At 42.5% G+C, this 144,179-nt stretch overlaps 1 protein-coding gene across 3 annotated transcripts; it reads right to left on the bottom strand.

The window, feature by feature from the left end:
- Nucleotides 1–66,075: 66,075 nt before the first annotated feature.
- On the bottom strand, nucleotides 66,076–110,036 carry DTWD1 (DTW domain containing 1). Of its 3 annotated transcripts, none has more exons than XM_030189572.1 (5): nucleotides 109,945–110,036; nucleotides 94,026–94,317; nucleotides 75,474–75,617; nucleotides 74,596–74,845; nucleotides 66,076–66,596 (listed from the first exon to the last, which is right to left on the bottom strand). In XM_030189572.1, exons 2-5 carry the CDS (start codon nucleotides 94,296–94,298, stop codon nucleotides 66,367–66,369), a joined length of 897 nt encoding a protein of 298 aa, XP_030045432.1. In that variant the 5' UTR covers nucleotides 94,299–94,317; nucleotides 109,945–110,036; the 3' UTR covers nucleotides 66,076–66,366. The 3 variants fall into 3 exon arrangements, with proteins under 3 accessions (XP_030045432.1, XP_030045431.1, XP_030045433.1); XM_030189571.1 differs by lacking the exon at nucleotides 109,945–110,036 and adding an exon at nucleotides 109,730–109,922; XM_030189573.1 differs by lacking the exon at nucleotides 109,945–110,036 and adding an exon at nucleotides 109,745–109,922.
- Between the last annotated feature and the right edge of the window lie 34,143 nt (nucleotides 110,037–144,179).

Raw genomic sequence — 144,179 nt, 5'->3', positions numbered from 1 at the left:
ATTAGTAATAATATATATTGACCAGACCTAGAACCTGGTACAAGGTTAGTGGTTCAAAAGGCAGCTTCAGAGATAACAAGGAGACCTAGAAATGATAATTTGTTAACAGTTTACAAAAACATGCAATGATTATCCAGATAGTAGAACATGCAGAGACATAACACAATCATACTCACGCATCTGCTAATGTACTCCAACATAGAGACCCAAAAATAAAAATTACCAATTGGCGGAAAGCTCAATGCTTTTACCGCAGGTGACATTAACAGAGAAATAAAAACAGCAAACAGGGAGGTACCCAAAGAGTGTGTGAATAAGTGGATAAATACCTAGTGTCAGCTATTATATATTTATACTACTCTACCCCTAATTAATGAAAACTACTCTCCAGAGTGTGCTTCTAAAGGCATTAAGAAACCCGGTTTCCCAGCCAGCCAAGAACTATCCCGTATACATGGTAGAGCCCCCAAAAAGGGACATTGCAAACACTCCCGAAAAGGACTCAAGAGACCAGCGAATAAGGTGTCATGAATCGAAGAGCAGTGGTCCAATGGGTTTCCGCTGATTATTGAACTTCTCGTGTACGATTGAACTTCTCGTGTGCGACTAATCACCCCAAAGGACCTGTAGTTTGCGAACTTCTCGTGTACAACAACCCACTCAAATTTTTGTGGTTAGGGAACATCTCGTATACGAATAACCAAACTACAACATTGGAAAGTTAGGAAACTTCTCGTGTAAAAGTTAACCATCCAAAAATATGGAATGCCCTCGTCAACTAGTCCAAACTCGCAACGAAAAGCCTCAGACGTCTCTATATTGCTCCCACGCTCATTTGTACTAGGTAACTCATATACGGGCAATAATGCCGAATCCGCAGGCCACTCCGAAAATGGAATGGAAGTCTGCATCTAGTAATTGAGATACCGTCATCCATTGAAGGATTTGTGGCCCTGAAATGTAAGTCCCGGACATCGGTATCAAACCCAATAGTTATAGCGTGACACTGGTAGAAAATAATAAAAAAGGAGGGAAAAGAAAGAATAAAAGTATGACATAATCCTAGGAAGAACCCCTGAAACCTACTTCAGAGGTAGCAAGAAAGAATAATAAAAAAAGAAATAAAACACATGTAAGCTCTTCGGGGAAGGTACAACCATAAAAAAGTCATTTGTTGGAACACATTAGCCAGAACCAAAAATGCCAAAGACATCACTTGTCATGCAGCAATGGAAAATAGAATTTTCCAGCCACCAATCCAGTGAAAGGAAACACCGATTTCAACAAAAGGCAAGAAAATGTAGGCATTATAACATGTGTAGTCCGGAGCTATACCCCTAGAATAAATGAAATAAAGTTAGATACATAATAAATGCTTTTAGGGCGGGTACCGGATAGGTTGGAAGTAGCATCTAAACAGGAAAATATAAGAGAAGCATATAATTCAATAAATTGTGAAACAGGACACTAGAATCGTGGTGCAAATATGACAAGTTAATACCCATAAATATGACAAATTAATACCCATACACTCAGAAAAGGAACATAGTAAATAAAATAAACCCGAATGCGATGGCAGGAAGCTTTTGTGGCTAAACAGGTGAAAGGGAAAAAAACAAATTAAAACATGTGATTCTTACACCAAGAACTTCCAATGATACGGCATAAAACATACATACTAGTCAATGACTGAAATGATATGTCTAAATGATGACAAACAGAACAGCTGCAGCATTAGAAGGAAAGAGAAGGTTGGGTTATAAAGAACCAACAGGAAATAACTGAAGAAGTTAAGCAACGCTGTATTCTCATGGTACGCAGCCATCATCTTCTGAACAGGAAAGGGAAAATATATTTTATATGCATATCTATTAAGGTAAAAACAAAGAAATGTTTCTCTATATTATAGAATACTTCCACTATCATATAAGTTATATAAGGGGTTATCTAGCTCTTAATGTAACAATAAACCATTGTAATTTCAAGTAACTTTCTGTGTTGGATCCTAGTTCATATCAAACTTGTTATAAAGACTCACACAATTTAACTCTTTATAGAACCATATTATTTAAAAGCGATTGTCATTCTCAGGACGTGGAAATATTCATCCGGAAACATTATAACATAAGTCATTACTGCAAGTGTTTAAAATAAGCCAGTCCAGGCTGTATGCACTCGGAGGACGAAAACCACAACGCAAGCGAGGAAGTGCAGTATTTCCTGTAGATAACGTTATAATATAGTCAGGCTCACCGATTATTAAAATTATTAAAAAGCATCCTTCAAATGAGGACAATTTATAATTCTGACAATCTATAACACTGTTCAAAACCAGGATTCAAAAATCCATGTTTCCTGAAGATAAGCAGGCTTGTAGTATTATTTAAAGTCAAACCATTAACTAACACGATAGTACGGTGCTGGGGCTGTAACTTATATTTCTTTTAAACAAGTACACCATTAAAACAGAGCACAAGAAACCAGAACTATATGAATATCGGAGATCCAAAGCATACGAGAATCTTATCTAGAGGGTGAATAAGATCCTATCTAATGCAGCATAATACAAACAGTAAAATAGATAGTGCAAGCAATAGAAGCTGATGGGCGGGGACAGCATAGCCCCCTAGCTTATAACGGGAGCAGGATATAATCTATATAGCGTCTAAACAGCAAACTGTAAAGGTATGTTTCCTAATTATGTCACAATAAAGCCCTATATCAAACTACAAATTCAGGAAAACCTCAGCAATTATATATGAAATTATACACCGCTTGGGAGAAAGAAACATCGGCTGGCATTGTCAACAACAGGAAACCTTAAAATAAAAGTGAATTCAGATTACGCCAGCTAGAAATGAATAAAAAAAATGATTTTGATGGAAAAGCAGAGCGAACCAATGAACAAACGACTTAGTATGTTCCCCATATCAGAGGAAGAAAAGCCGTACAACAAAATAGGAATATCAAGTAAATCATACAAAGAAGCTAGAGAACCGGCAACTGAATTATCAAAAGATAAGTGATTTAAAATAATATGTACCAATACATAAGAATATCATCATGCATGCTGAGAAAATGTGCCATAAAACAAGGTTAAACTTGCAGAAAACTGAAGATATGATTGAACTGAAAACTATGCCGCACACCATTAATTTATAGAACTCGAACATAGTCTTGCAATCTTAACTAAAAATGAAAATCCAAGTTTTTTCACCGCAGAGGTAATCAGTAGTTTAAAGTCTACCTTGCATCCTGAAAAGTTACGGGCAAGCAGTTCTACAGGAAATAAGTGCATATTAATCATGCCGTGCAGAAACAATGCCGTAAGCTAGATTCCGGAGTCAAAAAAACATACAAAGTCATGTTATCATGAAACTACATAACCGGTTATCACGTCAATTATCCCCTCACAGCTAAACAAATGCAGCATATGGTTGTCCTAATCCAAAAACGGACACACACAATTACTGTTAAAAATATCAATTCTAAATATAATAACAATAATCTACGGAGGGCCACACATTTAAATGTTACTACTTTTGATATGAGGGGCAATCGGAAGGAGGAAAATAAATAATTTATGTAAGAGGAGAGCATCAGAGAGGAGGGCCGTGAGGTGTATCCCAAGTATGGGGCGTCAAAGTGAGAGCCCAAAGCATATCCAAGACATAAATAAGGAAAATAAATGACAAATCTGAAGCATTATTAATTAAAAATATAACATTGTCCCAAAACCATTTGTAAATTAAAAGGGTGTGATAACAGCTACTAGGACAAGTACAAATTTAAAATTACAACTGAAAATAGTAGCCAAAAGACCTTTTGCAAGGAGAAAGTATAGGTGAAAGTGAGATAAATTTAAAAGTCTTACAGCCGAGGCTGTGGCAAATTTACTTAGAGAAGCAGTAACCACGGGAGCTTAACGCAGATAACTGTTAGGATTAGTGCAGGACTTTTGGGACTTTTAGCAAAGACAAAATACAAAGGTAGAAGACTTAGAACGTAGTAATAGTTGCATATATAGTGAGTATGACAGAAAGGTGTCGAAAGTGGCAGAGACGGGGTCTATGCAGCGAAAATTAAACCCGGAAGCATCTAAAGTGGCTACGGGGAACAGAGACAGAATTCAGACGAATCCAGGCGACTGCGATTTGGAGTTTGCTGACTGTTTATATCACGCTCAATTCTTTGGATTGGTCTTGATGCAAATAGAGTGTAACACACATAATGAAGAAATTAAAGACAGAAATGATAAGAAGTTTGGTTCATAACACGGAGTCTGTCTTTATAAGATGGCGCTCAGATTACAAGATGATATGAACCTAATATATCCAAATTTAGATATCTTCATAAAGAAGTTGTTTTGTTCATGTTTTGATGTTTGGATGTCTGTATCTAGGGAGATGTTCATGTTTTGATGTTTGGATGTCCGTATCTAAGGAAATGTTTACAAAAAGGGAAATTGCGCAATAACTTGCAATAGCTAAAACGGAACTTCATAAGAACAAGTTGTTGACAAAAAAGGAAATTACGCAATAGGGCACCTGGCCGGAGGGCATGACTCATGGATGAAGCAATATTAGAGCTCTCCATAGACTTGTATAGTGACCAAATTGTATAAAAGCAGGGTGCATGCAAGCCCTAGAGAGAACTTTTCTTCAACGCCTCGGAAGCAGCAGAGCTCCGGTCAGCTGAATCCAGAATTTGTCTGATGAATGTACCCGATTAAAATCTGATATGCAAATAAACTCTCCATTCTAAATGATGGTTTGTGGGCTTCACTTAATGATGAAAGGCTGTAAGTACAAATGCTTTTGTTGCATCCAGCAGCTATCTTTCACTGCATTGTATAACTTGTAATCTGATTCCAGTTTGTCATAAGGCTGGTACCTTTTCCTTAGATCTAGCGTCTCTCTCAGTGGCAATTTCTCTTAGAACTTCACAATTCCCTGATTACCCCAGTACTAGTGTTATTTAGAGATGGAGTCAGATTGAGGTCACTCTAGCCTTCTTGGGGGGCTCGGGACCCCCCAATTCTCAACAAACCTTGCATGACATAGCTATAATTCGGGTTCCTCTTTCCCACATGCATCACTTTGCACTTGCTCACATTAAACGTCATCTGCCATTTAGACACCCAGTCTCCCAGTCTCATAAGGTCCTCTTGTAATTTTTCACAATCCTCCCACGATTTAACAACTTTGAATAACTTTGTGTCATCAGCAAATTTAATTACCTCACTAGTTACTCTCATCTCTAGGTCATTTATAAATATGCACATAAATACATAGATTTTTGTTTTCCCTTTAAAACCTCTGTGTGGCTGTGTTAAGTTCCAGGCTCCACCCTTGCTCATGTTGCTACAGCCTCTTATTCCTTTTGTCTACTTTGCGCCCAATCTGTTCTATTTGGAGTCACATTTGTTGCATGGGTGCTGAGTTGTATAAGAAGACACACTGCTGTAACATACGCAGTAATGGAAATGGGTCCAGAGGGGTCAAAAGGAGGGGCAGTGATGCTGAGGACCTGGTTTTGATTTCCAGGTTATATCTTTTGCCCCTTGAGTTGACAGAGGCTGAGGCACTGGGCACTACGAATGTTATCTCCCCAGTATAACAGTTACTCAGCTCCAAGAGGGAGATGTTTTGGCTAGTCCTGGTTTTGATCTTAATTTCCAAAAGCAGCGTGGTATTTGTGGTTCCTACTTTTACCAATTGAAATCAGTGCTGCCTGGCCCAAGATACATTAGGATTGGGATTGTCAAAAAGCCAGAACTGGCCCACAATGTTCCTCTTGGAGCTGGGTAAATTGGGAGAAAATAAGATTGAAGGTCCATCATGCCCAGTATCCTGTTTTCAACAGTGGCCAATCCAGGTCAAAAGTACCTGGCAAGATCCCAGAATAGTAAAACAGACTTTATGCTGCTTATCCTAGAATTAAGCAGTGGATTTTCTCAAGTCCATCCTAATAATAGCTTATAGACTTTTCTTTTAGGAAAGTATACAAACCTTTTTTTAAACCCTGCTAAGCTAACTGCTTTTACCACATTCTCTGGCAAAAAATTCCAGAGTTTAATTACACACCGAGTGAAGAAATATTTTCTCCAATTTGTTTTACATTTACTACTGATCAAGTGAAGTCTAATAACAGAGAAACTCCTGATGTAATAATGAGCGCTATCTGGTAGTGTTATGGGAGACACTTCCTCTATTTATAGGATCATGATCACCTTGGGGGGGGGGGGGGGGGGGGAAGTTATCAACACGGGCTGCTGTTAAAATGTGTTATTTTACTGTTAATCCAAATCATTAGTAACTAGGTCTCATTGCATAAAATGGGACCTGTACTAAAATAACACAAATTATTGGCAACATACCAAGTCTTAACGGTTACCCATATATTGATAACACACCCTTAAATTTGGTTTCCACATCACCTAACGTGACTGGTGCTAGAGAGAAAAGAGAAACTGCAAAACGGACAGGAGAACCTAAGACCTCAATGGCTCTTTTGTTCTTCATTAATTGAAAACTTCTCAGTTCTTTGTTTCAGACTTTGTAATGATAGGGCAGCAGGTCATAGCATTCATATCAAGCAAAGCAATCTATTGACTGGACAATACAAGTCAGCACCTAGAAGTAAATGGCAGTTATAATGCTCACATTTCAGGTGACAGGGCAGAATCCAAACCATGTTTCACCTGGGACAAAAAGCAGCAACAGGCCTGGAGGTTTAGAGGTGAAAGGTCTATCTGCATGAAAGAAACTGAATGATATACTGAAAATGTATCTCTCCATAGACTGGGTTCATGTTCCCATCACTGGAATCTGCCAATAGTTTTTGAGTCTTGATCCTGATAGTTGACGGGGGTGGATTTTGCAATTGAAATTAGTGCTGCCTGGCCCCATGATACATTAGGATTGGGATTGTCAAAAGCCAGAACTGGCCCAAAACATTCCTCTTGGAACTGAGTAAACTGGGAGTTTTGATCAAGTGACGTCTAATAACAGATCGATTCCTGATGTAATAAGAGCACCACCTGCAGCCAAGAGTAAAACTTAAAACCAAAAGTAATTGTGTTTTATCAAAAGTGTTATAGTTTGGGGCAGATATTTAATTTTTCAATAAGAGACTCTTGATGTTTTAATAATTCTGGGGCCCTATTACTAAGGCGCACTGAAAAATGGCGTGCGCTAGTGTAGGTGTGTGTATGGGACACGCACAGGTCCATTTTTCAGCAAGGCTGCAAAAAAGACCTTTTGTTTTGCCAAAAATGGACGTGCGGCAAAATAAAAATCAGCCTGAGACCTTACTGCCACCCATTTTGGGCCTGAGACCTTACTGCCACCCATTGATTTAGTGGTACAGTCTCACACGTTAAATGGGCGGTAATCATCAGGGCACTTACACTGCTGATTACCACCTGGTTAGCGCTGTGCGGTAGAAAATAGAAATTATTTTCTGCCTCGCAGTTTGGACGCACATCAAAATTAATATTACAGTTCTAATTTGACATGTGCTATATGCGTGTAGGCCAGTGGCATAGCTATAAGGGGGGCACGGGAGCCTAGGCCCCCCAAAATTGGCTCTGTGAGCCCCTGTTTGGCTGGTGGAGGTCCCCAACTCCCACCAGCTAAAGCGTTTGTCCTGCACTGGTCTCACATTGCCTGGCACACTGTCATGTTTTCAGTTTCCTTAAAACGAGCGTGCACAGCGACTGAAAACATAACTACTACTACTACTACTATTTAGCATTTCTATAGCGCTACAAGACGTACGCAGCACTGCACAAACATAGAAGAAAGACAGTCCCTGCTCAAAGAGCTTACAATCTAATAGACAAAAAATAAAGTAAGCAAATCAAATCAATTAATGTGTACAGGAAGGAGGAGAAGAGGGTAGATAGAGGCGAGTGGATACAAGTGGTTACGAGTCAAAAGCAATGTTAAAGAGATGGGCTTTCAGTCTAGATTTAAAGGTGGCCAAGGATGGGGCAAGATGACAGGGTGCCAGGCAATGTGAGACCAGCATGGGACAAATGCTTTAGCTGATGGGGGTTGGGGACCCCCCCCAGCCAAGGTACCTCCGCAGTGGCGGTGGGGGGGGGGAGCGGTGGCAGTGGGCAGAAGTGGTGGCAGGAGGGCGGCGACAGGGAAGCAGTAGTGGTTGCGGGGAGAGGGGGGCCAAAATATGCCCCCCCCCACCTTGGGCTCTGGTCCCCCTCCAGTCGAGGTCTGACTATGCCCCCCCGGTGTAGGCGCCTACGTGTCTTAGTAAAATGCCCCCTCTGAGTACTGAAGTGTAGCTGCATCCTGGGAGCTACAACTTCCAGACCACAATGTCCAAGATGCTTCAGTGCTTCAGATGAGAGAATTTCACTCTCACTGACAGTACCTTTCTTCTTAAAGTATCCTTTTTCACATGCATTTCCTCCCACAGAAACAGAATAGGAGAACCTCCTTTATTGGAGTCCTGGGTGTTCTGGTGAAATTAAACGTAATCTAAGCAAAAAATAAGCCTGGCTTCTCTACATAAAGTGGGTAAGTTACGGGAATTTTGAGCAACATCATCTTATGCTGGAGATGGAAAACAGAGTCCTTGCTCTTTTGGGCTTTCTTTTTATTTTCCCTAAGCATTGTTTTAGCAGCAGGAGGAGGAGGAGGATAAAAGATCATCTGAAAGCAGAAGAAAAAAATGTAACTTATTTGTGCTGTTCCAGCTAAAAGCACGTCTCCATCAATTACAATCAAAGCTTGGTAATAAACAAAAAACCACTTTTGCATCTGGGCTAGGAAATTGTATCAATATGATACAAATTATGATTGTGGAATTATAAACACCTCAGAAACGGGAACGCAGACAGACTCTTAAGGACAACAATACCATAATAAAACCATCAATGGGGAAAAACAAGCATTTTAGAATGTAGACGTGAGGTATTCATGGCAGTTAGGAACTTGCTGGAGGTACGATAATTATACACAAAGTAAGGGTTGGATAGGGTAAATTAATGGGGTATAATTAATTACATTCAGAGAGGGGGAAGAAGAGTCAAGGAATACCATAACAAACTTCAAGACCCCAGCATGAGTGTGTTACCCTGAGCCAGCGTCACGAGATAGGTCGCAATGTAGAGGAAGCAAAAATTGCTCCTAGCCCACTATCATCTCTCATTGGTGGTGGCAAAGCAGGTCAAGTGGGGACGGGGCAAAGGGGGTAAGTCACACAGGGCACATCTATAGTTCAGTACAGTCCTTCCCCAAGTTATAATTACTCTCTTGTAACATTCACAGACCTTCGTATTTATTTAAACAGCATGGTCAGATAGTAATTATGGCCATACCTGTGGAAATACTGATGTTCCTCTAGATCAGAGGTTCACAACCCAATCCTCAGGACACACCCAGTCAGGTTTTGAGGATATCCACAATGAATATGTATGAGAGAGATTTGTATGTGCAGCGTCTTTTGTATGCTAATTTCTCTCATTCATATTCATTGTGGATATCTTTAAAACCTGGCTGGCTGAGTGTGCCCGAGAACTGGGTTGAGAAGCAGTGGCCTATGCTAAGGAAGCCTCTGTCTCTTCCAATAGTTTTCTCTCTTCTTCTCTGATGATGCTAAGTTCTTCTCCACTGCATATCGGTAATTCAAATCCCCTCCTCAGGGGCATGTGCTGGCAACATAGAGATCTTTCAAGTCAAGGACCACTACTCTACCCTAAGAAAAGCAACAGGACAGGCAGAGGAAAAGGGAGGTGGTGACACCAAGGAGGTACACAGTATCTGGCCAGAAACATGGGGCAACCAAGAGCTAGAGGAATGATGATGGCAGGTTGTAGTTTGTCCACCACTGTTCTTCATGCCAAATTGTCAACTTGGAACCTTGCCGTTCACTGAATCCAGACCGCCCCAATTTGACTGCCCCTATCGGACCGACCGTTCACTTGTCTATTAGATTGTAAGCTCTTTGAGCAGGGACTGTCTCTCTTTGTTAAATTGTACAGCGCTGCGTAACCCTAGTAGCGCTCTAGAAATGTTAAGTAGTAGTAGTATGTAGAGACTTCTAGTTGCCCTCTCTGGTAAATGATAAGATATTGCCTATAACAAGGAGCCTTCCAGGTTTGGAAGGGTTTACCACTAGTAAGGTATGAGGAGTCTGCTCCAAAAGGGAGGGAAGTCTGTTAAGGGTTTGTACCTAATGTGTATTAACTGTGAAAAGTTAATCTGCAGTACCTGAAGATCCTCTGCAACAACTGTTAAGGGGTATCATTGGCACTTTGTGGAAGCAAGCAGTGCCACTAACATTGAGCAGTCATTAATGCATGCTAACAGTGCAGTTGCTAATGAGGATTACAGTTAATTACACCACAGGAGGTGTAGTTAACTGTTCTTTGTTAACCAAGGTGCATTACCTGCCCCTTCCCCATCCCTTAAATACGAATTTCCACATTACAGGCTAGATTCAGTAAATGGCGCTCAAAGGGGGGGGGGGGGGGGGAGATCAGTGCTAAGCACAATTGGTTGTTAGCATCCCATTATTGCTAGTTAATGGCTTGGTAATCAATTTGCACATACATCTTGGGCATGCACCCAAATGTAGCTGCACAACTTAGGGTGTCATATAGAGAATGAAGGGGGTAGGTACTTAGCACGACAGTCAACATGTTAATGTAGTGTGTTAACTAGTAACAACAAACAGAAAAAACAAAGAATGGAAAAACCTCCATGGAAGGAATGAACCAAAGATGAAACCAACAAAGTGGAGTCAGTCAATTGAATGTAGAAATCAGATGATTCTTTAGTAGCCACTATCCAAAATATTCAAAGAGCCCAACACAGCTGTGCTTTGGCAGAAGAATATGCCTGCACCAGGGGTCAAAAGACAATCTTTACTGTTTCTGTGAGTGTGGCATTCTATCAGAGCGGCGTACTGAGCTATATTTAAAACTACCTTATTGAAGAGCTTTAGAAATAAGAACCAATTATTGATTCCTTCAACTGTCTTTTGACTCCTGATGCAGGCATATTCTTGTGCTGAAACACAGCTGTGTCGGGCTCTTTGAATATTTTGGATAGTGGCTACTAAAGAATCATCAGGTTCTTACATTCGATTGACTGACTCCACTTTTTTGGTTTCATCTTTGGTGTGTTAACTAGTAACATAGTGTTAAAAAAACAAATATACGAGGGAAGAATCAAGATGGCGTCAGTAGCGGATGTGTGCTCCCAAAGCTCCTGAGACACATCGTTGTTTTTTTCGAGAGAAGTTCTTTTCCCCGATTTCAAAATGGGGAAAAGAAAGGGGAAGACGGCGGTTCCTACCTCCGTGGTTCCGCCGACGACGCCAATCTCCCGACAAACAACTTTGGAAATCTTCGGAATTGGGAGCCATGGTGAACAGTTTACTGCTTCGATGGGTTCGGCTGTTTTAGAAGCGGACCGCAGCATTGAAGGAGCGACGTTGAGCCCTCCTTCTTACACCGCTCCTCCACAACCCGGAAGCGAAAGATTTCCTGAAGGGCCACGGCAGTTGGAAATGCTATTTGCAACGCCGTTGGGAGGAGGACCTTCAGGCACTTCAACCCCGGGAAAGGAGATAACAACGCAGGAGCAATTGCTGGTCAATGCCCCTGCTCCCCGAGGTTCCGCCGCCGAGAGTAATGGAGGAATACAGAGACCTTCAGTGGTGACTATGAATTCATTATGGGACGCAATTCAAGGGGTTAATAGTACATTACTCCAGATGAATATTACTATTAATGGTGAAATTAAGGAAATTAAACAGACTAGTGAAAATCTGTCCAAAAATTTTCAGGAACAGAAAGAAAAAGTTTTGAAGATAGAAGCTGAAGTTGGAAAACTTCAAAATCTAACGTTTTCCTTAATTAAAGAAAGAGAAATACAGGAAAAGAAACTAGAAAATCTGGAAAATAATGCCCGAAGGAACAATCTAAGGCTAATTAATTTTCCAAAATCACCCCTTGTTACTGCCATAGATATGCTTAAGAGATATTTTACTCAAATACTGGGAATCTCAATGGAGGGTTATCCCCCTATAACGAGAACCCAGTATATTACGGGTGTTTCTAAAATCCCAAAGGAGCAATTATTAGCTGCTCCAGATTTAAACCTGACAGAATTTCTAGAGAACTCTCTGGAAGTAGTTACAGAGAGAACGACACTTATTGTGACTTTCGCACTGGAAATGGACAGAAACAATATTCTGAGACTTTATTTTCGCCATTTAAATGAAATCTTCTTGGGTCAAAAAATACAAATTTTTCCGGATTTGGCAAGGAGTACGCAAAAAAGAAGAAAAGACTTTTTGATATATAAAACTAGAGTCTTGAAGCTGGGTGCTACATTTTTGCTTAAATTTCCTTGCAAATGTTATATTACCTGTGAATCAGTTAATTACATATTTTTTACTCCCTCGAAGTTATTAGATTTTATGGTTTCCAAGGAGAGTGCTGGTATACCTGTTGTCTTGCCTCCCTAATTAGAAATGCTGTTTAGTTGGCTGCAGTAATCTGTTTTGACCCCTCCGCTTAAACAATTTAGTTTATATTAATAATTTCTTGTATAATATTTCCTAGTATCTTGATTCAAACTTATTGAGGACAAATTTGAAATATTATTTTCTATAAGTAATGATAAATGTATATTTCCTTATTTAATTTTCTGATATTGCTGAACTTTATATTTTGATGTAAATGGAAAATTCATAAATAAAGAGTTAAAAAAAACAAAAAACAAATATACATCAAAACCCATGTTGAACACCTAACGCTATTTAATAAATAGGCTCCTTTTTTATATGTATACTGGGTGAGAGAGACTGTACATATTTTTTAAAAATTATAAATCAAATTTATTTTCCAACAGGTGGCGCTCTTGACTGAGTAGAACTTTGGCCTGTGATTGTCGACACTTAACATTTAATAACTTCGGTTTTACCCTTTTTCAGTGCCTCAGATTTGAACGCATACTTTTGCTTTTATCAGTTGAGTGAATCATTACTTGCTAGCAAGAGAAAATCAAAGAAGCTGCTGACATGATTCAGCAGAAGAGTTGTCAACATGTGTGAGACAAAATCTATTTTATTCCTGACTGTATTTACCACGATCTTATCAGAATATTTTCATTCCGTGAACATGGTATTCTATTTAACAAAATAATGGGTCAGTGGGAAATTGCAAAAAATTTGCTTGGCAATAGTAGACATTTATTTAGGAGAAAAAGGGCCACATTTGTACAGACTACTAAATTAGTAGTATGTAAGCTATCAAAGATTTACTCTTGTCTTTTTTTACTTCAACGGATGGATTTTGTAAAGTAGTTGCCCAAATAACAGATGGAAAGTTTGGGATTGTGAATACATTAAATCATCTATAATATTTTAGGCAAACATAATTACATATTGATTGCTTGATCCCTTTTTGATCTATCTTTTTGATCTATCTTTTCAACAAGGCCTACCATGAGAATCTATAGCGAGACAACATGGTTTTACCAAAGGGAAATCGTGCCAAACGAATCTCATTGAGTTCTTTGATTGGGTGACAGGAGAATTGAATCAGGGACGAACTATGGACGTAATCTACTTAGATTTCAGCAAAGCTTTTGACATGGTTCCCCACAGGAGGCTCTTAAATAAACTGGATGGGCTGAAGATAGGACCTGAAGTGGTGAACTGGATTAGGAACTGGTTGACGGACAGAAGCCAGAGGGTGGTGGTGAATGGAATTCGCTCAGAGGGAAAGGCGAGTAGTTGTGTGCCTCAAGGATCGGTGCTGGGACCGATTCTGTTCAATATATTTGTGAGTGACATTGCCGAAGGGTTAGAAGGTAAAGTTTGCCTATTTGCGGATGATACTAAGATCTGTAACAGAGTGGACACCCGGGAGGGAGTGGAAAACATGAAAAAGGATCTGAGGAAGCTAGAAGAATGGTCTAAGGTTTGGCAATTAAAATTCAATGCGAAGAAATGCAAAGTGATGCACTTAGGGAATAGAAATCCTCGGGAGACGTATGTGTTAGGCGGGGAGAATCTGATAGGTATGGACGGGGAGAGGGATCTTGGGGTGATAGTATCTGAGGATCTGAAGGCGACGAAACAGTGTGACAAGGCGGTGGTCGTAGCTAGAAGGTTGTTACGCTGTATAGAGAGAGGTGTGACCAGCAGAAGAAAGGAGGTGTTGATGCCCCTGTATAAGTCGTTGGTGAGGCCCCACCTAGAGTATTGTGTTCAGTTTGGAGGCCGTACCTTGTGAAGGATGTAAAAAGAATTGAAGCGGTGCAACGAAAAGCTACGAGAATGGTAAGGGATTTGCGTTACAAGACTATGAGCAGAGACTTGATGACCTGAACATGTATACTCTTGAAGAAAGGAGAAACAGGGGTGATATGATACAGACGTTCAAATATTTGAAAAGTATTAATCCGCAAACGAACCTTTTTCGGAGGTGCGAAGGCGGTAGAACGAGAGGACATGAAATGAGATTGAAGGGGGGCAGACTCAAGAAAAATGTCAGGAAGTATTTTTTCACAGAGAGAGTAGTGGATGCTTGGAATGCCCTCCCGCGGGAGGTGGTGGAGAGGAAAACAGTAACAGAATTCAAACACGCGTGGGATAAACATAAAGGAATCCTGTTCAGAAGGAACGGATCCTAAGGAGCTTAGCCGAGATTGGGTGGCAGAGCCGGTGGCAGGAGGCGGGGATAGTGCTGGGCAGACTTATATGGTCTGTGCCAGAGCCGGTGGTGGAAGGCGGGGCTGGTGGTTGGGAGGCGGGGATAGTGCTGGGCAGACTTACACGGTCTGTGCCCTGAAAAGGACAGGTACAAATCAAGGTAAGGTATACACAAAAAGTAGCACATATGAGTTTATCTTGTAGGGCAGACTGGATGGACCATGCAGGTCTTTTTCTGCCGTCATTTACTATGTTACTATGACTATAACACCTCACCACACCTCCTTACTCTGAATGACGCCTCTCTATAACTGTCTGCTTAGTTCTTCTTTATCATCCTCGACCTCATTGTAATTCCAATTATATTTCTCTATCCTGGCATGGCGCTGCCATAACAGGTCTTTGTAAGCCACATTGAGCCTGCAAATAGGTGGGAAAATGTGGGATACAAGTACAATAAAATAAATAAATAAATAGTACTTAGATTTTCCAAATTAGTAGGACAGGCAAAAGAGTTGGGCAGATATTTAATCAAAGATATTCCCAAGAGTGATAAGATATTGTTGGTTGGAGGTTTCAATCTGCTGGATGTTTCATGCAGCATCCTACACGCAGAAATATTTGGAAGGGGCTAGCCTAAAATCCCAACTTCTTGATGCTGCTTTTAACTCCTAACTCCTATTCACTTGTTCAGTACCCATGTCTGTTTTATCATTCCCACCTTAGTAATTCCCTTATCCCTTATTTGTCCTGTTTGTCTGTCCTGATTAGATTGTAAGCTCTTTTGAGCATGGACTGTCTCTTCATGTTCAAGTGTATAGTGCTGTGTATGTCTAGTAGCGCTATAGAAATGATAAGTACTAGTAGTAGTAGTAGCTAGCCTGATGGCTCAGACGTGCTGTGCAATGGGACTGGAGTTCAATTCAGTGGTGTAGCCAGACAGCCTATTTAGGGTGGGCCTGAGACCAAAATGGGTGGGCCCAAATGTTCATCTCCGCATGGCAGCCCCCCCCCCAAACTAAAAGAAATATGTGAGTTGGCAAGGATCTTTCTTACTACTACTAATAATTTCTGTAGCGCTACTAGACATACACAGCGCTGTACACATTATATGCAGGTACTTTCTCTGTCCCTAGAGGGCTCACAATCTAAGTTTTGGTACCTGAGGCAATGGAGGATTAAGTGACTTGCCCAGAGTCACAAGGAGCTGCAGTGGGAATTGAACCTAGTTCCCCAGGATCAAAGTCTGCTGCATTAACCACTAGGCTACTCCTCCACAAGCCCTGCCAGCTGAAGACCTTCTTCTTGCCAAATGAACTTTTACGTTGGGTGGCTGGTGGCAGTGTTCCTGAGCCACTGCAGCTACCAGCCTTTGCGCATGCTCAGTTTCATGCATGTGTGTAAACCGAGTAAGTGCAGGGGGACTGGTGGCCGGTGGCCAGCAGCGGTAGCTCAGGGATACATCCGCCAGCCACACAAGGTGTAAGTTCATTCGGCGGGAAACAGGTCTGCAGCTGGTGGGGCTTAGGGATTCTTGCCAGTCAAACTAAAGGAGTATGAATTTTGGTTGGGCCCTAGCCTACCTGTGGCTATGCCACTGGTTCAGTTCTTGAGCTTGGTCTTCTGCTTTCCCCACTAGTCAGTGGTGGGGATGTTGCAGAGGGATGTGGGGGAGGGGGAGAATGGGGTGTTGTCATTGTGCAACAGTGACACCTAACGATAAGATTTAGGGAGCTCTGAAGAAACCCTGGTTTATGCCCCCCAAGGACTGTTGCTGTTGTAGCTGGACTTAAGTATGTTGGGAGGAAAAAATTCCTGGGTAGTTGCCAACAAAGATTCATAGTGCCAGATCCTAGCACTGGTTCTGATTGAGCCGGAAGCCTAAAGAAGATTGGAGAAATGCTGCTTAAAAAAGGAGAAATATTTAGAAGTAGAAATCATAAACTCTCTTCAAGAGATGATCCCAGGCAAAAGGTATTAGAACTCCTAAGGATAGGGAGATTACTGAGGAAAGCGTATCTAATACCCAGACAGTCAGTATGTGACCTTCACTGATCGTAAAACAGTGTTCATTAACCTAAACTTAAAAGTAGAGAGGGAGTTGCACATAGTCTCAACCAGAAGGACTTAGAGACATGCTGTGAAATGGAAGCAAAGTTGGCTCAAATCTTTATGCCAGTGAGATAAATAAAAAGTAAGAAGAAAAAAAAGACCAACCTGGGTTTCAAACACAGTGGTCAAAATAGAAACGATTGGCACTGCTAAACTAGAAAGAATCGGAGACAGAGGAAGACATGAAATAATATCTGGGAAAGCTGAGGGGAGCACAGAGTAAAAATACCTAATACAGTAAAAAAAGGTGTAAAGACTTTTTCAGATAAGTGAGTGAAAGGAGAGAGTGCAAAAGTGGGACTACAAGACTGAGCGGTGAAAGCAGGATGGTCTGGTGGCTGACAAAGTAAAATCCTGAAAAGTGCTTTTGTTCAATGTTTACCAAAGAAGGAATTGGAGAAAAGCCACTTGTAGTTGGCAGGGGTACATAGGCGAGAGAGGAAGATATCTGTCCATTTCCGAAACAGGAAAATCCCCACATTACACCGATTCTAATTGGAGAAAAACTCTCTAAACCAAAAAAAGAAGAACACCCCCCCCCTCAAGGAATATATGCATGTATTACAATATAAAAAAGAGTCCTCAGTGAACAGCACAATGAGCACTCATAGACTTAAAGTGCCACCAATGCTATATGAGCAATGTTGAACTAAAACTGCTCTAGCATCTAAATCACTGCTGAACTCTCGTTTCAAGTTTATTAGGGCTTATACCCTGCCCATCAAATATTATCTGAGCAGCTTACAATAAAATAATATAAGGAAGCTGTAACATCCCAGGACTTGAATTTTATCAATGAGAAATGCCCTCAGGTTGTGCTCACAATCCTAAAAAAAAAAAAAAAATGGCAAACAAACCCCGTTCCGAAAATAGAACTTATCTTAAAATGAAGACAACTCAACTTTTCTTCAAGGCAATGCAGTTCATGTCCCAAACCACCTGGCTCGACAAGTGGTGGTAGACCTTTTGAACGACTGACTCCTGAAGAAGTTCCAAAACGGGAAGTTAAAATTATACATTTTTTGGACGAATTGAGGTATCATTTTATCTTCATTTTGTGGTTTTATATCTATTTATTACCTTTGTCAAGGTGGCTAAAGGGAATACGGTTTTCCATGCAGAAATCATCTGGAGAATAGACACTAAACGTATGTACATCCACCCTGTGTGTACATATTATCTGACCTAACAGAGGTGTTCCTGGGGTTGAGGATTGGGAGGGGTTAGCATTTACAAGCATAATATGTAAAATACATATGTAGATGCATACAATATTTATTAGGATTTATTTACTGCCTTTTTGAAAGAATTCACTCAAGGCGGTGAACAGTAAGAATAAATCAAACATAAGCAATAGACAATTACAGCAGTAAAAATATTCAAATAACAATACAAAGTATGGCATAGTACACTACTTACAATGTCAATACCGTACATAATAGAACATTTTAATAGACAGCGTAGGGTACAAGCAAAGAAGGAGCATATAGATAGGTAAGAGAGTAAGAGGAGTTAGAAAATAAGGGCATGTATGGAAGTGGAGAGTAGGCGTGTCCTGCGTTAATTGGGTAGTGCAGGCAAATTGCTGCACACTGCCTGATTAGTGTGGGGTTGGCATGGAAGCCCTTAGCACCTACAAAATATGTAGCGGTAAGGGCCCATGCAGAAATGGCATGTGCTAATTGAGAAATTAGCGCATGGCCATTATTGGTACAAACAAAATTGCAGCCATTTTACAGCCGCACTAAAAGTGGCCGCAGTGCGTGGGAAACCCATGCACTGACAACAGAGTCAGCCACTTTTTAGAACGGCTTAATACAAAGGCCCCACAGGAATGTCCTGAGATGGAATCACACCCTGTGTGACACGCTCCCTAGTGCCCTGGTCCGCCCGCTGCACTGTGGCCATTGCAGGATCAACAATGAACGGGGAGTGATTTTTGTGCTTCCGTTTCCCTTGCAACCTGTGAGTCTGCACTGCCTGCACAGCCCTTGGGATAGCCTTGAGTGTGCACATACTTTTCTTTTGAAAATTGATCTAAATTATGTGCACCATAAAATTACCCTTCTTAAAGGCACTGGATGTGGCATATTAAGATTTCAGTACAGCTTAATATTGAACAACATAGGAGACTGATAAATAACCTTGGGTTGTACCTCAAGGTGATAAACTGGATTTGAAACTGGTTGAGTTGTAGACAGCAGATGGAAGTGATGGTTTCAGGGTGACAGAGTTCTGACTTGATAATGGCTCCTGCTGAAAACATTCAGACAGCCCAATACTTCTCTTTTTAGAATGTGTGGTTGACATTTATTTTTTCAAGAACTAGAACTGAATACAATTTGCTAGACTAACCATTTTTAATTTAGTTAGTTTTTTTTAAACTATGGAACACAGGAAAGTCATGTATGTACAGTAAAGTACTACCATTCCTGCAGTCTCACTTCCCATTACCTCTTAAGCTAGTCCTACTTCTCTTCCTTAAAAATAAAGTCTTCAAGCAGCATGAAATACCTGGACCTCAAGCTTTCTGTGCACTTGTAAACAGAACGGCCTCTTGGCTCTCTGCACAGAAAGGAGGTCTGACTTATGTCTGTAGTTAAAATCTTAAACCTTTTCCTCTGAATGACCCCTTCATCCAGTGCTAAAAAGCTGTCAGTAGATGGTTCCCAGGACCCAGTTTGATATTAAACATATCTGCCTTACTGCAAACCACACACTACACTTGGTGAGTCATTCTGCTCCTACTTACTCAAGATTTGTCATTAACTTCATCCAGCCTGAAAGGAAAAAAAGCACTTTGATAGTTTAATTTATATGTGAAAAATCTGTAGTTCTAAAACTCTTGGGCACCTCAGATTCAAATGAGCTGTCACATTTTAGACATAGGATTTTAAAAAATGCAAATTAAAATCAACATGAAGACATTCTATAAAGATATGCTGGGCCAATTTGGCAACATGTTAAGTGCTTTATACTTCCATGTGGGCTGCTGCTGCATGAGCCAATCAGTGCTGGCGATGTTATGACGGCGGCGTTAACAGCCCCTGAGGAGGAGGAGGAGCCTTAGCCATTGCTCAACGATGACTCCTATTGAGTGAAGGGAGATAAGATCCATGTTGGAGTGAAGGACTATCCTAGTGGCTACATCAGCAGGTTGTAAACCAGAGAGACCTGGGTTCAAAGCCTGCTGCTACATCTTGTGACTTTGGGTAAGTCACTTAAGCCTCCATTGCCTCAGGTACAAAATTAGATTGTGAGCTCTCTGAGGACAGGAAAATATTTACTGTACCTGAATGTAACTTGCCTTGAACTATCATGGAAAACTGTGAGCTCAATCTAAGTTATCCAGGGGCCCTTTTACTAAGCCGCGTAGGCGCGTACTTGCATCTTATGTTTAGCTGGGCAGTAATTGGCATTGTACGCGCATAGACCATGACCACCCAGTTAACGCATGAGACCTTACCATTAGGTCAATGGGTGGCGGTAAGGTCTCAGGCCCAAAATGGATGCGCACCAATTTTTATTTTGCATGTCCATTTTTGGCCAAAAAAAGCACCTTTTTTGCAGGTGCGCTGAAAAATAGACCTGTGCACGTCCAATACACGCGTCTACACCAGTGCAGCCCATTTTTTTTTGGCATAGCTTAGTAAAAGGACCCCCCAGCTTCTGGAGGAACTGTGGTTTGTGGCCTGTGACTGAGGACTGTCACAGCCATGGCTGGGCTGAATTACAAGGAGGGCATTAGGTAGTTGGGAATGAAGGCTCGTGGTGTTATGACCTGATAGAAACTGATTCAGATTGAACTAAAAGCCCAAAGGAGCACAGAGAATCTGCCAAAGCTACAGAAAAGATATATTATTTTCAAAGGTATTGACTGCCTCTCCCAGTAAAGACTACAAAGCAGTTTCCAATGAGATCATAAATAATAAAACACATAACTAAGAGGTCCTTTTACTGCACTGCTGTAAGCAGCTAGCACAGTTTTTACCTCACAGTTTTCATTAACTTGGACCTGTGTTAATAATGTCTGTGTTATTAAAGCAGAAGCAGGACATAATATGGGCCGGTCTGAGGAGTGGTCAGCTGTGACAGCTAACATGTAAGTAGTACCATACACTAGCCATCACGACTGCCAATAGTGCAGCTGCAGTTACTGCCACCTCAAGAGGAGGCAGTAAATGCAGGCTATTATAGCAGCAGTCTGGTAGCACTGCCACAGCCACAGCCCTATTCCTGATCTGATCTCTCCCACTCTGATCCTCCACCCCTCTATCAGATCTCACCCCTCATATCCACCCTCCCACCCAAACCAGACACTCCCCCTCTGCTTCCCCAATTAAACACCACTTCTGATCCTCCCAATCAGACTTTCCAATTCCCCCCCTATCAAGCCCTTCTCATGTAATACAAGCCACTCCCAATTGTCCCCAACCCAGCCCCCTCCCACCTTTGGGACTTATCTGGAGGCAAGGGCTAGTGAATCAGTGGCAAGGAGCAGGAACAGCACTGGGTTAAAAATAGCGCTGACCCCTAGCAGGGGCCTTGTGGTACTTACCGAATGAAACAAACAAACAAAAAAAAAACACACACACACTTCTCCCATCAAAATACATCACTAAAATGTATCAAAACATGAAGACTTGATTCTGAATGTAGATTGCTGCTTCTTACATGTGAGCTCCGGTATTGCCTTACTTTGTAAAATGTTACTTGTTGTTATGTTGTGAGCTCTTGATGGTATCTGTATCAAAAATCAATAAAAGAAATTAAACTCAAAAAAAACATAAAGACTTAACTTCTTGATTCTGGAAACATAATCTGATTTTCTTCATCCTTAATTGAACTTTTAACACATGTGCCATAAACAGATCATTATTTAATGTCATTCTTGGGGATCTTTATTTCTGACAGTTAATTTCCATGGGAATATTTAGATGTCCTGATATTTTTTTAAAAATAATAACAAATAAATAACTAAAAAAATAAAATCATTGGCAAAGGTCATTCTTGAGGACATGGATTATCATCTATTGGCACAGAGAAGCCATGGAAATTATTGGAACAGTTATAGAAGTTATACTTGATTAAGCTAATGAAATGTGTGTTTATTTATTTTTTTAAAATTCATTTTCTATACCACTCATCCAGGTGTATCCTTTTGTCAGCAATTCAGTAAACACATACATAAAAGAACCTAAAAAACAATTGCAAACACTACTTACTACTACTACTACTTAACATTTCTAAAGCGCTACTAGGGTTACGCAGCGCTGTACAATTTAACATGGAAGGACAGTCCCTGCTCGAAGAGCTTACAATCTAAAAGACAAATGTACAGTTAATCTAATAGGTCAGACTGATTGGGGCAACCTATATGTTTGAAAGGTTAGGTTCCAAATGCAGCATTGAAGAGGTGAGCTTTAAGCAAGGATTTGAAGATGGGTAGGGAGGGGGCTTGGCGTAGGGATTCAGGAAGACTGTTCCAGGCATAGGGTGAGGCAAGGCAAAATGAGCGGAGCCTGGAGTTGGCAATGGTGGAGAAGGGTACTGAGAGGAGGGATTTGTCATGTGAGCCCAGACTTAAATAATTCCAACCTAAAAATACCGCACCACATCAGATTCTAATACCCTTCATATCTTTCAGCCTGGTTTATCAAAAGCTGATGGAAATAGACATGTTCCAATATCTTCTTAAACTTCACAAACTCTATCTGATCAAAGAAACAACAGCAGCATTACCATTACACCTGGTGAGATTCTGGACGTTGACAATTGTCCTATAACATTTTAAGTCAAAAGTAATAAAGACATTGCAGAACACCTCAGCTAGACTAATATGTCCAGTAATTAGGTGGGATAGAGATTTTCCTTTACTGTGGCTATTACACTGTATGTTAATATTTATTATTATTTATGGTTTGGCCCCTTTGCCCATAGGACTAGATTCAGTAAATGGTGCCCAAATTTGGGCGCCAACAAAAAATGAGTGCAGGGCATTATTCTACAAACAGCGCTCCAAGTTGGGCGTTGTTTATGGAGTAACGCTTAGTGCTGGGATCCATGCCCAACTTTGGGCGTGAGGATTTACACCAACTAAACCCTGGTGTAAATCTTCGTGCCTAAGGGACCTTTTTACTAAGCCACGGTAGAGCTACCACACAGGTAGCGTGCATCAAATCAACCCTATCACCGGGGTAGTGCAGGCGCCCGACGGTAATTCATAGTTGATGCGCACAGTTTCCAGTGGTAGAAAATAATTTTGTATTTTCTACCGCGGGGACATTCCTGGTGGTAATCGGCAGCGCAGCCACATTGCCGCAAGCTGCCTGATTACCACACGAGTAGCACATGAGCCCGTACCACCAAGTAAATAGGTGGCAGTAGGGGCTCAGGTAGTAAATAGCCACAGGCTATTTTTAATATTGGCGCATGGCCATTTACTGGAGCGATACAAAGACATTATAACGTCCTCATTTTTGTTTTCCATTCCTTTCCTATTAATACCTAACATTCCATTTGCTTTCTTCGCCACCGCCACACACTGAGCAGAGGGTTTCAACATATCATCAACGATGACATCTAGATTCCTTTCCTGGTCGGTGACTCCTAATGTGGAACTTTGCATTACATAGCTATAATTTGGGTTCCTCTGTCCTACATGCATTACTTTGCACTTGCTCATATTAAGTGTCATCTGCCATTTAGTCTCCCAGTCTCGTAAGGTCCTCTTGTAATTTTTTACAATCCTCTTGCAATTTAACAACTTTGTTATTTAGTCAATTTTTAGGAGATTAAGCAGTCTTTTTACTAAGCTGCAGTACGCATTAACGTGTGCTTACCACAGCTCAGGAAAATGCTTTTTATTTTTTAGCACTGGGAGCAGTTGTGGGTCCTTATATAAAGGCACACTAGCGGTTTTAGGGCACGCTAATCATTAGTGTGCACTAAACGCTAGCGACACCAACAGAAATATATGGGTGACTCTAACATTTAGTGGTCCTTTTAGTGGGAGTGGAGGAGTAGCCTAGTGGTTAGTGCAGCAGACGCTGATCCTGGGGAACTGGGTTCAATTTCCACTGCAGCTCCTTGTGACTCTGGGCAAGTCACTTAACCCCCCCCCCCCCCCCCCATTGCCCCAGGTACAAATAAGTACCTATTTATACTATGTAAACCACTTTGAATGTAGTTACAAAAACCACAGAAAGGCAGTATATCAAGCCCCATTCCCTTTCACAAAGGTGCACTGAAAAGTAGCTTGCAGTAGTGTAGGCACAGGCTTTGGGTGCACACCAATCCATTTTTCAGCATGCCTGTAAAAAATGCCTTTTTAAAATTTTTGCCAAAAATAGACTTGCAGCAAAATGAAAATTGCCGTGCGCCCGTTTTGGGTCTGAGACCTTAACCCCAGCCATTGACCTAGTGGTAAAGACTCATGTGGCAACCGGGCGGTAATGACTTACGTGTGTCAAATGCCACTTGGCACGTGTCCATTACACGTGCCCAAAAATAAATTTTTCGAATGCGCATATCGGGTGCGTGCCAAAATGAAATTACTGCATGAGCCACGTGGTAGTCGGGTGGTAACTCCATTTTGGTGTGTGTTGGGTGCACATAGATGCTTACATAGCTTAGTAAAAGGGTCCTCTGTGTGTACTTATTTTTAGTACATGCTAAAAATGCTAGTGCATCTTTGTAAAAGGGCCCCTTGGTTAGGTAAAGGTAGGGGCTCCAGTGCTAATGGGGAAATGAGCACATGAGCTTAGCGTGCAGGAATGACCTGTGTCAGCACACTCTAAGGCCACTTTTTACTGCAGATTGATAAAAGGGCCCCTAAATTTTTTAAATAAAAATTTGTAAATTTCCAGTGCTTTTCTCTGGTTATTTCTTACTAGCCATTAAGCCCGTTAAAACAGGCGAGATTTCCAGCTACTCTCCTCGCTCTGCTGCTGCCTGCAGCGCTTCCACATGGAGGTGAGAGGCGCTGTCAGGTCAGTGCAGGGGGCCCGATACGGCGGGGGGCGGGAGTGGCGGCGGGGATGGGGGGAGGGTGGAGGTTGGTGCACGCAATGTTCGTTTTCAGGCTCCAGCGGCAGCGGCCGACAGTCTGTTTCCCTCTCTGTTCCGCCCTCTGATGTCATCACGTCTCGACGCGAGGGCAGGACAGAGAGGCAAGTCTCTACTGTGCATTTGCAGGTGAGTCGGTCACTTGCCATTTTTATGTTTGATTGTCTGTATTGAACCTTTATAAGATAAATGTGGAATGTAAGTGCAATATTGTAATGTATTGTATAGTACAGACTGCAATTAAAAGTTTTGTGCACTTTTTAAGGTACAGTATAGTCTCGATTATCTGACCTTTGCTAAATCTGACCATCTGGCTTATCCGACAATGACGTCATCGTGATTTTTTCCATTTTCTGGCGTAGCACAGAGGGAAGTTTCCCATCTGAGTCAATTATTTTCAGACCCGAGACCCTGCTTTTATAGGAAAACAGCACCATTGTGGCCCAGGACTCTGCTTTTAAAGCCTTTGTTTATGCAATATTTGAAGGGTTACAATTGTTTTCTTTATTATTCGACTTTTCACTTATTCGACAACTGGTGGGTCCCATTTACGTTGGATAATCGAGACTTTACTTTACTGGTATCTGATCTTAGTTTATTGCTTATTTAAGGCACTGGTATCTGACCTTGTTCCACTCAAGAAGCCATTATAAAATGACAAGAGACATCACAAATTCAAGTTTTAGTAGGGTTTCATCACAGTTTTACTATTTGGATATTATAAAATGTAATGCCATCCTAACATTGGCAGAAGGTATCACAGCTTAAAATGCTTTTTAAGTTTTTTTATTTTTAGAGATATGAATCAATACATTTTGCTATGCTGTGGTTTTTGTTTTCAAATATAGGGCTAGCATGCATTAAAGCATGTTAGTTACCACATCCCATTTTCTGTAATGAGGCCTATTAACTAATAATGCATGTGGACGGCATTAGCATATTTTAATAAATCTTGCTCTTAATTTTCTCAGTGATGTTTCACCACTGGTTTTCTTTGGACTCTGAGCCCTACAATCATGTCAACACAAACTGCTTTAATACGTGTGGGCAACCATGCTTGCTTTTGACATCAGAGTACTATAATAAAGATTTTATTTTTAAGAGGAAAAAAAAACTAGAAATAAGTTATTAAATGAAACAAATTTCAGAGCTCTTTGCAAATATATGATCCAGCTGCCTTAATTCAGCTTCTTTGTACCATCTCCAGTAATACTGCAAAGGTACATAGCTTTCTGTATAATTTTAAATAAATGTAATAACAGTGTTTATTTAGACAGTCTCAACTAGCAGTGCCAAAAGAAATGTTGGTTTAACAAATTGTGATAAGCTTAAAAATGTCAAGATTGTCAGGGCTTTTTTTTAATGACTATTTCAGTCTTCAATCTGCATTCTGTGGCATGGAGGAGTGGCCTAGTGGTTAGGGTGGTGGACTTTGGTCCTGAGGAGCTGAGTTTGATTCCCACTTCAGGCACAGGCAGCTCCTTGTGACTCTGGGCAAGTCACTTAACCCTCCATTGCCCCATGTAAGCTGCATTGAGCCTGCCATGAGTGGGAAAGTGCAGGGTACAAATGCAACAAAAATAAATACTATTGGAGATTCTACATGGAATGTTGCTATTCCACTAGCAACATTCCATGTAGAAGGCTGTGTAGGCTTCTGTTTCTGTGAGTCTGACATCACACTCGCAGAAGCCTGCATGGCCACATTGGTGATCTGCAAGGGCTGACTTCTACATGGAATGCTGCTAGAATAGAACAATTAAGGGATTGTAAGGGGGGGGGGGGGGGGGAGTCCTCATTTTGAACTTCTTTGGATATGTTCCTTTCCATTTATTTCTTTACTTTCCTTCTTTCTACTTCCATAGGTAAAAGCTGGGTCCTCCATGGACTTGACTGGAGAAGGTATAGAGTGGATCCAGCTTTTGTCTATTTTCTCCATGCATGTGTGGTTTTTCTCTTCTTTTCCCTTTCCCTCATCTCCATTCAGTATGCATCTCCTTCCTCTTTCTTCCCTCTCCTCCATCCATGTCCAGCATTTCTCCTCTCTCCCCTCCATCCATGTGCATCTCCTTCCTCTGTCTTCCCTCCCCTCCATGTCCAGAATTTGTCCTCTTTCCCTTCCATCCATTTGCATCTCCTCCTGTCTTCTCTCCCCTCCATCCATGTCCAGTATTTCTCCCTTCCCCTCCATCCGTGTGCATCTCCTTTCTGTCTTTCCTTCCCTCCATCCCTGTTCAACATTTCTCCTCTCTTCCCTGCCCTCCACTCCATCCATGTCCAGCATTTCTACTCTCTTCCCTCCCCTCCATCCATGTGCATCTTCTTCCTGTCTTCCCTCTCCTCCATTCATGTCCAGCATTTCTCCTGCCCTCCCCTCCATCCATCCATGTCCAGCAACTCTCCACTCTTCCCTGCTCTCCCCTCCATCCTTCCATGTCCAGCAACTCTCCTCTCTTCCATGCCCTCCCCTCCATCTATCCATGTCCAGCAACTCTACTCTCTTCCCTGCCTTCTCCTCCATCCATATCCAGTAATTCAACTCTCTCCCTTACCCTCCCATCCATGTCCAGAGATTCTCCTCTGCCCTCTCCTCCCATCCACATCCAACGATTCTCCTCTGCCCTCCCCTCCCATCCATGTCCAGTGACTCGTCCCAGCCCCCACCTGCCCCCGTGTTGCAGTTCCAACCCAAGACCTCACCTGTCCACCCTCTTCTCCCACAAAGGCCCTCTTTTCCTTCCTGCCGCCCTGCATTTAAAACTTTTATTTTACCCCAAGTCGCAGGGGTGGCGGCAGCGAAAGCAGCAGGCGGGATACTGAGAGGGAAGGGAAGGCTGGAGGTGAGCCTGCTGCTTCCACTGCCACTGCCACTGCGACTTGAGGTAAAATAAAAGTTTTAAATGCAGGGTGGCAGGAAGGAAAAGAAGGCTGTTGTGGGAAGCTGAGGGTGGGCAGGTGAGGACCGTGAGGACTGAGAGCTGCCTGCAGGAACTGTGAGTCTCTGGCGGCGGTAAGCATGGCTTGTGGTGCTCTCCAGAGGTTGGCGCCACCCTGCCATGCTTATCGCGCTTACTAGGTTGGAGGAGTGGCCTAGTGGTTAGGGTGGTGGACTTTGGTCCTGGGGAACTGAGGAACTGAGTTCAATTCCCACTTCAGGCACAAGCAGCTCCTTGTGACTCTGGGCAAGTCACTTAACCCTCCAATGCCCCAGGTACAAATAAGTACCTGTATACAATATGTAAGCCACATTGAGCCTGCCATGAGTGGGAAAGTGCGGGGTACAAATGTAACAAAACAAAAAACACTGGCCAAGAAAAGCATCTGTCTTTTTTTTTTTTTCAAAAATACTGTTTTGAACAAGGTTTTGTGATTTGGATGTTTTCTTTTTTGGTCCATTTTCGGAAAAAAAAAACAAACAAACCCCCAAAAAACTGTCCAAGCGCAAAATGTAGGGGATGTAGGAGGAGCCAGTATTTTTAGTAGACTGATCCCCCAGACATCCCAGGAAAGCACTAGGAAACTGCAGTGGACTTCATATAAATGCTCCCAGGCACACATCTCATCATTGTTCCCTTATCTTGTCTGCTGAGCCCCCCAAACCCACTACCCCTAAATGTACACCACTACCATAGCCCTTAGGGGTGAAGGAGGCACCTATATGTGGATACAGTAAGTTTCTGGTGAATTTTGGAGGGCTCACAGTTTCCGCCGCAAGTGTAACAGGTAGGGAGAGGTATGGGCTTGGGTCCACCTGTCTGAAGTGCACTATACCCACCACTAGGCTACTCCAGGGATCTGCATGCTGTTCGTAATGGACCTGAGTATAACATCTGAGGCTGGCAAATAATGTTATTAAACATATTTTTGGGGGGTGGGGGGTTAGTGATCACTGGAGGAGTAAGGGGAGGTCATCCCTGATTCCCTCCAGTGCTCATCTGGTCATTTAGGCACCTTAAGAACATAAGAGTAGCCTTACTGGGTCAGACCAATGGTCTATCTAGCCCAGTATCATCTTTTCCAAACAGTGGCGAAGCCAGGTTACAAGTACCTGGCAGAAACCCAAATCATGGCAACACTCCATACTACAAATCCCAGGGCAAGCAGTTGCTTCCCATGTCTGTCTCAATAGCAGACTATGGACCTTTCCTCCAGGAATTTGCCCAAACCTTTTTTAAACCTAGATACGCTAACCACAGTTACCACCTTTTCTGGCAAAGAGTTCCAGAGCTCAATTATTTGTTGATTGAAAAAATATTTCCTCCTATTTGTTTTAAAAGTATTCCCATGTAACTTCCTTGAGTGTCCCCTAGTTTTTGTAATTTTGGAACGAGTAAAAAATCAATTTACTTCTACTCGTTCTACACCACTCAGGATTTTGTAGACTTCAATCATATCTTCCCCTCATCCTGCTCTTTTCCAAGCTGAAGAGTCCTAACCTCTTTAGCCTTTCCTCATACGAGAGGAGTTCTATCCCCTTTACCATTTTAGATGCTCTTCTTTGAACCTTTTCTAATTTCACTATATCTTTTTTGAGATACAGTGACCAGAACTGAATGCAATACTCAAGGTGCGGACTCACCATGGAGTGATTCAAGGGCATTATAGTATTTTCGATCTTATCTCTCTATATAAAACGCACCTCCAACGTTCGAATGAAGCCTCTTTTAGCCAAAAGTGAAGGGGGTGAGATCGCATTGTGTCTGCCCCGCCCACGCGTCAAACGTGATGACGTCGAGGGCGGAGCAATGACACTCAACCAATCGCAACGCTCGGCAGCGAAGCGTCAGGGAAGGAGGCGGCGCTCTCAACGTCTAGCCTTCCCTTCGCTGTGTTCCGCCTTCTTCTGACGTCAAGGATGACGTCAAAAGAAGGCGGAACACAGCGAAGGGAAACCTAGACGTCGGGAGCACTGCCTCCTTCCCTGACGCTTCGCTGCCGGAACCGCCACGGAGGTACATTTAAAAACAAGAAAAAAAAAAAAAACATGTTGGGGGGAGCGAAGAGGGTGGCCACAAAAGAAAAACAATGGGAGCGGGAGGGCAAGGGAGAAACGACACCATGGATGCGAAGGGGGGTGGGTGGGGGAGAAGAGGGCGGCCCAGGCTGGGAGTGGGACATGGGAGAGAGAGGAGCATGGATGCAAGGGGGGGTCATGGAAGGGAGACAGGGGACTTGCTGGAAAACGATGAATGGAGGCGGCAGGGGACAGAGGAGCATGGATTGGGAGGGCAGGGCTCAGGGAGAGAGGGCAATTGCTGGAAAGGGATGAATGGAGGGGGCAGGGGACAGAGGAGCATGGATGGGCATGGATTGGGAGGGCAGGACTCAGGGAGAGAGGGAAATTGCTGGATAGGGATGAATAGAGGGGACAGATGGGCATGGATGGATATGGATTGCAGGGCAGGCCTCACGGAGACAGGGCAATTGCTGGATAGGGAAAAATGGAGGGGCCAGGTGACAGATGAGCATGGATGGGCATGGATTGGAAGGGCAGGACTCAGGGAGACGGGAATTGCTGAATAGGGATGAATGGAGGGGACAGATGGGCATGGATGCATATGGATTGCAGGGCAGGCCTCAGGCAGAGAGGGGAAATGCTGGATAGGGAAAAATGGAGGGGCGAGGTGACAGATGAGCATGGATGGGCATGGATTGGAAGGGCAGGACTCAGGGAGAGGGGAATTGCTGGATAGGGATGAATGGAGGGCACAGATGGGCATGGATGCATATGGATTGCAGGGCAGGCCTCAGGCAGAGAGGGGAATTGCTGGATAGGGATGAATGGAGGGGCCAGGTGAAAGAGGAGCATGGATTGGAAGGGCAGGACTCAGGGAGAGGGGAATTGCTGGATAGGGATGAATGGAGGGGACACATGGCCATGGATGGATATGGATTGCAGGGCAGGCCTCAGGCAGAGAGGGGAAATGCTGGATAGGGAAAAATGGAGGGGCCAGGTGACAAAGGAGCATGGATGGGCATGGATTGGAAGGGCAGGACTCAGGGAGAGGGGAATTGCTGGATAGGGATGAATGGAGGGGACAGATGGCCATGGATACATATGGATTGCAGGGCAGGCCTCAGGGAGACAGCGGAATTGCTGGATAGGGATGAATGGAGGGGCCAGGTGACAGAGGAGCATGGATTGGACTCACACTTTCACTCTGACTCTCAAACACTCACTCTCACATACACTCTCCCAAACACACACACTCCGAGGAAAACCTTTCTAGCGCCCGTTTCATTTGTGTCAGAAACGGGCCTTTTTTACTAGTTTGTTATAAAACAGGTCTAGCACAAAACGTCTTATTCCTGGGCGGTTTTGTTTTATTCCATTATGGCTGAAAAATGTCCAAGTTTTAGGAATGCCGAGATCCCACCCTTAATACACTTGTGATTTGAACGCACTTCTGATGGACTTCATAGAAAAACATTTAAAAACTGTTTTTGAAAATTCCAATTTGGACATATTTGTGCGAAAAACGTCCAAATGCAGATTTATGCCACTTTTTGGATGTTTTTCTCTTGAAAAGTAAGCTCCATAGCCAGTCAGGTTTTCAGGAGTGCCAGTGACCCAAAATATGCAAATCTATCTCATCCATATTTGTTACAGGTGTCCTGAAAATCAAACTGGCTAGGTGTGCTTCCAGGTGAGGCTTGGAAAACAGTCTATGAAACCAATCCTTGGCTTGTCTCTCCTTTCCTCCCTTAGGAGTAACTTGTGTTGGTATGATGAAAATATAGGGGTCCTTTTACTAAGGTGCACTGAAAAATGGCTTACGGTAGTGTAGGCGTGGGTTTTGGGTGCACGGCAATCCATTTTTCAGCGTGCCTGTAAAAAAGGCCTTTAAAAATTTTTTGCCAAAAATGGATGTGTGGTAAAATCAAAATTGACGTGCACCCATTTTGGGTCTGCGACCTTACTGCCAGCCATTGACATAGCAGTAAAGTCTCACGCAGTAACCGGGCAGTAATGACCTAAGCACGCCAAATGCCACTTGGCTTGCGGCCGATATGCGCAGCTGAAAATTATTTCGGCCGTGCGGCAAAAATGAAATTACCACAAGAGCCACGCGGTAGCCGTGTGGTATCTCCATTTTGGCGCGCGTTGGGCGCACGTTGATGCATATGCGGCTTAGTAAAAGGGTCGCTTAGTAAACTAATATGATTCACATCCACTGTAGTCTGACTATAAGAATTATACCAGGATTCCCTTTTACTTTCAAATTTTAGCTAAACCTGTGTCACTTTATGGAATGTTTAGAGAGGGAATAGGTACTGCATATTACAATTGTATCAAAAAGCAAACTTTGAACATCAATTTTAAGTTGCAGGATGATCTCTTAGCAACAAATGTTTCCCCTGTGTTTTAGTTGCCTCTTCATAACTGTAATATTTTTGTTGCTTGGAATGTTCAACCTCTAGTGCTGCATAAGCAGGAAGGATGAAGCAGTAATCCCAGCATGTTGAGGAAATTCTGGAAAGAAACTCTATAATTACAAGAAAGTCTTTCAACATATCCTGGAGTAATGACTCACCACTGACATTCACTTCCACACTGATTTTCGTCATTGGTGATCAAGTCAGGATTGCAAAACTTAGATGTGTGAGATTCCAAGGTCCTGAAACGAAGGGAAGAGCGGGATGCTAGTGGCATACAGTAATATGGATATTCTGGTTAGAAGCTCAAAGTGAAAGAGCAGTCACAATAGAGCAAATGCAATCTATCACAGATTCTCCAAGAGTCTTTTTTTTTTTTAATTAATTATTCTTATTCTTGACATTGCCATCACTGGTCTTGATCTTCCACTGCTAATGCATTCATATACACATAAGAATCCTTGCTCCTGGCCTAAAGATATTAACAAAATCTCAGCGACAAAGGAGGCCATTTTAGAAGCATGTGGACATGTAATTAGCAGCATTTACTCCTCTAGTTTAAATACATATATGGTGATTTTAGAGAGAGTTGCAATATAGACATGTATAACCCCTTACAGGGGCATGACAAGGAAGTGGTTTGGGCATGCCATATCCCAGAAAAGAACTGGAGTGTCAAGCAAGAGGCAGGTAGATAACCTGACAGCATACAGTCCTCACCCTGGACATCCACTAACCTTATACATCTTTCCCTACCTACTCCCGGAGGCTCCCCAAACAGCCTGAGGATTCCCCTGAACTTCCCCCGGCTCTTACTGGAGGCTGTTCCAGGTGTTTAACAAGGGGTAAGAGTAATCTCCAGTTGTTTCTACCCGTGGGCACCTGGGATCAAAATGGTACCTCTGATCCTTAGATGTCATCTCACAGTATTACTACTAGGGGTCACACTGCCACATAAGGAGTGGCAACTTCCCTAATGGTAGTACTACCAGACTACCAATAGGACTCAAAGGTTCCACTTTGATGCCAGATGCTCACTGGGGCAGGAGTCACTGAGGATACCAAAGAGAGCCCCTAGTAAATATGGGAGCTAAACTCAACAGAAATTACTCCTCCCTGGACACAATGAGTTTGTTCAATATTATGGGTGCTCAAGCACTCACAGCACCCACAGATCTGGCTCCTATGCTAGTAAGAGAGAAAAGGATTCAGGGGGTGGAGAGGGGAACCTTGTGATACTGAAGTGTTCAGGTGGGGGGAGTCAATGGTTTTCCACAATTTTTATAATATACATTTTGTTCTTGCATTTAAAGATGACATATAGAAGTGAAAAGGGGTTTATAAAATGAGGGCCACAATCTTTACTGCATTAGGCATTATAAAGAATTTTGGCAGTACCTATCACAAACTGCAATACTTAGCACAAGCCCCCCCCCCCCCCCCCCCATCCTCCTGACACCAAGGACAAGGGTCCAAAGACTCTTGAACTTCCACCCCCTGTTTGCAGACACTGGAGTTCAGTTATTCAATGACTGATATGTCGGTGTGTGCCAGCCAACAGATGAGAAGTCTAGGAATTATCTTAGATGCTTAATAATCTTTTAAATAACAGGTAGGATAAGTGGTTAAGTCTTGGTTTTTTTTTACATGCATATATTGGTAAGGTGGAAACCGATGTTATTGTACAATTTTTAGTTTTAATTATATTGGAATACTGTAATGCTTTGTATTTAGGAATGGCTAAAACATGATTCAAGACACATCATATGATTCAGAATGCAGTGGTATGATTGATTTTTTAAAGGAACAGATTTGTACACGTAACACCAATGTTGAAACAATTACATTGGCTTTCAGTACAATATCAGATTCAATATAAGGTTTTAATATAAGGATCTATCACAGTTCAGCCCATATCGTCATGGTATTTAAAGCAAGTAGTACAAATGTTTAAGCTGCAGCAAAATTTAAGGTCTGAATTTGAGAGATGTGCGTCTATGTTAGACCTGAGTAAGATTCATCATGTTGAGACATCTGCATGTTTGGAGGAAGGGGGACCAATAAGTCTTCTCATTCCTTTACAAGCTCCCATTTCAATCTGATCTTGGGGTGGGAGTTGACTCCATGAGTCTTCATTTGCAACTACGTGGAGGGGCATAATCGAAAGGGGCACCCAAGTTTTCCTGAGGATGTCCTCGCAGGACGTCCCGGTGAAGGGGCGGGGAAACCCGTATTATTGAAACAAGATGGGCGCCCATCTTTTGTTTCGATAATATAGTTGGGGACGCCCAAATCGTGAAATTTAGGTCGACCTTAGAGATGGTCATCCCCGATTTTCGGCGATAATGAAAACTGAAGACACCCATTTCAGAAACGACCAAATCCAAGCCATTTGGTCATGGGAGGAGCCAGCATTTGTACTGCATTGGTCCCCCTCACATGCCAGGACATCAACCGAGCACCCTAGGGGGCACAGAAGTGGACTTCATGAATTGCTCCCAGGTGCATAGCTCCTTTACCTTGGGTGCTGAGCCCCACAAACTCCCCCAAAATCCACTCCGCACAACTGTAAAACACTACCATAGCCCTAAGGGGTGAAGGGGGGCACCTAGATGTGGGTATAGTGGGTTTGTGGTGGGTTTTGAAGGGCTCACATTTACCACCACAAGTGTAACAGGTGGGGGGGGGGGGGGGATGGGCCTGGGTCCGCCTGTCTGAAGTGCATTGCACCCACTAAAACTGCTCCAGGGACCTGCATAATGCTGTCAGGGAGCTGGGTATGACATTTGAGGCTGGCAAAAAATATTTTTAAAGGGTTTTTTTTTAGGGTGGGAGGGGGTTAGTGACCACTGGGGGAGTAAGGGGAGGTCATCCCCGATTCCCTCCAGTGGTCATCTGGTCAGTTTGGGCACCTTTTTGAGGCTTGGTCGCAAGAAAAAATGGACCAAGTAAAGTCGCCCAAGTGCTCGTCAGGGATGCCCTTCTTTTTTCCATTATGGGTCGAGGACGCCCGTGTGTTAGGCACGCCCCAGTCCCTCCTTCGCTATGCTTCCGACACGCGCCCATGAACTTTGGTCATCCCCGCGACGGAAAGTACTTGAGGACGCCTAAAATTGGCTTTCGATTATGCCAGTTTGGACGACCCTGGGAGAAGGACGCCCATCTCCTGATTTGTGTCGAAAGATGGGCGTCCTTCTTTTTCGAAAATAAGCCTGATAGTGTTTCAGCCCTAATTTTTTTTAGTTCTCACTCAACTTAGCCAAGTAACATAGGGATCCTTTTACTAAGGCACAGCAAAAAGTGGCCTGTTGTAGTGGGGCGTGTGTTTTTGGTGCACACCAGACAGTTTTTACCATGTCTGGGAAAAGGGCTTTTTTTCAATGGACCAGGAAAAGGGCCTGCGGTAAAATTGAAACCAGCGTGCGCCTATTTTCGGCCTGAGCCCCTAATGCCATCCATTGATCTAGCAGTAAGGGCTCACACACTACACATGCGGTGACTAGTTTACGTATGCCAACTGTCAATTAATGCTGTAAACACCGCATGCGGTAGGAAATAAAAAAATAATTTGTCCCGCGTTATGGGCGTATGTGCGTCAAATTCAGGTGCCACTTATATGTGGGCACAGTAGGCTTTTGGTGGGGTTTGGAGGGCTCACACTTTCCACCACAAGTGTAACAGTTAGAGTAGGTTATTTGCCTGGGTCCCCTTTTCTATAGTGCACTGCACTGACCACTAGGCTACTCCAGGGATCTGTTTGCTGTTCTAATAGGATTGGCTATAACATCTAAGGCTGTCAAAGAGGCTAGTATGTACTGTTTCTTTCACATTTTTGGGGGGTGGGAGGATGTCAGTGATCATTGGGGGGGGGGGGAGTAAGGGGGGTTATTCCTTTATTTCTACAGTGGTCATCTTGTCTTTTAGGGTTCTTCCTTTCTTGGCATTTGATATACTTCAAATTGAGCCTATACAGGCAACTAAGCAGTTTACAACACTATAAAATAAACACAATTTTTCTGAGCTGTGGGTAAGGGCAGGAAAAAGAGGGGGGGGGTCGGAAAGAGAAGGGCTGGGTCAAAGAGGAGGGCAGGGTCACAGACAAAAGGTGAGGTAAGACACAGACGAAAATTATGAATTAAGTAGAAGGAAAAGAAGAGGAAAAGAGGAAGGTTTTCAGAAGTGTTTTGAAGGCATGTCAACTCTGAGAGAGGGGGTAAATCATTCCACTACTTAGGACCTAGATAACTGAATGCTGTATCTCAGGAGAGAGGCAAGTGGAGAGCTGTGGATGAGGGAACATAAAGCAGATTACCTGAAGTGGACCAAAGAAGCCATGAGGGAGTATAAGGAACAAGAAGTTTGTGCAAGTAATCAGGAGCAGCAGGAACCCACCTTTAAAGACTAGCATAAGAAGCTTGTACCAAATATGTGATGAGACTGGAAGCCAGTGTTCTAAACAAAGGAGAGGGGTAACACGATTGAAGCGATGTACACAATGAATAAGTTTAATTGCTGTTGATTGGATTAACTGAAAATGCTTTAAAGAATGGAGTGGAAGGCCTGTGTACAGAGAATTGCAATAATCTATCCGGGTTATAACAAGTGCCAGAATGAGGGGACAGATGGATTGATTTGACAGAAAAGGCCGAACTGAACGGATACGGTACAGAGCAAAAAAGGAGGATTTAGTCACATTATCTATCTGCATCTTGAAAGTGAGTTTTGAGTCAAACACGACATCTAGGACTCTAACAGAATCACTGTAACATAGCTGTGTACCATCAAGAGCTGGTGTAGGGGGGTACAAGTGAAATAGGGGGTGGAGGAGTGGCCTAGTGGTTAGCATGGTGGACTTTGGTCCTGGGGAACTGGGTTCAATTCCCACTGCAGGCACAGGCAGCTCCTTGTGACTCTGGGCAAGTCACCTAACCCTCCATTGCCCTAGGTACAAATAAGTACCTGTATATAATATGTAAGCCACATTGAACCTGCTATGAGTGGGAAAGCACAGGGTACAAATGTAACAAAAATAAAAACAATGGTTTCACATTTTGCTTTATTTAGGAAGAGACCATTATCTCTTAACCAGGTGGAAACAGCAGTGAGACAGGAGTTCAAAGTATCTGGTGGTGAAGAGGGATGAGATGAACGGAAGAGAATCTGAATATCGTCAGCATAACAGAATGGTTGGCAACCTTGCTCCTGGATGACGGTTAATAAGGGTGATAGAAAAATGTTAAATGGTATGGGGGATAAGATGGAACCCTTAGGGATGCTGGAGAGAACAGGATAAATAGAAGAAAGGGACACTGAGTGAGTAAGCTGGTAGGAACAATTTGAAAGGTAATTACCAAACCATGCATAAAAATAGTACCAGAGATCTCAATAGAACTAAGATGACTGAGAAGCAGGATGCGATTGACAAGATCAACTGCAGAAGAAAGATCAAGAGAAACCAGGATGACAGTGAAACATTGATGTTTAATATGCGTGGGATAAACATAAAGGAATCCTGTGCAGAAGGAAGGGATCCTCAGGAGCTTAGCCTAGAATGGGTGGCAGAGCTGGTGGTTGGGAGGCGGGGCTAGTGCTGGGTAGACTTATATGGTCTGTGCTGGGGCTGGTGGTTGGGAGGTGGGATTAGTGTTGAGCAGACTTATACGGTCTGTGCTGGGGCTGGTGGTTGGGAGGTGGGACTAGTGTTGAGCAGACTTATACGGTCTGTGCCAGAGCCGGTGGTGGGAGGCAGGGATAGTACTGGGCAGACTTATACGGTCTGTGCCAGAGCTGGTGGTTGGGAGGCGGGACTGGTAGTTGGGAGGCGGGGATAGTGCTGGGCAGACTTATAGGGTCTGTGCCAGAGCTGGTGGTTGGGAGGCGGGGATAGGGCTGGCCAGACTTATACAGTCTGTGCACTGAAGAGGACAGTACAAATAAAAAAGTAGCACATATGAATTTATCTTCTTGGGCAGACTGGATGGACCGTGCAGGTCTTTTTCTGCCGTCATCTACTATGTTTAGTAGTAGTAGTAGATACCCGTCTAGCTCAAAACGTCTTAGTTTTTGTCCTGAACATTTTCATTTTGTTCCTGAAAAATGTCCAGGTCTTAGGAACACCCAAATCCCACCCTTAACATGCCCTCGACATACCCCCTTGAGATTTGGAATCACTGCCAACAAACTGAATAGGAAAAGGTCTGGAAAATGGGTTTTAAAAATACCAATGTCCAAATGTTCCTTTATGCCACCTTTTAGATATTTTTCTCTTTTGAAAGCAAGCCCCATATTGCTTAATGTAGTTTACCCTACCTGTGTTTAATTATTCATGAGAAGCTTACCATGCATTTGCAGGCTACATAGATTATTTTACACATTCTTTTGTTAATGTTAATTCAGACTTGTATCACTTGCATAGCATGTTGCATCTGTGTCCATTTCTAAACTTATCTTTAGTATCCTAAGCAGATGAAGCTACAAAGTAGTAAATTTAAAATGAATCAGAGAAAATTTTGCTTCACTCAACATGTAATTAAACTCTGGAATTCATCGCCAGAGAATGTGGTAAAGGCGGTTAGCTTAGTGGGGTTTAAAAAAGGTCTGGATGGCTTCCTAAAGGAAAAGCCCATAGACCATTATTAAATTGACTTGGGGAAAATCCACTGCTTATTTCTGGGATAAGCAGCATAAAATGTATTGAACTTTTTGGGGATCTTGCCAGGTATTTGTGACCTGGATTGGCCACTGTTGGAAACAGGATACTGAGCTTGATGGACCTTTGGTCTGTCCCAGTGTGGCAATACTTATGTACTTATGGCCTTTGGAATAGATAGAGGCTGCCCTTGCATTGTGGAGAATAAATACTTAATTCCATAGAATGTCAAGTCCTAAAGGAATATTTTCAAGGTCTCATTTTAGAGACAATATAGAGTTAAATTGCAATAATTTTCATTGCTGTATCTGCCAAGTTTCGATTTTGTTGTGACATTACCAGATGGGTCCAATTTTTTTTTTCCATTTAGATGAACACCACCAAATGTTGACATTTAATACAGACTTGATTTATGTGTTTTGGGATAGCATGCTCAAACAGTAACAATCTTAAGTTATAAAACATTTGCAGCAACATGTTCCCATTTTAATTTTAGGAACAGATTTGGCTCTGGTTATTGGCGCAAATGACACAGTAAATTCTGCATCTCAGGATGATCCTCGCTCCATTATTGCTGGAATGTCAGTAGTAGAAGTCTGGAAAGTTAGAATAGTCTATGAGACGAAAGCCACTGACTGAAGTATATGAAACTTTGTATGTTTTTTGCCACAGCAAATAAAATGGAGTTTGCTTATACACGCAATTTCAGCACCAGGTACAAAAGAAAAACAAACAACACATAACAACAAAAAAAAACCTCCCAAAACATAGATTGTGAGCCCACTAGGAACAGAGATAAGTATTTGCATATAATATATAAACCACTTTGGTTGTATCACACAAAGGTGGTATAGTGCATGATCCATTCCCACAACCAAAACAAGGTAAAAGTTTAAAGTGCCTTAAACATCTGGCTCACAGCTCTCATTGCTTCCAAAAATAATAAATGTGATACGAAACTATTATACCAGTAGGAATAGTTTCTACCTACTGGTACACTGTAGCTTGATTTTTGACATTTTTATTAAAATTTGTGATTATTACATTTAAGGACCTTAACAAGAAACAAAGAAAAACAGGATTAAAATAAAGAAAAGAAAATCAGCCCTACCATAAAACAGACCATAATAATAAGTACCACATAGACCACATGATGGAGAGGAGGAAGAGTAGCCAAAGATAGGAATTAACATATAACATAAAATCATCACATCCTGATGACACATCCGTATTATCATCACATAGACCATGATTCACACCACCACAAGTAAAGAAACCCTTGACATTTTGACTGCAAAACTAAGATAGTAGAAAATTTATATGGTTACTAATTCAAATCATTTATGCCAATGTGATTCATTTATATCGTTTTGGGGTCCTTTTACTAATCAGTGGTAACACATGCTTACCGCAGGTTAAAATGCAGTACAGTGGGGCCTGCTCAGGTGTCCCGTGGTAGTTATTGCATGTCTGCACTACCTACGTCCTAAAAAGTAAATGTTATTTTTTTTTTTGCACTGGGGGCATGTTTGGAGTGGAGAGTGGGCAGGGCTATGCTAATCGGTTAGTGCATTGGCATTGCCTCATGCTGATTAGCACAGATTTAGCACTGAGCCCTTATTGGGAAAAGTAGCACATGGCCATTACTACTACTACTTATCATTTCTATAGCGCTACTAGATGTATGCAGCGCTGTACACCTGAACATGAAGAGACAGTCCCTGCTCGACAGAGCTTACAATCTAATTAGGACAGACAAACAGGACAAACCAGAGATAAGGGCATATTAAAGTGAGGATGATAAAATAAGGGTTCTGAACAAGTGAATAAGGGTTAGGAGTTAAAAGCAGCATCAAAAAGGTGGGCTTTTATCTTAGATTTGAAGACGGCCAGAGATGGAGCTTGACGTACCGGCTCAGGAAGTCTATTCCAGGCATATGGTACAGCAAGATAAAAGAAACAGAGTCTGGAGTTAGCAGTGGAGGAGAAGGGTGCAGATAAGAGAGATTTACCCAGTGAACGGAGTTCCCGGGGAGGAGTGTAGGGAGAGATGAGAGTGGAGAGGTACTGAGGAGCTGCAGAGTGAATGCACTTATAGGTCAATAAGAGGAGTTTGAACCATTATTGCAGAAATGTCAAAATCAGCCATTTATCGAGATAATGCAGGCCACTTTTTAGTGCTGCTTAGTAAAAGGGTTCCTTTATAAGCTACAGGGAAAAACTATGTAACATGATGCACTAAAATTCCATTAGGAACATTTAATAAAAAGCATTAACAGTAGGGTACAGGGCAGAGACTCAGTGGTAAGGAGGAGACTTAGGTATGTTTAACGTTGCTGAATGGTGATACCTATTTGTCAGGCCTGTGCTCACAATAGCTGTGTTTTTGATGGGGCCAATGTTTATGACTGCCCTCTAACGATTATTGATGGAATGTCCTCCTGGTGGAGGGGACAGGGACCAAAATGGTAATGGAATTCAAAAATCCATGGGATGAACACAGAATTTCTACATAGCAAGAGGATGAAATCAAAATAGTAGGGATATCCAAGATGGCTGACTGAGGAAAACTACTGAAGGATGCTGCTGCATTTTTTCCTGTGAAAATGGGGAAGAAACACAAGGGGAAACCCAATGATTTTCCCTCCAAGTCTCAGGTTGCATCCCCTTTTTGGCAAGTTACTATCTCCGAAGCTTTCTCCTGTCAATCGCTGATCTCTCCCACTGAGCTGATTGAGAGACTTTGATGTTACCTTGAGTCCAGATCAGCTTCAAGCTCCTCTCCCCCTTATAGAGGTGACTCAGCCCAGAAATGAGCTGTAATGCTCTTCATTGCAGGTCAGCATGGATGTTGGGGAGAAGAGCTCTCAGGTTGGCGAGAGGCCCAAGACAATAGATCAGGGAGGAGTTGACGGTAGCTAGTGGCCGATGGACTCTTTGACTGAAATGCTGATTTCAACTGGTTTATAACTAGCTTTGGAGAAGGAAGCATTGTTGGAGCAGTTAAAGACACCAGTACTGCTGGTAAGACCTGAGTAGGTCTCTCTTGACTTTATTTGGGAAATTTGTCCTCATTTGCACCTTGCAGTAACTTCCCTTACTAAGGCTGTGGTATCTTTTAGTACATCTACAATGAAAATTGATAATAGTATGGAAACATTGCAAGACCAAGTTCAGAAGGTTTCTGTGGAGTCTTTGGAGTCAGAGAAAGTACCAACTGCCCTTATTAAGGATAAAATTATTACGAATAGAAGGATTGAGAATCTGGAAAACTCCTTGAGGTTTCTGAATCTGCATCTTCGTAATTATCCTAAGCATCCTATTTTTTCTGCTAATCAGCTTTTGAAAAATTATTTTGAAGAGATTCTTTTGATTCTGAAAGAGGCTATACCACCAACTCCTAAACTGTATTATATTTCATCAAAATTAAAGCCTGTAGTTACAAATGTTGGTCATGGAGCTGCCCTGGTTCTAGAAATGGAAGATACATCTCAGGAGAGAATTGATTTAACAATGTTTTGGGAAAAATCAGATACAGAGACAGTGACTCGTGCAACTTTCCTTGCAACCTTTGTGTTTCCACAACAAAGAGATCATATTATGAAACTCTATTTTGGCCATAGACGGAAGGTCTTTTTGGGACAAAAGATTTGGATATTTCCTGATTTAATAAAGGCTACACAGGAGCATAGGAAGTAGTTTCTACAAATGAGGCAACAGGTTCTTTTGCTTGGTGTCAAATTTTTATTACGTTTTCCATTTAAGGTTATGTAACCTACTCCTCTAAAAAATATTTCTTTTTTGACCCAGTTGAAACTGTGTGTAGATGTAAGGAGATCAGAACCTTCCCCAGCTTCAAGGGTAGAAGCTCAGTAGCTTGTGTAGTATATATGTGTTAGTTTATCTTATCTTACCCACGTTTACAAATCCACGTTAGTGGCTGCCGGTGCAGTAATACTGACATAGCCTTTGAATGGGCTGTGTCGGCATTGCCGTGCAGCTTTGTAAACAGTGGGGTTAGTTTGTACTGATGATTTAATTTCTTATTATTTATCCCAGGCTTCAGAAATGTTATTTCTTTGTACTTGGATCTCCCTAGCTCCCTTTTTGTGGGCTGTAGAGCACGGTTTAATTTCTTTTGGTGTATATAAGAAGATGAATAGTTTTCTTCTTTTTGTTGTTGATATTTCTAATATATGCCTTATCTTTTTTTTCAAGTGTAATACTTGTTATAATTTTAAATGCAATAAAAAAAGAAATCCAAACAATAGAGCACTCCACTCAACGTATGACTTCCGAAAAAAAAGACTAACCAGCAAGTACAACCCTATACAAAGGTATAGAGGGAGTAACCTGCAACCATAGCTACCTTCCTGACCAGACTAGATGGCAATGCTGGCTTTTATGCACCATCAATTATTATGGGGCTCTTTTATAAAGGCACAGTAGTGGAGTGCAGAGTGCGCCAAAATGAGACTACTGCCAGGCTGGCACACACCCATGAATTTGGCACACACACGCACATAACGCTGAGACAAATGATTTCTTTATGTCCTACCGTACGCGGTGTTTATGGCATTAATTGGCAGTTGGTGTGTGCCAACCGATCACTGCATGTGTAGCGTGTGAGCCCTTACCGCTAGATCAATGGATGGCAGTAAGAGCTCAGGTCATAAATAGGCACACGCTGATTTCAATTTTACCGCAGGCCCGTTTCCTGGCCCATTGAAAAAAAGCCCCCTTTCCTAGACATGGTAAAAACTGGTCAGCGTGCACCAAAAACACATGCCCCACTACCGCAGGCCACTTTTTGCAGCATCTTAGTAAAAGGACCCCTATGTTACTTGGCTAAGTTGAGTGAGAACTAAAAAATTAGGGCTGATAATGAATTGATTTGCACTTTTCTGACCACTGACAGTTATGACCCATGAACTGCATAAGCTAAAGGCTCTAAAATGCCTGCAAACTTCATCTTTACTTTCTTCTGAAAACTGTGAATTCGAAGTCATACTGATCAAGCAAGGAGCGTTCTTCCCCTCCCCTGACAGAATTGGTGCCACTGACTCAGACATCACAAGGACACTAAGACTATGTACACAGTTTGAAAGCGAAGATGTGTTGAGGTTACTAAACAAAAACAATGATAAAGACCTGGGTCTTGGAGGAATTCCTGTAGCAAAGTGGCCACTACAATCTCCTGTAAAAGAAACCTTGGACTTGTTATAAGATGCTGTGTTCCATAAACATTTAGATACTGTATTCTGTATTCCATAACATTCAGATAGTGTGCTCCATTTTATGTAAACAATGAAGTAAGACAGAAATTAGCTGAAGTTACAAGGCTGTATGATTTGGGAGGGAATTGATGTCCAATGCATTGTACAAAAGGGTATATAAGGCACTGTTATATCGTATTTAGTCGGGGGGCATGTCAAGATGGCGCCGTGAGCGGGTGTGCAGCAAGCGAGCACCTACCTTGTTTTCGCCGAACATTCAATTCTTCTTTTTAACATGCCCCATACAAAGCGCAAGGGGACGATTTGGGGGATTCCCCCTCTACTGAGACGTCTACCCTGGCGAAACCAGGATTGGAACGCTTCTTCCCCGCTGTTTCTCGAACAAGCGGGAGGGATTCCATAGCGGGAGGAGCTGGTGAAGTAGCTCCCCCGCTGGAAGTTGAAACATCTCTTTCTCACCCGCCGAGCTCTAAGCTTCCCCCGCGCCCAGCAACTGCAGCGAGTCAGGCGGGGTTTCCTGAGGAACCTGGAAAGGGTAAATCCGGTGAGTCCTGTGGGGAACCTGAACTTGCAGCGATACCATCAGTAGCGGGCTTAGAAACGGAGGTAAATCTGGGGACGATTTGGCTGAAATTGCTTGAAATGGAGAAAACCTTACGGCAGTCATCTGAAGAGGTAAAAACTTTGAATTTGAATATGCAGGAAGTGAAGAACTCTATAGTAACGGTGAGACAAGATTTTGCTTTGGAAATAGAGGCCTTGCAGAGAGAGACTAAACAAACAGATGAATTTAAGTTGGCTGTGATAAAAGATAATTTAGAAATAAGAAGAAAGATTGAACAAATGGAGAACTTCAATAGGAGATTGAATCTTCGGTTGTTAAATTTTCCTAGACTTTTGGGAGTGTCTCCATTGGATATGTTTACTAGATTTTTGAAAGAGAATTTGAAGTTTCCCCAAGAAGTTATACTGCCATTGAATAAAATCTATTATGTACCAACTACAATGAAAAAATCAGAAGGAGAAAGATCTATTGACTTGCAAAATGTTACAGCCATATTGGAACAATCTCTCGCAGATGTGTGTGAAAGGGGGACACTGATTGTTTCTTTTGTCTTCCAGCAAGATTTAAATTCAATAATGCGACTTTACTTTAAATCAGTTAACCGCATATTCGGGGGCCAAAAAGTATGGTTATACCCAGATGTAACTAAGATTACACAAGAGAAAAACTGAATGTTGCTGTGTTACTTGGGAACAAGATGTAATATGTTACAGTTCCATTTGGGTTGTAATATAAATAATTTCTTACCCTCTGTTTACTAAGCCACACTAGTGGCTGGTAGTGCACTAATTGCCAACACAGCCCATTCACTTTGAATAGGCTGTGTTGGCTTTGCTGTGTGGCTTAGTAAACAGGGGGTTTAATTTTTTGTCATATAGAACTTTAGCAAGGAAGAATGGAGATCAAAAACAGTTCCCACCAGTGGATGATACATAAATGTTTTTATTTAATAAACTGAGATAACAAGTATTTATTAAGGGCTAGGTTTACTAGACAGCGCTATGGGCGCTTTAGCATTTTTAATGCACGTAAATGGTGTACATGCATTAAATGCTAATGCACCTTAGTAAACATACCACAAATATTCCTAACATATTGCAAATATAAATATTCAATGTTTGTTTTTGGCCATGTTTAATAACTTTCACATTTTTAAAATCATTTTAGTATTTGGTTTTGATGGCTGCTGATTGTAATATTTTAATGTAATATTTATTGTTTTGGTAATCCCCCTTACTTTTAGGATACTATTCTCTTATTTCCAAGATACTCCTTACACAGCAACAGAGAAAATGATGGCAGATATAAGCAATATGCCCTATCCAGTCTGCCCCATCTACTATCCCTAAGAGATCCTAGTTGCTTGTCTCATGCTTCCTTGAATACATACTGTCTTAATCTGCACTATTTCTGTTGTTCTACGCATCCACTCTTCTTTCTGTAAAGAAATATTTCCTTAAATTACTCCTGAGTCTATTCCCTTTAATGTCGTCGTATGCCTTTTCATTCCAGAGTTTTCTTTCAGTCACTTCCTGTGCATTTATGCCACAGAAATATTTAAATATCTCCATCATATCTCCTCTCTCCTGCTTCTCTTCCAAAATATACGTACTGAGATCTTTAAGCCTGCCCCCATACGCTTTGTAAAAATGACCACTGATCATTACAGTAGATGCCTTATGGACCAACTCCATCCTGTTTCAAGGTGTGGTCTCCAGAACTCTACATAGTACTCTAAATAGGGCCTCACCTGAGACTAATACAGAGGCATTATCACCTTTTTTTTCTGCTGGCCATTCCTCTCCTTATGCATCAAAGCATCCTTCTGGCTTTTGCCATTGTCTTTTCTGTTTGGCCACCTCAAAGAATCCTCAAATATGATCACACCCCAAGTCCTGCTCTTCTTTCGTACACAGAAGTACTTCACTCCCTATATTGTACTGCCCTTTCAGGTTTTTGCATCCCAAATGCATGACGCTGCAAATTTCTGGACCATTCTTTAAGCTTCAGTAGATCTCTACTCATGATATCCACAGAGTTTGATTTCATCCATAAAGAGGCAAACCTTACCAGACAGCCCTTCCACAATATCACTCGCTAAGATGTTAAAAAGAGCTGCACCAAGGAGCAAACCCTGAGGTACACCACTGGTAACATCCTTTTCCTCGGAGTGAACTCCATTTACCAATACAAAACAACAAAAAATGAATCACAATATGAAGTTTAACACAGAAAAAATGTGAACAATGACAACATGTATTCACCTGACAAGGCAGTTTGATGTACCAGTGTAAGTAATGAAATAACCATTAAGAAGCTCACATTAAGTAAAAAGAACATATGGTTGGACCTAGAAAACTACCTGAGTAACATTAAATAACTATCTATACTAGGTATTCAAGCACTATGATAATCTTGTAATCAGTTTCTAATCCAGTCTGTCACTTGAGGGTCCAAACCTTCGGTACTCAGTTTATTAGTTGCCTATATGGAAACAAGTCAAAGGCTTTGCTAAAATCTAAGTACATCTTATCTAGAGCTTTCCCTTGATCCAACTGTCTAGTCACCCAAAGAAATAAATCAGTAAAACCTCTAATAAAACCATGCTGCCTCAGGTCCTACATTTAATTCAATAAACGTCATTATCCTCTGTTTAAGAAGCATTTCTATTGATTTACTCATCACAGAAGCCTAAATAACCGACCTCGTTCCCAACCTCCTTCTTCGTTTTGCTTTTGTGGAGAGGAACCACATGCACCCTTCTCTAGTTCTCCAAAGGAGGGCATACAGAGGATCTGCCAGCACTTCCCTAAATTCCTTTAGCACTCTCAGATGTATGCCATCTGGCCCCATCACTTTGTCTACCTTTAGTTTAGCTAGCTCCTCATGAACAGAGTCTTCTGAAAATCATTCAAGGTCTAACACACATCCATTCTTATTAATATTTGTCTTCTGCAGTCCTACTCCTGGCCCTTTATCTGTGAACATAGAACAAATATTTGTTAAGTAATTTTGCCTTGTAATTATCAGCTTCTACATATTTCTCCCCTTCACTCTTGAGCCTCACAGTGCCACTTTTGCACGTGTTCTTATCACTAGCATATCTAAAAAATGTCTTGTCTTCCCATTTTACCTCATTGACTATTTTTTCTTCTATTTGCATCTTTGCTTTCTTAATTACTTTACCAGCTTCTCTTAGCATTTCCAGGTACTGTTGCCTGTTTTTATCTTTTTGTGATCTCTAGTAATAAAGGCTATCCTCTTTTCCCTTACCTTTTCAGCTATTTTTGAGAACCAAAAAAAAGCCTCCTTTTCCTCTTATTTTTATTTACTTTCCTAACAAAACTTAGTTTTGCCTTTATAACAGCTCCTTTCGGTTTTGCCCACTGTTTTTCAATTTCCCCAAGCTGTTCCCATTCAGCAAACAACTCTTTAAGGTATTTCACATCTTGACAAAGTTATTTTAAAGTTTAAAACTTCCACTTTTGAATAAACCCTCTCCATGCGTGTCTTAATATTGAAGCACACCATCCATCTGGCATCTAGTGATCACCGATCACCCACTACAACATCAGAAACACTATCCCCATTTGTAAGCACCGGGTCTAGTATGGCCCCATTCCATGTGGGTTCCATTACCATCCGCTGGAATAATTCTCCCTGTATGGAATCTAAGATCTCTTTACTTCTTAAAAATCCTGCAACAGGGACGCCCCAATCAACACCTGGCATATTGAAATCACCTATTAGTAGTACTTCCCCTTTCCTAGCTATCTTTTGAATGTCTTCAATTAAATCTCTGTTCATTTCTTCTGCCTTTGAAGGAAGCCTATATATCATACACCAATGTATATTTTCCATTTTGTCTTTGCAGATTAACCCACAGTGTTTTTTTCTTTACCCTGTAAGTCTTGCAATTCTGTCGCTTTAATATTATCATTAACATATAACTCCACTCCACCCTTTTTTTCCTATCCTGTCCTTCCTGAATAGATAAGCCAGTATAACTATACCCCAGTCATGGTTCTCCATAAACCACATCTCCTTGACTGCCACTAAAATCCAAGTCAGACTCTTCCATCCCAGCCTCTAGATCCAAAACCTTATTTCCCATACTATTGGCATTTAGTATACAAAGCTTTCCAGATATTGCTCTTTTTATTCCCATTTCTATAAAAGTATTTAATGTTTTACTTGTCTGAAGGATTTTAATTTCTTGGAGGCTTTGTTCACTGATCCCCAATAATTTTAGTAAAGCCCTCTTCAGTAGTTAGCCAGTCTGCTGCGGAAGACACTTTGTCCCTTCTTTGATAGATGGCGACAATCTCTGTTCAGTGGTTCTTGGACAATCATCCCATGGTCCAGGAAGCTGAAATGCTCTTGATGACATCCTCACAGCCATGCATTTATCTTCAGGATGTGAGCTTCACTGCTTCATCCTATACCCTTGACATGAAAGGTTAATGAAAACAATGAAGACACTTTTGATATGTTTGGTGGGATTTCTAGCAGCATCATTTGTGTCAATATAGATAAACAGAATGGGATAATGGTCAGTAGGCTTGATGTTTCTCGTCAAACTGTCCATAATGTCTTGAGTATTAGCACCAGGCAGACAGCACAGCTCTTAAGACTTCATGTCTGGTCAACAGATGGGCACCTCTGTACCTGTCAGAAGCGAGTCACCAACCACCATTACCCTTTATTTCCTAGTGGTCACTGGTCAAGCAACTTTGGAACTTTTGAACTTCATTTCCTCCTATTCCTGGGATATTTTCACCTCTTCCCCTTCCAGGGTTGCATGCCGGTTCTTCAGTTCGAGTGAAGGTGGAGTTGACTTTGCAGGGTCTGATGATCTATGTTCAGCTGTCCTCTTTCAGCACAGCATTCCCTTCCCCTTTGCTAGAGATCCCTGATGCCCCAATAGTACTTCAGGGATGTATTTCTTGTTCTCATGAATTCCTCTCTTAGTTCCTCTACTTCTTTCATGATGGATTCAATTTGAAGACATCTTGCACATGGAACCAATGTCTTCCCTTGGATCACACTTTGGGCTCATTTTACAAAGTAGCGCTACCAATTAGCAGCATGCTGAGTATGAAAATGCCCATTCAATTCCCATGGGCTTCTTCCCATTCAGCAACTGCTAATCAGTAGCATCACTTGTAAAAGGAGCTCTTTCAGTCAGGGCAGAAGCTGTAATGGAGGCAGCAGCTTTGGTGGCAAGATGTTTTATATTTATTTATTGATAGATTAATTTACATTTATATACCATTTTTCAGATCTGGTGATCATTCATAAGTTCTCACCCAGCTGATGAAACCTCCTTTTGAGCCACTGGATTCCTGCCATCTGAAGTACTTGACCTGGAAGGTGGCCCACTTGAAGTCAGCCACTATAGAAGAGATTTGCAAGGCTGCGAAGTGGTCATCAGTCCACACATTCACATCTCATTACTGCCTTCAGCAAGATTCCCGACGCGACAGTCAGTTTGGGCAGTTGGTGCTGCAGAATCTGTTTGGGGTTTAGAATCCAACTCCACCCCCCCTAGACCCATTTTTGTTCTGTTCCAGGCTGCACTCTCAGTTAGATGTTTCTTCGTAGGTCAATCTTTGTTATGTCCTCACTGTTGCGAGGCCCAATTGACCTTCTTTGTTGTTTTGAGTGAGCCTGGGGGCTAGGGATACCCCATCAGTGAGAACAAGCAGCCTGCTTGTCCTTGGAGAAAGCAAAGATACTTACCTGTAGCAGGCTGCTTGTTCTCACCAACCCGCCCTCCTCCCCTTTGGAGTTGCTTTATTCTTTATTTGCTTTTTGACATAACTGAGGTGGGAACGGATGCGTGCGGAAGGGAAGATGGCTGTGCATGCGCAGTGCGCCTGTCCCACACTCCGGAAGCTGTCAAAGTTTTTTTGATTTTTGCTGGAAAAATCTCCGTTCCTGGGCCACCGTGGACGCCAACCCATCAGTGAGAACAAGCAGCCTGCTTGTCCTCGGAGAATGTAGTATTCTTCTCCAGAACCATAATTTGAAGGCACTGATTTTCTTCCAGTCTTGCTTCATTGCTCAGTTTTCACATCCATATGACATTATTGAAAATACCATGACTTGGAGAAGCTGAATCTTTGTATGTGAAGATGCATCTCTGCATTTGAAGATATTGTCTAGGTCTTTCATAGCCTTTCTGTCAAGAGAGATATATAATTTGGTTTGTTGACTGTTTATTTTATTATCAATTATTGATCAAAGTAGGTTGAAGGTTCCTACTATTTCAAGTACTTCATTAAGAACGAAATTATTGATTTTTGTCATGTTAAGGTACAGTCACATTTTGGAGGCAGTTCTATAAACTGGCACCTCCATCTAGGTGCACCAATGCCATGTACTGGGTACCAATTCTATAAGGGCATCTACATAGTAAGATAGAGGTCTATAAATACTGAGTAGAGTGGAACAGGTAGAGGTAAATTGCTTGTTTACTCTTTCAAAAAATAGCAGGAGCACTCAATGAAACTACTAAGTAGTATATTTAAAACTAACTAGAGAAAATATTTCTTCATTCAACATGTAAATAAACTCTGGAATTCATTCCCAGTGAATGTGGTAAAAGCAGTTAGCTTAGAAGGGTTTAAAAAAGGTTTGGATAATTTCCTAAAAGAAAAGTCCATAAGCCATTATTAAGATGGACTTGGGAAAATTCACAGCTTATTTCTAGGATAATCAGCATATATCTTTTTAATGTTCTGGGATCTTGGCAGGTACTTGGATTGGCCAATGCTGGAAACAGGATACTGGGCTTGATGAACCTCGATTGGCCAATGCTGGAAATAGGATACTGGGCTTGATGGACCTTCATTCTGTCCCAATATGGCAATGCTTATATTCTTATATGTTCAGAATAATGGCTTAAATTGTTATGGGTGTGTGCCTCAGTTTAGGTGTGACCATTCATGCCATGCCAATGGCACATGTAAATGGGTGCGCCTACATATACCAAGTGACATGCATAACTGATAGTATTCCATAAGTGTGCCAGTTGGAAACATGTACATGGCCCACCCATCTCTATGCCAACCCTGCAGTTACATGCTAAAGCACGTAGGTACTATTTTATAGAATACAGCCTAATACACATTTGCATGTAATTACCAATTATTGGCACCTATGATGTGTGTAAGTAGTGCATATGTCTAGACACCAAGTTATACAACTACTACCTCCTTTGATACTATGTTTCTTGATCTTTATAATCAGATGGTTCAGATCATATTTATTTTCAGACAGTAACATGGTATCAGTATAATGAAGGATGTTGGTGATTGTTCCATAAATTTTCACACCTTGGGTTTTTGCATACAGTACTTCTCTGATGATCTGTTCTGCATATAAACTGGATAGATAAGGGGAATGGATGAAGTTTTCTTATACATCTTTGCCAATTTGAAACCATTCTGTTTCTCCTTGTTCCATTCAAACTATCAGGTTTTCCAGTAAACCCATGCTTCCTAATGCAGCCAAGATTGTTTTATGATTTAGCTGTAAAAAGTCTTGCTGTAGTCAATGAAACCTATGCAGATATCCTTCTGGCAAATTTTCATCTTTTCAAGAATCCAACTCTCATCCGTGATGATTTCTCTTGTACCTCACCCTTTCTTGAACCCTGCTTGAACTTCAGACAGATCTTATTTCAGGTAGAATGTTGCTGGCATGTCGGATCAGAGCAATTGTGTGATAATTTCCACAGTCAGCCAGATTTCCCTTTTTCAGTATGGGTTATGAACACAGATTTTTTTCCAGCCAGTCAGCAAAAATTTTTTTATTTATTTATCTTATTTGTTACATTTGTACCTCACATTTTCCCACCTATTTGCAGGCTCAATGTGGCTTACATAGTACTGTAAAGGCGTTTGCCAATTCGGTTGACAACAAATACAAGGTTATATTATGGTCAATGAGGTAGGTATGAATCAAGCGTCATGAGGGTCGAAGGGAATGAGGTTAGTAATTGTCCAGTACGATCATTGGATATGCTGTGTTCCTGGGTATGGGGATTTACGTTGGATCAGTGGGAAAGGCCTTTTTGAAAAGGTGGGTTGTTAGTGATTTCCTGAAGTTTAGGTAGTCGTGGATTGTTTTCACAGCTTTTGGGAGTCCATTCCATAGTTGTGCGTTTATGTAGGATAAGCTGGATGCGTAAGTTGTTTTGTATTTAAGTCATTTACAATTTGAGTAATGTAGGATTAGGTATGACCGTGATGATCCGACTCTGTTTCTGTTTGGTAAATCTATGAGGTCTGTCATGTATCCTGGGACTACGCCGTATATAATTTTGTGGACCAAAGTGCAGATTTTGAAGATAATCCGTTCTTTGATTGGGAACCAGTGCAGCTTTTCTCAAAGGGATTTGGCACTTTTGAATCGAGTTTTACCATATATTAGTCTGGCTGCTGTGCTTTGGGCAGTCTGGAGTTTTTTTTAAAGAGTTGTTCTTTACATCCCACATAGATTCCGTTGCAGTAATCTGCATGATTTAGGACCATTGATTGTATTAGGTTTCTAAAAGTTTCCCTGGGGAAGAAAGGTTTTATTAGTTTGAGTTTCCACATTGAATAGAACATTTTCTTTATTACGGTGTTTACTTGGCTCTCAAGGTTAAGGCTGCGGTCGATTGTGACGCCGAGTAGTTTTAGGCTATCTGAGGTAGGGAGGGTGTGTCCTGGGGTGTTAATGGTTGCGGGTTTATACTTGTTATGTTGAGATGAGAGGATGAGGCAGTGTGTTTTTTCAGTATTCAGTTTCAATTGGAATGAGTTTGCCCAGGAGTTCATGATGTTGAGGCATCATTGATTTAATTGCTTATTTCTGTCAAGGCATGTCTGAAGGGAAAGTAGATTGTAACATCATCTGCATAGATGAACGGGTTGAGGCCACGATTGGATAAGGACTTTGCCAGTAGGATCATCATTATGTTGAAGAGTATTGGCGATAACGGTGATCCTTGAGGAACTCTGCAGGTTGCTTTCCACGGTGTTGATATGTTAGAATTTGATTTTACTTGGTATGTTCTGGTGGTTAGAAAGCCTTTGATCCAGTTAAGTACATTTCCAACTATCTCGAAGTGGCCAAGGAGTCTTAGTAGTATATTGTGGTTAACCATGTCGAATGCGCTCGACATGTCGAATTGGAGTACAAGTATGCTTTTACCTGTGGCTATTTCCTGCTTGAATCTGGCCAGGAGAGTGACTAGGACAGTATCAGTACTATGGTGGGAGTGGAATCCTGATTGTGAGTCGTGTAATATTGAGAACTTGTCCATGTAGGCTTGATATACCACTTTTGCTAACAAAGCAGTTGAAAGCGGTGTACAATAAAGTGTAAAAATATAGTAGAGTAAAGAAAGGAACTATAATGGTGGAAAGAGCAGTTGAAGCCATGCATGCGAAGAACAGGTAGAGAGACATCATCACAACAGGGGGGGGGGGGGGGAGAGAAGGGTACAGTACCCATGCATGTTCTATCATTGTTACCTTTGTAATTCCCTTATTTGTCCTGTTTGTCTGTCCTGATTAGATTGTAAGCTCTCTCGAGCTTGGACTGTCTCTTCATGTCCAAGTGTACAGCACTGTGTACATCTAGTAGTGCTATAGAAATGATAAGTAGTAGTAAGATAGGGTCCACTAAGACAGCGAGAAAGAAATGTACAGCAAACTAGATGGAATTAGAAATGCTTGCTAGAAAAGCCAGGTCTTGACCATTGTCGTGTTCCACGCCCCTACCTGTGCTCCCGTCGGGGGGAGCGATGGTTATCGGGCCTCGCAGCGTCCCGGGTGGCGGAGGCAGACCTCCGAGGAAGCCGACGCTGCCATGGGTCGGACTGAGGCCGGCGACCCGCTGGAGCGAACGCCGGCCTCGGGGAAGGGAGCACGCCGGCCAAGATGGCGGCGCCGGCGTCGACGTCTCCCTGGCTCGGAGCGGACCGGTGTGGAAGCTCCGCCTCCTCGCACCGGATTGGTGCGCCGGCACTGAAACTCCGCCTGCAGGGCAGGCCGGCCAATCCAGCGCTCCTTTGTCTGTCAGGGCCGGCTGATTGGCTCCTCTGCCAGGGAGGGGGCGGATTGGCGCGAGATTTAAACGGAAGAACTGGCGAATTCCAGTGCTTCTGTTTCTTTTGTCAGAAGCCAACGCGGTGAATCCCGGAGTGTTGCTGGTTCAAAGACTGTGTCCACCGTGAGTGCTAGCTGTCTTCAAAGACTGTGTCCACCGTGAGTGCTAGCCGTCCTTGCTAGCTGTCTTCAGAGACTGTGTCCTTCTTCCGTGCTAGCCGTCCTTGCTAGCTGCCTTCAGAGACTGTGTCCTTCTTCAGTGCTAGCCGTCCTTGCTAGCTGTCTCCAGAGATTGTGTCCTTCTTCAGTGCTAGCCGTCCTTGCTAGCTGTCTCCAGAGATTGTGTCCTTCTTCAGTGCTAGCTGTTCTTGCTAGCGGTCTTCAGAGACTGTGTCCTTCTTCAGTGCTAGCCGTTCTTGCTAGCGGTCTTCAGAGACTGTGTCCTTCTTCAGTGCTAGCCGTCCTTGCTAGCGGTCTTCAGGGACTGTATCCCTCTTCAGTGCTAGCCGTTCTTGCTAGCTGTCTTCAGGAACTGTATCCCTCTTCAGTGCTAGCCGTTCTTGCTAGCTGTCTTCAGAGACTGTGTCCCCCTTCAGTGCTAGCCGCCCTTGCTAGCTGCCCTTCAGAGACTGTGTTGCTGACTACCAGCCAGGCCAGTCGTCACCCCGCGGTTCCAGCAGTCCTGCTGGCCGCCTGCAGCTGGGGGCTCAACCCTCGGTGAACGGCGGTCGCCGCGGGTGAAGATTCGGGGTGCACGGCTGTCCTCTGAGGTCTTGCGGGCCTCAGGGAACCTAAGGGCTCACCCTCAACAGAAGCAAGACAACCATGGACGTTTTTCAAGGAAAGTTCAATATGAACAGTGAGGGGCAAGGAGTTCCATAGGGCTGGAGCAGTAAAGAAGAAAGCTTGATGTCTGGTAGATTCAAGAGATGCACATTTTGGACCACATAGGATAAGTCTGTGATCGTTCAAAGAATGAGGGGTGAGACAAGGTGAATAGGGGATCATGAGAAAAGATAAGTAAGGTGGGAGACCAGGCCTGAACGTCTTAAAGATCATCATATGCAATTTAAAGAGAATGTATTTTTCTTTCAGGAGCCACTGATGAGACCTGGATAATGGGGAAATATGATCAAAGTAGCGAGCATGGCAGAGGAGTCTCAAAACAGTGTTTTGAAGGGGATGAAGATTTTTTTTTTAAGTGAGCGACTGAAACCGAGGTTCATAAGCGTTGCCATACTGGGACAGACCAATAGTCCATCAAAACCAGCTTCCTGTTTCCAACAGTGGCCAATCCAGGTACAAGTACCTGGCAAGATCCCAAAACAGTACAATGCATTTTATGCTGCTAATCCTAGAAATAAGCAGTGGATTTTTCCCAAGTCCATTTTAATAATTGCTTATGGACTTTTCTTTTAGGAATTTATCCAAACCTTTTTAAAAACCCTGCTAAGCTAACTGCTTTTACCACATTCTCTAGCAACGAATTCCAAAGATTAATTACATGTGGAGTGAAGAAACAGGTTCTCCAATTTATTTTAAATTTACTACTTTCTAGCTTTATTGTGTGCCTCCTAGTCATAGTATTTTTAGAAAGAGTAAACAAGCGATTCACATCTAACCGTTCCACTCCATCTTGTAGATCTCTATTATATCTACCCTCAGCTGTCTTTTCTCCAAGCTGAAGAGCCCTAGCTGTTTTAGCCTTCCTTCATAGGGAAGTTGTCCCATCCCCTTTATCATTTTCATTGCTCTTCTCTGTACCTTTTCCAATTCCACCATATCTTTTATGAAATGCAGTGACCAGCATTGCACACAGTATTCGAGGTGCGGTTGCATCATGGACCAATACAAAAGGCATTATAATGTCTTCATTTTTGTTTTCCACTCCTTTCGTAATAATTATTCAAAATTCTATTTGCTTTCTTAGCCACCGCAGCACACTGAGCAGAGTGTTTCAACCTATCATCAATGATGACCTCTATATCCCTTTCCTGGTCGGTGACTCCTAATGTGGAACCTTGCATCATGTATAGTTCGGGTTCCTCTTTCCCACATGCAACACTTTGAACATGCTCACATTAAACGTCATCTTCCATTTGGATGCCCCTCCCCGTCTCGAAAGGTCCTCTTATAATGTTTCACAATCCTCTTGCGATTTAACAACTTTGAATAACTGTTTCATCAGCAAATTTAATTACTGCACTAGTTACTCCCATCTCTAGATCATTTATAAATATGTTACAAAGCAGCGGTCCCAGGACAGACCGCTATCTACCTTTCTCCATTGAGAATACTGACCATTTAACCCTACCTCCTATCCCATGATTCTCCAATTTCCTCTGGAGCCTTTTGTCATATGCCTTTTGAAAATCCAGATACACAATATCAACCAGCTCACCTTTATCCACGTTTGTTCACCCCTTCAAAGAAATGTAGTAGATTGGTGAGGCACGATTTCCCTTCACTAAATCCATGTTGGCTTTCTCTCATTAATCAATGCTTATGAATATGCTCTGTAATTTTGTTCTTTATAACAGTCTCTACCATTTTGCTCATCTCCGATGCCAGGCTTACTTGTCTATAACTCCCCAGATCACCTCTGAAACTTAAAAAAAAGCAGTGTTATTTTGGCCACCCTCCAATCTTCCGGTACCATGCTTGATTTTAAAGATAAATTACATAGTACTAACAATAGTTCTGCAAGTTCATTTTTCAATTCTATCCGTACTCTAGGATGAACACCTATAAATGCTAACATATTGGATTTCCTGTGTGTACTTACTCCAGAGCTGATATCAACTTTAGTTTTGCTGCAGCTTAGCCAGTTCAGATAAGGAATACAGAGCTGTCACAGGAAATCGTAGTTTAGAGTTTTAACTTTTGTTTGCAACACAGCTTGGCCATTAAAAAAAAAAAAAAAAAAAAAAAGATACCTATCAGGAAACAAGATAGAGTCATACTTCTGTGTCTCTATTTTAAAATTATTTCTTAAAAGAAAGTTACCTTCACAGAGAACCTTTTACAAAGGATCTTCCTGTTAGGAACTAAGAAACATTGCGATCGTTTTCAGTTATCTGTCAATCAAGCCACAGGAACCAATTAAAGAGGGATGTTTCAAAGGGCCCTACTATCACAGGCACACAAGAAGCCACACTTTCAGTTCTACTCTGTCCAGAAGTGAGGACTTCCAGAACAGGACATCTTCATTGGTAAGTTATTTGCTGGGAAATTGCTTTTACACTTGGGAAAGGTAGATTTATCTCAGTGTCTTTATGTTTAAGTTACTCTACTTATTTAGCAAAGGCAGTTTAAGGAATTTAGGGTTTTCTTTGTTTAGCATTTAAAGTCTCTATTACAGTTTCATAGGCTAGCAGTTAAGGGACTATTCTAGAGTTCACCATAGCACCAGTGTAGAGCAGAACTGAGGAAATCCAAGCATAACGTTTTAACTTTAGTTTTGTAGCACAGCTTAGCCAGTTCAAATAAGGAATCCAGAGCTGATAGTTACAGAAAACCCTAGTTTAGAGATTTAACTTTAGTTTTGCAGCCCTTTAGTCTCCATAGTCTAAAACTCTTTTCCCTATAGTTTTAAAACTTCACAGCCTACAACATTAACAGGCTCTAGAAGGCACACAGCAGGGTCTAGTTTAGTCTTCATTCCCACCCAACGCCCTCTCACCTCTAGCACAACTCTTCATTTATAGTCAGCTATTCTCATTAGGATAAAAAGGGAGGAGTCCTCTTAGAGTTTTAATTACATTTCATTACTTTCTAAGAAGAAAACACTAAATATAATAACACAATATACTATATAAACTATACTAGACTAATATCCTTAGTACCTTAGCAAGTTTTAAATTATTGAAGAACTCAAAAACACTAAGCTGGAAACAGCTGTCCACCAGTGAGAGGGGTGCTATCCAGTCTTTTGCATTGAGTATCACATGTATGATTATTTCCCAATTGGTGAGAGGTTATATGTGTGTGCCCGATACAAAAAGCTTCTAGCTCTCAGCGAACAGGCCCATTTTCTTGAGGCTAGAAGACTTGAAGGAGCTGAGGGAGGTACATAGAAGAGACCTACAGGGACATTGTAGACAAGTCCCACCTCCAGTCTGGCAGTCCCTGTGCTGCCTTGGAAGAGGGAGGTCTCCAAGCAGGAGAGCATCACCCTGGTGAAGTAGGAAGTACTCCTATAGCCAGGACTTGTCCACCAGGGGATGCACTATCCTATCGCACCAAGGATATATCTTCAAGAACTTCTGCCCAAGCGGGAAGGGTTAGGACAGCTGTTGTAGTTGGTGATTCGATTGTTAGGCACGCAAATATCTGAGTGGCTGGTGGATGTGAGGATTGCCTGGTCACTTGCCTGCCTGCTGCGAAGATGATGGACCTCATGCAGCACCTAGATAGGATCTTAGATAGTCCTGGGGAGGACCCAGCTGTCTTGGTACATGTGGGTACCAATGACATAGGAAAATGTGGGAGGGAGGTTCTGGAAGCCAAATTTAAGCTCTTAGGTAGAAAGCTGAAGTCCATATCCTCCAGCGTAGCATGAAATGCTCCCCATTCCACACGCAGGACCCAAAAGGCAGGCAGCGATCCAAAGTCTTAATGTGTGGTTGAGACGATGGTGCAGCGATAAGGGATTTAGATTTGTTAGGAACTGGGCGACATTCTGGGAAAGGGGGAGACTGTTCCGAAAGGATGGGCTCCACCTTAACCTGGATGGAACCAGGCTGCTGGCGCTAACTTTTAAAAAGGAGATAGAGCAGCTTTTAAACTAGAATTGGTGAGAGGGGGGAAAACACAGTTGCCCAGGAGTGCATGGTTCAGTGTACAGTATCCTTGAAGGATACTATTGAAACAGGACATTTAGGGAATCGCAGTAGAGAGGTTTCAACAATGCTGAAAGTAAGCCAGATGTGCTTAGAGAGCAGGATAAAGGATGCACATTATCCCCATCAACTTCTAAGCAACTTGTAGATCCAAGGAAAAAACACAATTTGAAGTGCCTGTATACAAATGCTAGAAGCCTAAAAAATAAAATGGGAGAGCTAGAGTATATAGCACTAAATGAGGTAGATATAATAGGCATCTCAGAGACTTGATGGAAAGAGGACACTCAATGGGACACTGTGTTAACAGGGTACAAACTGTATCACAATGATCAAAAGGATCAAATTGGAGTGGGGGGGGGGGGGGGGGCTTGCGCTATATGTTACAGGGAATTGAGTCAAATAAAATAAACATTCCACATGAAACAGATAGCAGCGTGGAATCATTATGGATAGAAATTCCATGTGTGAAGGGAAGGAATATTCTTGTAAGGCTACTATCAGCTGCCGGGACACAACGAACAGATGAAATGTTTACAGAAATTAGGAAAGCTGGCAAATTGGGCAGCACTATCATAAGGAGCAATTTCAATTACCCTAATATTGACTGGATAAATGTTATATCAAGAAGTGCCAGGGAGATAAAATTTATAGATGTAATAAATGACTGCATCTTGGAGCAACTGGTCCAGGAACTGACAAGAGAGGAAGCCATTTTTGATCTGATCTTTGGTGGCATGCAGGACATACTGCAAGAGGTGGTGGTGTTGGATCCCCTGGAAAACAGTGATCATAACATGATCAAGTTTGAGCTGCTATCTGGGATGAACTCACAAAAGAAATCTACTGTACCTGCATTTAATTTTCAAAAGGACTATAATAAAATGAGGGAAATGATTAATACAAAGCTAAAAGTCTCAGCTGCAAAGATTAGAGCACTAAATCAGGTGTGGACATTATTCAAAAATACCATCTTGGAAGTCAGAACCACTTATTTGCAAAGGTGGAAAGAAGAGAAAACTACAGCTTGCACGGTTAAAGTACATAAGTAGTGCCATACTGGGAAAGACCAAAGGTCCATCTAGCCCAGCATCCTGTCACCGACAGTGACCAATCCAGGTCAAGGGCACCTGGCACGCTCCCCAAACGTAAAAACATTCCAGACAAGTTATACCTAAAAATGCGGAATTTTTCCAAGTCCATTTAATAGCGGTCTATGGACTTGTCCTTTAGGAATCTATCTAACCCCTTTTTAAACTCCGTCAAGCTAACCGCCCGTACCACGTTCTCCGGCAACGAATTCCAGAGTCTAATTACACGTTGGGTGAAGAAAAATTTTCTCCGATTCGTTTTAAATTTACCACACTGTAGCTTCAACTCATGCCCTCTAGTCCTAGTATTTTTGGATAGCGTGAACAGTCACTTCACATCCACCCGATCCATTCCACTCATTATTTTATACACTTCTATCATATCTCCCCTCAGCCGTCTCTTCTCCAAGCTGAAAAGCCCTAGCCTTCTCAGCCTCTCTTCATAGGAAAGTCGTCCCATCCCCACTATCATTTTCGTCGCCCTTCGCTGTACCTTTTCCAATTCTACTATATCTTTTTTGAGATACGGAGACCAGTACTGAACACAATACTCCAGGTGCGGTCGCACCATGGAGCGATACAACGGCATTATAACATCCGCACACCTGGACTCCATACCCTTCCTAATAACACCCAACATTCTATTCGCTTTCCTAGCCGCAGCAGCACACTGAGCAGAAGGTTTCAGCGTATCATCGACGACGACAGCCAGATCCCTTTCTTGATCCGTAACTCCTAACGCGGAACCTTGCAAGACGTAGCTATAATTCGGGTTCCTCTTACCCACATGCATCACTTTGCACTTGTCAACATTGAACTTCATCTGCCACTTGCACGCCCATTCTCCCAGTCTCGCAAGGTCCTCCTGTAATCGTTCACATTCCTCCTGCGACTTGACGACCCTGAATAATTTTGTGTCATCGGCGAATTTAATTACCTCACTAGTTATTCCCATCTCTAGGTCATTTATAAATACATTAAAAAGTGTGAAATGAAAGAGGTTATTTCAGCCAAAAGAATGGAAAAAGAACCCAAATGAAGAAAATAAGAAGCAACATAAGCACTGGCAAGTCAGATGCAAAGCATTAATAAAGAAGACTAAAAGAGAATATGAAGAGAAACTTGCTGTTCAAGGAGTGGCCTAGTGGTGGACTTTGGTCCTGGGGAACTGGGTTCGATTCCCACTGCAGGCACAGCCAGCTCCTTGTGACTCTGGGCAAGTCACTTAACCCTCCATTGCCCCAGGTACAAATAAGTACCTGTATATAATATGTAAGCCGCATTGAGCGCACCATGAGTGGGAAAGCACGGGGTACAAATGTAATTAAAAAAAACTCACAGTAAAAACGTTTTCAGGTACATCAGAAGCAGAAAGCCTGTGAGGGAATTCGTGGGACCATTAGATCATGAAGGAGTAAAAGTGGCACTTAGGAAGGACAAGCCCATAGTGGAGAAAACTGAATGAATTCTTTGCTTGGTCTTTACAGAAGATGTAAGAGATCTGCTTGTACCAGAAATGGATTTCAAGGGTGATGATATGGAGGAACTGAAAGAAATCCTGGTGAACCTGGAAGATGTACTGAGCCAAATCAACAAATTAAAGAGTAGTAAGTCACCTGGACTGGATGGCATACATCCAAGGGTACTCAAAGAACTCAAGCATGAAATTGCTGATCTGCTGTTAGTAATATGTAACCTGTCGTTAAAATCATCTGCAGTACATAAAGATTGGAAGGAGGCCCTCAAACTTATACAAACACAAAGGGGTATTCATTCAGTGACACATATAGTTTCACACTCAGTTTAAAGAACACAAATGAGTAATGTGCTTTCAAATGATTAAATTCATAATTTAGAAATGAAAAAAATGGAGGAAAAGACCTCAGAACTCACCTGTGGACTTTTATCAATAACTGATGGTTATAAGTTTCAATGATTCAGACATTCGTTTAATCATTGGACAAAAACCTCCAATTGCCTTCTTTTAATTTTCTTTATTATTATTCATTGCTTTTTAATTTTTAATGTTTCATTTTATATCAAGTCTTTTCTTTCAAAAATAATGTTGAATATGACAATAGCACTTATCTCTATAAATCCCTACAGTTTCCATTTCACCCAAAGGCGTCTTCAGGGGAATATATGTGCTTGTCAATTGCAAAACTGTAACTCATACTGCTTCATAATGAACAGACATGGGGAAGGAACTGGGTTTTGGCCAGGTACTTATGTATACTGTCCCAGTATGGCAACACTTATGTACTTATGATAAATAAACTGAGTGTCCTCACTCTGGCCTGAAAAGAGACTAACTGGGATTGAAACTGGTAAGTGAAAGGCAGAGGGTGGTGGTAAATGGATTTACTATGAGGAAAAGGATGTTACCAGTGGAATACAGCAAGGGGTCAGTCCTTGGCCTGGCTTTTTTTTTTTTTAACATCTTGCTATTATTTGGGTTTCTGCCAGGTACTTGTGACCTGGATTGGCCACTGTTGGAAACAGGACATTGGGCTAGATGGACCATTGGTCTGACCCAGTATGGCTATACCAATGTCCTTACTTACGACCTGGCTTAGCAACTGTTGGAAACAGGATATTGGGCTCTAGTCCTTCCTCATGTCATTCACACCCTCCAGGGTGTCCACCCTGTTGCAGAGTTTAGTATCATCCGCAAAGAGACAAACCTTACCAGACAGCCCCTCCGCAATATCGCTCACACAGACGTTAAAAAGAGCCGGCCCTAGGACTGCTCCCTGCGGTACTCCATTGACATCCTTTCCTTCAGAGCAAGCTCCATTTACCACTACCCTCTGTCTCCTACCAGTCAACCAATTTTTAACCCAATCCGTTACTCTAGGTCCCATTCCGAGGGCACTCGATTTATCAGTTGCCTGTGCGGAACCGTGTCAAAGGCTTTGCTGAAATCCAAGTATACCACATCAAGCGCCCCTCCCACATCCAACTGTTTGGTCACCCAGTCGAAAAAGACAGTCAGATTCATCTGACACGACCTGCCACTAGTGAAGTCACGCTGCCTCGGGTCCCACATTCCATGTAGTTCAAGAAAGCTCACAATCCTCCTCTTTATCGCTCCATGATGTGACTGCAACTCGAATATTGTGTGCAATTCTGGTCACCGCATCTCTAAAAAGATATAGTGGAATAAGAAAAGGTACAGAGAAGCGCGACGAAAATGATAAAGGGGTTGGGTCGACTTCCCTGTGAGGAAAGGCTAAAGCAGCTAGGACTCTTTAGCTTGGAGAAAGGATGGCTGAGGGGAGATATGACAAAAGTCTATAAAATCATGAGTGGAGTGGAACAGGTAGACGTGACTCGCTTGTTTACTCTTTCTAAAAATACTAGGACTAGGGGGCATGTAATGAAGCTACAAAGTAGTAAATTTAAAACGAATCGTAGAAAAATTTTTCTTCATTCAACGTATAATTAAATTCTGGAATTCACTGCCAGAGAATGTAATAAAAGCAGTTAGCTTAGCGGTATTTAAATATTTGGAAGGCTTCCTAAAGGAAAAGTCCATAGACCATTATCCACTGCTTATTTCTAGGATAAGAAGCATAAAATGTATTGTACTGTTTTGGGATCTTGCTAGGTACTTGTGACCTAGATCGGCCACTGTTGTAAACACGATGCTAGGCCTGATGAACCTTTGGTCTGTCCCAGTATGGCAATACTTATGTACTTATGTAACAGGAAACACCAAAGGACTGTATAAGTGTGGATACGGAACTGAGGAAAAGGTTAGAGAGAAGGGAGGACAGAATGGAACTTTGAGGGATACCACGTGAAGTGTTGAAGAGAAGTAGGGGAAGAGGGGTGACTTAGAAAGAACAGTCTGAGAGAGTAAGGAAGAGAACCAGGCTAAGACAGAGCCAGATATACCCAAGGAAGAAAGATGTAAAAGCAGGAGATTATGATTCATGAGATCAAAAGCAGCGAAGAGGTCTAATGAAACAGCAAGGACAATAAGATGTTTATCAAAATAGGAATGGATTTCACTAAGGAGGGCTGTAAGAACTGTTGGTGCTAAAGTGTAGTCGAAAGTCAGATTGACATGGGTGAAGGGCAAGAGACTTTCATTCAGGCTTAATCTTTTGTTGAAAAACAATCTTTCTAAAGATTTTGGACAACAAACAGCGATTGGACACTGGGCGGTAGTGTGTTGGGGCCCGAAGATCTAGAGGTCTTCCAAATTTCCTGGCAGAGCCACATGTCTACTTATGAAACTAGCACTGTGACTGCATTTGAATGAGTCCTCTGCACATACTACTACTGCACAGACTCTACTGTGTTGATGTGGCCTTCCGGGCTGTACTTTTATGGTGAGGGATCTCAGTACACTCAAAAAGGCCTGTGCTCTATATAGAGCTGCTGTGCAGGAGCTTTCTGCACCAAGATCAATTATACAGTTTCCATGTAGAATCTGTCTGCATCACATATCCTGGGGCACTGTACTACACTTATGCGCAAACTTTGAATGCTGACTTTTTCTGTGCTGTAGGTTGATCAACTTTATGCACCAACAAGGATCACTGTGTAGCAGTTGCTGCCTGCATTGATGATCCCTGCACTATCTGCTACAGCGTGTCTCCTTCCTGGTGTATTGCAAGAAAGAATCACTCCCTGGAGAAGAGTGGCATTTCCTAACTCTCTCTACTGGAGATGCCCAGGTTTGTAAGGAACATTAGCTGCTTTTTTTCACCTCTTATGTGCCTTATGCAGCATTTGCAAGTCTGATTATGAGAAGTGAAGAACCCTAATCTTGCAGCTTCTGGACTGTCTTTCTATTGGGCACACCCTTGTGCAGTGTATGTAATTCAGGAAGCTGTGGTCAAGTCCCAAATAGCAGTAGCATTTCCAGCGAGTGCTGCCTTCCACCCTCAGCTGCGTTTCTTAAAGCTCTCCCATGTCAAAAAAGCGGTGTGCTAAAAACAAACAAAAAATACAAAACAATTTAATTTTATCTCCATTATGGGGGCGAGCCCAGTAGGGAGAGGAACTCTAAGAAGAAAAAAATGAGGCAAACAATTTAGAAACAAGGATTTAAGAGGTTTGAGTGAGCCAAAATCCACATCTGTGCAATAACTCGGGCAAATTAAGACTGAGGAGATCCATGAGGTAGCGGCTGCACAGGAAGTCTTGTGCATGCTCAGAAAGATCTGGTTTTCCATAAGCTCAAGTCAGCCACTTGTGTGGCCAACTCTTCTTGCTTCTCAATGAGATTTAGCTTTGACCATTATACTTTTCCTGTATTTGGAGAACCAAATTGGCCACTCAAAAAAAAAAAAAAAAAGAGAATAATGCAGACAGTTTACTAGTTTCATTGTTTATTGCACAGCTGAACTGCACTTTATTAAGTTTTAGGAAACAAGATTCTATGTGGTAATGCTAATACCTCTACAATCCACAAAATAATGTGATTTGTAAATCTGCATTAAGCCCTTTGCCCCATTTTTACAATGTCACTGTACAATAGCTAGGACACTTTTAGGTTACTAAGAACAAACCAAATTTTTTATAGATCTAAAATGCAGCTGAATACCTGCACTTTGTCATTTTCATAAAACAAAAACAAACTGCTTAGTTTAATAAAGAATTAACATCTTCCTTTAGACTTTACCAGTAGAATGCTTGGCAGTTTTTATCAGCTTATACATAAATGAAAAAAAGAAGAGCAGATTGTCATACTCTCCTTTGTAAGTCTCTTTTAATATCAGACTGTGGTAATCCACTAGAAAATAGTAAATAGCTTCAATTGTAGAAAGGTAAGTGTCAGGCTTTCCCTTCTGATGTCGCCAAAAACAAGTCTTCCTTTTTTTCAACTCAACTTGTACCAACCCTGAAAGGAAAGGGGGTGGGAGGTGAGAAAAAGAGAAAATAATTTTGTACTTCTTAGTATATTTTATACACAACTATAAAATGAAACATGCACTGGTATACTCTATTTAAAAAATAATTGTTCAGTACATCTTTATATTCCGCTCAAGGTGTGCCCCTTACCGTGGGGAGGGGATTTGTGTGCATCAGTGAAGTTTAAAGCTATGTTGTCTGGAGTTATAACTCCTGATAGGTTCAAGCTGAATTGCCAGACCAAGTCTCACCACCCCTGTATTGGGAAGCAGTGATAATGAGGCAACTCACACTGCATGGGAGGAACCATTTCTGTATATTACCAAAAGAACCATATGGAAAGACAAATAGAAAAGAATTTTATAGTGATGAAGATAGGCCCTTAAGGTTGTGAGGCACTCAACAATTACTAAGGAAGAGCCAAAGATGTTTCGAAGCACCCTGGGATTTTATGATGTGGTCAGAGCAAAGCATTGTAGCCCTTTTGTTACTGAGGCTGTAATCATAGTAAAAAGATCTTAAGTTGCAAAGACAGAATTACAGTTGGAACCTGGAATTATGAACCAAGCAAACTAAGCACAGTACAAAATGAAATGGATCATTTTAATAATGGCATTCTGGACATTAGTGAACTAATATGGACAGAACAAGACGGTTTGAATCAAGTGAGCACTGATGACAGAGGGTGTATATGGTATAGTGAGAGAAGGTAGTTAAGATGGTTGGCCTAAATAGAGAGCTTTATGGGTTAAGACAAGAATTTAAATTTAACATGACAGTTGAGGAGTAGCCAGTGCAAATGAATAAGAAAAAAAAAAAAAAGGAGTGATGTGATCTGACTTTTACCTTGCAAAGCAATTGACTGCTGTGTTCTGAACCATCTGTAATTGCTTAAGCTGAGAGTTACAGATGCCTGAACAGACTGAATTACAGAAGTCTAGCTTAGAAATAAGAAATGCATGACAAGGTGTGTGCAAGGTTCAAAAATTCAAGAAATTACAGAGAAAGCAAAGAGTATGGAGAGTGCCGAAACAGGATTTAACAAGTTCAGAAAGTTGTCTCAAAGGCCAATTGACTATCAAACTAGATACCTAAGTACTTAAAAGTAATGACTGGGGCAATAGGCCCACCAAAAAGAACTGGAACCAGAGTTGGAGAATAGAGTGCATCAGATACCCAGCAAGTGATATGCAGTTACCATTATATAAAAGTATAAATAAATATAAAATTATAAATATGAATGTATATAGAAATATTTTGTACTGAATATCTTTTGATGTTTCTGGGTATGCACCTTTTAATTTTGATATGTATTAATCTATTATATTTTTGGATGTTTAGACTCCTGAAATAAAACACAGTCCACGTCAAATCTGTGAAAATCACAATAAAGGATATGAAGCATTTTTTGCAGCCTTCTTTTTTTGTTATATCAACTGTTCTTTTTGCCCAATCTTTACTCCACTCTCCAGCCCTGAACATTTTCATACATTCTTTAGTCAACTGAACTACTAAAATTCTCTATACAAGGGACTCAGAGGAAATGACCTTCACTGTTTATGGCTAGTTCAAAATTCAGCAATTAAGATCATTTTGAAAGCTAAGAAATACGATCGCTTAACTCCTCGTCTGAAGGCTGGTCACTGGCTACCTCTCACACATTGTATAACCTACTAAATATTGCTTCCGAATTTCAGGCTTCTTGATACCTTACTCTCCACTAAGGACACTTAGGTCATTTACAAAGAATCTTTTAATAGGTCTCACCTTCAGAGAAATAGTGTACGAAAATACTCGCTTTTCAATCTTTTCTGTTCAAGGTCCCGTACTCTGGAATAAATTGCCAGAGCATCTAAGAATGCAGATGTCCTTAGAAAAATGTAAGGCTGACCTAAAGATGTTTCTCTTTATGGATGCTTTTCACAAATTTATTTTCCTAGCCCTATTATCTTATTTATTTATTTAATGTGCTCTCTCTCTCTCTCTCTCCACCCCCCCTTACTATCCTACAGTTGATATTGTAGTGCTCTCTTCCCTCTAGTTTGTGAATACTTTCATGCTATTCTCTTTTTTTGTCTGTAAGCCACTGCAGTCTTGCTTTGCCTCAGAGACAGGAGTAGCCTTCTGGAGGGTGGACCCTTGCCCCCCCCCCAGGCAAGAAAAACTCTGGCTACAAAATAAGTATTAGACATAATAAATGTTTATTCTAATAGTCAAAGAAGCCAATCAACAATGATTGAAATATCAACAAATAAAATCCCAATGTAGCAAATAAAAACAGTTTTCTCCCTAGGAGCTGTCAATATCTCTACCTGCTACTGGACACACTGAGTTCTGTTTCCTCTTAAATACTTTTTTTAAATTATAATTAGCCTTCCTACCTAATGAATATACATCTTTCCATAATATTCTATTTGCTGTTATGGTGAATCATGTTCCAGCACATTCTATCATCTTCCAACGTCTATCATTTATTCCCTCGTTGCATTGACAGACATATAAAGCATAAGTGTTCATTAGATAATGGGTTGACCTATGTCATTATGCTAGTCATCATACTACCCCCTCCACCCTCTTGCTGAGCCTACAATTTCACCCACACCCACTTACTTCTTCTGATTGTTTATCTGGACACTGCAGGTGTCCTTAGTCATAGGAGTCTCTGGCTTTTGGTTGCTGACCAGCAACTTATCACAAGTTAGCATAGGCCAAATGGCAAACCACAAATTTCTACAGCCTTACATTTCTAGCTGTCTTGCAATTCCAGGTCTGCTCCCAGCTTAAGAAAAGCAAAATAGCCATATTAAAATAAAAACTAGAAATATGTATAGTTTGCACCTTTTCATGGCCTCTGTGATATACACCAACCAAGGGGATGGGCGGGATAGTAAATCACGAATAAACTTGAAATTTGAGCTTAAGGCAGTATTTCAGCAGCATTTATGCTCTCTGTTACCGAACTACAATACCATTGGGAGTCTTGACCTGCTGGGAGAGAAGATTAGGGCTGGGAGGGATACTTGGGGGATTAGGGGAGTTTTATGAGATAATGTTTAAAGGCATGTGTTATTCTTCATTGCACCGACACTCAACTTGCTGTTTTGAAGCTTTGCTGGACCTTTAATAAAGAAAAAAAAGAAACTTGAAACTTAAAGAAGCATTGAAGATAGCCCAGAATAGGAGACAGGACAAAAGAAAGAAAGATTGTGTTAAAGAAGTAAACCATGAATTTCAAAAGGCAAAGACCAACACTAAAACAACTTAAGTACAGAAACTGAAGAGGGCAATAAACTAGGAAAAAAAACTAAGACAGTTTTACAACATATTCATGAAATCAAAATGAAATTCCATTCTCAAATAGGTATGTTAAAGGATGCCAATGGACAGATACTAATGGACACAACAAAAATCAAAGATGTAAGAAATACACATAAAACCTATATAAAAGAGACACTAATGTGGATGATACAAAAAAGGACACTGTGTCCACACAAGAACCATCGATTTTAGAAGTGGTCATCAGATCAGACCTAAGATCATTGCTAAGGAAGGAAGGCTGTAGGAAATGATGGGACTGCAATTGAACTACTACTACAAACTACAGAAAATAAGTTTAAGATGTTCACCAAACTTTGCCAAGAAATCTGGGAGACAGCGCAATGGCCAACTGAGTGGAAGAGATCATTCTAGATACCAATTCCCAAGAAAGGAAAGCCAATAGACTGCACAAACTATCGGACAATTTTGGACAAGCCAGCAAGATCATGCCGAAGATTATTCAACATAAGCTTGAGCCATATATGGAAAGGGAGCTTTCAGATGTGCTAACAGGATACAGGAAAGGTAGAGGAAGAAGAGACATTATCACTGATACATGCTGAATAAATTAAAATGCCAAAGCGTATCAGAAGTAAGTTTATATGTGTTTTATTGTAAGCCCTTGATTATATCAACCATGCCAAATTGTTGGAGAGTCCTTAGGACAAGGGGTATGCCTCAATATCTGATTGCTCTAATACAGAATTTGTACAGGGGGCAAGAAGCTAAAATCAAGACAGTACATGGTGAAACAGGCTGGTTCACAACTGGCAAAGGAGTTTGACAGGGCTGTATTCTCTCATCCTATTTGTTCAACTTATATGCAGAACACATGCTGACAGAAAAAGGATTAGAAGATGATGAAAGAGGTTTCAAAATTGAAGGAAGGAAAAACAATCACCACCAAAATGCTGATGATACTACACTAACAGCTGAAAGTGAAGAAGATAACATAAAGACACGAAGGGGTATGTCTACTAAAGGGTATTAAGCTCTAATACGTGCTCAGCACACATGAAAACATTTATCACAAGATATGTTAAAAGCATTTTGCACTAGGCAACCGTTTAAATTACGCTAAGAACACATTTATTTTTTATTTAGTTTTTGTTAGGGGTGTGGTATGGGCAGGGAAGCATTAACCAGATAGTGAATCCACATCAGTGTGCACTATCTGGTTAATGCTGGCTTAACAGTCAGCCCTGTTCGCCTTCTAAACAGCAGGCAAAAAAGGGCTCATTAATTTTTTTCAGGTTTGCATACTAATGCAAACAGTGTACAACCTGAAAAAGAAAAATTCATTGAAAATGTCCTACATCCTGGGTGGTGATGGATTTGCCAAAGACATGGACTTTACATTCTGTACTTAACAATCTTTGTTGATATTGTTGTCATGGTGCCACAGTAAACTTAAATAGCCATAGTCTTTCTGGAGAATACAGTAGAACATTTGCTGGCACTTATGTGCCTATATAAAATAGAATTTCTGATTCAATCTGATGGCACACAAATGCCACCACACAATTTATGCCTGCCCGGGGGTGTAAATGTGTGCATGTACTTGCAACTCTGCTTCCATTCTGCCTGAATTATGCCTCTGTAAACACCTTATGTGAAAATGACGTAAAAAGCAGGCACATACCTTCTGTGTGCGTATTTTTTACACATGAATGTGGTTGTACATTTTATTTCGATTAAGCCCACAAACTGGCTGTAATACTCAGCATTTAGGAAGAGGAAGTCTCACTAACTACACTACAGCATGCCATTATTGTCTAAATTTTATCTGCTACTCCTTGCTTTGTATGACTTAATTTCTTGAAAACGGTTAATAAAAATTTGAAAAAATTTGAATAAGCAGGTAATAAATGCATGAATTAAATTAAATCAAACTAAAAAAAATGCAGATTCCTTTCAGCCTTTTCTTCTCCTCCAAACATCTGCATCTCCTTCAATAATCTTTCACAAGGGAACTTTGTGGTCTCATAAACTCACGTATTTCAACACTGGTTTGTTTTTTCTTTAAAAGCTATCATAACTAAGTTGGCCCTGTGTATCCAGCCACAATGCTGTGTGCTACAATGCGAACTATCTGGGATGGTCTGGCAGCCTTAACGGAGTTATGCTCAGGTCTAGGGTGGAAGGGAAGACTGCTACCATTACTGTATTGGCTCAGTCAGCCAAACAACTGTACTTTGGGAGTGCCTGGAATGAGGTGACTGTCCAACTATCATGCTAGGAACGGTACTCCCAGCCATATAGGTACAATATAGAGAACTGTGGATTAAAGATGAAATGATAAATAAAGAGGGTATTTTTCCTTTTCAATTTTATATATTAGTCACACAAAACACCTAAGCACTTAAAGCAGAGACTTATAAAACATTCTGGCTTATATTTAAACTCTGCCACAGCTTTAAAACATCAGCCGCGGTGTTTACAGAGTTGTTCCAGGATATTCAGCACCAACCTTTAACTGGATAACAGCACTACAAAATGGGGTGTAGAGCAGACAGCTACCTGGTTAAGTTAGGAAAGCCTTTCTGCTATCTGGATGTCATTGGGAAAGGGACTACAGGTACTAAACAGGTACTTACTTACAAGCTGGGGCAATGGAGGGTTAGGTGACTTGCCCAGAATCCAAGGAGTTACAGTGGGAATTGAACCCAGTTCCCCAGGATCAAAGTGTGCAGCACTAACCACTAGGCTACTCCTCCACCATTGAGGCCTTTTGTCCACAATGAACAGTATGTATGACCCACTGGAATTCAAGGAAGACCCCTGTTGAGAAAACTTTCACTAAACATTAGTGTGGGATACCTAACTACCTCAAAAAAAAAAAAAAAAAGAATGTGAAGAAAGGATTGCCTACAAACCCCTGAACAGCTCTACATTCCAGGTATGTACACTTCTATGCTACTCAGTATTGTCCAATGCAAAGAGATTTGTATTTTCTCAGATGCATCTGCAAAGCAATAGCAGCCGTGGCCTACTTGAAAGTAACAGATGCAGAAGACGTGCATCATGTGGGATTCATCTTTGACAAAGATAAGTTAGTCAAAGCAGCAACACAAACCAAACGTGGAGAAAAAAAAATCAGTGAAGTAGGCCACAGATCGAACAACAAAGTGGAAGTGAATCACATGCAAATGAGATGCTCGTTGCTTTTGCGAACAGCTCACTTGCATGCAATGGGTGGGGGGGGGGGGGGGGGGGGGGGGGAAGCAGTCGGTCAGCTGAGCACGCGCACAACAGACAATTTCTACGCGCATGCTCAGAGTGGTGCTTGTATATGGCTTTCATACACGCAAAGAGGCTGCGAGTATGAAAGTCGGTACATAGCTTCATTCTTGAACTCTGGTGCAGTCTGTGCAGGTCCCTTGATCAGATGATCCCAGGTCCAGACTCCTCCATGGCGGAAGTGTATTCAATTAACAGGTTAATAGTCCTGCTACCCATTGGCATCAGATACCGTGCCACAGAAAGGAAAAACGGCTCTCCTCACAAGTCCTGTCGAAATGTAGCTGGCACTACCCCATGCTCTTCTCAAGTAATTTCTGGGCATATGACACACACCATGGCCACCTCCCCTCACTGCCAATTCATCTCACCAGGGACATGGACGCCTTCCCCAAACAGTGAATAGGGGGAGGGAAGTGGACTCTCACCCAAGGATCCATTTGGAGAGAGCCCCTGAAAGTTCAAGTGAGAGGCAGTTCCTTGCTGCCGGCTCTCTCACACTCTCTACCCTGATGGTTTCCTTTTCTTTGGTGCTTTCCTGGGATACTCGTGTCTTCCCTGTCCCCCCACCACGGTCAGCGAACTTTGTGCAACAGCGTACGAGTCCCTCTCCTCCTACAGGAGTGGCATAGGACCCTTGCAACCATGAAGAACTGTCAGGACCGATAGCTCCAGACCTCCTGTTAAATTTTCCATGATAAAGGTAGGGGCTGCTTCTGTGCACCGCTTTGCATGCACATTTGTATAGTAATTAGCTCATTATAACAACTTTGCATAGAATTTTCGTTAGCTACTACTCTGACAAGAAGAGAGCTCAGAGAACCCTTTTGTGCATGTCTCGCTGTACTCTGTGCTCGTTAAACTGGGTAGAACCCGTGTAAAAACCATGTTGCTGGCTCGTTAGGTTTTGTGCGTCTGGGTCTAGGTTGGAAATATTTTTGGCACCAATTTTTCAGGTGTCAAATATATGAGACAGAGAGAGAGCGAAAGCAAGACCAAGAAAACCTGAGTGCAGAGAACTCCAAAATCCCAGCAGGTCAAGCTTCAGGGAGGTAGAACTTTCCTTGAATCTCAGAACTAAGAGAGTTAACTAGCCCTGTAGAGATAGACTACAAGAGCCTAAGTTAAGAAGAAGTGACTGTATATTTACCCTGTGAAGCCTGTGTCTGGAACAAGGTGCAGGAATCCTGAACCAAGAGGAAAAAGTAGTCTTTATTAAAATGTAGAACCTGTCAGACAGAAGGTTCCAGGATTATACATAAGAGACTTTACTGAGAGTGAAAAGCCTGCGAGGAAACAGGACTGTATTTCCCTTTCTGTACAGAATAAAACCTTTCCTTTTGATCTGATTACACTGCCTTCAGTCTGTATTTCATGAGGACTCCATGCCTTGCCATCACTCACATTACCACAGTCACCATTTGTTTTACCTTGAAGTCGCTCATCAGAGATGATCTTGTTTGTTTGATTCCAGGTACTGTCAATGAATACAACTTTCCTCAGTAAAGTCTTCATTTTGACCTGTGCTGTGTTTTCAATTGTGTTGGTCAATTTGCTTTCATGTAACTGTTTTTCCTCTTTTGAAGTACACTTTCTACGTTTGGCAGCTGGTTCCATAGCAAGATAAAGAAGACAGTCTTCAACTGAAACTGAATTGGGACCTGGAAATACAAGTACTATCTAAAAGGGAAAAAGCAAACGAAAAAATGAATCAGAAGACAATTGAAACATACATAGGGCCCTGTTTACTAAGCTGCATTATAGGTGCGTTAGCATTTTTAACACACATTAACCATGTACGTGCATTAACAGTGTAGGCACCTACAATATCCCTACAGGCACCTATACAGTTAGCGTGCGTTAAAAACACTAGCGTGCCTTAGAAAACAGAGCCCATAATCATTAAATTCAGCACACATGGGAATTCAACTGGGGCTTTATCCAAACTCATTAACGTTCTTCATTTTATCAAGTACAGCAGACTTCGAAAAGCATGATACAGGGATTGTCTATTGCTATTATATGATTTTCACTCTAAATTATCACCATACTATCAGTTCATAAATAAATCATCCTTAGCTTATTGTCTTTCTCGGGGCCAGTTTCTCCAAATAAGTTAGTTTTCTTTGTGGGACTATGAGGCTCATTTTCAAAGCACTTAGCCTCCCAAAGTTCCATAGAAACCTATGGAACTTAGCCTCCCAAAGTGCTTTGAAAATATGCCTCTATATGTTCAATTAATAAAGTTAGTTGACATGACATGAGTGTCACGATGCAACCATACACAGTGCGAACCCAGTCTACTTACTTCATGCTTTTTGTCTTCGTACTCTGGAATGCAAGGGTATGTGTAAATGGTGACATCCTCAGGTGCTAAAAGTTTAGCATGCACAGCAGTGCTTTTGCCATCAGTTTCATTAGGATGCTTGATGATATCAATTTTCAAGGGAAGCTACATGGGAAGAGAGTTACAAATACAAATCAATACGAGTAAAATGTTCATTTTTAGTTTAGATAATGATGGCAGATTTATGGAAGATCTGCTTATGCATGGTTTGACTTACATAAACAGAAATTTGGTAGTCATAACTCCCAGATTTACAAGATTTCACATAAAATCTAGCTAGCATCTGGTTTTGGTGTAGTTTCCAAGGTATTATGAATAATCAAGTGTCCAATCAGAAAGCATAATTATTCCTCTTTATTCTGGTAAATGTAATTGAGCAATGAAGCATTTTTCAATATCCCAATTAATAAGAACTGTTACACCTAAAACCTTGCAGACCAAAGCAAGAACCTCTACCAATTTCAGCCTAAAAACAGGAAAATATTTGTGTTTGTTACTATTTAAGGGGGTCTTTTACAAAGACATGCTAGCGTTTTTAGTGCATGCTATAAATTCATGTGTGCTAAACACTAAGATGCCCACAGGAATAAAATGGGTGTCTTAGTGTTTAACGCATGCTAATTTTTAGTGTGAACTAAAAACACTAGTGCACCTTTGTAAAAGGGGTCCTAAGTATTTCACATTTGATGAAACAAATATTTTTGTAAAAATCAGGAAAAAGGCATCCTCTATAGACAGCAAGAGCAATCAGGCACACAAGTGGGACTGATGTTATCGGAACTCACCGAGAAGGGAGACCACTGCCAAAGCTCAGTAAAGTTCTGAGCATATTCCCTTCTTCGAAGCAGGAGTCATCTATGTTACTTTAAAGTTCAGCATCAACTCTGAGGGAGGCAGATGGGATTGTGAGCCTGATCACACTATGGAGAACAGCTGCTATACACAAGCAACTTTGGTTTCTCCATTAAGAAGCACAATCGTGTCAGGTACACAAGTGAGTAACTCCCAAGCACAGGGTTACTCCAGCATTTGAAAGGCTGAGGCCTGGTACAGCTAGCTTAGGGTCACTTTTACCAAGCTGCTGTAAAAGGGGGCTTGCAGTAGCATCAGCGCATGTTTGCGACATGTGCCGAGGCCCCTTTTTACTGCAGCAGATAAAAAGCTGGATTTTTTTTTAAAGGAAATGGTCAGGGCTAATCATAGGGATTGGCATGTGGCCATTTCCGGGCGCATCCTTAAGGGCTCCTGTGCTAACCTGGTGGTAACTGGGCAGCGATTATTGCCGGGTAAGCCCCGGTGCTACTAAAATACAAAGTATTTTTGTAGCGTGCATTGGGGGTGGGAATTACCACTGGGCTCTTGTGGTAGTACAAATTTGGTGCATGGCAAAGTGGCGGTAGCTCTACCGCCACTTTGTAAAAGGGCCCCTTACTGTACAATATCCTATACTACTCCTCACGCCCTTAGCCACACAAGTCTTCTGGCTACAATGGCAGAGACTGAGACAATATTAAAAGGACTGCATGCTCAATGAATGAGCCTCTGATAATACAGATATAAGCTCAGCTTGAGCCTATCCAAGAAGGTTAGTAGATATCCTTTGAATCTTTAAGGCAGGCATATACTGCACCACGTGCAGCAGATGGGAAACGAGCCTTGCATTTTATGGTTCTCTTCACACCTGATACAACTACTGAATTATATACTTTATATTTTAGGTCTAATTTCTTGGACTTGTACTATACAGACAATGGATTCTGCTAAGTATTTCAGCAACTCAAAGGCATCTTTTGGGCCATTTTTTAAAGGAATGTTAATTCCCTGGAACCCACATTTGAATCTGCCCATTTTCAGACTTGTGTCTTTTTTCTGATTTTTCCGTCTACATTTCAATTTGGTCATGTTTTGTTAAATTTTCAGCACTATTTTATCTCCCAGACAGACAAGCAGGGAGGTACAACTGACACCTACCTAGGGGGGTTATATAGGTACCAATATTTATGCAGCAAGTACAGTAACTCCATTTAAGTGCACGTTGGATAAGTGCATGCTCTGTTTAACTGCATGCCGTACTTCGGTCCCGTTTTTTGGCGCCATCAATTTCTATGGAGACAAACTTCGGTTTAGCGCACCACTGATAAGTGCAAGATTCGCTTATATGCATGGTTTAAGACCACTCCTCTGCAGGAAAGACTTCGCATAAGCGCACGCACGGAATATGGAAGCCAATTGGCACGTGACAAAGGGGCGATAAATTTGAAATCTCGTTGGTTAACTGCCAGAGGCAGAATAAGCGAAAGAAAGTTGTTAGTGTACACTGGAGTCATCATCCTCAATGGCTGAACGAATAGAAGTTCTTAAAAAAATTAGAAAGTCAAGCATCTATTGCTAAAGAATATGGTGTCAATTTCAGTCAAATTTCACATATCTTGAAGCAGAAAGATCAGCTTCTGGAAGACTGGCAAAACAATACAAATCCACACAGGAAACGTAAACGGGTGGGAAAAGCTGAGGATGTAGAAGATGCTCTTCGTCGGTGGTTTTCTCAAGTCAGGAGCAGTCAGTTTCCTGTCAGTTGTCCACTGCTTATGGAGAAAGCTAATCAGCTAGCTGAAAGTCTTGAACTAACTGAATTCAAAGTCTTGGACTAACTGAATTCAAAGTCACTGTTGGATGGTTGGAAAGATGGAAGGAGAGGAACAACATAAAATTCAAGAAACAGCATGGTGAAAAACAAGATGCTGACGACTTTGGTGCTGAAAATTGGGTTGTTTCAGTTCTTCCTGCCATCTTGAGCGAGTTTGCACCCCGTGACATTTTCAATGCTGACAAAAATGGTCTCTACTGGCGAGCGATTCCTGATGGAACACTTGCATTCAAACAAGCCGAAACTACAGGAAGTAAAACACCGAAGGACCAACTGACGATCCTCCTTTGCTGCAATATGGATGGGAGTGAGAAGTTGGAACCACTCTTCATTTGAAAGAGCAAACAGCCCCATTGCTTCAAGAATGTTAAGCAACTTCCTGTGTCATATGAGGTTAACACAAATTCATGGATGATGGGGGAAATTTGGAAGCAGTGGCTAAAGACGTTAGACACTAGAATGCGGGCACAAAAGCGTCAGATTTTGTTGCTTTGTGATAATTGTGCTGCACACAGTGATGATGTCAGGCTGTCTAATGTCAAGGTGGTCTTCCTGCCACCAAACACTACCTCTCTGATCCAACCTATGGATCAGGGCATAATAGCCAATTTCAAACAACATTATCGGGCTCTTGTGCTACGTCGTCTCATGAGCGTTATGGATGACCAGACTGCCAAAGATAAATGTGCTATTGAACTGGCTCGTAATCTATCACTGTTGGATTCCCTACATATGCCTGGAAAGAAGCCTGGAATCATGTTACACAGGTAACCATTGTAAACTGCTACAACTGGGCAAGCTTTAAGGATGTGGAGAGGGACGAAACAGATGCAGCTGTTGCAAATGCATCAGATGAACAGGCTATTGACATCCTAGCCAGTGTTACTGAAGAGGAGTTTCATCACTACGTAGCTGTTGATTATGATCTACAAACAGCTGACGACAGCACTGATGTCCAGATATGCACCTACACAGAAGCAACGGCTGATGATGAAACAGATGATGAAATGAGCAGACCTCCTGTCACCTTTGCAAGAGTGCTGGAGAGTCTCAACACCATGCGGCATCTGGAGGCCACTGGATGTCAGTGCTATGACAGTTTTTACCGTCTGGCAGACGTAGTCTATGGAACTCACAGACACAATAGTGTACAGAGGACTATGACTGATTACTTCAAGTAAGCCTAACGTCATTAACGGAGACTGTATACTGTACGTATAATAAACAGTATATATGTTTCAGATGTCAAGCTTCTTTGGGTCACAACGGTTAAGTGCATGCTCCAGTTAACTGCATGTATTTTTTTGGTCCCAGACCCTTGCACTTAAGCGGATTGCACTGTACATATGTAAAATTTTAGAATGACATTTATGTTGGATTATTTGTAGTAAATAATTAGCAGATTTTAGTACACACAGCTTCAGCTTTAGAAATGTTAATTTCTTTCTTCATCTCTCTCTCATTCACCCCTGAATAATTCACTGCTGAGTCACTTTAAAGTTGAAGTAACAAAACATCTGTTTACTCACAGTTTGTAGTTAGATTATAATCAGACAGGCTTATATATACATATTACTATACATTTGTATTATCAGCTCCTTCCATGTGCTTAGATGGTAATGGATGCTCACACCACCATAGATCCTCTCAGGTTAGGAGAGATCATGAGCTCCATGTGCTCCATGTGCTGCATCTGCCCCCCACAGGAAGTTGCATAGCTGTGTGACCTTTCTAAGTAATTCACATCAGAGGTCACAGAGTAATCACAGAGAAATAATAGGTGACAGGCAATGCATGTAAAATACAATTACATTCCAACAAACCCCTTCTCATGCATAACTGTCATGCAATTATTTATTCATACAAAGTCCAAGCTTTATACGCAGATTCACAAAATGTTCTCTGGGTAACGGTTTGGTCATGATGTCAGCTGTCATCTCACTGGTGTGACAATATTGTAGACTGATGACCCCTTCTTTTGCCAACTCTCGCACGTTGTGGTATTTCGTTGCGATGTGCTTGGTGCGTGACTGAACCTTGTCATTCTGTGACAGTCGGATGCAGCTCTGATTATCTTCCATTATCTGGATTGGTCTCTTTTCAGCTATTCCGAAATCCAGCAAAAGTTTTTCAATCCACATCAGTTCTCTGCACGCTTCCGATACGGCCACATATTCAGCTTCTGTAGAAGACAAACTCACAATACTTTGTTTATGACTGGCCCATGAAATGTGTACATTTCCATACATAAACACATATCCACTTGTGGATTTATAATCAGAATGATCCCCTGCCCAATCTGAATCACAGTAACATATTAGTTTTGGATTACTATTGGCTGAAATCTTTAATTTACAATCAATGGTACCCTTTAAATACCTTACCATCCTTTTAACTGCAGTCCAATCTGATTTGGTAGGTGAGCTGACCCTTCTGCTCAAAATTCCTACTGCATTTGCTATATCAGCCCTGTATGTGGTAGTTAGATATAAAAGCTTACCTATGGCTGATCTATATTGGATGTTATCTGGTAAAGGTTCTCTTACTGTTTCATCCTTCAGAAAATCAGTGATCATGGGAGTGCTTACAACTTGGGCATCTTGCATACCTAAACTTTCAATAAGCTCATTTATTTTCTGCTTCTGGCTTAGAAGATAAGAACCATCATTTTGTTTCTCAATTTCTATACCAAGATAGTATGACACATTACCAAGTTCTTTTATCTCAACATTGAGGTTTAAACACTTTACAATGTCCTTGTACTCTTTCTCACTTTCGCTTGCAATGAGCAGATCATCAACAAAAGCTAAAATGTATGCATATTGTCCATTTGTGCACCTAGTGTACAAACATTTATCTGCTTCACCTTGCTTAAATCCTAAATTTGTCAATATTTCATGCAATTTTTCATTCCAACATTCTGCACTTTGCTTTAATCCATAAAGACCTTTGTTTAATTTACACACTAGCTGTCTTTGTTTTGTATTTATGAAACCTGTTGGCTGTTCCATGTACAAGTCTTCAGTTATATCTCCGTGAAGAAATGCTGTTTTCACATCAATGTGGTTGACTTGCATGCCTTTTGAGACTGCAATGCTCAGAAGTGTTCTAATTGTCATGTGTTTCACTACAGGTGCAAACACTTCATCAAAATCTTCTCCATATTTTTGAAGATATCCCTTTGCCACTAATCTGGCTTTATACCTTTCCACTTTTCCTTGTGCATTCCTTTTTAACTTGAATACCCATTTGCATCCTATAGCTTTCTTGCCAGGAGGTAATTTTGTAAGAATCCAAGTATTATTTTTATCCAATGCATCAATTTCTTCTTGTGCAGCTTTATGCCATTCAGCAGCTTCTTCTGCTGGCATTTTCTCAATCTCATCCCATGTTAAGGGCTCTTGAGCTTCTGCTGACTTTGTTAGGTAAGACAGTCTTAGGGGTGGAACACCTTTGTTTTCCCTGGATGAGCGTCTGACAACAGGTTGGTCTGACCTTTCCGCATCCTCAAAATCTGAGAGTCCTTCTCCAATTGATTCCCCTTCTCCAACTGTACTGTCTTCTTCAATGATCCTTTCTGTGTCTGCTTCCTCTGCCTGTTCCTCGTTAGATACAGATGAGTTGCTTTCAGACATCTGCCTTGGTATGGCATTTATATACACTGGCATGTCTATTATGGTTCTAGTTTCATATTCTGGATGATAAGGCTCATCTGGGATAATCCAGCCTTTATCAACCCTCTTGTTTTCATCAAAATATGTAACATGTCTTATGCCAACAATGCCAGTTTTCAGATTCAAAATTCTATATCCTTTGTGTCCTGGAGCATAGCCAACTAAAATGCCCCTTTCTGTTGTGGAATCCAGCTTATGCCTTCTTTGTTTTGGTACATGAGCATATGCTGTACTTCCAAATGTTCTTATGTGTGACAGGTTTGGCTTCCTACCATGCCATGTCTCATGTGGTGTGCGCTCAGCGCCTTTAGTTGGCATTCTGTTTTGTAGGTACACTGCTGTGAGAATGGCTTCCCCCCATAGTCTTTTAGGGAGATTGCTATCTGACAGCATACATCTGGTCATTTCCACAAGTGACCTAAATTTTCTCTCTGCAACAGAATTTTGCTCTGGTGTATAAGCTACTGTTGTGATATGCTGAATGCCTTCTTGTTCTAGAAATGTGCGCATGCTTTGTGAAGTGAACTCACCACCATTGTCGGTCTGAAGAACCTTTGGTTTTCTTTCAAATTTATTGCTCACCATGGCTACGTATTTCTTCAGCATGTCTGTGACTTGACTTTTTTCTTTCAGCAAATAGGCCACACAATATCTAGAGAAATCATCCAAGAATATCAGCACAAATCTGTTATTTCCCAATGATGGGATATTAAACGGTCCACATAAGTCACTGTGTATTAAGTCCAGCACTTTATTACTCCTATTTCCTGTGTATGCAGGAAATGAGGGTCTCACACCTTTTTGAGTAACACAGTCTATGCATTTCTCCATTTTACCAGCATCTGCACTTATCTGAATGTCAGTGGCTAGTTGCTTACTGTAAAGATCCTGGATCACCTTAGAATCACGATGTCCCAGGCGGCGGTGCCAGATTTCCAGACTACATTTACCATCATTCTTCCTTACTTGCGCCATATGTGAGGCTTCACCTGAAATGTTCAGCTTATAAACATCATTATGCATAAAAGCTTCAGCATACACTTCATCATTTTTAGAGATTGTGCACTTACTGTTTTCAAAATGAATCGCAAATCCCTTCTTATCTAATGTAGATACACTAAGCATATTGCAAACTGCTTGGGGAATATACAAGACATCACTTACAGGAATTTCTTTAACTTCATTAGACACTTTGCATTTTAAGAATCCAATACCTTTTGCTTGGATCTTAGCAGTCCCTGCGTTTGCAGTTTTAAGAATACCTTCTTCTGGACACATTTCCTGAAAGAAATTCTTACAATTGGTTAAATGGCATGTGCTCCCTGAATCCAAAATCCAAGTACTTTCATTTGAATTATTATTTACCATAGTCAAAGATTTTTCTGCCATTAGAAAGCCCTTGTGTTTATCTTTGTCCTTCATACATTTCCTGGTTTGAAAATTCTTTAGTTCCATTGGCTTAGGTGAGCTAGAGGGAGTGTTTTGTGTTTCCTTACACCATTTAGATACATGTCCCTCCTTTCCACATGAGTAGCAAATCAGCTTGCCCTTGGGTGGAGTTTTCCCATAGCTCCGCCTTCCTCTGTTCTTTGCCAAGAAATTTGTTTCATTTCTCTCTGACTTGCTTTGAGAACACATCTCCTCAGAATCATTTATTATGCATTCCTGCCTTAGTTTTGATGTTGTCTGTTCAAAAGATTGCCCTTCAATGGCCTCATTTACAGACCTAAAAACATCAAACTTCTTTGATAGTGAGGTAAAAAGAAATGCTCTTTTCAATGCATCACACATGGGAATTCCAGAAAGTTCTAGCTTTTGAAATGAAGACATAAGATGCATAATGTGATCATTACATTTACTTTTATCCCTTAATTTGGTTTCATTCAACTCTGCCAACCAAATTGGTTGCTGCTTTGCATATGTAGTTGCATACATAGTTCTCAGTTTATATAAAATGTCCTTTGGTGTATCTTTTCCCTCCACTAATATGGCTTGTTTCTCTGAGAGAGCTTCCAAAAGCATGCACTTCACATAATAGTTTGCATTGTCCCATTCAGCCATATTTTCAGCTGTTCTGTCTTGGTCTAAGCATATATGTAATCCTTTTGCTCGAAGGAGACATATGAATCTTAGTTCCCACTGCTGATAATTAAACTCATTTAATTTAGGCACCTTGAGAGAGTAGAACAATAGTGAATTTCTTCCCTCAGCCATTTTCTTAGCCTTCTGTCTGCTGTGTGGGGGGAGAGAGAGACAGACTGAATCTTTCCTTTAAAACTTAAGAGAAAAATGTGGCCTTTTTTTTTTTTTCTGCCTGGTAATATTTCTCTTCTTTTTCAATTCCTGGACCCTGGGCCCATAACCCTTTTGTTGGATTATTTGTAGTAAATAATTAGCAGATTTTAGTACACACAGCTTCAGCTTTAGAAATGTTAATTTCTTTCTTCATCTCTCTCTCATTCACCCCTGAATAATTCACTGCTGAGTCACTTTAAAGTTGAAGTAACAAAACATCTGTTTACTCACAGTTTGTAGTTAGATTATAATCAGACAGGCTTATATATACATATTACTATACATTTGTATTATCAGCTCCTTCCATGTGCTTAGATGGTAATGGATGCTCACACCACCATAGATCCTCTCAGGTTAGGAGAGATCATGAGCTCCATGTGCTCCATGTGCTGCATCTGCCCCCCACAGGAAGTTGCATAGCTGTGTGACCTTTCTAAGTAATTCACATCAGAGGTCACAGAGTAATCACAGAGAAATAATAGGTGACAGGCAATGCATGTAAAATACAATTACATTCCAACAAACCCCTTCTCATGCATAACTGTCATGCAATTATTTATTCATACAAAGTCCAAGCTTTATACGCAGATTCACAAAATGTTCTCTGGGTAACGGTTTGGTCATGATGTCAGCTGTCATCTCACTGGTGTGACAATATTGTAGACTGATGACCCCTTCTTTTGCCAACTCTCGCACGTTGTGGTATTTCGTTGCGATGTGCTTGGTGCGTGACTGAACCTTGTCATTCTGTGACAGTCGGATGCAGCTCTGATTATCTTCCATTATCTGGATTGGTCTCTTTTCAGCTATTCCGAAATCCAGCAAAAGTTTTTCAATCCACATCAGTTCTCTGCACGCTTCCGATACGGCCACATATTCAGCTTCTGTAGAAGACAAACTCACAATACTTTGTTTATGACTGGCCCATGAAATGTGTACATTTCCATACATAAACACATATCCACTTGTGGATTTATAATCAGAATGATCCCCTGCCCAATCTGAATCACAGTAACATATTAGTTTTGGATTACTATTGGCTGAAATCTTTAATTTACAATCAATGGTACCCTTTAAATACCTTACCATCCTTTTAACTGCAGTCCAATCTGATTTGGTAGGTGAGCTGACCCTTCTGCTCAAAATTCCTACTGCATTTGCTATATCAGCCCTGTATGTGGTAGCTAGATATAAAAGCTTACCTATGGCTGATCTATATTGGATGTTATCTGGTAAAGGTTCTCTTACTGTTTCATCCTTCAGAAAATCAGTGATCATGGGAGTGCTTACAACTTGGGCATCTTGCATACCTAAACTTTCAATAAGCTCATTTATTTTCTGCTTCTGGCTTAGAAGATAAGAACCATCATTTTGTTTCTCAATTTCTATACCAAGATAGTATGACACATTACCAAGTTCTTTTATCTCAACATTGAGGTTTAAACACTTTACAATGTCCTTGTACTCTTTCTCACTTTCGCTTGCAATGAGCAGATCATCAACAAAAGCTAAAATGTATGCATATTGTCCATTTGTGCACCTAGTGTACAAACATTTATCTGCTTCACCTTGCTTAAATCCTAAATTTGTCAATATTTCATGCAATTTTTCATTCCAACATTCTGCACTTTGCTTTAATCCATAAAGACCTTTGTTTAATTTACACACTAGCTGTCTTTGTTTTGTATTTATGAAACCTGTTGGCTGTTCCATGTACAAGTCTTCAGTTATATCTCCGTGAAGAAATGCTGTTTTCACATCAATGTGGTTGACTTGCATGCCTTTTGAGACTGCAATGCTCAGAAGTGTTCTAATTGTCATGTGTTTCACTACAGGTGCAAACACTTCATCAAAATCTTCTCCATATTTTTGAAGATATCCCTTTGCCACTAATCTGGCTTTATACCTTTCCACTTTTCCTTGTGCATTCCTTTTTAACTTGAATACCCATTTGCATCCTATAGCTTTCTTGCCAGGAGGTAATTTTGTAAGAATCCAAGTATTATTTTTATCCAATGCATCAATTTCTTCTTGTGCAGCTTTATGCCATTCAGCAGCTTCTTCTGCTGGCATTTTCTCAATCTCATCCCATGTTAAGGGCTCTTGAGCTTCTGCTGACTTTGTTAGGTAAGACAGTCTTAGGGGTGGAACACCTTTGTTTTCCCTGGATGAGCGTCTGACAACAGGTTGGTCTGACCTTTCCGCATCCTCAAAATCTGAGAGTCCTTCTCCAATTGATTCCCCTTCTCCAACTGTACTGTCTTCTTCAATGATCCTTTCTGTGTCTGCTTCCTCTGCCTGTTCCTCGTTAGATACAGATGAGTTGCTTTCAGACATCTGCCTTGGTATGGCATTTATATACACTGGCATGTCTATTATGGTTCTAGTTTCATATTCTGGATGATAAGGCTCATCTGGGATAATCCAGCCTTTATCAACCCTCTTGTTTTCATCAAAATATGTAACATGTCTTATGCCAACAATGCCAGTTTTCAGATTCAAAATTCTATATCCTTTGTGTCCTGGAGCATAGCCAACTAAAATGCCCCTTTCTGTTGTGGAATCCAGCTTATGCCTTCTTTGTTTTGGTACATGAGCATATGCTGTACTTCCAAATGTTCTTATGTGTGACAGGTTTGGCTTCCTACCATGCCATGTCTCATGTGGTGTGCGCTCAGCGCCTTTAGTTGGCATTCTGTTTTGTAGGTACACTGCTGTGAGAATGGCTTCCCCCCATAGTCTTTTAGGGAGATTGCTATCTGACAGCATACATCTGGTCATTTCCACAAGTGACCTAAATTTTCTCTCTGCAACAGAATTTTGCTCTGGTGTATAAGCTACTGTTGTGATATGCTGAATGCCTTCTTGTTCTAGAAATGTGCGCATGCTTTGTGAAGTGAACTCACCACCATTGTCGGTCTGAAGAACCTTTGGTTTTCTTTCAAATTTATTGCTCACCATGGCTACGTATTTCTTCAGCATGTCTGTGACTTGACTTTTTTCTTTCAGCAAATAGGCCACACAATATCTAGAGAAATCATCCAAGAATATCAGCACAAATCTGTTATTTCCCAATGATGGGATATTAAACGGTCCACATAAGTCACTGTGTATTAAGTCCAGCACTTTATTACTCCTATTTCCTGTGTATGCAGGAAATGAGGGTCTCACACCTTTTTGAGTAACACAGTCTATGCATTTCTCCATTTTACCAGCATCTGCACTTATCTGAATGTCAGTGGCTAGTTGCTTACTGTAAAGATCCTGGATCACCTTAGAATCACGATGTCCCAGGCGGCGGTGCCAGATTTCCAGACTACATTTACCATCATTCTTCCTTACTTGCGCCATATGTGAGGCTTCACCTGAAATGTTCAGCTTATAAACATCATTATGCATAAAAGCTTCAGCATACACTTCATCATTTTTAGAGATTGTGCACTTACTGTTTTCAAAATGAATCGCAAATCCCTTCTTATCTAATGTAGATACACTAAGCATATTGCAAACTGCTTGGGGAATATACAAGACATCACTTACAGGAATTTCTTTAACTTCATTAGACACTTTGCATTTTAAGAATCCAATACCTTTTGCTTGGATCTTAGCAGTCCCTGCGTTTGCAGTTTTAAGAATACCTTCTTCTGGACACATTTCCTGAAAGAAATTCTTACAATTGGTTAAATGGCATGTGCTCCCTGAATCCAAAATCCAAGTACTTTCATTTGAATTATTATTTACCATAGTCAAAGATTTTTCTGCCATTAGAAAGCCCTTGTGTTTATCTTTGTCCTTCATACATTTCCTGGTTTGAAAATTCTTTAGTTCCATTGGCTTAGGTGAGCTAGAGGGAGTGTTTTGTGTTTCCTTACACCATTTAGATACATGTCCCTCCTTTCCACATGAGTAGCAAATCAGCTTGCCCTTGGGTGGAGTTTTCCCATAGCTCCGCCTTCCTCTGTTCTTTGCCAAGAAATTTGTTTCATTTCTCTCTGACTTGCTTTGAGAACACATCTCCTCAGAATCATTTATTATGCATTCCTGCCTTAGTTTTGATGTTGTCTGTTCAAAAGATTGCCCTTCAATGGCCTCATTTACAGACCTAAAAACATCAAACTTCTTTGATAGTGAGGTAAAAAGAAATGCTCTTTTCAATGCATCACACATGGGAATTCCAGAAAGTTCTAGCTTTTGAAATGAAGACATAAGATGCATAATGTGATCATTACATTTACTTTTATCCCTTAATTTGGTTTCATTCAACTCTGCCAACCAAATTGGTTGCTGCTTTGCATATGTAGTTGCATACATAGTTCTCAGTTTATATAAAATGTCCTTTGGTGTATCTTTTCCCTCCACTAATATGGCTTGTTTCTCTGAGAGAGCTTCCAAAAGCATGCACTTCACATAATAGTTTGCATTGTCCCATTCAGCCATATTTTCAGCTGTTCTGTCTTGGTCTAAGCATATATGTAATCCTTTTGCTCGAAGGAGACATATGAATCTTAGTTCCCACTGCTGATAATTAAACTCATTTAATTTAGGCACCTTGAGAGAGTAGAACAATAGTGAATTTCTTCCCTCAGCCATTTTCTTAGCCTTCTGTCTGCTGTGTGGGGGGAGAGAGAGACAGACTGAATCTTTCCTTTAAAACTTAAGAGAAAAATGTGGCCTTTTTTTTTTTTTCTGCCTGGTAATATTTCTCTTCTTTTTCAATTCCTGGACCCTGGGCCCATAACCCTTTTGTTGGATTATTTGTAGTAAATAATTAGCAGATTTTAGTACACACAGCTTCAGCTTTAGAAATGTTAATTTCTTTCTTCATCTCTCTCTCATTCACCCCTGAATAATTCACTGCTGAGTCACTTTAAAGTTGAAGTAACAAAACATCTGTTTACTCACAGTTTGTAGTTAGATTATAATCAGACAGGCTTATATATACATATTACTATACATTTGTATTATCAGCTCCTTCCATGTGCTTAGATGGTAATGGATGCTCACACCACCATAGATCCTCTCAGGTTAGGAGAGATCATGAGCTCCATGTGCTCCATGTGCTGCATGTGCTGCATCTGCCCCCCACAGGAAGTTGCATAGCTGTGTGACCTTTCTAAGTAATTCACATCAGAGGTCACAGAGTAATCACAGAGAAATAATAGGTGACAGGCAATGCATGTAAAATACAATTACATTCCAACAATTTATGCAATTGTATGTGCATGTAAATGCCAAAATTCCACCTAAACACAATTCTGTAAATATGTACATAACTTACATAGGTGGAATCTGGGCAGAGCATGGGAGGGACTCACATGCAAGTAAATTATAGAATAGTATAAAGTTATGTGCTTATCTCCAGCATTCAGGTGCATACACTTGCACAGTTCTACAGCTGGTGTAAGTGCTCATGCTCTTCTCCATGGATTTTGCCTACCAGACTTATACAATTAATCAAAGATACAGCTGTTAGGATTATCACAGAAGCCAAAAAAAAATGGGATCACAATACATCTCCATTAAAGCAAGAACACTGGCTCCTGGTTTCTTCTAGAATTCCTTTCAAAACTTAATGCTAGTACATAAAATTAACCGTACTGGTCTTCCACTTTATCTTTCTATACTGCTAATTCCACTTATGCCCTCCAGAGCCCCGAGATCAGCTCAACAACATTTATTGCAGATTCTCTCTTTCAAATATGTTATGATGCTAATTCCACTTATGCCCTCCAGAGCCCCGAGATCAGCTAAACAACATTTATTGCAGATTCTTTCTTTCAAATATGTTATGATGATACCTGCATTGCAATTTCTTTTGTCATTGGTCCCATATTATGGAACAATTTGCTCTTCATATGGGCTTATCCTATCTAACATTTAAAGGCTCCCCTCAAGACACAGTTTTGACAAATCATTCGACTTAATTTAATTTTGGCTCAATATCTCGAGGACTGAGACATGATATGCTTGTCTGAAGTGCAGAACAGATATTATAATCTTTTCTTTTAAACGATTCCAACATCCAAAACTGTCCTTTCCTGTTGATTGGATTTGATATTTATTGTAAACCATTTAGATGATCTTCTATAAGTGGTGTATCAAGAAATAAAGGAACTTGAACTAAATTATACGCATGTATTTCACTTGTTACACTAGTATTCTATAAAGGATAGAACAGGCATCTAAATATAGGTGCACAGTTATAGAAAGACTCTTCCCCCCCCCCCTAATGTAGAACTTAATTCCAACATTCTATTGGGATAGAGAGAATACAAAGGAATGCAGTTACTCTGCTAAAGGCAAGGGTTATGAGAAGGAGATTCAACTGCCTCTGTAACCAAAACTGAAGGTAGTGCATTTTATTGGATGTTTGTAATCTCTGGTAGAGAAATACTGCTCTAAAAGGGAGGAAAAATGCAGAAAACTGTGCAGATGATGAGGATGACTGGCCTCAACCTGCACCAGAAGAGTCTCTGCGCTAAACAGATTGCTGCACACAATGAGTTATACTAACCCTCATAATCCATGACGACAAAGATTGTAAAAGAATTTTCTGTGCAAACCAATGGTGGGACTTATGTGTAGATGAAGCATCCTCTAGTTTACTGTACTTTGGAATGGAGCTATGATTATAGTCCTCTTTGCTTGTGAATGGCGTTCAGTCCAACTTTGAACAATGCCCTTTTAGATGTTGATGTCGCATTCAAGAGGTTTGCACTTTGGGTCAAGAAGTCTCAGATGAGACTTATGTCTTCTACAAAAAGGTTATGAAGATCTCTTTGCCTCATAATAGGACATTTCAAGCCACTGCATAAAAGGAGGGGGGTGTAAGAAAGGGAGAGGATCTTGTGGACTACATAGAATCAAATGACCTTTCCTCTGAAAATATATTCCTGATCTTCAGGAGTTATTCTTCCACTGCATAGTGTTCCTGGAGCATGAAAAGCTGCCATTTCCTGGCCCCATGTTACCATGAAAACAAAAAGCAATATCTATACAAAATCTCATCTTCTATGACATGAATACTGTTTTGGTACAATGAAAAATTTTTAAAAATGAAAAAATAAAAAATCTTAATATTTTGCATTGACATATCTACTATAATAAAACACACCCTCAACGTTCTGAGGACAAAGGGTCTGAAGTCACAGCACAACGATAAAGGGTTCGTAAGTTCATGGTGGTGAAGCCATCCCATTATGACTGTGCTCCGCCCTCGCGTCAAACGTCATGACGACGTAAGAAACCTTTAACGTTGTGCTGTGAGTTCAGAATCATTAGAACGTTAAAGGTGTCAAACAACGAATCGCAACCAAGCAGGGAGAGGAGTATTTCCCTACTCCTCAACCTGGATGTCCAACAACCACCCCTTCGCCGCCCCCCCCCCCCCCCCCCCCCCCAAGCCAACCACAAAAAAAAAAGAAGCCCTGCTTCCACAAACTGCAGGTGCAACACCCGCTCCCCCCCCCCCCAAGCCACCCACGAAAATCCAAGCAACAACATAAGCCCCGCTAAAAAATGCAGATGAACCAACAACCACTACCCACCCACCGACATGTAGCTTTGCCGCCGGGGAACCCGAAACGCCGCAAAAACAAGTCCAGTCTTCTGACTCCGGCCGGCGTCATCTTCAGCATTACTAACCTCTGCAGGCAGGGCTTCTGTGCGTCTGACGTCCTGCACGTGCAGGACGTCAGACGCACAGAACCCCGCCCTGCACAGGCTAGCAATGCTGAAGATCACGACGGACGCTGCATGAGCCAGACTGTTGTTCAACAGACTAATTTGCATATGAGAGGAGCAGAGCAGAGGCCGATCAACTACGTTACGCTGGAGCCGGTGAGTGGGGTGTCTGTGTTATTGTGTAACGGCAGCGGTTACCGTCGCGCATTATTTCTCCTCAGGATCCCCGTTCCTCTTATCTTCCATCAAAAGGAGCCTAGGTTCCAATCCCGCCCCTGTGCCGCTTTGTCTTTACGTGTTCTCAGCTGTCCGGAGGGGGACAGCCCCCCTTCCCCCCTTGAGCATGTGCGGCCCTGCAATCCCGAAATTCCACCGCGCGAGCACCTCTTACCTGTCAACTCCCCGCTCAGGCACCTCCCTCTCTCCCTCTGCAAGACCAGACGCTGTTGCCACTTACTATGCCCCCCCTTGCAGGATACTGATATAGTAACGTGTACTAAATGAAGGCAGGTAACATCAGCATGAACCATCCTCTGATCTGCTCAACACGGCAGCCGTTCCTTCCTCAGTAAACATTGATGTCAACAAACAAGGCAGCTGGCTGCAATTCACCAGGTTCACATATGATACAGCCTTGGAACACGATACTGCAACGCTCAAGAGTGCTTTGTGCTTGCTTCATAGTCACAATCATAATTATCAATGCATTATTAAAGCAATAATCTAATCATATTCCTAACAACGTTTGACTGGATTCACAACACCTGCACTTATGGCATATGGTAGGCAAGAGATATAAAATACCCAAACTTGATCCTTGGGTCATAGACTGTACAAAAGTCTGCCCGCCCCTGGACATTTGCCTATTACAAAGTCTGTGCCTGGGTATAGTTTGAATTAGGAGTTTACTGCATATTGACAGTGCGGAAATAAAGGAAAAGTACTTGCTACTAATACTGAAGACAAATCAAAAGTATGAATTCTTCATCCCACCAGTGTCTTTCACAAAATTAGATGCACTTTGAGGAGATAGAAATAACACTCCGATACAACAGCAGGACAAGTTTATTCACTCCTACCCAAGCTAACATAATATTCAAACATCTTTATAATATAATGTACAGCTTTATTCACATTACTCCCTTTATTTTCTGTTAACTTTATCTTATTTATCTATATAAATAAGTGAGCACGGTAGGGGGAGGGGAATGCACCACCTGCTTAAAACACTCACACGTACACAGAAACACACACACACACTTTCAAACACATACACTCTCTCCCTCAATCAATCACTCACTCACACACACACAAAGTCTAAATCAAACGCACACTCACATTCTTTCTCACACACACACACACACTCTCACACACACACTACCGATGAAAACCATGCTAGCGCCCGTTTCATTGCTCTCAGAAACGGGCCTTTTTTACTAGTTATACTATAAAAAAATAAAGCATTTGCTTTAGTAATAGTTACTAAAATAAAAAACAACAACAAGACTTTCTGCTATTTTTCTTTATAATTTTTAACATAACCTGGGAGCTGTTAAAGCCTTGGTATGTCACAATAAAATGTCAGGTATTTAGTTACAGTTTTAGAATGTTAGCAAAGTTCTGCAGACTGGGCCAAATTTATAACTCTATTTTTCATTCTGAAAAAAAAAATCACTTGGCCACCAATCTGCTAGTTTGTATCTGCCTACTGTGCTGTTGCAGGTCTTACTTGATTGTAATCCTGTGAGAATTCTGTGCAAAAAAAATTAAAGTCTGTGTTCGCTGAAAAAATAAACACTGTCTGATTTGTAATTCATTATGAACAAGTTATTGCTCAAATAAGTGGACTCGGTACACCAAACCCTCTATTTTTCTACTGTCTGACAAGTTCTGACTCACATATTAGGGTTCATTTGTTTTTTTTTTATTCTCGATCTAAAGTACTGGTAGATATAACTTTAGATGCAGGACAAAGCTATCTATATATATCTATATATAAATATAATACACAAACTAAATTTAACATAAATTATAATTTTTGTTTTAAAGTTGGAGTAGCAAGTCAGTACATTTCTACTGATCGACCCACTCAAAATTGCTTCCGATTCTGACTTTCTTCCCACTGTGCACACCCTCCCTTATAAATATAGCCAATAATCACTTCAGTCTGCATAAACAGAGGAAAAGTTTAACACACAAGGTGTTTTCACATACCTTCACAACTGGAATATTTTTCACTGGAACAGTTTCCACTGGAATATAACACGAGTAACAATAAAACATCCTTGAACTGCTGCATTTTGGGCACTTTGATCTCCCAATCTGTTGGGCTCTCTCCAGCACCTCCTGAGATGCCAGTTTCAGGTTCAGATCCAGATCATTTTCTGTGGCTGAGGCTGTTTGCAGCTGTGGGTCTTTTATGCTGCTTTGTATCTCCTGATGAAGAACTTCTTCAACTTCTTTTAAACCATGTGAATTTAAGGACATCTTATGTCAAACATTACACCTGTTTCAATAAGCCAGAAACACTGTTATCACATATTTAAATTTAAAATGCTGTTCTTGAAAGACCTCATGAACTTAAAAGAAAGCATATTCAGCCTCAAGAAGAGGTAAAAGATGCAAAATCTTTTTTATTAAGCACCCTGACACAGCCCATTTTTCAGTGAAAATGCCTGCTATATTTGCTAGAAGAGTCCAATTCACCCATGCAGTCTTTTCTGTAACAAAACAGCGAGCAGCACAAAAATGAATCAGTAAAAAGATCCCTACAAAGTGAGAAATGAATAATCTATAAGTAGGGATGGATGATGGCTCTTTCAAAACACAACTACCCCCCTCACAAAAAAAAAAAAAAAAAAAAAAAAAAGAGGACTGAAGGAAAAAAATATTTGTAAAGGACCAATAATGGAAGCTAGGATCCGATACAGTCTGTGTTTTGACGGGGATACCATCTGCCTCAAGGATCAATATTGGTTTGACTGGTGCTAGCCACTGGCTGGGTAAAAACGTCAATCTTAAATTAACAAGTACTCCTGTCAAATGAAAGAGCTTGGTAATCCAACATGCATCCCCACCTTCAGTCCTTTTTTGGCCCATTGTGTTTTGAGATGTCCATTACCCGTCCCTACTTTTGGATTATACGTTTCTGTAACAAAACACCAGATTGATATCTGAATTGAGAAATCCTAGGAAGCAGTAAGAGTCCTCTTATTGAGGACCCCATGTTGGGGTCCTTAATACAACTTGCTTCTTCTACCCTTTCTTGAGGAGGATTACATTTTCTTTGGCATTCCTTGAGTCCTGCCAGAGAAATTTGATTTTATCTCCTCCTAACAGGTGGAGACTGCAAATCTGCTCATTTCCCTACATAAGCTGATGCAGCAGGGAAGCCAAAGCTTGAAATTAACTCAATATACAAGTCTTTTTACACAGTGCCTCATGGCCAGCTAGCTCCACTGCCTCTTCAGTATTTGAAGCTTCCAAAGCAGTATGGCAAACCGCAATGGGAATAACATGAACTTTCCTCATAGCGAACGATGGCCCCTTAACAAGGGCATAAACTCAAAAAAGGAGGGAATGAACTCATCCTCCTGGAGGGAATAAACTCGTCCTCCACTTTGTATAAACGGAGGGAATACTTGCATCCTCCTGGAGGGAATAAACTCATCCTCCCAAAACACAAACTGGAGGGAATAAACTCATCCTCCTATAACTGTAACAAGAATCCTGAAGACTGTTTTCCGACTCCCCAAGGAAGGAATATAACTTCAGGAAACAAGAACAGCACCTAAAATCAGAATCACTGCAATACAGACAATCATACAGGGAGGGCTCATGGCTTCATCTGCTATGACTAAAGGAAAGAAAATTATCATGGTAAGAACCTAATTTTCCCTTCCTTGTCATCAAGCAGATGAAGCCATTACGTATGGGATGTAACAAAGCAATCCCTAAATAGGGTGGGAACAAGCCACACCACGCGCTAGCACCTGTGCTCTAAAAAGCGCATCCCTCCTGGCAGCCACATCCAGCCTGCAATGTCAGGCGAAAGAGAGCTTAGAAGCCCATGTTGCAGCACTGCAAATCTCATGAAGAGATAGTGCTCCAGTTTCCGCCCAGGAAGAGGAAATCGCTCTTGTGGAATGTGCCTTAAAGGCTTCAAGCGGAGCCCGGCCAGACAGCAGATATGCTGAAAAGATAGCTTCTTGAGTCAACGGGCAATAGTGACTTTAGACGCTGAAGACCCTCTGCGAGGACCTGCAAACAGCACAAAAAGATGATCAGAGGTCCTGAAGGAATTTGTAATTCGCAGATACTGCAACAGAGTCCTGCGCACATCCAAAAGGTGCAACTGCCCAAATTAATCTGGAAACTCCTCCTCAACAAAGGAGGGAAGAAAAACAGGCTGGTTTAGGTGAAACACTGAAACCACCTTAGGCATGAAGGAAGGCACTGTCCGAACTGTGACCCCTGATTCTGAGAATTGCAGAAAAGGGTCTCTACATGACAGCGCCTGGAGCTCTGACACCCGTCTCGCCGCGGTAATGGCCACTAAAAAGACGGCCTTCAGTGTCAAATCTTTCTCTGAAGCACGCCGAAGCGGTTCAAAGGGAGCCCCCTGAAGAGCCTTCAATACTAACCCCAGGTTCCAAACTGGACAAGGTGCCCGCATGGGAGGACGGAGCCGCAGCACCCCTCTAAGAAACCGTGCCACATCTGGATGAGCAGCTAAGGACACGCCTTCAACCTTGCCACGCAGGGAGGCCAATGCTGCCACTTGCACCCGCAGGGAATTATAGGCCAAGCCTTTGTGTACACCATCCTGCAAAAAGTCCAGAATCGGCGAGACAGGAGCCCGCAACGGAGAAAGCGCTCTTGAAACACACCAGACTTCAAACTGGCGCCAAATCCTGGCATAAGCCACGGAAGTGGAGCACCTACGGGCCTGCAGGAGAGTGGAAATTACCTTATTTGAGTAGCCTTTATCTCTCAATTGCGCCCTCTCAATCGCCATGCCATAAGACCAAAGCGACAGGCGTCCTCCATGGCCACCAGACCCTGTGACAACAGGTGCGGAACCAGAGGTAACGGAATGGGAGCCTCCAACAGCATCTGTCGGAGGTCCGCATACCAAGGCCTCTTGGGCCAATCCGGGGCGATGAGCACCACTTCTCCTGGATGCAGCCGAATCTGCAGGAGCACTCGTCCTATCAAGGGCCACGGAGGGAAGACATACAGCAAGCCCAGGGGCCAGGATTGAGCCAAAGCATCCAACCCGGCAGAGTGAGGATCCCTCCGTCTGCTGAAGAAGCACGGGACTTTGGCATTGGAACTGGTCGCCATAAGATTCATCACTGGCTTGCCCCATTTGGCACATATCTGCAGGAATACATTGTCTGCTAGTTCCCACTCCGCTGGATCGATCTGATGCCTGCTTAGATAGTCGGCTTGCACGTTGCTCTGACCTGCAATGTGAGCTGTTGACAGGGACTGTAGATGCAGCTCGGCCCAGTGGCAAATTTGTTCAGCCTGCGCGGCTAGAGCTCTGCACTGAGTGCCGCCTTGTCGATTTATTTAGGCCACTGCTGTCGTGTTGTCCGACATCACTCGGACAGCCAATCTTTCCAGGGTCACTTGAAAAGCCAGAAGAGCCAGAAACACCGCTTTCAACTCCAGGCGGTTGATAGACCACTCTGACTCGTCGGGCGTCCACAGGCCCTGGGCATGCTTCCCCTTGCAATGTGCGCCCCAGCCCTTCAGGCTGGCATCTGTCACCACTAGGCACCAATCGGGGAGCGCCAGCGGCATTCCCTGCCGCAACATGCTGTCCGAGAGCCACCATTCCATACTGAGGCGGGCCGCTGGGAGCCAAGAAAGTCTGCACTGATAATCCTGAGATACTGGAGACCATCGTTGAAGTAGAGAATACTGTAGAGGTCTCAGGGGCGCTCTCGCCCATGGCACCACTTCCAAGGTGGCCGTCATCAATCCCAACAGCTGGACAATGTCCCAAGCTCGCGAGCGGGGCATCCTCAGGAGCAGACGGACCTGATTCTGAAGCTTGCACCGCCTATGCTCGGGAAGAAACACATAGCCCGAGGCTGTGTCGAACCTGGCCCCCAAATATTCTAGAGATTGCGAGGGGGTCAGGTAACTTTTGGCCATATTGACGACCCAGCCCAGAGATTGAAGGACTGAAACCACTCTGGCTGTAGCTAGATGACTCTCTTTTTCTGAGTCTGCTCTGATGAGCCAGTCGTCTAGGTACGGGTGAACCCGGATACCCTCTCGCCTGAGAAAGGCAGCTACTACCACCATTACCTTGGAGAAGGTTCAGGGAGCTGTGGCGAGGACAAAAGGCAAGGCCCGAAACGGGAAATGTTTTCCCAACACCGCAAACTGCAGAAACTTCTGGTGCGGGGGCCAAATTGGTATGTGCAAGTAAGCTTCTTTCAGGTCCAGAGACGTGAGAAACTCTCCTGGCTGTACCGCCGCAATGACGGAGCGCAGGGTTTCCATATGAAAATGCCGCACTCTTAAGGACTTGTTTAGCTCTTTTAAGTCCAGGATCGGGCGAAAAGACCTGCCTTTTCATGGCACCACAAAGTAAATGGAGTAGCGGCCTAAACCTTGTTCGGCAGGAGGCACCGGGGTCACAGCCCCTATCTGGCACAGACTGTGCAAAGTCTCCTCTACCGCCGCCCGTTTGGCGGCAGAACCGCATCAGGACTCCACAAACACGTCTCTCATCGGGGCATCGAATTCTATTCGGTATCAGTCTCTGATCAGGTCCAAGATCTGCGGAGATTTTGGCCCACTCCTTGAAAAAGAGGGAAAGTCTTCCTCCGATGACAGGAAATGAGGAGGGGGCCGATGTACCATCATTGAGAGGGTCGCCCCTGAACTCCAGGCCTTGAACCGGCCGCTGCGGAACGTTTGTCCGAGCGAAAGGAGTTTCTCTGCTGAAAGCTGGCACGCGAAGTGAACCCAGCAGCACGCCCCGGGCGGTACCTTCTAGCTTCATGGAAGCGAGGTCTGGAAGAGGAGCGGACCGCCTGACCCTTAGAGGAAGGCTTCGGCCTATCTTCGGGCAAGCGCTGAGGTTTGGAATCCCCCAGGCCTTCAATGTTTTCCAGCTCCTCACCAAACAGGAGAAGGCCTTGAAAGGGCAACTTCACCAACTTTTGCTTAGAGGCCATGTCCGCTGCCCAATGTTGTAGCCAAAGACTGTGGCGAGCCGCCACTACTACAGCCATTTGTTTAGCCAAAGCTCTGACCATATCATAAAGGGCGCCAGCCAAAAAGGACAAGGCCGACTCCATCCGCGGAGCCACTTCAGATAAGGTCTCCGCTCCATCACTGGGCTATTCCACTGCCTGCTGTAACCAAGCCAGGCAGGCTCTAGCAGCATAACAACTGCATGCAGACGCCCGAACAGTGAGACCTGCCAAATCAAAGGACCACTTCAGAGCTGAATCAAGCCTGCAGTCTTGAATATCCTTCAGGGCAACACCTCCTTCAACAGGGAGGGTAGTTCTCTTTGTCACAGCCGTGACCAGGGCATCCACTTTAGGCATTGCAAAGCGAGCCAAATGTTCCTCACTCAGAGGATATAATTGCCCCATAGCCCTGGCAACCTTCAAACGTCCCTCGGGGTCAGCCCATTGAGCCAAAATAAGCTCTTGGATGGAGTCATGCAAAGGAAAGGCTCGAGCAGGCTTTCTGGTACTAGCCATCCTTGGATTAACAGCGGAGGCTGTGCCACTCCCAGGATCTTCAATCGAAAGGGCTTGTAAGGCATCTGAAATAAGCGCTGGCAGCTCCTCGCGGTGGAAAATCCTCACCGCAGACGGATCATCAAGCTCCTGTGGCAATTCTGCACCCGACTCTGGCTCCTCAGCCCAAGAAGTACCCCTCAGAATCCTCATAGCCCGACCATGGGGGGGAAAAGGGGGGTGCGCCACACTCAGAAGGGGAATTAGCCCTTCTGCGTTTATCAGGAGGATAAGAAACAGGCAAAGCTAACTCCAAAAGGCCAGGATCCATCGGGGGGGGGGGGGGGGGGCAGGCAGAGGGTCCGAAGATCCCTGTGGAAGAGCTCTTTTAAGCATGTACGCCCTATGCAGCATTAAAACAAAATCAGGGGAGAAAACCGCTCCCTGACCGCCCGGATCCTGCCTAGGGCTATCAGCTCTATTATTAGCCTCACTCAGAGGACCCCCCCCCCCCCACCGGATTCAGGGCTCTCCGTCGCAACGGAGGCCACGCCATGTGGAAAATCCAAAATGGCATCCGCTGCCAGCTCAGAGCGCAAAAGATCACCGCTCGCCATGCTCGGGCCGGCTCTACCGTCTGTACAGCACGAATTACAGAGCCCCGCTGCTGATTTGCGCTTGCCTCATTTAGAACAGCGCTTTACAGTCTCCGCAGCCATCGCCGAAAACGGCGGTAAAATTCAAAAATGGCGGTTCGCGCAAAAAACGTCCTGATCGCGGGCCCACCCCGGAGGAGTCAGAAAACACTCTTACCTCACTAGACCGAGTATCACCGCTCCGGTCCTGCAGAAGAATCTCAAGAAAAAAAACTCTTTTCCAAGATCGCTGCGCTAAAGTGCGACGCGACTTTAATTATTTTTAACGCTGTGAGGAAAGCAGAGGCAAAAGAGGTAAATAAAAACACTCCGGAGGCTCAGATAAGTGGGAAAGGCAGGGAAAGGCGAACCAATGTGCCTGCATCCACTGAGTGGGAAAGGACAGGGAAAAGCAAGCTAATATGTCCACATCCACGGGGGCATGGGTAAGGCAGGGAAAGGGCTCACCTATGTGCCTTCAAAGTGAAGCTAACAACTGGCAAGCCAGGAGCCACGCCCAGGCTGATTTTTGATGGAGCTCAAAGAAGCTGCAGCCACCCTGCTTGGGGAGATAGAGAATACTGAAGAGGCAATGGAGCTAGCTGGCCAGGAGGCACTGTGAAAAGTTGAGTGCTCTCTATCTCCCCCTGCTGGTTGATGGACACAACCCATACATAATGGCTTCATCTGCTTGATGACAAGGAATCAAAGGATAACTATGACTTCCTCGCCATCCATACCACTGTCATGTTACTGTACACTACTTCGGGTGAATTTCTTCTCTGCGTGTGACTAGCAAGTTAGTTGCTTCTTCCATTAAAGGCTTGGGAGAAGATAGGCTTCACTCCAAACAAGACTTTCAGGGAGTGCATTTCAGAGTGTGGGGGCTACTCTGGAAAGACTCACTGGTGGGTATCATATCGCATATCATCCTTTGGAGAGGGTGTGGCTAGGGATACTCCTTGGGAAGACCTTAGCAACCTTGGAGATGTGTAGAGATACTCAAGGGCCTTGAAGATCAGACAGTGTTAAAATTTAGTTCTGTACTATACTGGTAGCCAATGTTATAGAAATGGTATGATGCGACAGTCCAGTTGATGCACATTGCTGTAGACTTTTTCTTTTGTTGTACAGCAGACCCAGCTTGTATCACAAGACATTAATAGAGTTGCTTCTAATATGCAAGAAAAGTAAAAGTTTCCTTTCTCCAAACAAAAGGAAATGAATAACAAAAAAACAAACAAAAAAAACCCTTGAAGTAACTTAGGGCTGGTGCCTCAATACAAAAGAAGTTTGTAATAAGCTGAGTCATAAATAACCAAAAAAGTATATTATTTAATGTAAGTTGCAGGAGCACGTTGTGAACACAGCCTATACAGCCTAGCCACTGCTCATACACCTAACAACAAGCCCACTCAGCCATCTTATCTGAATATATCCCCTACCAAGTAGAAAAGTAGAAAGCCCTCCGAATACCTTGACTCCATCTTATAAGGCTTCTGCCAACTCCCAGCAAAGATGTCCATCTAAATAGTGCCTAGATTAGTCTCATCCTGCATTCTCCCTTTCATGAGCAAGGCCAGAACACCACTCTATTGGGACCTAAGCAACCACACATTTAAAAGCTCCTACCGTGGATTTAGTAACTCTACCACAACTGGCTAAATGATAGTGCCAGTCACATGCCTAGATAACGGAGGAGGGGTGTTACCTGTCCCTGTAAAAACTTTAAAAAAAACAACAACTTAAAAAAAGACTATGGAAGCAGACAGTGCTTCAAAAACACACATTAGTTAACAAGACAGACAGACTTCACTATTACCATGAAGTGAGGAGAGCATGTTGAATGTCAAAAGACAATCAGAAGCTATAAAATGGGCCAAGGCCTAAGCCGAAAGAACCCCTTGGTGCAGAATTCAGTACTCAGAGCAACGATTGGATGCTGGAAACAAAATATTTACAACTGATTAAGGAAATGAAACAGTATCACTTTGACATCCTCAGTTAGGTGAAAAGATGGAAAGATGTCAACAAGAGGATTACCGATGGAATAACAATGATATAATGGAAACTAACTGCTGAGAGACTAATTACAGCAAGCTATTTGACCTAGCATGCTAAAATTACAATTATATAGTGCTATGCACCCATAGAAGCTGAAGAAAGGAAAGACAATTGCTACTACTGCATGATACAAAGACACCATCAATCACATCCTGAAACATGACATATTGATATTAATGAGAGATTTGTAAAAGACAACAGTGGAAAGGACAATGGGAATGCTGGCACTGGAATGCAAAATAAAAGTGAATGATTTGTTCAGTTAAAGAAATTAATAAAGTCACATGATGCTTATGCGAAGGACAATACAAAAACCAGATATATCATGTAGCAATCAGATCTTTAAAAAAACAGCAGATCGTGTAAAAAGATAAATATAGTTTATTTCAAACAATATACTGGTATTTGTATAAATATAGACAGCCCGACAGCTACCTCGGAGATATGCGACTGTAATACTGACTCGATATTAGCAAGTTATGCTTTTGGCATCTCTGATTCAGCTGTTTTTTTCAAACCAGATCAATCCTTCATACACGTGAGTCTTTATTCAACAGCATTTTTTCAACAGCACTAATTCAGTCTTCCCTATTTGCACTAGTAGATAACAATATCTTCTAATTGCAAAAACTTTCTTTTTGTTTTGTAGTGGTTAATAGGACATTTTACATGCGCCTTATATCTGGTAGCAAAGAGCGCCTTATATTTGGTAGTAAAGAATTCTTATATAGCCCCTGAAGCAGCCCAGTTGGGCGAAACACGGCCTGTGTCGGGCTGTCTATATTTATACAAATACCAGTATATTGTTTGAAATAAACTATATTTATCTTTTTACACGATCTGCTGTTTTTTTTTATCTTCCACCTTGGAGTTTGCAGACCGTCTGCCTTTGTGCTTTCTTGGGCAATCAGATCTTTGCATGATGTCAGATACTACAGAGAAGTTGATAGACACAGGCTTATTTTTGAAAGAGAAGGGTGCCCATCTTTCGACACAAATCGCAAGATGGGCGTCCTTCTCCCAGGGTCGCCCAAATTGGCATAATTGAAAGCCGATTTTCGGCGTCCTCAACTGCTTTCCGTCGCGGGGACGACCAAAGTTCATGGGGGCATGTCAGAAGCATAGCGAAGGCGGGACTGGGGCGTGCTTAACACATGGGCGTCCTTGGCCGATAATGGAAAAAAGAAGGGCTTTCCCGACGAGCACTTGGCCGACTTTACTTGGCCCATTTTTTCTTGCAACCAGGCCTCAAAAAGGTGCCCGAACTGACCAGATGACCACTGGAGGGAATCGGGGATGACCTCCTCTTACTCCCGCAGTGGTCATTAACCCCCTCCCACCCTAAAAAAAAATAAACTTTAAAAATATTTTTTGCCAGCCTCAAATGTCATACCCAACTCCCTGACAGCAGTATGTAGGTCCCTGGAGCAGTTTTAGTTGGTGCAGTGCACTTCAGGCAGGCGGACCCAGGCCCATCACCCCCTACCTGTTACACTTGTGGTGGTAAACGTGAGCCCTTCAAAACCCACCAGAAACCCACCGTACCCACATGTAGGTGCCCCCCTTCACCCCTTAGGGCTATGATAGTGGTGTACAGTTGTGGGGAGTGGGTTTGGGGGGCTCAGCTCCCAAGGTAAGGGAGCTATGCACCTGGGAGCAATTTGTGAAGTCCACTGCAGAGCCCCCTAGGGTGCCCGATGGTGTCCTGGCATGTGAGGGGGACCAGTGCACTACAAATGCTGGCTCCTCCCACGACCAAATGGCTTGGATTTGGTCGTTTCTGAGATGGGCGTCCTCGGTTTCCATTATCGCTGAAAACCGGGGACGACCATCTCTAAGGTCGACCTAAATGTTCATATTTGGGCGCCCCTGACCGTATTATCGAAGGAGGGACGCCCATCTTGTTTCGGTAATACGGGTTTCCCCGCCCGTTCGCAAGGACGTCCTGCGAGGACGCCCTCAGGAAAACTTGGGTGCCACGTTCGATTACGCCCCTCAGAGTGACCACTATCAAGTAGTTGCAAAAATCCAGATCAAACTTAATGGAGTACAGAAATCATATTTTTGAACTTTATATGTACAGTTTCTAGGTTTAAATTTGAATATTTTTTTTGAGTTATCTCAGTTGACACAGAGGCGTCATAAGGACTTCTTGAGTTTAAGACCATGGGTCACAGTTCGATATATACTCTGAACTTTCCTATTCGTCATGTGAATTGTAGGGATAATCCTATATAATAATTCTCAGCTCCAACAGGATGTGCCTGCCGGAAGTGGTTTGCTAGGCAGGCACGCACTGACGTCAGTGACAGACAATTTGGCAAAGCAAAACAATCTGAATGCTGGCCATTAGGACACAGGGTGGATAGGAGAGTTTTAAAAGACTGAAGGAAACGAAAGTGTTAAACTGGAGAAGTGGGGGGGGGGGGGGGGGGAGTTATGAATGACTGAAAGACATGCAAATTTGGGACAGGAAAACAATCTCAATGCTGGCCATTAGCACACAGGGTACATAGCAGAGTTTTAAAAGACTGAAGGAACCGAAAGTGTTGGGGGGGGGGGGCAAGTTCTGAATGAATGAAAGAAATGAAAATTTACGAGAGGAACACAATCTGAATGCCGGGCATTTGGACACAGGGTAGATAGGACACTTTTTAAAAAAAAAAAAGAAGGACGTGAAAGTGTTACATCTTGGGGGAGGGGTGAGGAGGAAAGCGGTGGGGTATCCGGATACTGGGCATTAGGGCCACGGGGGTACATAGACCTTTGAAAGCCTTAAGGAACCCAAAGTGTGGGAAGGAGGAGGAAAAGGAGGGGAGGGAACGGGGTGAGGGGCATTAGGAACAGGGGAGGGGGCCCTGCCACACACTCTCATTCTCACACAGACAGTCTCACTCTGTCACACACCCGCACATTCACTGTGGCTCTCTCTCTCAAACATACACACTCCGAGGAAAACCTTGCTAGCGCCCGTTTCATTCGTTCCAGAAACGGGCCTTTTTTACTAGTAATTTTATAATTTATGAACCCGAACAGTAGTTATATTTTCTTGTGGCTCATGAGCATGGTGGAAGTTCATTGGTGATAATCCCTAGATAATCTGGCATGTATACTGGTTGCTGGTTTAGTTTTCCTTACTGTTCTTTTATACATTTATTTTCCTTTCTAGATGTTGTTTTTTTCTGTCTAGTTTAAATTTATTTCTCCCGGCCCCTTTATTATTGTGGACTAAATGTTTAGTTTCCTGGATATTACTTTTTTTTTTCTTTTGTATTTCTTATTTCCTGGATTCAAGTTGATGTTTGAATGTCATCTTCAAATTGCAGAAATCAAAGGATATTATCAAATATATCATTAGTAAGCTGAAAGCCCTGCAGAGTTCCAAATGCTCACATCAAACCAATCTGAAGCTTTAGCAAATATTCAGGGGTCCTTTTACTAAGGTGCGCTGAAAAATTGCCTGCGGTAGTGTAGGCGCATGTTTTGCGTGCCTGCAAAAAAAATGCCTTATTTAAAATTTTTGCCAAAAATGGATGTGTGGCAAAATAAAAAATTGGCGCACGTTCATTTTGGTTCCGAGACCTTACCACCAGCCATTGACTTAGCGGTAAGGTCTCACTTGTTAACAGGGTGGTAAGGACCTATGCGTGCCAAATGCCACGGTGCGCATAGCGGATGTGCGCCAGAAAATAAAAATGATTTTTCAGATGCGTATCGGTAACTCCAAATTGTCACAAGTAGACGCTTACACAGCTTAGTAAAATGGCCACTTAGACAATGAACCAGATGTTGAAAATATGTGGAAAATTATTTAAAGTGGAACTACACTACAGCTACCTGAATACACTGTCAGGCAAGGAAAAAAAAAGCAGTGGATAAGTGAAGGAAATGTATAAGGAAGCAAGAATAAATTCAATCATTAATTGCATCACAACAAAAAACTGAAAAGAAACCAGTTATATTAGTCAGCAACATAAAGAAGTTCAAAAAGGTGTGAGATGACATAAGAAAAGATGGAATGAAGAAAATGATCAAGCAGCAGCAGCAGAAAAAGACTTGAAAGCAGTGTACTGTATTAGTTAGTTAGCAGGAACAGAAATACAAAAAGAACCTCCTGCTAAAGACAAAGGCGGCAAAGTCATTACAGATGAAAAAGATAAAATGTTGTGGTAGCCATGTTAGTCCACTTATAAAGATAACACAGTAAATGACGACAGAAAGACCTGTAAGGACCATCCACTCTGCTCAACAAGGTGGACAGAGCCACATTGGCCACTGTGTGCACGTTACAGTCATTTGTAATTAAACACGGGTTGGCAATTTACTATCATGCCAGGCACATAGAGGCAGTTAAATATGATGGAGAGTTGGGACAATATATATTATAACCAATGTATTGCTAACAGTCAGTGGCGAAGCCTAGGCTAACCGAAAATTCTGGCACCCTTGTTACGGCTAGCGGGGATCCCCAAGCACCGTCAGCTGAAGAGGTTCTCTGGTGGCCAGAACAGGTCACTTCCCTACTTGCTGCAGTTGGCAGCACTGTCCAAGTGTTTTTGCCGTGCCAACCTCCCTCCCTCCAACATGCTTGACTTTCACTCATGTGAAGGAGGGAGAGACCAGTGCAACAGGAGCTTGTGGATAGTGCCACCGGCTGCAGCAAGTAGGGTGGGGTGATCAGAGGGTGACAAAGCAGTATAATTTTAAGATTTATAATGTGATAGGGAAAATAGATCTTCTTAAGTCCTGTCTGGGTTTCCTATCACATTATAAACTGTGAAATTATACTGTTTTCTCAACCACATCTATTTCATCCCTGTTTCTCACCCCCACCCCTACCTTTCCCTGTGAGACTGTCATTGGAATGCTTTTATGTTTCACATACATTCTAAATATTGCCATCATTCACTCATTTCTGATCTGAAGAAGGTATTGCCTTTGAAAGCTAATAAAAATGTATTTAATCCAGTAAAAAAGGTATCACCTTATTTTTAATTTTTTTCTATTTATTACAGATGGGAAAAAAAGCCCAATATTGGAAAGAACATTTTAAGGAAACATTAAACTGTCCAAAGCATGAAACAGCATTAGTCCAGCCTATTGCTGAAATATCAACAGAGCAGCAGACAGACACCAGGCATTCATAATGGATGAGATAATCAACTCTATTAAGAGACAATAGGACAGAAAATTGCCTGGATGAGACTACATCTATATAAAACTCTTGAGTAAAGATCAAATCAAATGAAAGAATGGCTACTACAATTGTGTAATTATGCGTTGGGTGAAGAAAAATTTTCTCCGATTTGTTTTAAATTTACTACACTGTAGTTTCATAGCATGCCCCCTAGTCCTACTATTTTTGGAAAACATGAACAGATGCTTCACATCCACCTGTTCCACTCCACTCATTATTTTATATACCTCTATCATGTCTCCCCCTCAGCCGTCTCTTCTCCAAGCTGAAAAGCCCTAGCTTCTTTAGTCTTTCTTCATAGGGAAGTCGTCCCATCCCCGCTATCATTTTAGTCACCCTTCGCTGCACCTTTTCCAATTCCATTATATCTTTCTTGAGGTGCGGCGACCAGAATTGAACACAATACTCAAGGTGCGGTCGCACCATGGAGCAATACAACGGCACTATAACATCCTCACACCTGTTTTCCATGCTTTTCCTAATAATACCCAACATTCTATTCGCTTTCCTAGACGCAGCAGCACACTGAGCAGAAGGTTTCAGTGTATTATCGACGATGACGACAACCAAATCCCTTTCTTGGTCCGTAACTCCTAACGTGGAACCTTGCATGACGTAGCTATAATTCGGGTTCTTTTTTCCCACATGCATCACCTTGCACTTGTTCACATTAAACATCATCTGCCATTTAGCCGCCCAATCTCCCAGTCTTGTAAGGTCCTTCTGTAATTTTTCACAATCCTGTCGCGAGTTAACGACTTTGAATAATTTTGTATCATCAGCAAATTTAATTACCTCGCTAGTTACTCCCATCTCTAAATCATCATTTACAAATATATTAAAAAGCAGCGGTCCAAGCACAGACCCCTGAAGAACCCCACTAACTACCCTTCTCCATTGTGAATACTGCCCATTTAACCCCACTCTCTGTTCCCTATCCTTCAACCAGTTTTTAATCCACAATAGGACATTTCCTCCTATCCCATGACCCTCCAATTTCCTCTGTAGCCTTTCATGAGGTACCTTGTCAAACACCTTTTCAAAATCCAGATACACTAATATCAACCGGCTCCCCTGCTCCCCTTTGTCCACTTGTTTGTTTACTCCTTCAAAGAATTGAAGTAAATTGGTCAGGCAAGATTTCCCCACACAAAAGCTATGTTGACTTGGTCTCAGTAATCCATGTCCTTGGATGTGCTCTGTAATTTTGCTTTTAATAATAGCCTCTACCATTTTCCCTGGCACCGACGTCAGACTCACCGGTCTATAATTTCCCAGATCTCCCCTGGAACCTTTTTTAAAAATCAGAGAGATAGTGCTAAGTAGATAGGTGGGATCAGGATCAGATAGTCAATTTTGAGGAGAAAAGATGTACAGTTTCCTCTTCAACAAATTTCTGAGTGGCTTACAGGCTAATCATAAAGGGGAGAAAACAAGAAAATTCAAAATTATGGAAAGGGGGAGGAAACACAATGAATACAACAGGAATATATTTCCAAATATATACCCCAAATGTACAGTGAGAAAACCTCACTCACTGGCCTTCAATCTTACTCATACCAGTGGGTCCATCTTACTTTATGGCTGGCCAAACCATGGCATTTTTGTGTGCTCAGTTTGCCTGTTTGATCTCAGTTCCCTGTTCCTAATTGACAGTAGCTCACCTGTCCTGGAATACAGCTAAAACGGCCTAAGCAGCACTATTTTCCCCTCCTTCACTTCCTTTTTTGGTGTTGTAATTACTGCTGCATCTCTGGTTTGCTGTTTCTCCAAATTGCTGAACTGTTTCAAACTATAGAATCCTGTCTTGCTTTTCACAAATGTTTTAGAAACATGTATATGAAACCAACACTATAATTTAGCATAACATGTCTACTGGTTTGCTTCTGAGATAAACAGGAAATAAGGAATATAGTGGATGCTGTGATCTCGTTTTGCTTGTCATGAAGATAAAGTTTTAAGCACAACCGAGAAACAATCAGATATAATGTTCATTCTTGGGCTTACATTTGACAAGTGAGAAGCAACCCATATATCATTCAGAGTATAATTTTTTTTGTAAATAGCATAACAGAATTGAACCGATTCTTGAAGATGAAAATTTAACAAGATTAAATTGTGTGAATGTTTTTGAAACAGTAATCTGATACACAGCGCAATAATACATAAAGGATAACTGCACCCGACACAATAGAAGCCATTAATATCATTTATAAAGTTAAAGCAACAGACCAACAAAACCAGCATCGCCACAAAGTGGAAACAGAAGTCACAAGTATCCCTTCCCCATTTTGAACCCAGCACCTTGCGCCATTTTACCACGGCTTCAACCATGTCTTCCCTCTGCCCCAAAGGCCTTTGCAGGCGCAGAATAAGAGGTTAATCAAGCCTCCTTGGGTTGGGATAGATAGCCAAGCGCCTATGGCACTCCCGGTCGTCGCAATCCCACCACTGCTGCGCCTGCAAGACGACGAGCCTAACTGTAATAGCACCGAGCCGGCCGCATACACGTCACTTACACGCTCTCTTCCTTTGGTTTAGCAGCAGTTGAGTGACGCGTGCTGCTGTAGTTCGACCGCTCCGCCCACTCCCTGAACATGCGCGTGATGGGGCCAGCAGTGGGCGGGCATTACGTGAGAATTGGAGTTACTGTATTCAAATTCTTTTGGGGGACTGACGCGTGTAGGGCTGAGGTAGTCGGGGGCGGAGCCAGAGGAACGAAGAACTTTCTGCTCAGGCAGGGGGGGGGGGAGGGAATTGTTCACGCCTGCTGTGCTTTTTAGACAAGTGTTTCAGGTGCATTTGGACGAGGACGGGAAGTGACCGTTATTAGTAAGAACAGGCGAGTAGTTCGGCTCTAGAGTTTACTTTGCTTTTCTGTTTCTCATAGAAATGGCCTTTCAGGCTGAAATAAACTGCTTTAAGTACAGATTTTTTTTCCTTTGCTGTAATTACTTTGCAGGAAGTATAAAAAGGCTTTTAGTGCGTTTGTAGTGTACCTACCTCAGCAGACAGAAACAAATGCCTTATTGAACCCCTACTACTGTAACCCTGCAACCCAGACCACAGATTTGTTCCCTAACCAAACCATTCATGACTGACCACTGTTTTGAGGTTTTCTCGGTGTGATGTTTCTAGAAACCAAACAAAAAAGGCATGTGTTATGGGCCAAGAACTAACGTGCCCTGTTTGGAAATGCATTCATCCAGCAGGCCATGGCTAGACTCTCCCTTGGCATTGAGCACCAGGTTGGGAACGTTTTCACCATCAGGCTGATTGATTTTGCCTCTGCTATTTTTCCTGACATGTCCTAGAAAACTCCCAGTCGTTTCGAGAAGTGCACCCGGTGGAACAGGACCTGGTCCTTTACAGATACCCATACTTGGTGCCTGCAAAGTGCCTCTTTTTGCAAACTCTATTCACAGATGTCAAGAAGAGGTACTAAAGGTTGTCAAAAATGGTGTGAATAGATTTTTGGCACTCAGAAGTCCGATTCATTGACTTTGGCATTGATCTCATGGGACACTGGAGATGCATCATCATCTACGTAGAAGGCCTCCAGCTTCCTTGACATCAAATGTTGATAGCAGCTGCTGGAATTAGGCATCATCTGATCCTCTCCTGAGAACAAGGAAGGATTCTTCATCATCCTCATGAACACTGAAGGATTCTGATGCCATGACGTATTGGCATTGAGCCCCTTCAAAGCACAGTATCAAAATCGATGCCCTCAAAGTGCTCCAGATGTGAGGGCTGCTCATCCTCTCAGGAACTGGATGATGTGTGACATTTGCCATTGAAGCAAGACCAAGTTACTGATATGGCGCTGATAACTGAAGGATGTGTCCATTCCAGCTGAGCCCCAGCCTTCATCGATGGTAGCCCTTGAGGAGCGTCACAGGGCCATGCTCAAGGAAGAGATGGGTTGCCTTTTGGCCTGGTGAGAGGTTATGGCCTTAGAATCTTCAGCGAAAAAAAGTTGAAGGGAAGGACAAATATAGCCTTCCATCAAAGTCCAGAAGACAAGCTTGGGAAAAGGCATTTAAGCAACTATGTCAGGATTCTGTATACCCGGTAGCCATACTGGGTCAGACCAGTGGTCCATCCAACCCAGTATCCTGTTTTCCAAACAGTGGCCAAGCCAGGTCACAAGTACCTGGCAGAAACCCAAACCGTAGTAACACTCCATACTACAAATCCCAGGGTAAACAATTGCTTCCCATGTCTGCCTCAATAGCAGACTATGGATTTTTCCTCCAGGAATTTGTCCAAACCTTTTTTAAACCCAGATACGTTAACCGCTGTAACCACATCCTCCGGCAAAGAGTTCCAGAGCTTAACTATTCGTTGAGTGAAAAAAATATTTCCTCCTATTTGTTTTAAAAGGATTTCCATGTAACTTCCTCGAGTGTCCCCTAGTCTTTGTACTTTTGTAGACCTCAATCTTGTCTCCCCTCACCCATCTGTTTTCCAAGCTGAAGAGCCCTAACCTCTTTAACCTTTCCTCAAACGATTGAGTTCCATCCCCTTTATCATTTTAGTCACTCTTTGGACCTTTTCTAATTCTGCTATATCTTTTTTGAGATACTGCGACCAGAACTGAATGTAATACTCAAGGTGCGGAAGCACCATGGAGCGATACAAAGGCATTAATAGTGTTTTTTGGTCTTATTCACCATCCCTTTCCTAATAATTCCTAGCATACTATTTGCTTTTTTGGCCGCCACTGCCACCGCACACTGAGCAGAAGATTTCAGTGTATTATCTACAACGACACCCAGATCTTTTTCTTGTGCGCTGACCCCCAATGTGGACCCTAGCATCAGGTAACTATGATTCGGATTTTCTTTCCAATGTGCATCAACTTGCATTTGTCCACATTAAATTTCATCTGCCATTTGGATGCTCAGTCTTCCAATTTCATAAGGTCTTCCTGCAATATTTCACAGTCCGCACGTGTTTTATCAACCTTGAATAGTTTTGTATCATCTGCAAATTTGATCACCTCCCTGTTCTGATTTCCTTATTATTTATAAATATGTTAAATAGTACCAGTCTCAGTACAGATCCCTGCGACACTCCACTGTTCACCCTCCACCATTGAGAGAAATGACCATTTAACCCTACCCTCTGTTTTCTGTTCAAGAACCAATTCCTAATCCACACCAGAACCTTGCCTCCTATCCCATGACTCTTTAATTTTCTCAGGAGTCTTTCATGAGGAACTTTATCAAAAGCTTTCTGAAAATCTAGATGCACTACATCAACCGGCGCACCTTTATCCACATGTTTATTCACGCCTTCAAAGAAATGAAGCAAATTGGTGAGCCAAGACTTCCCTTGGCTGAACCCATGCTGACTGTCCCATTAACCATGCTTGTCTGCGTGCTCTGTAATTGTATTCTTTATAATAGTTTCCACTGTTTTGCCCAGCACAGATGACAGGCTTACCGGTCTATAATTTCCCGGTTCACCCCTAGAACCCTTTTTAAAAACCGGCGTCATATTGGCCACCCTCCAGTCTTCAGGTAATGACAGGTTACATATTACTAACAGCAGATCAGCAATTTCATGCTTCAGTTCTTTGAGTACTCTTGAATGTATGCCATCCGGTCCAAGTGATTTACTACTCTTTAATTTGTCAGTTTGGCTCAGTAAATCTTCCAGGTTTACCGAGATTTCATTCAGTTCCTCTGCATCATCACCCTTGAAAACCAATTCCGGTACAGGCAGATCTCTTACATCTTCCGTAAAGACAGAAGCAAAGAATTCATTCAGTTTGTCTGCTATGGCCTTGCCCTCCCCGAGTGCCCCTTTTGCTCCTTCGTGATCTAACGGTCCCACATTTTCCCTCACAGGCTTTCTGCTTTTGATGTACCTGAAAAAGTTGTTACTGTGAGTTTTAGCCTCTGCGGCACGTCTCATATGCTCTTTTAGCCTTCTTTATTAATGCTTTGCATCTGACTTGCCAGTGCTTATGTTACTTCTTATTTTCTGCATTTGGGTCCTTTTTCCATTCTTTGAAGGACAATCTTTTGACTGTAATGGCCTCTTTTACTTCAACTTTAACCATTCTGGCTGACGTTTTCTCTTCTTTCCACCTTTGCAAATTCGTGGAATGGGCTTCCAAGATGACATTTTTGAATAACGTCCACGCCTGATTTAGTGTCCTAACCTTTGCAGCCAATCCTTGTAGTTTCTTTTTAACCATTTTCCTCATTTTATTATAGTTGCCGTTTCGAAAATTAAATACAGCTACAGTAGATTTCCTTTGCAGGTTCATCCCAGATAGTAACTCAGACTTGATCATGTTATGATCACTATTTCCCAGGGGACCCAACACTGCCACCTCTTGCACTGTGCCCTGCATGCCACCAAGGACCAGGTCCAAAATGGCTCCCCCTCTTGTCAGTTCCTAGACCAGGTGCTCTAAGAAACAGTCATTTATTACATTTAGAAATTATATCTCCCTGACACTCCCTGATTTATCCAGTCAATATTGGGGAAATTGAAATCATCATAAATCACAAGAAAACTTCTGTAATAATGTTCTGTACTAAAGGAATGTCATCCAATCCTAAATATAAACAAATAAAGTGGAGAAAAAAGACTCAGTATGGAAAAGACACACCTACTTGTAAGGCAAAGCCTTCATGAATGTAGGAGGCTCTTCATAATCATCAGTCATAAAAAAATCACTTATTATTATTTTTTAAATATTCTTCAAAATGACAAACCCCTTTTAAGATACAGAATAGGCTTAGACAAGCATAAGGAAAAAATGTTGCCATCAATTGTATATATAGTACTTATCTTGGAGGTAGAATCTCACTTCAATCTTGCAATAATACGATCCGATTGAATTTAATAAATCCCAAATCCTGACAGGGGTTCCCTGTTTCACCACTTCAGGGGAGAAAATTATTATGTTATAGTCAATCCGAGATAACAAAAAAAATTGCAACTTCCAAGAAAAACTTTCTGCTAACGGCACTATCAAAATGACTTGCGGCGGTGGCTTCTAAGAAAGCAAATAGTATGTTAGGTATTATTAGGAAAGGAATGGAAAACAAAAATGAGGACGTTATAATGCCTTTGTATCGGTCCATGGTGCGACCGCATCTCAAATATTGTGTTCAATTCTGGTTGCCGCATCTCAAAAAAGATATAATGGAATTAGAAAAGGTACAGAGAAGGGCAACGAAAATGATAAAGGGGATGGGAAGATTTCCCTATGAGGAAAGGCTGAAGCAGCTAGGTCTCTTCAGCTTGGATAAAAGACGGCTGAGGGGAGATATGATAGAGGTCTATGAAATAATAAGTAGAGTGGAACAGGTAGACATGAATCGCTTGTTTACTCTTTCCATAAATACTAGGATAGGGGGCACATGATGAACTACAAAGTAGTAAATTTAAAACGAATCGAAGAAAAATTTGCTTCATTCAATATGTAATTAAACTCTGGAATGTGTTGCCAGAGAATGTAGTAAAAGCAGTTAGCTTAGTGGAGTTTAAAAAAGGTTTGGATGGCTTCCTAAAGGAAAAGTCCATTGACCATTATTAAAATGGACTTGGGGAAAATCCACTGCTTATTCTTAGGATACACTGTCAAAAAATTAGGCGTTCTACTTATTATGTTCTCAAAACTCAGCAAACATATGCAAAAATAAAAAGTAGAGAAGTGAGTGTCACCCAGTACAATACAAATTGAATCTTGGGGATGTCTCATATATTCTCATTTGGCTGTGTGTATGACAAAGTGCTCTTGTCTGTCAGTCATAACAGTCTTTAATCATTGACTACCCCCTCCATCCGAATTTGGTGAAAATATATATTGATACGAAAAGTACTTAGGGCACACACTTATAAAACAGTAGGAAGATATCTATTTAGACTGCCACTGTTAAATTATCAGAATAACTTATCTTGTGTGTCTTATGTATATATTGAGGAGCATCCAGGAACCTTCGTTATCCCGACAGGACCTGTTTCGCCAGATTGCTTTGTCAAGGGATAATCGGTTTCAACTTCCTGGTATACCTTGTGCTCACTCTGCTTATTCTTAGGATAAGCAGCATCAAATCATAAAGAAACTTCAGACCGCCCAAAACACTGCAGCCATTCTTATATTTGGAAAAACATGTTTTGACAGCGCCAAACCACTCAGAGAAAAATTGCACTGGCTACCAATAACACCCGGAGAGACAAGCAACAAGAGGCAATCAAGCCTCTCACGCCGTGACCACGCGGATGTCTGACCCCGTCCGCCATCTCCGTGGAAGCAACGCGGAGCAAGGTGCCGCACCTAGCATGGCTGCCCATGCTGTGGAGGCTAGGGGATGCGAAGGTGGTCAGGACAGATCGCCGAATTGCCACGGTTCGACTGACGGTGCCTTATGGTCCGGATGATCAAAGCAGTGGGAGTTGAAGGTGAAATGAGGGCAATGCGGCAGTAAAGTCCGGACCACCGACTCATGATCCGCTGCAGAGCCCCGTGGTCCAGAGCGGCGAAGCTTCAGGGACCAGGATAAAATACCCGAATCCAGATTGAATGCACTCCGGACAACCTGGAATTAAGGAAGGAAAATATTTGCTCAGTTGAATCTTCTGGCCAGTGAGAGAGCTGTGGTCAGCAGCCCCACACCCTGCCTTCTATCCACCAAGTTGCTCACTGGACTCAAGCATGTTAAACAATGCATTGTGGCCCATCCTAACGGCCACCTGATACATTTTAAATTGTAGCTGAGTTCATTGCCCAGGACATCACCCCCGAGCATCTAACCGTGAGTACCTACCATTTCCAAACTGACAACAAAATGAATATAATCAAAATACTCCTAACAATCTACTCCCTTTCACTGATCCACCTAGCATTATCTATCCCACATACAGAAAATAATATACCAATTCTACAAAATCACCAAAGGCTGATCAAACACTCCACACTTCACCAAACTGACACCCATCAAATTAAAGGACATGGACAACACCATCAAAACAGAAGGAAAGAGCACAACAAACATACACCACCCAAGGAACGACAACTAATAAAAATCCACACATCACCAAACCTAGCAGCCCCATACCAAAATATCCAAGTGGGCTACATCAATGCTAGGTCCGTAGTTAACAAAACAACAATATCAGATTGGATTAGCTCAGAAAACCTCGATCTTATTTTCATCAACGAAACATGGATCCACAATCAAAAGGACCCCTTAATCCTTGAACTATGCCCCCCAGGCTACAAAATCACCCACTGCACCAGAACGGAAAAGAGAGGAGGAGGCATAGCAATAATCTACTGAACCCAATTCACCACCGAAACCGTTGCCGAATCCATAACACCCCAATTAGAAATTGCATCATTCAGAATCCATAACAAATCCCTGATTGATCATCTGAACTGTGTCTTGTTCTACAGACCGCCCGGTAACTGGACCGAAAGCAGCCTATTTTCACGGACTTCATCTCAAACACTTGCTTAAACAACTCCAATATATTAATACTAGGTGACATAAACCTTCACTTAGAAGACCCCAACTCTACCAACGCACGTGAATGCAAAGACTTCCTACACTCCTGGGATCTCAAATGGCCTCACATGCAAGCCACCCACATCAAGGGACACACACTAGACCTCTTATCACACAAACTGTCGACAGATCATAACCTATTAATAACAGACATTAAATGGACAGAAACACCTTGGACCGACCACTTCAAACTGAATTTATCTCTAGACTGGCGGAAGAAGGGATCAAACCACACACCAGCACACACAACTTATACCACGAGAGGGCAAACAGATCCACAAGTATTCTGGCAACTGTTATATGATGATGAAGGGAACACCCTAATGGACTCCATACACTACCTCAACCATTGGGAGGATAGATGCAGAAGCGTACTAAACGAAATCGCACCCTTAAAGACAAGAATATCAAGGAGACAATACTCGATACTATGGTTCAATGACAAATTGAAAGCGGACGAATTAAAAGCTGACATATTTCAAGCGGACGAGTCGGAGAAACTTACTGACTTCACGGTAAACCCGGAGGACGTAATGGGGCAGTTTGGCAAACTGAAGAGTAGCAAATCTCCCGGACCGGATGGTATTCATCCTAGAGTACTAATAGAACTGAAAAATGAGCTTGCGGAGCTACTGCTAGTGATATGCAATTTATCCTTAAAAATCGAGCGTGGTACCGGAAGATTGGAGGGTGGCCAATGTAACGCCCATTTTTAAAAAAAGGTTCCAGGGGAGATCCGGGAAATTATAGACCGGTGAGTCTGATGTCGGTGCCAGGGAAAATGGTAGAGGCTATTATTAAAAACAAAATTACAGAGCACATCCGAGGACGTGGATTACTGAGACCGAGTCAGCACAGCTTTTGTGTGGGGAAATCTTGCCTGACCAATTTGCTTCAATTCTTTGAAGGAGTGAACAAACATGTGGACAAAGGGGAGCCGGTTGATATTGTGTATCTGGATTTTCAAAAGGCGTTTGACAAGGTACCTCATGAAAGGCTACAGAGGAAATTAGAGGGTCATGGGAAATGGAGGAAAAGTCTTATCGTGGATTAAAAAGTGGTTGAAGGATAGGAAACAGAGAGTGGGGTTAAATGGGCAGTATTCACAATGGAGAAGGGTAGTTAGTTGGGTTCCTCAGGGGTCTGTGCTAGGACCGCTGCTTTTTAATATATTTATAAATGATTTAGAGATGGGAGTAACTAGTGAGGTAATTAAATTTGCTGATGACACAAAGTTATTCAAAGTCGTTAACTCGCGACAGGATTGCGAAAAATTACAGAAGGACCTTACGAGACTGGGAGACTGGGCGTCTAAATGGCAGATGACGTTTAGTGTGAGCAAGTGCAAGGTGATGCATGTGGGAAAAAAGAACCCGAATTATAGCTATGTCATGCAAGGTTCTACGTTAGGAGTTATGGACCAAGAAAGGGATTTGGTTGTCGTCGTCGATAATACACTGAAACCTTCTGCTCAGTGTGCTGCTGTGGCTCGGAAAGCGAATAGAATGTTGCGTATTATTAGAAAAGTTATGGAAAACAGGTGTGAGGATGTTATAATGCCGTTATATCGCTCCATGGTGCGACCACACCTTGAGTATTGTGTTCAGTTCTGGTCGCCGCATCTCAAGAAAGATATAGTAGAATTGGAAAAGGTGCAGCGAAGGGCGACTAAAATGATAGCGAGGATGGGACGACTTCCCTATGAAGAAAGACTAAGGAGGCTAGGGCTTTTCAGCTTGGAGAAGAGACGGCTGAGGGGAGACATGATAGAGGTATATAAAATAATGAGTGGAGTGGAACAGGTGGATGTGAAGCGTCTATTCACACTTTCCAAAAATACTAGGACTAGGGGGCATGCGGTGAAGCTCCTTGTGATTCTGGGCAAGTCACTTAACCCTCCATTGCCTGCCGCATAGAGCCTGCCATGAGTGGGAAAGCGTGGGGTACAAATGTAACAAAAAAAAACTACAGTGTAGTAAATTTAAAACAAATATATTTCTTCTCCCAACGCGTAATTAAACTCTGGAATTTGTTGCTGGAGAATGTGGTGAAGGCGGTTGGCTTGGCAGAGTTTTAAAAAAGGTTAGACGGTTTGGTTTCCTAAAGGACAAGTCCATAAGCTGCTAGTAAATGGACTTGGGAAAAATCCACAATTCCGGGAATAACATGTATAGAATGTTTGTACGTTTGGGAAGCTTGCCAGGTGCCCTTGGCCTGGATTGGCCGCTGTCGTGGACAGGATGCTGGGCTCGATGGACCCTTGGTCTTTTCCCAGTGTGGCATTACTTATGTACTCAAAACATAAACCAGGAAACTTGAACGAGCAAGGAAAAAACCAAAAGATGAACACACACTCAATGCATGGAAACAAATACATAGGAAATACAAATACGCAATAAGATAAACCAAAAGGTCCTATTCCAAAACTAAAATAGGACCGGATTACAAAGATCTGAAAAAAACTATATAAACTCATAAATAAATTATTAGACACCACCCCCATCACCACAACCGACAAACTTGCTAACTACTTTAATGAAAAAATAATAAAATTATGCAGCAAACTTCCTCAGCACAACACCGACATTGAAAACTTCTTCAGTGACCTGGACCTAACCCCTGATGGATTCCCAGCTGACCGTATATGGTCAACATTTACTCTCCTCGCCACCGAAACAGTTAAAAAAACGACTCATAGGTTTGCCAACTTCTACTGTAAACTGGATACATGCCCCAGTCACCTACTTAAATCCGCCCCTGACCGAGGAATACGGCAACATCCTACTCACCCCAATACCAAAAGACACCAAGAAAAGTACAAATGATCTAACCAATTACTGCCCAGTTGCGTCTATCCCACTAGTAGTCAAACTGATGGAGAGCTTGGTGACCAAACAGCTTACGGAATACATGGACAAGTTCTCAGTATTACACAATTCACAGTCAGGATTCTGCCCCCACCATAGTACTGAAACTGTCCTAGTCACTCTCCTGGCCAAATTCAAGCAAGAAATAGCCACAGGTAAAAGTATACTCCTCCAATTCGCCATGTTGAGTGCATTTGACATGGTAAACCACCACATACTACTAAGACTCCTCGGCCACTTGGGGATTGTTGGAAATGTACTCAACTGGATAAAAGGCTTCCTAACCACCAGAACTTATCAAGTAAAATCAAACTCAAACATATCTCCACCTTGGAAAGCCACCTGCGGAGTACCTCAAGGATTACCACTCATAGGAGCCAACTTTTCAAAATTATTGGGGGTGCTAAGCCCAGTGGAAATAACCCCTCCCTGGATACATACAAGGAATTTTCTCAATATTGGGGGTGCTCAAGCACCCACAGAGTGGCTCCAATGTTACCATTATCACCAAAACTCTTCAACGTGATGATGATCCCACTGGCAAAGTCCTTATCCAACCAAGGTCTCAACCCGTTCATCTTTGCCGATGATGTCACAATATACATTCCCTTCACGCATGACTTGTCAGAAATAACTAATGAAATCAATGACGGCCTGAACATCATGGACTCCTGGGCAAATTCATTCCAACTGAAACTGAACACTGAAAAAACACACTGCCTCATTCTTTCATCTCAACATAACAAATACAAACCCACAACCATAAACACCTCAGAACACACCCTCCCTACCTCAGACAGTCTAAAAATACTCGGCATCACAATTGACCGCAACCTTACCCTTGAGAGCCAAGTAAAATCCGTAATAAAGAAAATGTTCTATTCAATGTGGAAACTTAAAAGAATCAAACCTTTCTTCCCGAGGGAAGTTTTTTGAAACCTTGTACAATCAATGGTCTTAAGTCATGCAGATTACTGCAACGGAATCTACGTGGGATGTAAAGAAAAACTCGCAAAAAAACTCCAAACCGCCCAAAACACAGCTGCCAGGTTGATATTTGGTAAAACACGCTTCGAAAGAGCTAAACCTCTCCGAGAAAAGCTGCACTGGCTCCCAATTAAAGAACGGATCATCTTCAAAATCTGCACCTTGGTCCACAAAACCATCTACGGCATAGTCCCAGGATACATGACAGACCTTATAGATCTACCAGCCAGAAACAGAATTGGATCATCACGATCATACCTAAACTTACATTACCCAAACTGCAAAGGACTCAAATACAAAACAACTTACGCATCCAGCTTTTCCTACATAAGCGCACAACTATGGAATGGACTCCCAAAAACTGTGAAAACAATCCATGACCATCGAAACTTCAGGAAATCACTAAAAACCAACCTCTTCAAAAAGGCTTACCCCACCGATCCAACGTAAATCCCCACACCCAGCAACACAGCATAACCAATGATCGTACTGGACAATATACAATCTTCACTCCCTCCGACCCTCATGGTACCTGACACAAAACTATCTCATTCGACCACAACATAACCTTGTATTTGTTATCAACCAACTGGCGAACGCCTTTACGGTGTTATGTAAGCCACATTGAGCCTGCAAATAGGTGGGAAAATGGGGGGTAGAAATGTAACAAATAAATCAAAGAATGTATCACTTTCAAAATCTGCATGACTGTTCATAAAATTATTTACTGCGAGGCATCGGGATACATGACATACCTCATCGACCTGCCAACCAGAAACACCACAAAATCTGCACGATCATACCTAAACCTCCACTACCCAAGCAGCAAAGGACTCAAATACAAATCCACCTATGCAACCAGCTTTTCCTACCTAAGCGCACAACTATGGAATGCATTGCCAAAAGCAGTAAAAACTGCTCGACCACCTAAATTTTCGGAATGCACTAAAGACATACCTGTTCAGAAGAGCATACCCCACCGACCCAACATAAAAATACCTGGACACTTGCGACACAATATAACCAAAGACCTTAACGAATATTACCTGTCTGTTCTTCCCCCTTTTCCTCACTAAGTTCCCCCCAACTGTACCTATCTTACGTGTACCTCATTCTACCACAATATCACTTTGTATTCATTCATACCATATATTTGTTCAGACTGTAATCGGCTAACGCTGTTAACGGTTATATGTAAGCCACATTGAGCCTGCAAAAGGTGGGAAAATGTGGGATACAAATGTAACAAATAATATTAATAAAATGTTTTGTACTTTTTTGGGATCTTTCCAGGTACTTGTGACCTTGATCGGCCACTGTTAGAAACAGGATGCTGGGCTTGATGGACCTTCGGTCTGTCCCAGTATGGCAATACTTATGTACTTATTTATTCTATCCATCTATCCATCCACTTATGTATGTCGTTCTGATTGGGTTAATGAGGCTGGTATCAGATAATCCTGTCAATTTTAGCTTGTTTTTATCTTTTTGTTTTTTGGTATAAAAGAATTTGTTTTGCAGAAATTCATAAGGTTTTGGTTTAGCTAGTAGCACTAATAACATAGTTTTTGTTTTCTTGATATTTCATACAGAAATATTATATATACAATGTCCTGCAAGGTAATATTGGCATATATATCTGGGGATTGTACACCTTGAGTGGGGACACTAGTTTTTTGTTTTATGTTTTTCATTTGCTTGTTGCTCCAATTTGTGTGTGTTTACTGTTTTATTTGTCATTCAATTGGATTTTTGTTTAGATGCTCCTATGGTGTACCTATTTATGGGTGGTACAGAATTCATGGTGCAAGGTGAAGAGTTTTCCACTCCTGATGTTGGCATAAGTACCGAAACACGTCAAATTACTGAAGAAACTTTAGCAAATTTGGACTCTAGTTTTGCCACCCTACTTGGTCTTTGCTTCCGCTTGATGTTATTATGATATATTAAAAAGTTTGAAGAATACCTACTAGTTCTGAGAGTTTTTTCTGTCGATCACTCCTTTGATACTTTTTTTTAGTGTACATTTACACAACTTACAAACATTATAAATTCATTGATGATAAATTAATCATTTTGTATCTAAATATTTGTAGAAAATGCTACAGCCTCCTGCTACTTTTGAAGAGTTTTTGAAGACTCAGAAGTTGGTAAGTTGCATGATACAATCTTGTTCATAGTTGCCATTGGGTCAGAAGGATAAGTACAGTATAATAGGCATAATGGTTTGCACTTTATGTTAATGCTTATTGAAATGAGCATATTAGAAGCTGATTTGTATTTTCTACATAAGATAGTGAAGATATAATGTAGTTGTACCAACAGGGATCAATATAGGTGTACTGCTGAATTAGATTCAGGCCAATAAATCTCTGTTAGGGGTGTGTCATGTCATTTATTTCATATTGTTGCAGTGTTCATGTTTTTTGTATCATATTGTTTCCATTAAAGGAAATATGAGAAGCAACACATCCTATTTTAAACTATAATAGAGGTTGTCCGTTTAATTTTTATGAAACTTACAAGCAGGCAGGAACACTGGCATTAACATCCCAAGTCATTGATAGAGAAGCAGGGTGTCAGGAGCAGTGGTATCTGTACTGCAGTATTTTTGTTGGTCTTTTAAAAATTGTATCAAAATCTCCAAAGGCTGTTTTCTCCATGAACTGTACAGCTATGCCCTGTAAATATTGGAAGGAACAATAACATGGGCCACCTACAGTAACTGGAAGCATATTTTCAAAGCACTTAGCCTTCCAAAGTTCCATAGAAACCTATGGAACTTTGGCAGGCTCAGTGGTTTGGAAATATGTCTCCCTGGTCATCCAATGAAATAATTTCCCCAATGTTTTGTGTAACCACTTTGTATTCTCCTGCCCCTTGCCCCAAAACAGTCATATGGAACACTACTCCGGGAAGGATTGGAGGGGGGCAGTTCAGGTTGGGAGGCTGATCTTTCTCTTTATGTGGCTTTCCTGCTGCTTGTATTGGAGAATGGGGTCCCCAGAGTACTAGCCTTCTCTGAAAGCAACAGTCCTATTCAGCTACTGTGAATCTTCCATCCTTAGGTTTAAATTCACCTTTCTCTAACCATTTCTCTGTCAGATTTTTATTGACCTGTTGTCCTGAAGTAGCACTTTGCACTTTTCTTCTTCTGGGGAATGGGTAGGGCTCCCAGTTACACATGTAACTTACATAACATTGTAAGGCACATGTATTCTTGCCTCATTTAGGCATGTGCTGATACTGGGTTATGTTAGTATTCTGTAACAGGACCTGGGCGTCCAAGTGCCGTTACAGAATACGCTCTTTCTGCATGGCCTCGGGGTGCCTAAATGAAGATGTCCAGTTGTTATAAGTTCATAAGTATTGCCACACTGGGACAGACCAAAGGTCCATCAAGCCCAACATTCTGTTTCCAACAGTGACCAATCCAGGTCACAAATACCTGACAAGATCCCGAAAAAGTTCAATAGATTTTATGCTGCTTATCCCTGAAATAAGCAGTGGATTTTCCCCAAGTCAATTTAATAATGGTCTATGGACTTTTCCTTTAGGAAGCCATTCAAACCTTTTTTAAACCCCGCCTTTACCACATTCTCTGGCAACGAATTCCAGAGTTTAATTACACGTTGAGTGAAGAAACATTTTCTACGATTCGTATTAAATTTACTACTTTGTAGCTTCATCGCATGCCTTGTAGTCCTAGTATTGTTGGAAAGAGTAAACAAACGGTTCACGTCTACCCGTTCCACTCCACTTATTATTTTATAGATCTCTATCATATCTCCGCTCAGCCGTCTTTTCTCCAAGATGAAGAACCCTAGACATTTCAGCATTTCCTCATAGGGAAGTCGTCCCATCCCCTTTATCATTTTCATCGCCCTTCTCTGTACCTTTTCTAATTCCACTATATCTTTTTTGAGATGATGCGACCAGAATTGCACACAATTTTCGAGGTGCGGTCATACCACAGACTGATAGAAAAGCATTATAATAGCCTCACTTTTGTTTTATATTCCTTTCCTAATAATATCTAACATTCTATTTGCTTTCTTAGCCACTGCCGCACAGTGAGCAGAGGGTTTCAACGTATCATCAACAATGACTCCTAGATCCCTTTCTTGGCTTGGTGACTCCTAACATGGAACCTTGCATTACGTAGCTATAGTTTGTGTTCTTCTTTCCCACATGCATCACTTTGCACTTGCTCGCATTAAATGTCATCTGCTATTTAGACTCCCAGTCTCGTGAGGTCCTTTTGTAATTTTTCACAATCCTCTCACGATTTAAGAACTTTGAATAACTTTGTGTCGTCAGCAAATTTAATTACCTCACTAGTTACTCCCATCTCTAGATCATTTATAAATATGTTAAAAAGCAGCAGTCCCAGCACAGACCCTTGGTGAACCCCACTATCTACTCTTCTACATTGAGAATACTGACCATTTAACCCTACTCTTTGTTTTCTATCCTTTAACCAGTTCTTAATCCACAATAGGACACTACCTCCTATCCCATGACTCTACAATTTCTTCTGGAGTCTTTCATGAGGTCCTCTTAAAGATTTGTTTAATAAATCCTTGGAGACGGGAGAGGTTCTGTGCGATTGGAGAATGGCGGAGGTGGTCCCTCTTCACAAAAGTGGTGATAGGGAAGAAGCTGGAAACTACAGGCCGGTAAGCCTCACTTCGGTTATTGGAAAAGTAATGGAAACGATGCTGAAGGACAGGATAGTGAATTTTCTGGAAGCCAATAAGTTGCAAAATCCGAAACAACATGGTTTTACCAAAGGGAAACTGTGTCAAACGAATCTCATTGAATTCTTTGACTGGGTGACTGGAGAATTGAATCAAGGAAGTGCTATAGACGTAATCTACTTAGATTTCAGCAAAGCTTTTGACACGGTTCCCCACAGGAGGCTCTTGAATAAATTGGACAGGCTGAAGATAGGACCTGAAGTGGTTATCTGGATTAGGAACTGGTTGACGGACAGAAACCAGAGGGTGGTGGTTAATGGAATTCGCTCGGAGGGAAAGGTGAGTAGTGGAGTGCCTCAGGGATCGGTGCTGGGGCCGATTCTGTTCAATATATTTGTGAGTGACATTGCCGAAGGGTTAGAAGGGTAAAGTTTGCCTTTTTGCGGACGATACTAAGATTTGCAACAGAGTGGACACCAGGGAAGGAGTGGAAAACATGAAAAAGGATCTGCAGAAGCTAGAAGAATGATCTAAGGTTTGGCAATTAAAATTCAATGCGAAGAAATGCAAAGTGATGCACTTAGGGAGTAGAAATCCACGGGAGACATATGTGTTAGGCGGGAAGAGTCTGATAGGTACGGATGGGGAGAGGGATCTTGGGGTGATAGTATCTGAGGATCTGAAGGCGACGAAACAGTGCGACAAGGCGGTGGCCGTAGCGAGAAGGTTGCTAGGCTGTATAGAGAGAGGCGTGACCAGCAGAAGAAAAGAAGTTTTAATGCCCCTGTATAAGTTGTTCGTGAAGCCCCACCTGGAGTATTGTGTTCAGTTTTGGAGGCCATACCTTGCTAAGGATGTAAAAAGAATTGAAACGGTGCAAAGAAAAGCTACGAGAATGGTATGGGATTTGCGTTACAAGACGTATGAGGAGAGACTTGCTGATCTGAACATGTATACCCTGGAGGAAAGGAGAAACGGGTGATATGATACAGACGTTCAAATATTTGAAAGGTATTAATCCGCAAACGAATCTTTTGCGTAGATGGGAAGACGGTAGAACTAGAGGACATGATATGAGATTGAAGGGGGGCAGACTCAAGAAAGATGTCAGGAAGTATTTTTTCACAGAGAGAGTGGTAGATACTTGGAATGCCCTCCCACGGGAGGTGGTGGAGATGAAAACGGTAGTGGAACTCAAGCATGCGTGGGATAAACATAAAGGAATCCTGTTCAGAAGGAATGGATCCTCAGAAGCTTAGCCAAGATTGGGAGGCGGGGCTAGTGCTGGGCACGACCTCTACGGTCTGTGCCCTGAAAATGGCAGATACAAATCAAGGTAAGGTATACACAAGAAGTAGCACATATGAATTTATCTTGCTGGGTGGACTAGATGGATCGTGCAGGTCTTTTTCTGCCGTCATCTACTATGTTACTATCCAGCTTATAATCGAAAGACAAAAACGCCTATATTGCGACCTAAATCGGGAGATAGGCGTTTATCTCCCCAAAACGAATAATGCGGTATAATCGAAAGCCGAACTTGGACGTTTTCAACTGCACTCCATCGCGGAAGCGTGCAAAGTTGACGGGGGCGTGTCGAAGACGTGGTGAAGGCAGAACTGGGGTGTGGTTATCGGCCGATCAGAGATGGGCGCCTTTCGCCAATAATGGAAAAAAAATATGAGTTTTTAGCGAGAATTTAGGGCACTTTTCCTGGACCCTGTTTTTCCACGAATAAGGCCCCAAAAAGTGCCCTAAATGACCAGATAACCACTGGAGGGAATCGGCTCCTCCACGACCAAAGGGCTTGCATTTGGTCGTTTCTGAGATGGGCGTCCTCAGTTTCCATTATGGCCGAAAATTGGGAACGACCATCTCTAAGGTCGACCTAAATTTCGCGATTTGGGCGTCCCCAACCTTATTATCAAAACAAAAGATGGACGTCCATCTTGTTTCGATATACAGGTTTCCCCATCTCTTCGTCGAGACGTACTGCGAGGACATCCTCAGGAAAACTTGGGCACCCCTTTTGATTATGCCCCTCTTTGTCTTCCTTATCAGGGCTTTGCATTTGACTTGATATTCCTTATGCTCTTTCTTATTATTTTCAGTCAGTTCCTTGTTCCATTTTCTGAAGGATTTTCTTTTAGTTCTAATAGCTTCGTTCACCTCACTTTTTAACCATGCCAGCTGTCGTTTGGTCTTCCTCCCTCCTTTTTTAATACACAGAATATATTTGGTTTGGGCTTCCAGGATGGTATTTTTGAACAGAATCCACACTTGATGTAAAGTTTTGACCTTCGCAGCCACTCCTCTAAGATTTTGTTTTCACTGTTCTTCTCATGTTATCATAGTCTCCTTTTTGAAAGTAAAACGCTAACATATTGGATTTCCTGTTTATACTTACTCCAAAGCTAATATCAAATCTGATCATATTATGATCACTGTTATCAAGCGTCCCCATCACCATTACCTCCCGCACCAGATCATGTGCTCCACTAAGGACTAGGTCTGGTATTTTTCCTTCTCTTGTCGGCTCCTGTACCAACTGCTCCATAAAGCTGTCCTTGATTTCGTCAAGGAATTTTACCTCCCTAGCATGCCCTGATTTTACATTTACCCAGTCAAAATATTGGAGTAATTGAAATCACCCATTATTATTATGTTGCCCAGTTTGTTAGTCTCCCTAATTTCCGATAACATTTCTACATCCGTCTCTTCATCCTGGCCAGGTGGATGGTAGTACACTCCTATCACTATCCTTTTCCCTTTTACACATGGAATTTCAATCCATAGGGATTCCAAGATGTGTTTTGTCTCCTGCACAATTTTCAATCTGATTCAAGGCCCTCCTTAATATGCAGTGCTACACCTCCACCAATTCGATCCACCCTATCACTAGCATATAATTTGTATCCCGGTATGACAGTGTCCTACTGGTTATTCTCCTTCCACCAGGTTGCGGAGATGCCTATTATATCTAATTTTTCATTTAGTGCAATATATTTTAACTCTCCCATCTTATTTCTTAGGCTTCTGGCATTCGCATATAGATATTTCAAACTATGTTTGTTGTTCCCATTTACATCATGTTCAGTACTTGACAGTATTAATTTGCAATCTTTTGTCTGATTTTTATTTTTATTTAGGGACACCTGATCTACTATGGTTTCTTTTGCAACCTCACTATCGGGGTACCCTATCTTCCTTGTTTTGGTGATATCTTTAAAAGATACCTTATTGCGATCCATGCGCTTTTGAGCAACTGTCGGCCTTCTGTCTGTGGATAACAAAAAGATGTGCAACAGAATGGATACAGAATGGATTAACAGATCTAATCAAGCTTGAGAAGTAGTTGAAATGCTTGGCAGTTCAATGCAAAGAAAGTACAGAATCATGCATTTTGGGTATAGACATATGCAGTAGCAGTATATGATAGAAGGCCATATCTCAGGAAGCAGATAGACTTGAGGCAGTTCAGAGAAAGGCAAACAAAAGGTGGGGGAATCTTCCATATGACTTGAGATTTATGGAAGTAAATATGATTCTCCGTCTGCGACGGCCAAGGAGATCGGCAAAACATCCAAAGCAAAGCAAAAAAACTCCCTAGAACACTCCGGCGCGTGGGCAGAGCACACCGCGCATGCGCGAATGGCTTCCCACCTGCGGCATGAGCGTGAGATCGTCAGTTTCTTTTTATCCGTGTCTGAAGTGACACGCTGTTCTGCTGTGTTCCTTTGGCCTAGTAGACATTTTGACGACATTACCGCTTCCTTCTTATTATTTTTCTCCTCCTTTTTTTGTTTGACAAAAAAAAAAGAAGTTTGTTTTTCCCTTTATTTTCTTTAGTTTTTCCTCTAAAGTTTGTTTCCTTCCTTTTTCGTCGCGGCCGGCTTTTAGGCTGCTCGGCTGGGTTTTGTTTTCCTTTTTTGTGCCTTTTTAATTGGCACAATCGTGTCCTTTAATTTTGCAGCCACCGTTTTTCCATCCATGTCATCGAGGACACCCAGCGGCTTCAAGCATTGTACTCGGTGCAACCGGACCATCTCAGGTACCGACCCCGACGTGTGGTGTCTCCTTTGCCTTGGGCTCGATCATCTGCCAGCTGCTTGTAAGCCGTGCTCTTTAATGAAAAAACGGACCCAAGTGTCTCGGGATGCTCAACGTGAAAACATTTTTGCAGATTGGTCCGGTCCTTCGATGTCGGCATCGGTACCGAGGTCGGCTGCATCGACATCGAGGGAAGCATAGAATTCGAGAGCGCAGGTAATGGCTGCCGAACGACCCTATCTCGCTGGGAGCAGCAAGGCATCGAGTGGGTCTCCACCTGTCTCGAGGCCTACTGCTATGCAGGTCCCCTGGGACCAACCTTCATCGGACCTGGCCCCAAGGAGGCGTGAGGATTCCACATCCTCTTCGGTACCACGAAGTCTCGATGACGGGCATCGAGCGAAGGCTAAGAGGCACCGTCATTGATCTCCTTCTATGCGCGGTTCTGAGAGCTCCGGGGAGCCGAGGGATTCGGCACCCGAGAAGCGTTGGCGCCGAGAGGACCGCTCACCCTCTATACAGGAGGTGTCAATGCATCGGTTTTCTGGCAACCTGGTACCGGCTCTTGAGCCCCCTCAGGTTCTGCTACTGACTCCTGCACCGACCCCCCAGCCTTTTCCGATGGAAGCTCTAGACGAGTGCATCAGGGCCCTTCTTCCAGAGCTTCTGGAGGGACTGCTGCACCAGTTTACTTCGGTGCCAGGGGTGCTTGCGCCTTCTACACCGACCGTGGAAGCGGCATCTGGTCCATCGCCTGTGGTGAGGCCCCCGTCCTCGGTGCCGCTTGCGACATCGGCTGCCACCTGGGTCCACTCTCCCTCAATGTTGGCGGAGGAAGCTTTGCCACAGTCCAGGCAGGGGTCGACTTCTCGACATCCCCCTTGAGGTCGTCATTCCTCTTCTTCGAGACAGGCTCTGGTTCGGGCTGCTCTTAGAGAGCTGTTGTCCGATACCGATGATGAGTGCTCGTGGGAGGAAGAGGAAGACCCCTGATACTTTTCTGAAGAAGAGTCATATGGGGTCCCCTCTGATCCTACTCCGTCAATTGAAAGAAGGATGTCTCCACCTGAGAGTCTTTCTTTTTCTTCCTTTGTTCAGGAAATGTCTATGGATATTCCCTTCCTTATGGAGGTTGTGGATGAGCCCAGGGCTGAGATGCTCGAGGTCTTGGATTATCCTTCTCCACCTATGGAGGTTGCAAAGGCTCCCTTGCATAACACACTCAGGCAAGTTCTTATGTGAAACTGGTCGTTCCCTCTCTCTAATCCAGTGATCCCCAGAAAAGCTAAGTCCCAGTACAGAGTCCATGGAGAGCCGCTAATGGTGAAGTCTCAACTACCTCACGATTCCATGGTGGTGGATTCTGCTATCAGGAGAGCCAAGAGTACTAGGGACTATGCTTCGGCGCCCCCAGGCAGAGAGTCTAGGACCTTGGATTTTTTTGGGAGAAGATGTATCAGGCCGCTATGCTCGCAGCCAAGATTCAAACATACCAGCTCTTCACGAGCAACCACTTGTGGAACTCGGTGAGGCAACTGTCCAGTTTGGTCGAAGCGCTTCCTTTGGAGCTCGCCGAACCTTTTCACCAGGTGGTCAGGCAGCAGAAGGTACTTACGACACTTTTGATGTGGCATCCTGAGTAGCTGCTCAAGGTATAGTGATGCGCAGACTCTCGTGGCTGCGCGTCTCTGACCTGGATCATAAGACCCAGCAACGAATGGCGGATGTTCCTGGCCGGGGGATAGCCTTTTTGGCGAAAACATAGAGGATATGGTCGATCAGATCAAGAAGCAAAATGATGCTATGGATTCTCTCTCCCACCGGGCGTCTTCTGCTACCACCTCATCATCTAGGAGGTTTTTTTGCTGAGAAGAGGAGTGCTCCCTATTCCTATGCTAGGCGTAGGTACACTCCTGCTTCTCAGCAGCCTGTCCATGCTCAGTCCCAGCGCTCTCATTCCTGTCAATGGCATGCGCCTAAGGTCCCTGCGGCTCCCCAGCAAAAGCAAGGGACGGGCTTTTGACTGGCTCCACTGCAGCATAGCCTCAGAAAAAGTGTCCTTGCCGGACGACTTGCCGGTCGGTTGATATTTTTTCACCAAAGGTGGCCTCTCATAACCTCCGATTGGTGGGTTTTTCAAATAGTCCGGTCAGGATACACCCTCAGTCTGGAATCCAAACCGCTGAATTGCCCACAAGGAGCTCATTCTTACAGCTCCCAGCACAAGCAGGTACTTGTAGAGGAACTCTCCGCCCTTCTAAAGGCCAGTATGGTCGAACCCATTCCACCAGGGGAAGAAGGGCTGGGATTCTATTCCTGGTACTTCCTTGGGCAAAAGAAAACGGGGGATGCGTCCCATCCTAGACCTAAGGGCCTTGAACAAATTCCTAGTCCGAGAAAAGTTCAGGATGGTTTCCCTCGACACCCTTCTTCCCATGATTCAGGAAAACGATTGGCTATGCTCTCTGGACTATTTGGGTGCTAGAACTTATCCCAAGTCCCATCTTGTCCCGGTTCAAAAATTGGAGTTCATTGGAGCTGTGTTGGACACACGGACGTCTCGAGCTTATCTTCCCCAGGCAAGGGCAGACAATCTCCTGGCCCTAGTGTCCATGGCTCAAGCGTCTCAACAGACCACAGCTCAGCAGATGTAGAGACTCTTAGGACATATGGCTTCCACAGTTCATGTAACTCCCATGGCACACCTACATATGAGATCAGCTCAATGGACTCTAGCTTCCCAGTGGTGCCAGGCCACAGGGGATCTAGAGGATGTGTTCCATCTCTCCACCGGCTTTTGCAGTTCCCTTCAGTGGTGGACTGTTCGATCCAATTTGACCTTGTGACGTCCATTCCAAATTCCTCAGCCACAAAAAGTGTTGACGACGGATGCATTCCTCCTGGGATTGGGAGCTCATGTAGATGGACTTCACACTCAAGGAGCCTGGTCCTTTCAGGAAAAGGATCTTCAGATCAACCTCCTGGAATTACGAGCGATCTGGAACGCTGTCAAGGCTTTCAGAGTCCGGCTGTCCAGCCATATTGATTTAGACAGACAATCAGGTTGCTATGTACTACACCAACAAGCAGGGGGGCACCGGATCTCGCCCTCTGTGTCAGGAAGCCATTCGGATGTGGCTTTGGGCTTGCCGTCACTGCATGTTTCTCCAAGCCACGTATCTGGCAGGCGTAAACAACAGTCTGGCCGACAGATTGAGCAGGATCATGCAACCTCACGAGTGGTCGCTCAACATGGGCGTTGTCCACAAGATCTTCCGAGCGTGGGGCACCCCCTCGGTGGATCTTTTTGTCACTCAGATCAATCACAAAGTCCCTCAATTCTATTCCAGACTTCAGGCCCACGACAGACTAGCGTCAGATGCTTTTCTCCTACATTGGGGGACAGGTCTTCTGTATGTGTATCCTCCCATACCTCTAGTAGGGAAGACTTTGCTGAAACTCAAGCAAGACTGTGGAACAATGATCCTGGTTGCTGCCTTCTGGCCTCGCCAGATCTGGTTTCCTCTTCTTCTGGAGTTATCCTCCGAAGAACCGTGGAGATTGGAGTGTTTTCCGACCCTCATCACTCAGAAGGAGGGGTTTCTTCTACATCCCAGCCTCCAGTCTCTGGCTCTCACGGCCTGGATGTTGATAGAAGTTGCTTCCTTGAGCCTTTCTGAAGGTGTCTCCCGAGTCTTGTTTGCTTCCAGAAAAGATTCCACGAAAAAGTGTTATTCTTTCAAATGGAGGTTGTTTGCCATCTGGTGTGACAGCAAGGCTCTAGATCCTCTTTCTTGTCCTACACGGACCCTGCTTGAATACCTTCTACACTTATCAGAGTCTGGTCTCAAGACCAACTTCGTAAGAGTTCACCTTAGTGCAATTAGTGCTTATCAACTTGTAGAGGGTAAGCCTATCTCTGGACAGCCTTTAGTTGTTCGCTTCATGAGAGGTTTGCTTTTGTCAAAGCCCCCCTGTCAAACCTCCACCAGTGTCATGGGATCTCAACATCGTTCTCACCCAGCTGATGAAAGCTCCTTTTGAGCCATTGAATTCCTGCCATCTGAAGTACTTGACCTGGAAGGTCATTTTCTTGGTGGCTGTTACTTCAACTCGTAGAGTCAGTGAGCTCCAAGCCCTGGTAGTGCATGCACCTTATATCAAGTTTCATCATAACAGAGTAGTCCTCCGCACTTACCCTAAGTTCTTGCCGAAGGTGGTGTCGGAGTTCCATCTGAACCAGTCAGTTGTCTTGCCAACATTTTTTCCCCATTCTCATACCCTCCCTGGTGAAGGCAAGTTGCACACTTTGGACTGTAAGATTGCATTGGCCTTTTACATGGAGCGGACTAAGCCCTGCAGACAGTCCGCCCAATTGTTTGTTTGTTTTGATCCCAACAGGAGGGGAGTCGCCATCGGAAAACGCACAATCTCCAGTTGGCTAGCAGATTGCATTTCCTTCACTTATGCCCAAGCTGGGTTGACTCTAGAGGGCCATGTCACGGCTCACAATGTCAGAGCCATGGCTGCGTCAGTGGCTCACTTAAAGTCAGCCTCCATTGAAGAGATTTGCAAGGCTGCAACATGGGCATCGGTCTACAAATTCACATCTCACTACTGCCTTCAGCAGGATACCCGATGCGACAGTTGGTTTGGGAAGTTGGTACTGCAGAATCTGTTCGGGGTTTAGAATCCAACTCCACCCTCCTAGGCCCATTTTTGTTCTGTTCCAGGCTACATTCTCACTTAGTTGTGTTTCTTTTCAGGTCAATCTCTGTTATGTCCTCGCCGTTGCGAGGCCCAATTGACCAATGTTCATTGTTTTGAGTGACCCTGGCTGCTAGGGATACCCCAATCTTGAGAACAAGCAGCCTGCTTGTCCTCAGAGAAAGTGAAGATAACATATCTGTAGCAGGTATTCTCTGAGGACAGCAGGCTGATTGTTTTCACAAACCCACCCACCTCCCCTTTGGAGTTGTTCTAATTCTCTGGTTGCTTTTTTATTAAACTGACGATCTCACGCTTGTGCTGCGGGCGGGGAGCTGTTCGCGCATGCGCGGTGTGCTCTGCCCATGCGCCAGAGCATTCTAGGGAGGTTTTTTGCTTTGCTTTGGATGTTTTGCCAATCTCCTGGGCCGTCACAGACAACGACCCAATCATGAGAACAATCAGCCTGCTGTCCTCGGAGAATACCTGCTACAGGTATGTATCTTCACTATACCTTGGAAGAGAGGAGAGACAGGTGAGACATCATAGAGACATTTTAACAGTTGAAATATATTAACGTACAAGAAGCAATTATTTTTCAGTGGAAAGGAAGTTCAAGAAGTTTAGGGGTCATGATATGAAGCACCAAGGAGGTAGATTCAGGAACAGCATCAGGAAATATTTCACTGAGAGGGTGGTGGATACCTCGACTGTACACCTAGGATTTAAAAAAAAAAAAAAAAAAGAAAACATGAGAAAAACATAAAGGATTCCTAGAGGAAAGAGAGAAAATAGCACTGGGATAACCTGTACAGAGTAGTAATATTACTGCATTGTGGTGCCAAGAAGGCATGAGATATACTGCATGGCGTGGTGGTTATTCCTTAACAGCAATGATATGATTTCTTTAGATCTTCAAAAAAACGTTGGGGTAGCATGCATGGAGCATCAGGTATAATCCTAAAAGATTATTATTATTAGCATTTGTATAGCGCTACCAGACGCACGCAGCGCTGAACACCTGATACAAAGAGACAGTCCCTGCTCAAAAGAGCTTACAATCTAAATAATACAGACACACAAGACAGTTACGGGTGAGAGAAGTAGTGGGTGAGAAGGAAGGAAGGGACAAGGGGAGGGCAATTGAGTAGCAGCTAGGAGCTAAAAAGCAGCAGTGAAAAGGTGGGTTTTCAGCATAGATTTCAAAATAGGTAGAGATGGAGCTAGACATATAGGTCCAGGAAGTCTATTCCTTTTTGTACTATTATTTTGTATTATTATTTTGTACTATTATTGTAATAGTACAATGTTGAGAATCTAGGTGAGGAAAATGCTGGGTTCCATCTCAGATTTATATGCACATCTACCCAAGGTGGACAGATTATAATTGGACAGATTGGATAGACCATTCTGGTCTTTACCTGCCATCATTTTCTATGTTATTATGGTGTGGAAGTGCTTCCAGACTTATGATTTCTTTCTAAAGATCCTTGTCTGGATCCTTTGTTACTGCTGTCGCTGAGGTTGAGGGTTGAAGAGAAGTCAATGGGCCAGTGGCATCTCTCATGCTGTTGACTTCATGGAAGGGGATTTTCTGCTCGGGGATACTCCTGGCTCCGTGGCAGTATAGTGTACCAGTGTGCTACGCTGCTTATCAGATATCTTCAGACTAGTAACCAGGCCCTCTAAAGCCACCTCAGTTACTACCCTGATACTGTCCTTTTCCTCTAAATATTCTAATCCTAAGTGTGTTTCTTTCACATGCATTTTTAGCTGATGATATACAATTAGTAGTGGCCCATGATTCCTTGGACGCTGCATTCTTGCTGGACTTAGAAAAGAAGTTAGAGCAGTCCTCATCAAAGCAAGGTGCCGAGAGTGCCAGAGCATCTGTTTCACCAATACCCAAGAAGTGCTGGCACCAGGAGGAGCATTCCCCCTCCTTGGACGAGGTGCTGTTGCATATTTCTCTGAGCAGCCAGGTCTCCGTTACCAGTTTGGCACTGACTCTTTCTTAGGCTGCATCTCTCCTTGCTCCCTTGCCTTTGCCGAAGCCTTCCTTCGAAAAGGGGTTCTGAGCCATGCTCAGGGAGGAGCTGGCGCAGATGATGCAGATGCCACCTGCAAACCACTCAGGCATCGAGGGCACTTGCACCAGTTGTGGATCAGCCCCATATTGTTCCTGAAGGTCAACCCATGCCTGTGCAGAGATCCTCGATTCCGGCACTTTGAAGGGTGTCGACGTCAGCATCGACACATATAGAGGCATATTTTCAAAGCACTTTGGGAGGCTAAGTTCCATAGGTTTCTATGGAACTTTGGGAGGCTAAGTGCTTTGAAAATGAGCCTGATAGTACCACTTTCGATGTCTGGGGAGGAAGCATCCCTGGAGTCTAAGGCACTCTTTGGGGCGTGAACGTGGTTCCACTGATCCGAGGCAGGCATAGACTCAGACCAGTCCGAGTATGGTGAAATCTGAATGGGACCGTTCGGAGAACACTCACTACTTCTTGGAGGAGGAGTCATATGGGATACCCTCTGATCCCTCCCAACCTCAACAGAGACGTAAATCTACACCTGAGAGTCTCTCTTTCACTGGTTTTGTTAGTGGTAGCTTCTGCCTTTTTTAGGACTCTGTCTCCCCTGTAGACAATTTTCACTATTTGGAATCATTCTCAATTCCCAGCTCACTTTTTCACCACAGATTTTCAATCTATGTAAAACTGCCTTCTTTGACCTCCGTCAATTGCATTCGGTATGATGTTATTTCGATCATGACTCCTTCCACTCCCTTATTCTTTCTTTAGTTACTACTAGGCTGTAACATTGTATATTTAGGCTTTTCTTACACAAACTTGAAGAAACTCCAATCCATCCAAAACATTTCTATTAAATTGTTGTGTCATGCCCATAGGTTTGGTAGTAAAGGGAGTCCAAAGCATATCAAAAAGACCAAACACAAAAAGTACAAAGGGCCTTCTGGGTTAGGGCGTCAACTCAGTAGTTAACTAATAAACTTCTGAGTTGATGCCCTAACCCAGAAGGCCCTTTGTACTTTTGTGTTTGGTCTTTATACCCGTAGATGTGACTATGGGGCTCATTTTCAAATCACTTAGCCTTCCAAAGTTCCACAGAAACCTATGGAAATTTGGAAGGCTAAGTGCTTTGAAAATATGCCTCTATGTCTTGCCTATTTTCAAAGCCATCATTGACCATGTAGAGCGCGTATAGTATTGAAACTTCTGAGCTTACCGTCAAAGCTCATAGGATTGCTTTCCCCCTCTATCTGGCTTCCTTTTAATATTCCATATTCTCTCACCCGCCTTCTCCATTCTATAAATGATCATCGCTTAATCCTCCCCTATCCCCGATCTGCTCAGTTGGAATTGTCCAGACATTGTGCCTTTTACTTCACAGCCCATTCTTTTTTGGAATTCCCTCCCACTGGCTATCCGTGCCGAATTATCATTCAAGAACTTCAAATCCACTTTGAAGGTCTTGCTTTTCGAACAGGCTTTCAACCCAGACTAACCTACTACAGACAAGTGCTATGACTGGTTTTCCCATTGCTCTTCCAATACCCAAGTACCCTATTTGTTTTCCTCCTCTTCCTTTCCTTCCCCTTCGTATACTTTCCTTACTTTCTTTGTTCTGAAGACCGTTATGCTTGATTGCCTCTTGGATGTCTGTGATACTCTTTCTTGTCTAAAATTGTAGTTCCTTTCCTACTTTGAAATGTTTTAGTCTGTAAACCGCTTAGATCTGCGAATTAGTCCAGATGGTATAGTAAGCCCTAGTAAACTATAAACTAACTGTCCTAGACTACAAGTCTCCTCCTAAGGAAGGGGTCACAGTACCATTGCACCCTATCCTTAAAGATACAATGACAAAGAATTGAGAATCTCCCCTCTTAGTTCAGGTTGCACCTAAGAAGGGTGGATTTGCAGTATTGTATCCAGAAGGCTCCCAGATTTGAGAGGGCCCAGCTGCCTCACCACTCTTTGATGGTTGAATCCCTCAAATGAGCTAGGAGCTCCAGGACTGTGCCTCAGCGCTCCCAGGTAGAGCGGCTTGGACACTGTACTTGTTTGAGAGGAAAGCTTTTCAGGCCTCAATGCTTATTACCCACATCCAGTCCTACCAGCTCTACACAAGCCTTTACTTGCAGTCTTTGGTCTACAGTACACTAAGTCTTGCAGGTTCTCTCCCACAGGAGCAGGCCACAGAGCTTCACCAGTTGTCCAGTAAGCAGCTGGAGTGTAGAAAATATCTGGCCCAGGTGCATGTACAACTCTTTTGATATAGCATCCAGACTTTTCACCGTGGGTGTGGTGATGCGCAGACTCTCATGGCTACATGTCTCTGACCTAGAACCAACAGTTCAGGAGAGGCTGGTGAACAAGAAACATACAGATACCATCTAAATCCTGTCTCGGCAACCTCCAGTTGCAGCTTTCTTTTCTAGGGGGTTTTCAAGTGGGCCTAGGTGGCGTCCCTACCTCTCTCAGAGGCATAGGTTTCCACTGCCTTCTCGTTCTGCCCAGAAACCCCAGGCCCAGTGTTCTCAGCCTCCCCAAGCCCAAGCCTGCTCCCCAGTCGAAGCAAGGGACAAGCTTTTGATTGACTCCAAGAAAGCATAGACATACTCAAAGTAACCATCCTGAATGGCTTATTTGGTAGGGGGGGAGGCTGAATTTTTATCAACACAGGTTGCCCCTTTTAACCTTTGACCAGTGGATTCATCAAATAGTCCATCTCGATTGTGCCTTGGATCTTCTTCAAAGACCAGCAAACTGCCCACTGAGGGCTTTGTACATCAGCTCTCAGCACAGGCAGGTACTTGTAGAGGAAATTTCCGCCCTTCTACAGGCCAATGCAGTCAAACCCATGCCACCAGGGCAAGAAGGGAAGGGATTCTATTCCAGGTACTTCCTTGTGCCCAAGAAAACAGGGGGATTTTGTCCCATCCTAGACCTAAGGGCCCTGAACAAATTCCTGGTCAAAGAGAAATTCAGGATGATTTTCATGGGCACCCTTCTCCCTGTTATTCAGTAAAATGGTTCGCTATGCTCTCTGGACTTGAAGGATGCATATACCTACATTTCAATACTTCTCAGTCACAGGAGGTATCTCAGATTTTGGATAGGGAAACACCAGTACCGCATTCTGCCATTTGGCCTTATATCAACTCCCAGGATATTCACAAAGTGTCTAGTAGTAGTAGCAGTGTATTTATGCAGACTGTGGGTATATGTGTTTCCCTATCTGGATGAGTGGATGGTCAGAGCACATCACAGGAGCAGGTGACAGAGTCAATTTGCCTAACTATTCAGGTGTTGGAGTCACTAGGGTTTGGCATAAACTAACCCAAGTTCAAACTTCTTCTGGTCCAACGATTGGAGTATATGGGAACCCTGCTCAATACATTGCAGGCTCAGGCTTTTCTCCTAGAAGTAAGAGCAGACACCTTGACAGCACTAACCTCACAGGTCCAAAGCAGAAAGCAGGTCACAGTTCAGTAATCGTTCAGATTGATGAACCACATATCCTCAACAGTACATGTCACTCCCATGGCATGGCTCCATTTGAGAGTGGCCCAGTGGACCCTAGCTTCCCAGTTGTTTCAGGCGGCTGGGAATCTAGCAGATGTGCATATTCTGCCAGAATTAACTCATGCCCTCTTGTGGTGGACAAGTCAATCAAATTTGACTGTGGGACTTCCATTCCAAATTCCGCCTCCTCAGAAGGTGTTAACAATAGATGCATCCAACCTTGGATGGGGAATTCATGTAAATGGGTGTCACACCCAAGGAACTTGGTCTGCTCTGGAAACAGATCTTCATATCAACTTCCTTGAGCTAAGGGCCATTTGGAATGCTCTAAAGGTTTTCAGAGATTGTCTACAGAACCAAATTATTTTCATTCAAACGGACAACCAGGTTGCAACTTTGTATGTAAACAAGCAGGGGGGGTTCAGGTTCCTACCCTTGTGTCAGGAAACAGTGAGAATGTGGAGTGGTACTTTGAGCCACATACCTACCAGTAAAGGACAATTGCCTTGAGGACATAATGAGCAGGGTTTTGCAACTAAACGAGTGGTCTCTCAATATGGGCATAGCCCACAAGATCTGAGCATGAGGCACCACCTCAGTGAATCTGTTTGCACTCATCTCAACAACAAATTTCCCCAGTTCTATTCCAGGCTTAAATCACATGGAAGACTAACGGCAGATGCCTTTCTCCTACATTGGATGAAGGGACTTCTGTATGAATATCCTCTGATACCTCTCATAGAGAAATCTTTGCTGAAACTCAAGCAAGACAGAGAACCATAATCAAACCTTACTGGCTGAGGCAGATCTGGTTTCCTTGTTTTTTGGAGTTGTCCTCCGAAGATCCATGGAGATTGGAATATTATCCGACCCTTATCACACAGAATTAGGGATCTCTTCTGCATCCCATCCTCCAATCCCAGGCCCTCATGGCTGGGATGATGAGAGCATAGAATTTGAATCCTTAGATTTGCTGGAGGGAGTCTCCCGCATTTTGCTGACTTCCAGGAAAGTCTCCACTAAGAGATGTTATTCATGTAAGTGGAGGAGGTTTGCTGACTGGTGCTCACTGCCACAAACAAAAACTGCTTAAATACCTCCTGTACCTTTCTGATTCTTGAAAAACAGTTCTGTAAGGGTTCATTTAAGTGTAGTTAGTACTTATCACCGTGTATGAGGTAAGCCCTTCTCTGTACAGTCTCTAGTTGTTTTTCTTTGTGTGAGGTTTGTTATTAACAAAGCTCCCTGTCAAACCTCCAACTGTGTCGTGGGATTTCACGTTGTCCTCACCCAATCATGAAAGCTCCTTTGAGCCGCTTCATTCCTGTCATCTGAAGTATTTGACCTGGAAAGTTGTGTTTTTGGTGGTAGTCATTTCAGCTTGCAGAGTCGGTGAGCTTCAGGCCCTAGTAGCTGATCCACCTTGTACTAAGTTTCATCACAATAGAGTAGTTCTCCGCATACACCCTAAGTTCCTTCCTAAGGTAGTGTTCCATCTTAACCAGTCAATCGTCCTTTCAACATTTTTTCCAAAACCACATGCCCATCCTGGTGAGAGTGTACTGCATACCTTAGATTGCAAGCAAGCCTTAGCCTTCTATCTGGAGTGGACTACAGTCCTCCGAGCTTTTTGTATCTTTTGACCCAAACCGGATGGGGGTAGCCATCGGCTAACACACCATTTCTAATTGGCTATCAGATTGCATTTATTTTACTTATGCCTAGGCTGAGCTGACTCTAGAGGGTCATGTCAAGGTTCATAATGTTAGAGCCATGGCAACATCAGTAGTCTACTTGAAGTCAGTCTCCATAGAGGAGATTTGCAAAGCTGCAACATGGTCTTCTGTCCACACCTCATTCCTGCCTTGAGCAGGATACCTGTTGTGATAGGCGATTCGGGCAGGCAGACCTGAAGAATTTGTTCGGTGTCTAGAATCCAACTCCACCCCCCTAGGCCCAGTTTTGTTTAGTTCCAGGCTGCAGCTTCACAGCTATTTAAATATCTTCAGGTTAATTGACTTCCAGGCCTTGACGTTTCATAAGAACATAAGAGTAGCCATACTGGGTCAGACCAATGGTCCATCTAGCCCAGTATCTTGTTTTCCAAACAGTGGCCAAGCCAGGTCACAAGTACCTGGCAGAAACCACAGCAGCATTCCATACTACCAGTCCTGGGGCAAGCAGTTGCTTCTCCATGTCTGTCTTAATAGCAGACTATGGACTTTTCCTCCAGGAATTTGTCCAAACCTTTTTTAAACCCAGATACACTAACCGCTGTTACCACATCCTCTAGCAAAGAGTTCAACTATTCATTGAGTGAAAAAATATTTCCTCCTATTTGATTTAAAAGTATTTCCATTTAACTTCCTCAAGTGTCCCCTAGTCTTTTTACTTTTGGAACGGGTAAAAATTGATTTACTTCTACTCGTTCTACACCATTCAGGATTTTGTAGACCTCAATCATATCTCCTTTCATCCGTCTCTTTTCCAAGCTGAAAAGCCCTAACCTCTTTAGCCTTTCCTCAGACGAGAGGAGTTCCGTCCCCTTTATAAATTTGGTCGCTTTTCTTTGAACCTTTTCTAATTCTGCTATATCTTTTTTAAGATACAGCAACCAGAACTGAACGCAATATTCAAGGTGCAGTCGCACCATAGATCGATACAAAGGCATTATAGTATTTTCGGTCTTATTCACCATCCCTTTCTTAATAATTCCTAGCATCCTCTTTCGTCTTTTGGCTGCTGCTGCACACTGAGCAGATTTCAGTGTATTATCTACAGTGACACCTAGATCTTTTTCTTGAGTGCTGACCCCCAAGGCGGACCCTAGCATCAGGTAACTATGATTCGGATTGTTTTGTGTCCCTATTCTCTTAGAATTTTTTCGGTGAGCCTGGTAGCTAGGGATTCCCAGCTGTGAGAATGTGAAGGCCTGCTTGTCCTTGGAGAAAGCAAAGTTACTCACCTGTAGCAGATGTTCTCTGAGGACAGCAGGCCAAGGATTCTTACATACCCTACCACCTCCCCTTGGAGTTGTATTCTTTAGCTATCGTAGATGACTGAGGGACCTGGTGGGCGGGAAAGCACCAGTACGTGCGCAGTAGGATGCTACTAGAATGTTCTCCGTCTCACTAGTCACCTTGTTGTGAGAATACTTGTCCTGCTGTCCTCAACACCTGCTGCACGTGAGTAACTTTGCTTTGTTGTCTGTCTTTATTCCTCCTCTAGCATACAATTCAGGGGCATATCTGTGTGGGGCCACAGGGGCCTGGGCCCCCGCAGATTTCGCCCTGGACCCCCTACCGCCGTCAACCCTCCCCCGCTGCCGTTGTTTACCTTTGCTGGCTGGGGACCCCAACCCCCCGCCAGCAGAGGTCCACTTGCCGCCTTTAAAGATATTTCTTCAGCTGGCGGGGGACCCCAACCCCCGCCAGCTGACCTGACGTCTTTAAAGTTCTTCTTTGGCCTCCGTGGCCGTGCTGTAGTTGATAGCTGTTCAATCCAGTTCGGAGTCTGACGTCCCAGCACGTTGTCCTGCACGTACAACGTGCTGGGACGTCAGACTCCAAACTGGATTGAACAGCTATCAACTTCAGCACGGCCACAGAGGCCGAAGAAGAACTTTAAAGACGTCGGGTCGGCTGGCGGGGGGTTGGGGTCCCCCGCCAGCTGAAGAAATATCTTTAAAGGCGGCAAGCGGACCTCGGCTGGCGGGGGGTGGGGTCCCCCACCAGCAAAGGTAAGCAACGGCAGCGGGTGAGGGTTGGCGGCGGGGGGGAGGGTGGAGAGTCGTTGGTGGGGGGATCTGCCAATGGCGGGGGGGGGTTCTGGCAATGGTGGTGGCGGGGGGGGGGTTGTTTGGGGGCGGCTAAAATGTGCCCCCCTCTGGCTCTGGCCCCCCCTACTGCCAGAGTCCAGATACGCCCCTGATACAATTGAATGTAAAAGCTTCCTTTTCATTCGCATATACAGTTTTGAGTTTTAAGTTGCAAAATGAAATGCAATAGGCAAGGCAGGATAGGCTATTTGAAAAATTTTGCCTAATTATAGTGTAAGCCACATTGAGCCTGCAAGTTGGTGGGAAAATGTGGGATACAAATTCTACAAATAATAATAATAATTATTATTATTATTCGTCCTTCATTCTCTGCCCTAACCAGCTCAATCAAAATTTGCATTGTTTCCCTCATGGCTTTAAATGGGCAAAAATAATTTATTTTTATTTGTTCTGTTTCATTTTAAATGCAAGAGACGCAAAACGAAATAGCTTATTTCACCAATGATTTCATAACACATTTTTAAAAATCATAAACAATACTACCAGAATATCTTAATTATAAATATGCTTTTCTAGT

Source organism: Microcaecilia unicolor, chromosome 1 (assembly GCF_901765095.1).
Source record: "Microcaecilia unicolor chromosome 1, aMicUni1.1, whole genome shotgun sequence".
Classification (NCBI taxonomy): domain Eukaryota; kingdom Metazoa; phylum Chordata; class Amphibia; order Gymnophiona; family Siphonopidae; genus Microcaecilia; species Microcaecilia unicolor.
This window is presented reverse-complemented; position numbering and strand designations above follow the sequence as displayed.

What these genes read in the sequence shown, in the direction of transcription:
- DTWD1 (XM_030189572.1), bottom strand. Translation starts at nt 94,298, where the DNA reads ATGTCCTTAAATTCACATGGTTTAAAAGAAGTTGAAGAAGTTCTTCAT. An exon ending in AAAATATTCCAGTTGTGAAG is followed by an intron (nt 75,618 to 94,025) that starts GTATGTGAAAAC and finishes CTTCCCATGTAG; the next exon opens with CTTCCCTTGAAAATTGATAT. An exon ending in CTCTGATGAGCGACTTCAAG is followed by an intron (nt 66,597 to 74,595) that starts GTAAAACAAATG and finishes CTTTCCTTTCAG; the next exon opens with GGTTGGTACAAGTTGAGTTG.